Here is a 144,179-nt window from a genome sequence, read left to right on the forward strand (position 1 = left end):
ATATATAGCTTTTAATTCTTTTTTTCTTTATTGTCATCCTTTAGGTTTTCATTGACCCTGTTTTTTCCCAATGTCAGCTTGGCTAATCTATGGAAAGTGCCATAGTTTAGGTGGGGGAGGGGTGGACAGGCACTGTGGCCTTCTGTGAGGCCACCAGCAAGAATACAACTCAGGGAACATTCGGGATACTGTCAAACTGAGGGTGTTGAAGGCAGTGGAGCAACTGAGCCTTCCCATCTGCCTCTTTCCTCCTCTCTGCTCCTTCTGTCACAGTTTGTAGGTTCACAGCTTGGGGTTTGTGTTCATCTGGGAGCTCACAGTTCTGAAAAACCATTGCTTTCTAGGACCTGCATGGAAAATTTGCCACAGAGAGCTCTTGGTCCTGAAGAGGTTACGGCAAGAGGGGAGAGAAAAGAGAAGGTAGCTTCTTCTGAGTAGTGGCTTCTCCTCTGAGGGAAGAAAGTGTTGCTAGGACAACTCAGTTAGCTCCAGCTTAAAGGGGGCTGATGACCCTGAGGAGGAGCTGAGCCATTCAGCCTGAGCTGTCCTACACCCAGATCTCTGTGGGGTCAACTGGTCAGCTGGGCATCAGGCTAGGAGGGATCTAGTCTCTACATTATGTGAGGTTTTCTAAACTGATTTCAGACTAGAATCAGAAGGCTCTGAGCCAGTGGGGAAGGAAGCAGAGGGAGTCAGAAAGAAGACAGTGTTGGTGGATGATGAATCAGTTTGGACATTGCCACTGATTAGCTGTGTGGTGTTGGCAACTTATTTAACTTTCCTCAGTTTACTCATCTGGAAAATACAAGGCAGTCTCTAGAAACAGACCAGTTTAAAGTTTTATCACCTTTCAGCAATCTGACCCAGAAAAACTACTTTCTTTTTCTTTTTTTTTTTTTTTAAGATTTTGTTTATTTATTCAAACAACAGAGATCACAAGTAGGCAGAGAGGCAGGCAGAGAGAGAGGGGGAAGGCTCCCTGCTGACCAGAGAGCCCAATGCGGGGCTCGATCCCAGGACCCTGAGATCATGACCTGGGCTGAAGGCAGAGGCTTAACCCACTGAGCCACCCAGGTGCCCCAGAGAAACTACTTTCAACCTCCATGAGCCTCAGCCTTCCTCTTGTGTCCAATGAGGGAGAATAATTATTATCTACATTAAAAGGGTTATAAGAATTAAATATGATGCATGTTAAATATTTAGGCCAGTGGCTAGTACATGATATCCAATAAACATTAACCCTGTAGGATACTAACATAGGATGGATCTAAGGATCCAAGAAACACACACGAAGAACCTAACATATTACCTGACATGTAGTCAATGCCCAAAAAACATTAGGTATCACGTGACTTTGAGCAACCAATAAATATTTGTTGGAGAAATACCCCAAGGAGGAACGTGCCTGTTCATCTTTGAGTCTCTACCACCTAAGCAGTGGTACATAGTAGGTGTATTAGTTTCCTATTGCTGTCCTGACAAACTGTCACATATCTAGAGACTTAAAACAATACGAAGTAATTGCCATATAGTTCTGGAGGCCGGAAGTCTAAAACAGCTTTCCCTAGGCTAAAATCAAAGCCCTGGCAGGGTTGTGTTCCTTTCAGAGGATCCAGGGAAAAACCCATCTCCTTGCTTTCTCACTTTCTAGAGACCTCCTGCATTTCTTGGCTCTTGCCCTCTTTCTTCACATTCAGAGCCAGAAATGGAGCACCTCCTGGCTCTCTGATTCTGACCCCCTACTTCTGTCATTGTGTCTTCTCCTCTCTTACAAGGACTGTTGTGATATCATGGGGCCCACTGAGACAATCCAGGATCATCTCCCCATCTCAAGATCCTTAATTTAATCAATCCCTGAAGTTCCTTTTGCCATGCATGGCAACATATTCACATGCTCTGGAGATCAGGGCACAAGTACCTTTGTGGGGGGGCGATCATTATTCTGTTGACTTCAGTAGGAATGAATGAACAGTGTGATGCATATTAGTAATTTCTTCTAGAGCCTCTGCTCACCATGTAAACTTGCTCAACTTGTTTTATATTGAAACAACTCTGGCCTGGAATTTTTATCAATTCAAGGACATTTGACTTCACAGTAAGACTTTCCAAATGCTAGAACGTGAGCTGCCTTGCCTCAGAGAAGGGCAGTTCGTGATGAAGGCAAGCATCTCAGCCTGTCTCTTTTCCCCAAATTAATCATAAGTGTCATACTGTTTGCTATTGTTGATAAGTTTACTTTTCTTTTATTAACTCATTATTCCTCATAGCTCATTGGTCTCACCTGGGTGTGTAGCTCAGTAATGCAAGGCCTAGAGAGGACCCCAGTGGGGCCCAGAATGATAGCTCAATGTTGTAAAAGTCAGAGTTACTTGGATTCTGAGTTTTGGCTTTAAGATTTCACTTCTCTGCCTTTAACTGGGAGAGTAGAACCTGTTTGGTCTTAACTGCTAAAGTTAACTGAGAGTTATGGTGAGATCAAAATTCTCTTTGTTTTGCGCTCTGTTGGCACTCTTCCTGTTTTAGGTGCCTGATTTGAATGTTGCTATAAAGACTGTTTATGAACTTATGGCACTAAACTAGCAGGGACCCAGTACCTCGCCGGTGCACGACCCAATCATTCTGGCATCCCGATTAAAAGTTAGAACTTCCTGGTCGCCTGGGTGACTCAAGTCTGTTAAGCAACTGACTTCAGCTCAGATCGCGATCCCTGGGTCCTGGGATTGAGCCCCGCATCAAGCTCTCTGCTCAGTGGCGAGTTTGCTTCTCCCTCTGCCTCTCCCTGTGCTTGTGCGCTCTCAAATAAATAAATAAATAAATAAAATCTTTAAAAAAAATTAGAACTTTCTTAAAAAGTTTTTTTAACTAAGTTCAAAGATGGTCACCAAAATAATTTGTACTTAAAAAAAAAAAGCCATCTGTTCAAATTAAAACAGCACCACAATTATTTTAACCATAGTTCTGTTAGGATAACTTCAAAAACCAAGATTTTTGTACCTTTGTAACAAAGTCAAGGTTCAGGCAAACACTACTTGACCGTGGAAATAGTAATTATTTAAAATACATTAATGAAGCTGAAGGGTAAGCTCAGAGGTGAACAATAAGAAAAATATCAATATTAGGTATTTACATAAGACCATATATTTGTATGTTGTGTATAGTTGGGTTAATACAAAGTACTTGGAATTTTAAATATATTATCCTATTTAATTCTCACGACAACTCGAGGGGGTACGTATTGTCTCCGTTTAACTGTATCTCAGAAAAGTTAAGGCATTTGTCCATGGCTTGCAGTTTGTAAAGGGGAAATCTGGACTCAAACACAGGCCTGTCTCCAATGCCTGGGACTTTACCCTCATATTCTAGTATTACACCCAGAGATGGAGGACAGGGCTCGTTCAGCTCCGCATTTTAAGCATATGTTCTAGAAAAGTAAAATGTCGTGTTGCTAACAGAGAGGGTAAGAGTCAGGTCAAACTGTGAAGTGATTTCTAGTAAATTTTTGCTACCATTTGTTTCTAAGGATTAGGAAGGAAATTTATTTCTCTTTAGCTTTTTCACCTTAGGGAGCAAATGCACAATCTAGTGTAGCTTTGAGGTTGCTGAGGCTGGGAAGAGAATGCCTTTGAGTAAAACCAGCTCAGATGAGGTAGATGGGGTGTCCTCTTGGAGCTGAAAGGATGACCTGCCCCCTATTAGTCACAACTGACAAGCTTTGGGCTTCAGCCGTGGTGGATAACGCAGGCAGGGCACGGAGCCAGGAGCAGGCTGGGAATGCCAAGAAGTGGTGGGGTCTGTGGCCGTGGGCTGAGCGCAGGGCCAGAAGTCATGGGAGAAGACTGGGTCTCTGCAGGCCAAGCAATGGTGGACAGAATCAGCCGAACACTCAGGTTCCGCGTTAGCTCCGGAGGCCCCAGCACCCCGCAGGCTCGGTCTGGGGGCCTGTGCATAGCTCCTGTCTCAGAGCGCGTGCGTGGATGGGGGGCCCTGGACTAGAGCTGGGTCACGGTTGTCCGTGTTCAAGGCCAGTATAGATGCTTGTGAGCAAGACTGTGACGCCCTCCGTATGCATTTCAGAAAATATATATTTTTAAGATTTTATTTATTTATTTGATAGAGAAAGATCACAAGTAGGCAGAGAGGCAGGCAGAGAGAGAGGGGAAAGCAGGCTCCCTGCTGAGCAGAGAGCCCAATGTGGCGCTCAATCCCAGGACCCTGAGATTCTGACCTGAGCCGAAGGCAGAGGCTTTAATCCACTGAGCCACCCAGGTGCCCAAAATATATTTGTTTTATATTGAAACATAACTGGTTTGTTTATTTCTGGAAATGAAGCAAGAGTATGTGTAATATTTTTATTTTTTTCCCAGTTTCTTTTTTTCTTTTTTTTTTTTTTAAGATTTTATTTATTTATTTGACACACACACACACAGATCACAAGTAGGCAGAGTGACAGGCAGAAGGAGTTTCCCTGCTGAGCAGGGAGACCATCAGAGAGGGGTTCCATTCCAGGACCCTGGGATCCTGACCTGAGCCAAAGGCAGGCACTTAACAAACTGAGCCACCCACACACCCCTCTGTGTAATGTTGTTAAGCATGCCTCATAGATATCTAGCATTGTGTTGGTGGTCAAGATCATTGTTTAAACATAGAGAGTCATTCTCAAGCTACTCCACTGATTTTTTTTTTTCCCCACTGATTTTTAAAGGGCCCAAATCTAGGATATGAAAAGGCCATATTAAATAGACGGTAAATATTAGAATATTAAATAAATAATCATTAAATTAATTAGTTAAATTAAAAACATTTAATTAATTAAAATATTAAATAAATAAAAATATTAAATTAAATGGTAAAGAACCAATGCCTACTATATATTAAATGATGAATATTTGTCACATGAATGAAAGAGTCTGCAAGGACAACAAAAAGAAGGCCACTCTCTTTCGGAATGCTAGTGGGGGGTCTTCATAAAGCCAGAGAAAACCAGGGAACTAATGCCCAGGGGAAATACTTAGTGTGTTTGGAAAGTGGAGAAACCATCCTCCTCCCCACAAGAGTGAAGCTTAGACTTAGGAAAGAGATCTTGGACCAGGGTGGATAATGGAGTGACAGCAGAGAATCTTCCATGAAGGTCATGTTCATCCTTCCCCAGACTGCAGGGCAGAAAGGACTTTTATTCAGCTGCCTGGAGCCTGTGTGCACCCACAGCCGCTCAGGCAATGATCTGAAGGCTGCGTTATTACATACTGCACGTGGGAACATCTGAAACGGAGATTTGAGTTCCTTGGACGCGGCCTTGCACGCCCACACAACAGAAAGGGACCACAGTGTCTTGGCTGAGCACAAGAGGGAAGCAGACAGACCAGCAGAGACTCTGGTATTTGTACTACATGCCCCTTCCCCGCGTTCCGGGTCCTGTTCTCCTTATCGAAAAACCAATCTCCTGTGCTATTTGACGTGAAGGAAGACTTCTCAGGGAAGGGAAGGTACGAACTGATTGCAAGCTTCAAGGCCTCTTAAAATGACACAGTTGCTTTTGAATTTCAGTTCTAGCAATCCTCCTGCCTGAAATCTGGGAACTTCTTAAGCCCCATCAGATTTTGTCGGGATGAATTACTTAACACCTTTGGAGCGAGGAAAGAAGAAACATGTGCATCTGCTGAGATAACAGCAGGTTTCCTTTCTTCTCTCCTGGCAATGGGCAATTTTAAAGCGAGATAAACTTTGGGAATTAAAAAACCTTTTTGAAGGAAGAGTAATTCCATATTCATTCACTCATTCACTCATTCATCACCTCCCAACTCCCAAACATTTTTCATGTTTGAAAACTGAAACTCTACACCCATTGAATAATGAATGACTCCCTACCACCCACTCTCCCCAGCCGCTGGTTTGACTACTGTAGGTAACTCCTATAAATGGAATCACACAGTACAGTTAACCCTTGAACAACACAGAGAGTAAGAGGCACCTACTCCCCACACAGTCAAAACTCTGCATCTAACCTTGGGCTCCCCCAAAACGTCACTACTACCAGCCTACCGTCAACCGGAAGACTTAAAGATTACGTAAACTATGAATTAACACACGTTGTGTATGTTGTACGTATTCTATTCTGTATACTTACAATAAAGGAAGCGAGAGAAAAGAAAGCGTTACTGAGAAAATCATAAGGAAGAGACCATGCATTTGTAGTTTTGTCTTGTTTTATAGAGAAATGTCTGCATCTAAATGTATGGGCAGGGGTCAATCCCGTGCTGTTCAAGGGTCGACTGTATTTCTCTTATTGTGATTGGTTTATTTTACTTATCACAATAACCTCAAGATTCATCTATATAGCATGTGATGGGGTTTCCTACCTTTTGAAAGCTAAACAATATTCCACATTTTTATCCACTCATCCACCAGTGGACAAAGTGGGCTCCTTCTACCCCTGGGTTATTGTAAACAGTGCTGCCAGGAACATGAATGCACAAGGAAATAGTAATTTCTTCACCTGCCTACTCTGGTATGTTGTTCACAGAAGAATGAGTGGATTTAAAATCTCATTAAGGGTGGAGACAGGGCAGGGACATGCTGACGACCTTTTGAAACATCAGCCACACTTGAAACTATGCCAAGACCTCAAAGAATTCTGCTGTAAGTATATTTAATGTGTGTATTAATTTCTCTTCCAAACACTTTATTTAAAACCAAGTTGTTTTCTCCTTGGGCTTGATGACACAATTTAGTCCCTAATGAAAATAAGAACACAGCTTAAAAAAGAAATGAGAAATATCACATTTATTAAAGCCATCCAAACTACCAAATATTCAAGATACCAAATATCAAGTGGATCTAATTATTAGGAAGCTAGAAGAGTTCCATGCAAAGATAAGCATAAAATAGCTTTTGTTGATTAATAGCTTATCTATAATCAATATTCACACCAATATTGGGTGTCAACCAATATAGGTTAATTTCTTCCTAAAATTCATTTTGATATCCTTAAGTATCTGGAGTCAATAATTACCTCTTTGCTCAATTTGATTACCATTTATTTTTTTAACTCCTGGGGCATTTTTCCCCTGGTAAAAATGGAAATGCAAACAGATGGAGAATAAGTGGCTTGAGCTAACATTTTTCTTTTCCTGAAGAAACAGTAGTAGAAAATTGTATAAGGATCTTATTCAGGTGAATATAATTCCTGTTGTAGACAATAAGCCTAGTTCTGCTCTCCCATTTCAAAGATTAATAAACAGACTAGACCAACACAGGAACATTAAAAAATCCAGGGATATGTTTCAAGATCACTGAGTAGCATGAATATCACACATAGTTTATCTCTATCTCAAGCACTGTGAGTCAAAAAGGATGTTAAAAACATCTGGGTAGAAAAAAATACTGTCTAGCTAGGGATACATTTTGCAATTTCTGATCCTTATCTTCTCTTTCAGTGGTTATCAAAGAGGCTAAAAGGATTTCTTAATATAAAATCCCAGAAAAGAAATGCTGTTCGGCTTGGGAAGCGTCTAAGACTGATATTTTTGTTTTCTTCTAATTCGTTCACTATTATTCCTAGTTTTCTTTTTTCAGGGTTGGACCAACTCAGAACAAATGAACAGAAGGGATTTAGGAACCGATCATTACAAGAATTTATTGTGCAATATTAGATCAAACTCCTGCATCCTTTTTTTTTTCCTTCAAAATTTTATTTATTTCTTTGAGAGAAAGAGAGAGAGTAAGCATTGGAGCTGGGGGGAGGGGCAGAGGAAGAGGGACAAGCAGACTCCCTGCTGAGCAGGGAGCCTGAGGGGAAGGGCACTGCGTGGCTTGATCCCAGAACCCCGAGATCACGACTTGAGCCGAAGGCAGACACTTATCTGACTGAGCCACCCAGGCGCCCCAAACCCCTGCATGTTTTAATCTTTAGAAAAAAAATTAAGATGCCAGTGTTAGACTACATGGAGAGAGCAACTCAGAGAAAAATGGAAGTCTGCCAATTGCAGAAACACATTGTCCAGAAAAATCACTGATTGTAAAGAACATCCTCTCTCCTTATATAAGCTACCAGATGTTGTTGAATTGAATTTTAAAAAGAGAAAAGGAAAAAGCTGATGAGTCATAGGGTGCAACCACAGCTAAGCAAAGTTTAGCAGCTCTTTTAATGAAAGCATGTTGCGGTATGTGTAATGAACAATGGTACAAAATGAGAAAATGTAGGTTCTGTACTGAAAGGAGATTTAAATTTAAATACCTTTTACACTTGCCCATTTAGAAAGTCTTAATAGCGTCACCTAGTTGCAAGGACTTGGAGAGATCCTAGCTACGGCTTCCATGACCTTTCACTTCTCCCTCTACACCCCCAAAAGCACATTTCAGAGAAATTTTTTTTTTAAAGATTTTATTTATTTATTTGACAGAGAGAGGCATCCTGAACTTTTTTTTTTTTTAATGTCAAAGGTATTACAGTGTCTGCTAGAGAGAAAATTGAGAAAAATACCTTTGTTATGTCAGAATTCATTCAGGTGTCACATTGGGCTGTGTCTCTGTCATTTATTTATTTATTTCACAAGTAGATGGAGAGGCAGGCAGAGAGAGAGAGAGGGAAGCAGGCTCCCTGCTGAGCAGAGAGCCCGATGCGGGACTCGATCCCAGGACCCTGAGATCATGACCTGAGCCGAAGGCAGCGGCTTAACCCACTGAGCCACCCAGGCGCCCCAGAGAAATTTTTAAAATTTTTTAATTTTAATTTTAATTTTTTAAAAAGATTATTTATTTATTTATTTATCAGAGAGAGCGAGCACAGGCAGACAGAATGGCAGGCAGAGGCAGAGGCAGAGGGAGAAGCAGGCTCCTTGCTGAGCAAGGAGCCTGATGTGGGACTTGATCCCAGGATGCTCGGATCATGACCTGAGCCACCTAGGCGTCCTGAACTTTTTTTTTTTTTTAATGTCAAAGGTATTACAGTGTCTGCTAGAGAGAAAATTGAGAAAAATACCTTCGTTATATCAGAATTCATTCAGGTGTCACATTGGGCTGTGTCTTTTCTTTGATCCCAGTGGAGCTGGGAATCCCTTGCCTTTGATTTTCACAAGTGGGTGTTAGCCCTTCACCTCCACAACATCTGAATTAAACCCTAACAGCTCCAAACCTCCACCCTTACCCAGAGATTTTTCTCTAAGCTTCTTTATTCTGTCATTAGAAACCTAATCTCCCTTTCTTCTTTGCAATTTTTGGCTTTCTCTTTATCACCTTTATTCCCAGAACTGGTGCTAGAACTCCAGAAAAAGTCAGATTAGTTCTACAGTCAACAGGACAGCCCCACTTCATGCAATCAACATATACTTATCAACTGCCTATTGTGCCCCAGTTATGTTGGCACTGGTGACAAAGGTGAGGCAGTCACTCAGTTCCTGCTCTTCCCATCATTTTTGTAGATGTCCGCGGACTTTCATATTCATAGCTACAGATGGACACACATGATTCATTAGGTGGGCAGGAAATACTAAAACTTCTATTTGTTTCTTATTTTAAATCTAAAAACAAGAAGCTAAACGCTGCTGGCATTTACCATATAGATTGTCATGGGAGCCCTCACATGGCCCGTGTGTCCAATGTCACATTGCACGTAAATTGTTGCAAATGGCCCAAGCCTATAATCTCAAAGGGTTGGCCACACAGTGTGCGTGTCACCCATAGTGTATTTCTGATTGGATTAATTTGAGGGATTATATTACCTGTATTATTTTCTCTATCAGCTTTATGAAGTTTAATTGATAGGCAATAAATTGCCTATATTTAAAGTATACGATTTGTTCATTGTTAACATGTGTATATATGTGTGAAATCATTACTGCAATCAAGGTAATTCAACACTGATTCAAGTTTCCTGCTCTACCTTCTGTCATCTTCTCCTCTCACATCCCCTGGCAGCTACTAATCTACTCTCTGTCATAATACATTGCTTGGCATTTCCTAGAATTTGATGTAAAAGAATCACACAGCATTTTCTTTTCTTTCTTTTTTCGGGGAGCCGGGTCTGTCATTTTTCACTTGGCATAAGGTATTTTGAGATTCATCCATGCTTTAGTGTCTATCAATAGTTCATCCGCTTTTGTTGTTGAGTTTCATCCTAAATGTATGGCTAGACCACAATTCTTTTATTCACATACTGTTGGATATTTGAAATATTTCCAGTCTGGGCTATTATGAATAAAGCTGCTATCAATATTCATGTGCCTTTTTCTAGATATACACTTCCATTTGTCTTGGGAAATACCTAGGAGTGAAATAGATGGATCTTATGGCAAGCATATATTTAGCTTCTTAAGAAACAACGGAGCTGGTTTCCAAAGTAGTTTATCATTGGAAATTCCCCCATGCAGTGTATGAGGACAATTCTCCAAATGCATGATAATACTCGGTATGGTCAGTCTTTTTAATTTTAGCTGTACTGATAGATCTGTAGTATTGTCTCATTGTGGCTTTAATCTGCATTTCCCTAATGACTAATGATGTTGCTATCTTTTCGTGTGCTTATTTGCCATGTGTATATCTTCTTTGGTGCAGTAATTATTCAAATGATTGGCCCATTTTAAAAATTGGTTTTTTGTTTTCCCATTATTGAGTTTTGAGAGTTTTTATGTATTTTATTTTATTTTATTTTAATATTTTATTTATTTACTTATTTGACAGAGAGATCACAAGTAGGCAGAGAGGCAGACACAGAGAGAGAGGAAGAAGTAGGCTCCCTGCTGAGCAGAGAGCCAGATGCGGGGCTCAATCCCAGGACCCTGAGATCATGACCCAAGCCAAAGGCAGAGGCTTTAACCCACTGAGCCACCCAGGCGCCCGGAGAGTTTTTATGTATTTTAGATACAAGTCTTTATCTGATAAGTGATTTTAAAATATTTGCTGCCTGTTTGTGACCCGTCTTTTCATTCCCCTAACACTTTCAAAGATCAGAAATTCCTAATTTTGATAAAGTGCAACTTATTAATTTGTTCTTTTGTATATCCTACTTTTGGTGTTTTATCAAATATGTCTCTGCCTAAACCAAGGTCACAAAGGTTTTATCTAGATTCTGTGGTTTTGGGTTTTATATATGGGTCCATAATCAATTTTGAGTTGATTATTTATATAGTGTGCAGTACAGATCAAAGTTCATATTTTTTTGCATATGCAATATCCAATTATTTTAGTACCAAATGCTATACTTTCCCTGAACTGCCTTGGCATCTCTGCTGAAACTTGGTTGTCCATGTAGAAGTAGGTTTATTTCTAAACTCTTTACTGTGTTCTACCGATCTATTTGTCTGTATTTATACCAATACTATACTATTTTAATTATTGTACATTTATAGTAACTTGATTTTAGATAGTATTAATCTACATTATTCTTTCTCAAAGTTGTTTTGGCTATTCTAGGTCCTTGAATTTCATATGAATTTTAGATTCAGTTTTTTAAATTATTGCCAAAAAAAAAGTCTTGCTGGGATTTCATTTGGAACCGTTAGCAATATTATATCTTCTGAGCCTAGAACACAATAAATATTTTTCTCCATTAATTTAGAACTTCTTAAATTTCTCTCAGCACTTTTTGTAGTTTTAGCATATGAGCCTTTCATATCTTTTTTTCAGATTTATCATTAAGTATTTCATATTTACTGATACAGTAAAGGATATATTTTAAATTTCAATTTCTGATTGCTGTCACTAGTATTTACATTTGATTTTGTATATTGATCTTATAACCTACAACTTTATTAAACTTACTAGTTCTACTAGTTTATTTTATTTCTGGGCATAAGAAGTTTTTAATACTTTCTTATTATCTTTTGGATACCTGTGGAATCTGTAGTAATATCAGCTCCCTCATTCCTGATATTGGTGATTTGTGTTTTCTTTTTTTCTGGTCAGTGTAGCTAGAGTTTATCAATTTTATTAATCTTCTGAAACAACCATTTATTAATCCATTGATCTCTTTCTATTGTTTTTCAATTTTCTGTTATAGATTTCTACTTTGACATTTATAATTTCCTTCCTTTTATATACTTTGTAATTAATTTGATCCTCCTTTTCTAGTTCCTAACAGTGAAAGATGGAATTATTGACTTAAAACTGTTCTCCATTTTTAATATGTGTTTAGTGCTCTAAGATTTCCTTAAATATTGCGCTAGCTGTATCCCACAAACTTTGATATATTGTGCTTTCATGTTCATTCTGTTCAAAATACTTTATTATTTTTTTTTTTTGGCCTCTTATTTGACCCAGAGTTTATTTAAACCTCTGTTAGTTTCTAAATATTTTGGGATTTTCAAGAGATAGGTCATTTTGTTATTAAAGATTTCTACTTTTATTCCCTTGTAGTCAGAGAACACATTTTATATAACTTGAATCCTTTACAAATTTTTGTGACTTATTTTATCTAATAGAATATGGTATATTTTGGTAAATGTTCTACCTGCCCTGTGTATATTCTGTGTTGGACATTGTGTTCTACAAATATCAATCAGGTCAAGTTGATCAACAGTGCTGTTCAACTTTACTATATCCTTCTTACTGATTTTAGTTCTACTTGTTCTATCAGTTGCTTAAAAAGGGGTGTTGAAACCATTGTTTATAATTGTGGATTTGTCTATTTTCCCTCACACTTTTCAGTTTTTTATTTATGTATTTTGAAGTTCTGTTGTTATGTGCATAAACATTTAGGTTTGTCATGGCCACATGATAAATTGCTTTATTATCATAAAATGTATTTCTTTATCTCTGATAATATTCTTTGTTCTAAAGTTTACTTTGTTTGATATTGATATAGACATTCCAGCTTTCTTTTGATTAGTATCAGAGTGTTATGTCTTTGTTCATACTTTTACCTTGAACCTATCTGTGTCTTTATCTTTAAAGTTTGTTTCTGATAGATAGTTAGGCCTTGGATTTTTATCCAGTTTGGCAATCTATTCCTTTTAATTGGGGTGTTTAGGCCAAGGGATGGTGAACTACAGATCCTGGACTAAAGGCTATTTTTGCAAATGAAGTTTTTTTGGGAACAGAGCCACAGTCATTCATTTACATGTTGTTTATGGTTGCTTTAGCATTCAAAGGCAGAGATGACTCATTACTACCAAGTCCATATAGCCAGCGAGAATAAAATATTTACTATCTGGCCCTTGACAGAAAAAAACTTTATCTACCCTTCCTTTAGGCTCTTTCCATTTAATGTAATTATTGTTGTGGTTAGGTTTAAGGTTATCATGCTGTTGCTGTTCTTTAATCTCACTTTTGCCATGGGTGTTTCTGTGATCAGACTCCTACCCAGCCCCAATCCTGGGCTTGCTCTCCTGTTCCTTACACCTCACAAGGCAATAAAAATGAAATCTCAGGTGCAGCAAGTTTGGTAAATACTCTTGTGTTGGCGTGGGTCCTCAGAGAAGCAGATGCCATGATGAGATTAAATGTATAAGAAATTTACAATGAAACATTCCTATGAGAGAAAGTGGGGAGGGATCTGGAAAAAGAGAATAGAAGCACCTTAGACTGTTGTACAGGTCTAAGGTAATTTCAGCAAAACCCTCATGGAGTCTTGGAGACAAAGATGCCCAACAAAGGACCCCCAAGTTCTCTATGTACAGAACTGGCTTAGGTCTGTCTCACTGTGCCCAGTCACTGACCAGGAGCAGCATGTGGGAAGAGTGACTTCAGGGCAAATGTGGTGAGGGTTTCAAAGTAGAGCTGACGCCCCCACCCTCTTCTCTGAAGCCCACTCTCCCTGCTGCTGGAGGTCTAAGGCTCATTCTCATGGCCTTCACAGACTTAAGATGAAAACTGGCTTTAGCAAACTTACTTGTTTGGGTTTCTGCTTTTACTCATGTTTCAACCTTTGAGCAATTTGTTTTTTTGTTTGTTTGTTTGGTAACAGTTCATGAGTGCATTTAAAATGACTTAAAAAATATATTTCAGGAGCACCTGGGTGGCTCAGTGGGTTAAAGCCTCTGCCTTCAGCTCAGGTCATGATCCCAGGGTCTTGGGATCGAGTCCTGCATTATGCTCTCTGCTCAGCAGGGAGCCTGCTTCCTCCTCTTTCTGCTTGCCTCTCTGCCTACTTGTGATCTGTCTGTCAAATAAATAAATAAAATCTTTAAAAAAAAATTTCATCCAGCAATTTTTTTTATCATTTCCTTCAAGGAGGTCAGTCAGGATATCTAAATTTTCACAAGGCTAGACACTGAATTTATCTCATTCATTACTTCATAATGTCTATTTTTGTATATATTTTATAATGAACATAATGTAATTGTAAATTTGTAAGCAAAGTCTCGTTAAGGGGATAAAAGCTGATAAACATAAACAAGCATGGACTACTGGATCCCTCCCCTCGCATAAGCCCTAGAGAAACTATTGAAGTGAGAAGGGGAATACAGGTTAGGTTTCAACCAATTAACAACAGCCCTCAACTGGGGGAACAGGAGGCTGCTTTCCACTGAGGTATAGGGCAGTGGGTAACTGAAGCCTAGAGTTGGAGTGGGGGCTGGGGAGTGGCTGGAGGCAGCAAAGTGAGTGTGGTTGGAAGATGGTTTTGTTTTTGCCTCCTTCCCTCCACCCCATTGTCCTGAGCCTTCACCACAGAACAATACCAGTAGCCAATTCCTTGGCCAGGAGGGTAAAATGCAGGAGCACAGAGAGCCTTAGTGTTGGGGAATTGATGAAAACAAGTACAGGTTGAGCTGCCAGCCTTGTGCATTCACTCTGGGAAGTGAGGGGAAACTTTCTCTGTAAACCCCTAGGACTGGTGGGTTGTAACCAAAGAAGCTTGCTTTCTCCCAATGCTGCCTCTAAGAGTTTAAAGGGAAAACTCCTGTGAAACCAAGGGCATGGCTGCCGGAATGGCGGTGAATAGATCAACAACAGTTTTGTGGTTTCTGGGATAATCTTTTCCCCTTACCTTCAGCACGCGTGGTTGAGCACAGACTAGGGTTTGACCTTCTGCACTACACTTTTCCTCCAAAGCAGCTGATCCCTCCAGGAAGATGTGAAGTCGCAAGTCAAAATAACTAGATACACAAAGAATACAATGATCGTACAGGAAAACCTATGCTGAGCATAATCTGAAGGAGAACTACTGAGCTAAACACACCTGAATTTTAAAATAAACATGAAAAATTTACTCTAGGAGGTGGGGGAAGATAATGGGTGACTCGTATCAATAAGAAAAAGCCATTAGTAGAGACCAAGTAAAAATATGAGAAAGGAAAAATATAATAGTCACACTAAAGAACACCATAAATGAGAAGGACAGCCAGAGGGTTATGAATGACATATGCATTAGTGAGTTGCAAGACCCTATTGAGCAACTTCCCCAGAATGCAGCAGGAAAGAATGGAGTTAAGATAGACAAGCCAAGGAGTGGCTAAGATTGAGGTGAAAGTGCTTAGGTCAGAATCATAAAACCTCCAAGAGAGAGGAAAAAAAAAAGGAGGAAATAGTGGAAGAAATAAAGACCAGGAATTTCTCAAAACTAAAAGAAGAGATGGAAGTCTTCAGATTATAATGTTCAGTGCCTAACAGGAGAGAAAGCAACACATTTCTTAGAGTGCTCAGAGGCCAAAAGCAGATTCTCTTCAAAGAAACAATGATCAGAGGGACATCCTGCTCCCAAGAGCAGTATAGGATATAAGAAGATCAACAAATAATGTAAATTAGTCTTGAAATAATTTGAAACCTAGAATTTTATATCCAGCCAATTTTTCATGCAAAATGAGAACACAATAAAAAAGTATTCACACACATATGAAAGCTTAGAAGGTTTATCATAAACACACACATACAATGAGAAGTTGCTTTAAGGTAGTATTTAAATAAGAAGAGAGACAAGGCCAGGGTGCATAGGAGACAGAGCCAATAAAGGTAGTCAAATGCCTTGGCAAAATTTATGTTGTCTTAAGAAGATAAGATGGCTGGGGGCACCTGGTTGACTCAGTCCATTAAACATCTGCCTTTGGCTCAGGTGCTGATCCCAGGGTCCTGGGATCAAGCCCAGTGTCAGGCTCCCTGCTCAGTGGGGAGCCTGCTTCTCCCTCTCCCTCTACCCCTGCTCCTGCTCTCTTTCTCTCTCTCACTCTGTCTCAAGTATATAAATAAAATCCTTAAAAAAAAAAACAAACAGAGAAGAAGATGAAATAGCTGGAACTAAAGAATAAAAGAAAGGACACACACAGTACCTTAGAACTTAACTTCCAGACAAGTGATAGCACTTATATTGGGGGAGAATAGATACTAACATTTTAAAAATCATGAACATGAGAGTGGGTCTTGGTAACCCAAAGCCAATGACCATGACAACAAAAATTGATGATGTAACTTTCAAACCAGCATAAGAAATAAATCTTCTTGAAAAATCAAGAAATCTGAGAAAAAGAGAAAAAGAGACAAAAAATACTATAAATGAGAAATATGATCTAAAACGGCAGAAATGAAGTCTTAATACACCAGTATTTACAACAAATCTAAGAAAATGAGAAATCTAACTCTAAAGATCTTTATCAGAAAACAAAAAGTTAAAAACCCAAAAAACTAATAATTTAGCTCAAGTAGTTTTTTTTTTTTTTTTTAACAATAGAGTCATTTAAGACCAGAAATAAATGAAGTAGAACACAAAAGAATAGAGAAATATCTTAAGCCAGATTTCCTAGAACAGAGGTCTGTCAACTTTTCTGTGAAAGGTTAGCTAGTAAATATTTTTGGTTTGGCAGGTCACATAGGATGTTTATTGATATATTTGTTTTTCTTTTTCTTTCTTCCCTTCCCTTCCCTTCCCTTCATTTCTCTTTCCTCCTTCCCTCCCTTTCCTCTTCTCTCTCTCTCTTTTTTAACAATCCCATACAAATGAAAAAGCACTGTTAGCTTGCAGACCATGTCAAAACAGGCTGCGGGCTGAATTTGACCTGTGGGTTGCACTTTGCCCTCCCAGAAGCAGAGCTGGAAAAAACTGTTCAGGCACACTCATTCTTTGGTGTTGTCTTGAGGGAGCGCTCTGAGGAGGAACAGAGTGAAGAAAGCAAGAAAGCAGGCCAGGACAGAGAAGCAAAGCAAGGATGTGCAGAACTTCAGCCTGGTCCCCGAGGGAGTTCAGAGCATGAATCGTACCAGAGAGTCCCACTTGGGATTTCGTGGTGCTCACATGTCTGCAAGTCACTGGCTGTGATTACCTTGGGGAGGGTGTAGAACTCCAGGAAGCAGGGAAGGGGCGATGGGGGACTGTGGCAGCCAATACTCAAGGGAATCTAGAAGATGGGTACACCAGTCTGGAAAAGAAAATCCACTAGAAGAACATGAACAAAGTTAAACTGGTTTCTTTGGTTGGGGCGGGGGAAGGAGAAAAGTATTAGAAGCAAGTAAAATATGGAATAAAAAGAAGAAATGTCTATATACACATTGAGAATTTTAAGTCCTAACAATTTCAATACACAGAGAACCCCTATCTTATGCAAGTTGTTTGAGAAAAACAGAAGAAACGTAAAAGCTGATGTCACTTTTTAAAGCTAAAATAATCCAGATTCCAAAACCATGTAAAAATAATAGAAAAAAATTATTGGATTCTTTCATATTTGAATGTAGATTCATAAAAATAGTAGCGTATGAGATCCAGTTGCATAATTACACAGAGGTCAGTGTGCGGGGCTCCAAGTTCCAACCCCCCAGTCACTGGTCTTTCTGGTGACCAGCCCCAAGCTGAGGCTCTCTAGAGAGGTCCCACTCTAAGTCATCTCTTTAGCATAAACTCAGGTAGATAAAGGGGGCTTGTTAAGAGTAACAAATAAACCCATCCCCACTTTGGAAATTCCAAGGATTTTAGGAGCTCTGCGTCAGGAACCAGGGACAAAGACCAAGCACATTTCTTATTATTCCATACCATTCTTTCTTCTCCTCGTCTGATTATCACCTGTGAATCTATGGACATACTTCCATTCATGGTCCATGAACTTAGTGCCGTGTACTGAGTACTGACCCAGCAGTCTAATAACACTGTTTCCACATCTTGTTTTGAACACAGCTCTGTGACCCTGGGTAAGTGATTTAATCTCTTTGGTGCTCATTTCCTTATCTCTAAAATGGAGGTGCCGGTTCCTACCTGGGGGTTTCATGCTAGATACAAAATTGAATTATTGTCAAGACTGCGTATAGTGCATGACCCACAGTAGTTGCGGCCAGATCATTGCAAAATGTCAACACACTCAATGTCTGGGTTCCAGTCTTTCACAATCTTTTGTTATGCTCATGATAGATCTCTACTAAATACGACCATAAAGATTCACGCAGTCACCCAGCAGTTACGTATGTAGTGTACATAGTGCAGCATAAATCATTTTCCCAGGCTATTGATGAATACTCTTCATGCGGCACAACCAAAGGCGTTGTTCAAATAAAGATAAGACAAATTACAGCACTTCCTTTTTCCAGTCCACCAGCTCCGTCATTCAATATTAGGAGATTAGATAAATTGGACACAGCAGTTTTTATCGGAAGCCCTGTTGGTTAGTACTCAGTGATTTGTTGTTTTAAAAATGTTTTTTAATTGATTTGGTGAGTACTATTTCTAGCATGATGTTATATAAATATATATAGGGAGTCCCATTCTGGATTAGGTTCTTGGCCAAATTATATGGCAATTCCCTCCTATAAAAGCGGAACTACTTCTAAAGTTTCCACTTGAATTTACATTTACAGAATACTTGGCAAGCAAAAATTATTTTACTATAGTTTTTATTTTTCAAATTTAAGCACCTTAATAATAAGAGAAATAAAACTGCTCTTTCAAAGTCTTCTTAATCTGGTCCAGACACTATCAGTGGGAAAACATGTATTTCTTTATAATCAAGGTGGGCTATTTCACTGTTCTTTTTATCATTTCCTCTTTCCCCAGGTGGCTAAGTAGTAGTCGTCTTTTTTTCTTTTCTTTTCTTTTTTTTTTTTTTTTGAGGGGGAGGACAGTGGAGGAGGAAGAGAGAATCTTAAGCAGGCTCTATGCCCAGTATGGACCCGGATGTAGGGCTCCACGCTGAGCTCCATCTCAAGACCCTGAGATCATGACCTGAGCCAAAATCAAGAGTCAGATGCTTAACTGACTGCACCACCCAGGTGCCCCAGTATTCTGTCATTCTTAAAAATCTAGGCAAACAAGCATGCATTATGACCACTGCATAATCACCTTCTTCTCTAATCTCATGAGTGGAAAATGGGCAAGGGAATAACCTATCTATGGTAGATTTCTTCTTCAGCTTTCTGACAATGGCCAGAGCCATATACATCCTACCCCACTGGATGATGGTCTTATAATGTTCTTCCATCAAGTAATAGCAGTCTACGTTCCCTCCCCTTAAACTCAGACAAGTCTTTGTAACTGCTTTGACTAACAGAATTTGGTGGAGAGCCTATCATTTAAGAGACAGTATGGCTTACACCGGTTCTGTCTCTGTCTGTCTGCACTTGCCTTTGGAACCCAGCTGCCATGTTGTGAGGAAGTTCAAACCACACGGAGACATCACACAGAAGAATTGACTGACCACAGCCTCAGCTTAGGTTCCTGCCAGCAGCCAGTATCAACCATCAGGCAAACCTTTAGATCAGAGCTACCCACAGAACTTTCTGGGATGGTGGAAATTTTCTATGTGCTAATACGGTAACTTACTCCCTTATGAGGCTATGGAGCAGTGGTAATGTAGCTAGTGCGAATGAAGAAGTGGATTTTAAATTTTACTTCATTTAAATTTATTCATTTATTATTTTTTATTATTATTTTTAAAGACTTTATTTATTTATTTGACAGACAGAGATCACAAGTAGGCAGAGAGACAGGCAGAGAGAGAGAGAGGGGGAAGCAGGCAGAGCAGAGAGCCTGATGTGGAGCTCGATCCCAGGACCCTGAGATCATGACCTGAGCCAAAGGCAGAAGCTTTAACCCACTGAGCCACGCAGGCACCCCTCATTTTAGTTCATTTAAATTTAAACACGTACATGTGGCTAATGGCTGCCATGTTGGACCATTTACCGTCACTTGGTTGTAGCCCTCAGCCTTTGAATCTTCCAGCTGAAGCAAAAGACTTCACGAAACAGAAGCAAACCATCCCCACAGTGCCTGCTCCAACTTCCTAATTCTCATAAGCCTTGAGAAATAATAATTGCTCATTTAAACTACTCAGTTTGGGGAGTGATTTGTTACAGAGCCATTGATAATGATACACTGTTTCTACTGTTCACTTGTTTTTAGTTTTCCACAGTAAATAAAAACGTAGGAGCCTTTCCCATCTTTTAAAAGCCCTCTAGCTGTGGTTATGTGTCTCCGGTCTTCATAGCCAGGTTTCTTGAAAGAGTCGTCTACACTCACTACCCTATTTGCAGCTTATTTACTAGCCAATACCTATTAGCTCTGGATAAACACAAAGTCACAGTAACATTAGTTAAGGCTTATTTCTACCCCTTAGAAAATGCAGGACTTTAGTATCCCACTCTGTCTTCATGGCCTCTCCTACTAATCTCTGAGCAAAGCCCACCCTGGCAGAAAAAGTCAGAAAAGGGGGTCCTTTGGGCCAAGAAATGGCAAAAACATTTTTTCCCCCTTTGGGAATGGACTATGCATGGCCCTCGATGAAATGCCAATGGCCTGTCCCAGTGTGTGGCCCAAAAGCTACGGTGAAAGCGGCTCTTTCTCTCCACGGGGTTCAGAACCAAACATGGTGGATGGCTGGGCCAAGAAACAAAGCAGTCTTCTCCGTCCCTCTACGTGCATCCCAACATCAACGCACAAACCTCCTTTCCACCCCTTGGCTCCCCTTCTGAAACTAGCCTGCCCACCAGCCCTCAAGTGTCATCTGGTGATCCCAAAGGAACTTTATGATGGCACAGTAACAACAAGGCCCAAATGTTATTTTTGCCCAAATTAACCAGACATCTGGGTGGGGAGTGTGATTTAGGGTTTCGATTTCCAAGAACATACTACCTCTATTACACAAGTGAGGAAATATTTCCGTGACACCAGTTCTCTAGAAGTGGGATGGGCCACCTTCTCTCTCCATTGGGGAAACCCAAGTTCATCCCATGGGAGGCTGAAAAAATGCTCAGAAGGCCTGGAACATGGTAAACCATTTTATACCCAAAGACATCCAAAGGTTAAACAAGGTGCATCAAGATTCAACTATTTGCAGTTCACTCTGGAAGTGCATGGTTCAATATTGGATACATTCCAACCCAGTAAGAAAGAACCAATTTATAATGAAGCATTCTAATTTGTATGGAATATCCCAAAGTATTACTTATTAGGTAACTGTATTACTGTAGCAAAAGTATTACTAATTTCTGTAACTGAATCCAAATAAAACATCACACACTTGTCTGTCCCTGCCCCACCCCCACCAATCAATCAGCTTTGGAACACCAAATTAATAAATGCATTGGTTGCTAAGCAGGTTATGAATTTTCACATTTTTGGTCTGGATTGAAAAAACCCTGAGGTATTAAACCGATTAGAGTTTTGCAAGAGAAAAGGAAATACTATTTTTCCCAAGATGATATTCTTGGATATCACTGTCAAAATATTGTGTGATAGGAAAAAAATTGTAGGAATGATTAAATTTCTTGTGTGTTTAATGGATTTTTCTTTTTCAGCATTAACTAGCATAAGTCCTTCTCAAGATTTTGTGAAGCAGATCAATTTCCTTCCTAATTCAAATAAACATACAGTCCTCAGAAATTATACTGACATTTGCTAAAACTCAACATTCTATAGAAAATACTTTTGTAAAGATTATGGATACTTTTATATTTATAATCAAAGGTATCTGGGTTTTTCTAGGTCTTCTGATATAAAGGTGGCGTAGTGGAAACTGTTTTTAGAACACAAATTTGATAATTTAAGAAACTGTCCAATTAGCATTTTCAATCTCTAACTTGGTAACTGATTCTTCTACGGAACAAAGCTAAAAGGAATTCCCTTTGCTGGTTCCTCACTTGAGATATCTGGGTGTGGTTTATTTTCTTCTCTGACTGGAACAAAGATATTCAGGAAAATCTTTTACAACTAAAATTCTTTGTCTTACAAACAAGCTTAAGGAGAAAAAAAAAAGCAGTAGATCAAGTCTGGCTTAATCGTTTGCTTATACTAGTGCACATACTGGATTTTTTCCAGGTTAACAAAAATAAAGCCCCAGGAAAGATATATGCAGTAGTATATTTAAGCTACTGGCTCACACATTTTAATGGCTGAAAGTATATAAAAAATACAAAGGCGGAAGAAAAACAGTAAGCAGTTATGAAATGTAACAAGGTTTTTTATTCTTTATTAGTTTAAAGGAAGCTAGAACCTGATAACAATATGCCACATATGGTTCAGAACCAAACAAAGGCCGCTTAGTTATTTATTTTGCATTTTCTCCTTTTAGGAAGTGAGAAAAAAAAAAACAACAGTTCTATTGGCACTCAAGTGTACTTTCAATTAAAATTCCCATAAATTAGAAAACATCTCATTAAACAGTGGAAATGGAAAAAAATGTTATTCAGAAAAAAAACTTTCTTAAGTGTGCTGGTTTTCTGTAATGCCTTGGGCTGTCGGATAAGCCTTCTAAGATCACTCAAAAAAATTATTCAACCTCTGTGTTCATGTTGATGATAATATATAATAGTGTCTTGTCCTTTGATGTAAATAAGAGGAAAAACCTCAGACTTGCTTCGATTTGAATTGAACCCCCCGCCCTGCGAATTCTGCCATTTGCTCATGTCCCACACAAATAAAGAGACACAGCTTAGAAACGAGGGCCTTGCTGCCATTGTATTTTTTCTAATTAAAATTCAGAGTATTAAACACAGTTGAGTACATCCATGCAGGCATGACACACCGTTATCACATACCGGAAGCCAGTATCAACAGCACTGAGCAAAGGCTCATCTCATAACATCATTAAGATTCATTATATGCTACAGTTCAAAAAGGCTTTGTCAAAGCAAATAGTTATGGCCTGCCAGAAATGCACAAATAGAAATTTATATGAAATTGTTCTTTCTCTCCTTTTTTCGTATGGGACTCTAGTTGCAGTCCCAGGATTTGGGTTCAGAGCTTAACTGGAAAGCCTTCCAGTTTCTTCAGATTGCAAAATGTCACCAAAACGGAATATTAAAAAAAAAAAAAAAGTTAAGTGAAAAATATTTGAGTAACTAGGTGGGGGGATGGTGATCAAGCTTAAAGGCTGTGTTGGAATCAAGAAAGGTGAAGTTTCAGAGAGTGTGAAGGTAGATAGAACTCATGAGTCACAAGGCGGAGTATTTAATTTGGAACAAGTCAAATAAAGCATTGCTTTCTTTTCCTTAACAACCTTTGGTACTCTTTATGTTATAACCTCAGAAAAGAAAGCTCTCTCATTAAAACATTTTTTTTTCTTCTTTTATATCCTGCTGAGTGAAGATGCCTGCGGAGACAAACTCTACATGCTGGCTTTCCAACTGTGGCCGTAAGTTACGATGTTATCTGGAGAGTCGATGGTGAGAATTGACTCCTCTAGACCCGGTACTTTTCTTTGCCATGCTCATTGATCACGCATATGTGCTGAAACAATAGATGATTTAAATGACTTAGTTTCTCAACAAAATAGGAGGTGCAGAGAATGTAATGCAGTGATAACAGAATGTCATCTTAAAACTGGTTATTGTTCATTCAAATTACGTGTGCGCATTTATGTGTGTGCACATATAGAAAATCTAAAGAGACCCAATCGAATGCTTGAAAAAGTTTCATCATTGTTCTGGTTTTGAGCTCTATTATGAATCTGGCTCCCTGGGTCACAAAGTGCACACAATTGGTCCACTTTAGGTAGGATGTTTACCTCTAGATCATTCAACAATTGTCAAGGTCACACAGCTGAGGGGTCTACACTAGAGGTCCATGTGTTTATGTTGACACTATTTCTCCAAATGGGGAATAGGAACTGCATGCAACCGTAATTGGAATTATGAATGAAAAGTGCCCAGAATAGTCCCGACACAGAAGATACTCAGTATGTGGCAGCCATCATGACTACTATTTTAATAATTTGTTAAGTTCGTATAACTGTTAAGTTCTTGTGAAAAGGAGGTTAGAGATTTGCATGCATGACTTACATTCAGATCTCTGAAGTATTCATTGTAATCTAAGGCATAACCCACCACAAATAAGTTTGGAATCTCAAATCCAACATCTGAGGAGAGAGAGAGAGAACAAAAAAAAAAAAAAAAAGGAATCAAATGAGTAGAAAGTCACCATATGCTAATGTTGGCACTTAAACTGGAGGATCTTTCATTTAAGCAGAAGCAAGTGTGAGAGAAATGATAAGCAAAGCATAGGATGAGCCCAACGGGTCTTGGACCAGAGTGACTAGGCAGGTAGTCAGGTAGACAGGTAGACAAGCAAACATACGAGGAAGGATGGCTGTACTCCTACCACACAGAGCTGAGAAAGGGCTCAGCCAGCTCAGGGGAGATCATGAAGTTTGTGTGAGTTAGTCATGGAGCCCCCTGGTTCCAAAGCGAGCAGTATCCAATGATATAATGCCAAAGGAAATACTTGGAAGCATAAAGTGCAGTTCACACAGCAGTATTCCAATCCTGTACTACTTGACTAGGTACACAGGCTGTTGCCACTGGAAGCCATTCTCCCACTGTGCTCAGTGCCCTCAGCTGGACAAAGGCCTGGGAAGCCAAACCTGGGACACCAGATGACAGGAAGTGGGATTGTTCAGTTTGAGGAACAGAACACTAAGGGTTATTCTAACACTAGTCTTTGAATCCAGGAGACAGATGATATGAATTAGCTCTCTATCTCTATTGTGGGAAGAATGGGAGTAAATGAATTTAAGTGCAGTATGAGGTACTTAGGTTAAACAAAGGAAAAATGTCTTGAAAGGAAGGTGATTTTTGTGGAAAAGGATCTTTAAGGAACAGGCAGTAGTGGTCCTTCTTCACAGGTCTTGGAACAGAATAAATGTGCCTATCATCCAATGGTTTTTTAAACTCTTTTCAGTTTTTTTGAATCTGTTTGTTTATTACAGCATTGCAGATGAGAGAGGAGCTCAGTTTTATGAAACTGGACTTCGGTATAGCCAATGGACTTAGAGCATGGAGAAAGTTGTTCCTCTGGTGACATCACAACCACTGTGATTCCTATCACCAAAGATGTTTCACATGGAGTAGGTAACTAGCTCCTGCTTGTAGAAAGTGCCAGAAGAGAGGGGCTTACTTTCTAAAGGATTGCATTATATGTCACTGATAGAAACCCCCTTTGGTCCCTCCACCCTGTACACTGCCTTAAGAAAAATAATCAAAGAGGAGAAGCTAGAGCAGAAGAAAAGATGTCAGAGCATATAGAAGATGTTATTGAGCATACGGGAAAGAGTCAGTTACGAGAAAGGAATCAAAAGTGTCAAGCCTGAGAAATCCAGGGAGAAGAAACAGAGATTCTGAACCAGCTAAAACGGTATTAGTAAATCCCAGAGCACCCGGGCTGTCACCATAGTAACGACATCACAGGGACCAGAACAATGCCTACAGGAGGCATGGCACCTGGGATTGGCTAAAGCCAGTTCCGAAGGTCAAACCTCCAGAGCTTTCCGGGAGGGAAAGAAGGACACTGGATCAGTAGATGAGGAGGATGGTTAGGAATCAGGGTGACCTACGTCCAGCTGGAAAATGGGTGCATTTCCTACACTTCTATTTGCACTTGGCAGATGTTACTTATAGACGTAGTGCAAGAGCAAGACAGTGATCAGAACCAGACTGACTCCCGTCAATACTGACTCTCCACTTACGGCAATGTGACCTTCCCAAACCATTCAACCTTGCTGTGTTCAATTTCCTCAGCTGTAAAATGGGCATCACAAGAGCAACTACTTTGGACGAATGTTGTGAGGAGGAAATGTGTTGATCTCTGTGTTGCCCTTAGAAGAGTGGAGGGCCATGGTGACCTCTTACTGGTGTTATCAGCCATTATTTTATTCATGTTGTTGCTGTCAGTGATGCAAATAATCTGTAATTAGTTGGCTAGGTCTGAGGCGAATATTTCAACTTCAGTTAAATTTTCTCTGTGAGATCTTCCATGATTTCCTTCGAAGATTTCTGTTTACTAACTTTGCCTAACCTTACTGCAACCAGAGTATATTCTCCAGGCCAGGACCTGGACGGGGACATGCTGTTGGTTCTATCTGCCCAGCACGGATGAAACTCGTTTTTAGAATAGAGTCACTTGTGAAATGTCATTACCCGTTCATAGCATGCGTCTCTTGCTCTGATGTTTTTTCAGCTTGCTGATGAGAACCACAGCCAAATGATCCCAGAGGCTTTAGAGCAAATGTAAGTTATAAAAATCAAGCTGAAGTCTGCCTATGTGAGTGAAAAAAAAGTCACCTCTAGTGTTAGAATAATAAATAATCAGGCTGCTTGTTTATTCTTCCTGGCATTGGAACTATTCGTATTATGGGAAGGAGAGTAGCCAAGTGCCCTCTATGAGCCAAATCCTCCAGGACATATGAAGTCAAGTACGAAGATGATATATGGAGATACTTCCTCGGCCAATTCTCTGTGTTACTGAACTTTCCTTTGAGGGTGACGAGAGAGGTGTCTTGAATTTCCCCCTTTTGCATGCTAAAATTCAGGCTTGCTGAAGGTTGGCATTGAGCGTTGTCTGCTGACAGTTCCTGGAGATGGTAAGAGGATCCCTCTACCTTCCCGGTCTGACTGACAGGGCCAGTGGCCAAGGCAGGGATCCTGCATGTCAGCCAGTCGGGTGGGGTCAAGTCTCCCTCTACCCCCCTGAAGCCCATTAGCTGAGTTCTTTGGCTTTAAGGTGCTATAGAAAACCTAAACACGAAACTATCCATTGCACACAACAGAGTTTCTGTGAAAAACGTGAACTGGGAGATTAAAAACTCTCATTGTAAAGGGTTCTGTCCTGTTGTAAAGGTTCTATTGGCAAGGCTGGGGAGACCTCGGGAGATCTGTGGGACTATCAAACCTTTCCAGCTTCTGCATCACACGGAATGCTGGCAAATAGGAAACCAGACATTCTTCAACACGAAACGACACCAGCCAACCAAGTAAGCAACCAATAGAAGCAAACCAAGCAAACCCACTTACAGTCGGGTCTAAAGCCGTCACTTCTAGGTGTTCTCTTCACCAACAAACTAGCATTAAAAAAAAAAAAAAAAAAAAAAGGCTTTTAGTGATCCAGATAAAACTTCTGGGAATTGCAAATAGAACCGAACATCATTAAAATAGGTATCCCTCCTCCCCCACCTCCCGGAGCACATGGGGCACCATCCCAGCCCCCTAATTCATGCTCTTGCTACCGGGGCACCACATCAGTGATTCTAGATAAAAGGAAGGGAAAGGGGCGCTGGCATCAGGCTCCGCCAGCTGCTCCCGGAAGCCGCTAATGGAGGCGCAGTAACGAGAGGCTCAGACACCCAGCAAAGCATGTCCTCTTCCCCTTCCTCTGTCTCCGGCTGGCACTCAAATGGGCTATTTGTTCAATGTGGTCGAGCCATAACACCCCAGGGCAAAGGGTCACTGGTTTGGAAAAGACTGCTCTCTTTGGGGACAACCTCCTGTGTTAGCACCCCTCTCGGGCTTCTTTGGACACACAGAAGCATCAATGATGTGAGTGTCCTACTCACCTGGCGACCTTCACCATGTTGGGCTTGTACTTCTCTATGCTACTGAGCAGCGCCCTCATGGTCTTCCCAGTTCCAACGACATCCTTTGCAAAGAAGACAGACACGTTCAGCTGGGCGCATTTGGACGGCATAACAGATTTTGCATGAAGACAGATGACTGTATGCCTTATTAATAATGCATCCTAATTAGAATTGCCATCAGATGGAGTCAAAGTAGGAAGCGGGGTTGGTTCCATTTTTTAGACAGGTGCCTCTCTTGGAAGCTTGGCTTAGGGGAGTATATCGGTGAATATTTCCTCTTGGAATCCTTGAGCCGTGTTGAAATCTAAGTTTGGCCTTTGGAGAGCCTGTGGGGCTGCTCGCTGAGCACACTGGGACTCGTGCACCCGCATGCAAGGACCAAATTTGGCCCCGAGGTCATGCGACACAATACAGAACGCATGAATTTTCATGGACGTGGGATGTACATCTGAATACACTGAATGGATAAACACCTCCCCCTTGCCCTCCCCACTCAATAGGGCATTCTGTGGCCGGGAAGTGAGATGTGTCTGGACGGCAGCTGGTGACAGCCTGTGAATTCTGAGGGTACGAGGCTGCAGTGAGCCTCGGCTCATCTCTGCTGATGAGCTGCTGCACAATTAGAGGAGAATGGGCAGCAGAAATGTATTGTCCTTGGGACAGAAATCAGCTGTCGGGAGCTGATTATCAAAACAACAGGTCTGAATTTAGCCAGGGTTGGGCAATTCGCTTGGCTAGAGGGTTTACTTCCTGGCTTAGGTCTGAGCCGAGAGGACTGCAGATACAAACGGAGCACACAGGCAATTGTGTAACAAAAGCTTGAAAACAGCTCTCTTGAATTCCTGCCAGTTGATAAGACAGGCGTGCTCTTGAAGGAAAAGTGGCCATGTGCTGTATTAAGTCCGCTGCTTCCGAAGGACCCGTTCTCTCCCATTTTTCTTTTTTAGCAGAAAACGAAATTAAATTATAGCTTTCTCTTGGATTGCCATTTGAAAATTGACTGTATTTATGACTTGGTTGCTGAAGGTAGAATTGTTTGAAGTCCTTAGGGGTCATTAGCAAGAACACTGACTCAAGGGTGAAAAGAGTTCAAACCTTGGTTTTGCTATTCCATACATTTGGTTCTGTTGGGCTAGTTTCCTCTTCTGTAAAAATGCCTGATTCGCACATTGGTAGAAGAACCAATGTAGACGGGTGTGAAATTAGACATAAAAATGGATAAAGTACCACAAAACTATTATTCCAAAGCTTTTATTCTAAACTGTTTCAGGCCACTGATTCTAGTTAGCTCTTAGGAAATCTGGAGAGCCATGTGCACAGTGGAAATTCAATAAATCCTTGACCAATTGGATAATAAGTTCTATATTTCAAAACTCACCATTAGATTCTTTCAACTTCCCCGTATGGATAAAGAAAAGTCAGCTTACCTCAACAATGAGGACGTTCTGAAATTAAACGAACAAATAAACAAACAAAAACCAACGCAACAGTTATTAAGAATACGATGCAAATCTGGCTCACAAGACAGACCCACATTTTTGCTTACAGTTAGAAATTTCACAATTTGTTTAGCTGGTCCTCCCCTACCCATCTAACTCAAATGCTCGGTGGTCATGTAGGTATCTCAGGTTCATGTTAACAGTCTCTCTACAAATATTTGGTGCTACCATATTGGTATCTATATTGAGGTTAGCAGGGTCATGTCAGATCCTAGACCTGTCTGAAGACCTATCTACAAGGTCACCCCATGTCCCTAATTCCGGCAAGCACCCCATCCAAGCATTCCTTGGCACACAAAGTTTATAAGAGGGACACAAAGTTTATCAGGAAAATAAGCCACATAAACTATGTTGTTAATGGAGACAGCGCTCTGCGGAAGGATCATATATTCAGCTCTGACAGTCCTGTATTCCTGCATAGCTACCGGTCATTGGGGATTCTGTGTTTACTCTTGGATTTTCAACTCCGAGGAAGGGTTGGGCTAGGGAGAGCTCTATGAATCGCCTGGTTGATATAAGAAGCATGGTTGGGTTCCTTGTTATGTGCTCTCAAGGTCTACCTCTCCTTCTCCCCTAAAAACGCTGACTATGTTTCATTTCAATTCCTGTTTGATACCTGTCTTCCCACTAGAATATAAGCTCCACAAGGATGGGGATCATGTCTGTCTTGCTTACTATTCTCAGTCCCTAGGGTATATAGAGCTGCATATAGATGCTTAGCAATTATTTACTGAATGGAGGATTAATAACTGATGACACTGATTAATGAGTTAAAACCAACCAATTAAATAGATTAGTAGTTATATGTCAGTACTGTCGCCCGAATTAAAACACGACTGTGTTAATATGACATTGCAATGAACTGAAGGGTGTGGATATGATGTAAAGTTGTTTTCCTTTGGATGACTCTTATTTCTCCCTGTGATTCATATGATACTTTAAAAATTCTATCAAGCCTTACACCTTAGGAAGCTCATTTACGTCTAGTGCAAAAGAGATTTAAGTAATGAAAGTGTTAGTCAATCAACCAAAACCATATTTACTTTACATACCATGTGCTTCTTACAAGGAAATATCTTTCTGGAACTGTTTTCCTCTTAGGTATAATCATTAAATAGTCATTTAGTCATTAAATACATTTTTTAAAATTTTATCTGTTTTTTGAGAGAGAGTGTGTGTAAGGTAGGGGATGGGTATAGGGAGAGAGCCAAGCAGACTCCCTGCTGAGCACAGAACCCAATGTGGGGCTTGATCCCAGGACCCTGACATCATGACCTGAGCAGAAGTCAGATGCTTAACCGATGGAGCAATCCAACTCCGCCCCCCCAAATTAAATACATTTAAAAAATCCTAGTTTTATCATTGAAATGTAAGCTTATCTCATCCACTTTTAAAGTAGGTCATGACCACAGTATCCTCTACCCTAAAAGTCCCAGAGACAGAGGAGTCCCCTTGGTATTCTGAACACATTTGCTATGTTCTTAACCATTATCCCACGACAGTTAGTTAGGATGTGCATTTTTAGTCTGATTGAGGCTTACCAACCATGCCTGTTAACCAACCCAAATACTTGGAGAATACTTGGTTAATTTAATTCCCTAGCTCATAATCTTTTTTTCTTTTTTTGTTTCAATCTTGTAATGAAAAACTCTTTAAAACTCTGTTAGTCTGCCTTCTTGCCTAATTAGATAAAGTGCACAGAACATAATTAAATTTGTTGTTTAAAAGCTTGGAACCTTGCAAAGCAGGAGTCATCTTTGAATGAATTAGCTTTAACTGTAAGATATAGTGGTGACTGGGAAGTGGGACTTGAATGTGTACTAATCCAGAAATACGTGATCAAAATTACTTAAACATATTTTAAAATCAAGGAATGCATATACAGATTCAAAATCAAATAGGAAAGTCTAAAGATTTTCTAAATGTTGCTGTATCTAACTGTAAAGTATTTAAAAATGCTTATATACTTTATATTAAAGTTATCTATAGGCATTCTATATTATGCATAGCCAAAATATTATCACACCTAACAGAAATGACAAGAATCCTTTTATTTTCTGTTTTTCATTTTTTCTAGTTTTATCGAGGCATAATTGACATACACATAAACTTCTACACCATATAAGTTTAAGGTGTACAGCATAATGGTTTGGTTTATGTATATTATAAAATGATTACCTCAAGAAATTTAGTTAGCACCCATCATCTCACATAGATACAGTAAGAGAAGAAAGCAAAAAAAGAAAATTTTTTCCTTATAATGAGAACTCTTAGGATTTACTCTCTTAACAGTCTTTGTATATAACATACAACAGTGTTAGCTATAGTCATTGTATTGCACATTTCATCCCTAATACTTATTTATCTTATAACTGAAAGTTGGAACTTTCTGGTCACCTTCCTCTGATTTCCCTACCCCCAACCCCACCCTCTGCCTCAGGTAACCATAAATCTGATCTCTTTTTCTGTGAGTCCAGTTTTTGTGTTGTTTTGTTTTATTTTAGATTCCACCTGCAAATAAGATCACACGGTATTTGTCTTTCTCTATCTGACTTACTTCACTTAATATAATGCTCTCAGGGTCCATCCATGTTCTCACAAATGGCAGGATTTCCCAGTTTCTTATGGTTGAATAATATTCCATCGTGTGTGTGTGTGTGTATCACAACTTCTTTATATGGCAATAATTTCTTAATATCATATATAAAGCTTAGGACATATTTAGATTGCCCTAGTTGTCTTTAAAATGGCCTTTGTAGCAGGTCTGGGTAATTAAAGCCCATGTATTGGGTCTTTAATTCTCTTTTAATTTAAAAGTCTCCTTTACTTACTACTATTTCCCAATTTAATAATTTTAGACATTATCTACTTACTATATTATATAAGGATAAGAATTTTGTTGTTTTACACTATCTCACTTCTTTTTCCACCCCCCGGGGTAGATACTTTGTTATGACTGTATCTTCTTGTACTGCTCATGTTTTTTCCCACTACAGACTCAAGTAGTATACTATAATTACGTTCCCTTTTAGTTTGTTTCTTTCCTTGGAATTCCTAATTGTTTTCCCTGTCATCATCCATTGTCTTAGACTGCAACAACCCTCCTTTTCTTTATTTTTCTCTTTCTCTCTTTCTTTCTTTCTTGGAAGGATTGTTATGAAAAAAATTAGTTAATTATGGTTTAAATATATTTCTCAAACGATTTTGGAGGATTAAAGAGGTTAAGTGGGTTGATAAAATCTGTAACAACATAAAGAACTTTCTGAGTTGGGTATAGTATTTAAAAAGTAAAATTATTGGGGCACCTGGGTGGCTCAGTGGGTTGGGCCTCTGCCTTTGGCTCAGATCATGGTCTCAGGGTCCTGGGATCAAGCCCTGCATCAGGCTCTCTGCTTGGCAGGGAGCCTGCTTCCCCTCTCTCTCTGTCTGCCCCTCTGCTTACTTGTGATTGCTCTCTCAAATAAATAAATAAAATCTAAAAAAAAAAAAGTAAAATTATTCAGTGGGTTCATAAATGATGGTCAAGGGAATACTGATATAAAAAAACCCATCTGCTACTGAAAGGGGGTTATGAGAAATCTAGAATTCTTCAGTGAGTTAAATAGAGTAGTCAATACAGATATTTCTTTTCCTTTACAGAACATCACACTATTTTCAAATTCTTTCCTAAGTAATACATGGGTTTATTGTCCAGATTGTTAGAAACCTACCTGTTGTATGAAAAGTTCACTTCCCAAAAAAGCAATACCTTTAGTACCTTTGGAAATTGCCATACAGAACAAATAACTCAAGAGTACAGAGAAAGTGACTGCCCCAACTTTGGAAACATTTTCACTACCGTCTAAGAGTACTATTCTCTTTACATTTTAACATAACAGAATTAGCTCCACAAAGGGACAAGGACAAATTCATCTTTATACGATCAGCATATAACATGGAGACCGGTGGAAACGATCTTCTGTTTCCATTTCCACAGAAATGCCTGTGGAACAAGGCCTTCCCTCCATTATTTTTCCTTAACGATGTACAATTCCCCCTTAACTGAGCTATAATTAATGTCTACTGCTTTTAATTTTGCACCAAGAAATCTTCGAAAATCCCCCCTCTCTCTCTCTTTTTTTTTTTTTTTTTTTTTGGAGTGGGCACCCTTAGCAATTTTTTCAGGACAAGCTGTGCCTCTTAAATGCTTCCAATCTGATAACTCCCATCACTGAATCTGAGATGTCTGCCAGTTACTGTCTTAGTCATCTCATCACACCTAGCTCATTTCCTCCTGGAAAGTAAGTAAAATTTGCAACCTGGGAGGGCCACAGGCAAAAATTCTATGGGGGTCTCTCGAGTGTGTCCTTTCGTTGCTATGGTGCAATTCCGATGGAAGCTAATCACCTCAAGTTTCCTGAAGAAAAAGAAAGGAAAGAAGAAAAAGAAGAAAAGAAAGAAGGAAGGAGTTATACAAATCTAAGTGATTTTCTTAAATAGGTTATTCCCACTTTCAGTCTTTTAAGATACAGAGTGATTAGCACACCACAGGCTAATGGCAGCGACAGTTTTGCAGCTATGGTCACGCCCAGCAGAGGGATGGCAGTAATGCTGATGGGCTCATTGTGGGTGCGGAGCATGGGTAGGAGTGTGAATATGAACCCTACGGAGAAAGGAATGCAGTGCAGCATTTCACTTTATGTGATAATTCACAAAATTGCCAGAATCATCAGTCGGTGGGCATTTCCATTATTGTTCTCAGCCTAGTCAGATGCAATAAAAAGGAATGATTTAAATAGTTAAGGCAGCCAAGGAGGAAATTTGGCAGGTTCTGACGCTTCATTCTGGCATTCGATTAGAAACTTATTTGGTGGAGGAAGGTGGCACGTATCCTGAAATCTTGCATCTAACCTGCACATCTGTGTTTTCCTGTTGCCAGATTTGGGTCTGCCTCCATGCGTTTGGTTTTATTCCACCCCTTTCAAAGATTTCCCTTGAACATGAATAAAATCTTCTTGCTTTAATGGATACACACATTTTATGAAGTGCCAGGATTAAATCAACTCTGAAAAAAAATCACCCAGAGAGCACGTTGTGCAGACAGCTTGAACACACCGAGGAAAATGCTTTTAAACACTGTGAGCCGACGAGGCCATTTAACTTAATCATTGAGGGTTCCCTTTATTCAATAGCCATGACCTATTTAGAACCATGACTCAGCCAGCTTCCCTTATGGGTTTCCTTTTCTGTGCTTTAAAAAAGAAAAAAAGAAAGAAAGAAAAAAAGAAAGAAAGAAAGAAAGAAGGAAAGAAAGAGAGAAAAAAGAAGGAAAGAAAAGTAAAAAGAGGAGCCAAGAAAGAGAGAAGTCCGTGGGGGTTGTAGTCTCTTTTCTGAATATTTTAATCCACACATCTTTAGAAAATTTAAGAAGTTATGGAGTACAGTTATGGGGCTTATAATGTATGGATAATTATATAGGTAAGCTATGTCCCCATGGTTTTAAAAGTTCTTTTATAAACAAATTTGATTTAAAAAAAATCTTTCCAGGGTTCCTGGGTGACTCAGTTGGTTGAGCATCCGACTCCTGATTTCAGCTCAGGCCATGCATGATCTCAGGGTTGTGAGATCGAGCCCTGCATCGGGATCCACGCTCAGCCAGGAGTCTGCTTGAGTTTCTCTCCCTTTGCCTCTTCCCTCTGTCCCTCACCCCACTCACACACTCTGTCTCAAATAAAGAAGTCTTTAAAAAAAAAAAATCTTTTCTAACTCTCCCTCTTTCATTTTGTCATTTAGCTCTGCTACTGCTCCTTTGGAAAGCACTGTGCCTTCTCCAAGGCCCCTACTTAGCTCCTGTGGGTCTAGTGCCCGTGTGTGCCCTGTCCATGGGGCCTCCTGACTGGTTTCTCTGCCTGGAGTCTCTCTCCCTCCCTCAGTTACTCTACCTTCCTATTAAGTTCACTTTCCCAAAACACAGCTTCTTTTTTTTTTTTTTTTTAAGATTTTATGTATTTATTTGACAGAGAGAAATCACAAGTAGATGGAGAGGTAGGCAGAGAGAGAGAGAGGGAAGCAGGCTCCCTGCTGAGCAGAGAGCCCGATGCGGGACTCAATCCCAGGACCCTGAGATTATGACCCGAGCAGAAGGCAGCGGCTTAACCCACTGAGCCACCCAGGCGCCCCCAAAACACAGCTTCTTGATGTCATTTCTCCTCAAAAACGTTTGCGACTCCTCTTTGCTTTTCTGAGCGAGTTAAATGCTTTATTGAGACATTTAATCTATTCTACAAACCAAACCCAATTTACATTCTCAGTGTTTTAAAGCATTGTTTCTCTATTTTGAGCTGATTTCCTTGGGTCACGTTGGTCTGCTCTTGTCCTCTGGCTCTCTCATTTCCCTCCTTTGTCCCTCATTGCATGATTCTCTTCCTCCCTTTTCTCAAGCGTTTTCTCTCCCTTTCCCCCAGGCTTTCTGGTCCCAAGCAAAACCACTTCCACTTGTGAAGACAGTCACAGTCCCAAGGAATCATTCCTTCTCTGGATTTCTTTAAGGGCAAGGAAAGAATGTCGTGTGGGAAGAGTCTTGAAGTTCTTCTCGGGGTGCCGAACGTTAAAAAAAAATGTACAAGTTGATGGCAGTGTAATAAGATAATGATAAATGCAGCTTCAGTGTAAATGTATTGATTGAGAAATTGTGTAATCACTTTGTAAGGGAGAAGTTGGATGATGGCCTCCAACAACCCTTCCATCCCACGCAGCTGTTTACTACGGTTCGACTTCCCTCTACAACCACTGAAGAAAGTACCCACCTGTTGTTGGGCACCTTTTCAAGTTTGTTTTTCTCCCACCATGCTGGTGTACATTCTGCATGATGGAAAGATTCTGGAAGGCCTCTGAAACATTTTTTTCAAGTTCTCTCAAGTCTTAATGCATAGCCTCTCTCTGAAAGGCTGAAGGAAGGGGTGAACAGATAAGGCCATATGAATGCCTTCATCTACTTAAGGGAAAAGAAATTCCGAACGTTAAGTGACACTGTTTTCACTCGTTCATCTTCAGGTGTGCAGCATTCGCCAACCCAGTCCCCAGGTTGAATCTCTTAGGACGCTAAAGCCCTTCTGCTTCTCCAAGACAACGCGCTCTCATTTGACTCATTTCTCATTCGGCTTAAACCCAACTTGCTGGCTGATGTGTCCTTTGGTCTGGCTAATTGGACTTTTTTTTTTTTTTTTTAAATTTTATTTAGATAGAGAGTAGGCAGAGAGGCAGGCAGAGGGAGAGGGAGAAGCAGGCTCTCCACTGAGCAGGGAGCCCAATGTGGGGCTTGATCCCAGGATCACAACCCGAGCCGAAGGCAGCCACTTAACTAAGTCACCCAGGTGCCCTGCTAGATGGACTTCTATTTACTGTTCCCTCCGAACATGACCTCCCTTTCCCATACTTCATTGAAAACATCTTTCTGGTTTCTTTCTAAGAGAAAGAGGAGCCTGTCCTCACTCAGCCACCAAATATTTATTCCAACCCGTCAGCTAGGCACCCTGCACGATGCAGGACATAGGATGGCGAATAATATAGTCAGGGTCCCTGCCCACCTTACACAGACTGGTGGGGAAAACAGACATAAAAAAAATTAGCCTCAAAGTAAACACTGCAAACTGTGAAAAGCGCTTGACTTGAAAGAGGGTACTGATACAGGGATGAATGGGGATGGTGGGGAGTGTGCAAGGGAAAGACAGTTTGCTCATTTTAGACAGAGAGACAGGGAGGGCCTCCCTTCCACAGGGGGCTGAGACCTGACGGATAGGAGGAAAATGGATTCCAAGTTGGAGGCCAAGCTTATCTGAGGTCTTGGCTGGAAGGAGCTTAACCAGTGTGGTGACAGCACGATGAGGAGGGGCGAGCGGCATGCGGTGATGGTGATGGTGGGAGGGAAGCAGGGCCAGATCACATAGGTCTTACAGGCTGTGAGAAGGATGTTGGATTATAATCTCAGAACACTGGGAGTGGGGTTCCCAGATAAAATACAGAACACCCGGTTACATCTGAATTTCAGATGAACAATAAATGACTTTTGAGCTTAAGTATGTTCCAATTACTGCATGTGACATGCTTATACTAAAAATGTACTCATTGTTTATTTGAAATTCAAATTCAGCTTGTTGGCATCCTGTTCTCTGTTTTGTGTGCGTGTCTGGTGTTTTTTTTTTTTTTTTCTTTTTTTTGCTAAGTCTGACAACTCTAATTGAGAGGCCGCTGAAAAGTTTTCAGTAGGCAAGTGAGGGGATCCCATGTATATTTTAAGAAGATCTCTTTGGCTGTTGTGTTTTGGAGAATGGTTTGGAGTGTAGCAAGAGTTAAATGAAGGCCGAAGTTCGAGGAGACTAGTTAGGCTACCATAGCATCCCGGAGAAGAGATAGTAGTGGTCTGGCCCTAGACCAGTGCTTCCCCAAATTGCATGTGCCTAGGAACCATCTAGACCTCTTGTTAAAAGGAAGACTTAATTCAGAAGATCTGTGGTGGGATCTGAGATACTGCATTTCTAATTAGTTTGTAGGTGGTACTGACCTTGCTGGTTCCTAGACCAAAGATCATCAAACTATGGCCCATCTGGCCTGCTGTCCATTTTTATAAATAAAGTTTTATTGAAGCACAGCCATGTCCATTTGTTTCCATTTTATCTATGGCTGTTTGCTGGTTTCATGCTGTGATAGAATAAGTAGTTGCAACAAAGACCATACAGCCCTCAAACTCTTAAGACATTTACTGCCTGGCTCTTCCCTAAAAAAGCTCACAAAGCCCTGCCGTAGACCACATTTTGCTACTGCAAAAGTCTAGATTCGGGTGATTACCATGAAGATGGAGAGAAGTGGGCAGATTTAAAACACATTTGAGAACACCGAGCGTGGTCTACACCAGTTCACCAAGTACTCCTCTCTGATGTGAGTCCAGGTTCACGGAAATGCATAATGCATAATGATGCATGATCTTTAAACCTAAGCCGTTGTGAACGTTGAGAACCTGGCTGACCAATGTTGATTCATCTCAGATATATTTACTCCATGCATTGTAAGCTCAAGGGGTTCGACTCAGCACATATTTAAGCATATATAGAAATCCATCCATGCACACACATACAGGTGAATGTAAAGATACCACGGAGTAGCACCTGGTAACCTGGAAGAATCATTTCTCTTGGGAACAGAACACTGAAGCTGACTCCTGCTTATACTTCCTGCTGGCTGATTTTCTCCCTCTCCTACCTGAACTTCCATGATCTCTATTTTCTCATGGCAGGAAGGTATCTTTGTAGTAATTCTGGGAGGGATACTGAGGCTTAGTACTATCACCCCTCCTATCACTCTGTGCTTTGTAGAAAACTACCCTTTACCCACCCTACTCTCTGTCTCTTAAGGGAAGGGAATATCCAATACTTATGTAAGAGGGAGAGCACTTTAAAATGAAATAGAAGATGATGTTAAAAAAGTAGGAAAGAAAACCCAATTTTATATGCATCTTTTTTCTTGGCCTTCCTTTAGAATTCTTAGAATTGACACTTTGACAAACTCTCCTGGTAATAGCCATGGTGACTGTGTAATACTGCACCGGGTACGGTATTTCTCTTGTGTCATACACCTGTAAGGCAATGTCTTCCAGCAAAGTCCCAAAGTGACTTATTTAAAGGCCACTTCACGGTTGTGAAAAGTTAATTTCTGGGTATTGAGTATTTTAATTTTCTAGCATGTCATTTTTATTTTTATTATATGTTTTAAGGAGGCTCCATGCCCAGCGTGGTGCCCAACGTGGGGCTCAAACTCACAACCACGAGATTAAGACCTGAGTGGAGATCCAAAGTCGGACATTTAATGGACTGAGCCACCCAGGTGCCTCAAGGATGTTATTTCATGCACTGACGTAGTAATATCACATGGTGGCCTCGTGATGCATTAATATCAGCCAGTTAATTTCAATTTCTGTAGAATATAATTTATGTCTAGACAGGAATGCCCCACTTGGATGGCTATGAGGCTTTCTAAAGAGTAGAGGGAAAGAAGCTGGTTTGTATAGGTAGAGCCCTTGGGGCTCTGTCGTGTTCCTAATGTTATTATACATGTTTCTGTTAAATGTCTGCTATTCCTTTACCCCATCCAGATGTTGCATCACAATAACAACCACAAATATGAGAGATTAAACTTGTGCTAGAGACTGATTCCTGTCACTTGGAAAGCTAAAGTTGTCCAAGGATAATGAGTACTAGAGATGTCAAAAGAGTTGTTGCTTGGATTCGCAGCAGAACTTGAATCTCGGGGCCCATTTCCACAAAGGCCAGGCACTTTAGGAAACAACGCTTCCTTCCATGGATGTACTTATGTCAGAATCCAAACAGATTTTCACTTAATTATTAAGCATTGGAAGGTCTGGAACGCCAAGTTGAAAGTGGAGGTGTTTGCCCCATGATTTAATGGCTTGCATTTTTTGCATGGGAGTGGAAAAGGCCTAAGGTTGGAACATATGCTCTCCAGAAGTCCTTTTTAATCCCCTCCTTAAATATTAGATATTTCAACAAACCTGTTTAAATGCCTTAGTGCAAGGCCTAGGTGCTGAGGCATAGATGAGAGACACAAAAGCATAGAAATAAAGGTTTCTTTTCTGGAGGAACAGCAAGAGGAAAAAAGGAAGAAAGCAGGAGCGCCAAGGGATTTTGTAATACGGGGTTGTCTGAAGTGAGATTGGAAGGAAGGTTGGAGACCAAAGATCTGGTCGGCCTCGGGTCCTGGAAGCCTTATAAAAAGAGTGTTTTAGAAGGAAGAAATCATTAAAAGGATTCACACATCCATTTGCATGAATTAGCCAACCCCGGAGAGTGTCTGAAATGCATTGCGAGAGCTGACCTGAAACGAAGGTCACTGATTTCCCCATGACCTCAGTGCAGCCCCAGCAGAGTCACATTCACAAACCTTTCCAGCCAGTGTTGAAAGATCCTCGCCTCCAATTATCTGCATCTCGCCCACGGACTGGTCGTTCTAAAAAAAGTGAAGATAATATTTCACTGTGCGAGAAAACCTTTGCGGCACATTTTCCCTGTCTGCCCAGCTCGCGGCTAGATTGTGCCTGACAAATCCCGCACAAATAGCTGGTACAGATTCCTGGTTGCCCCTGGTTACCGAGAGCCACCCGCCTGCCTCGGTGCTGGAGACAAAGCATTGGGATGGCTCCCAGAGGGGGGAGACTGTGGAGAGGGGCTGATAAAAGGAGTGGAGAGAAAACCAACAGACCTAATTTGGGAACACAGAAATGATGGAAGATGCCTGAGTCTACCCTGAGGCAGATGGAATTGGGGAAAGCTGTCAAGTTCCGGGACCTCTATGGGTGGAGGGGGCTACTGTTTGTGGGGGGTGGAGGGTGGGGGGTGTATGTGGGGGTGGGCAGAAATGGGCCACGCATTTGTCTGCTGGGCCACCAAGCCCCATCCTCTGCCCCAGGGGGTAGCAATCAGGTAGTGGTTCCCAAAGAAATTAGGGGCCTTCTCTTTCCTCCTACCAATACAGGTCCAGCCCCCCATCTGAGGTCCAGGGCAATTAAAAAAAATTAATTTATTTAACAGAGACAGTGCAATAGAGCACAAGCAGGGGGAGGGGCAGATGGAGAAGGAGAAGCAGGCTCCCCACTGAGCAGGGAGCTCCACAAGGGGCTCGATCCTAGGGCTTTGGGATCGTGACCTGAGCCGAAGACAGACACTTAACCGACTGAGCCACCCTGTCAAGGGCAATTCTAACAGTTCACACAGAGCAAGAACTATTGCACTCAGACCTTCAGGCATGAATGAAGAAGCCTCAGGAACGTTGTGCAGGCCCAGGAATATGTTTAAGAGATTTTCACGCCAGTTCTGTTAGAGGTCCATGAGTATCCCTTTCATGATGATTATATATCGTATATCATCCTCTTCTAATTAAACCACACACACACACACACACACACACACATACACACACACACACACGCACACACACACACGCACACAAAACCAAATACGGATTGTTACCTAGTTCCTATCACAACAAAATAACATGGAGGCAGAACAGGAAACAGAGACAGGCAACTTGTTTTCTGGCCTCACTGGGGAGACACAGCAGAAGGGCTGACGCAGACACCCTACAGACCGTGGATTCACAACCAAGCCAGACCTTCCAGCAATAACCTACGGGAGAAGGTCACAGTGCTGCCCTTCGTGCAGGACTCGATGAGCCAGGAAACATCTCAGGTCACTGCTATGGCTTTTGGAGCTCTGGGCTCTCCTCTTTTATTCTGGCAAAAAGGCTCTGCCTCTTTCCTGGTGGTGGGATGGGGAGCAGGTATGTTCATTTCCTAAGGATCAGGTGGGGCCAGGCCTTACCTGGGTAGGTAAACCAGCTACGCCCAAAGCTACAACAGGTCTTGGACTTTGCAGCGACTGAAGCAGATTTGTCCCCTTAGGAAAGTCCTTGGGTTAGTTTGAATTGGATTCTGTCACTTGCAATTGAGTCTCTAGGTATAGAGCTACTTTGTCGTAGAATGGGTTATCTGGAAAGATGAAAAGCAGCCAAATAACCCACAGAACAGTTTCATCAATGAAGCAGCCTTTATCTTTTTACCTTACTGCTCCAGAGCTGGGGGCGAAAAACGACCTTAAATTGTTTTCACTTCCCTTGGTAAAGCATTCATTCTTTAGGGCAGTGGAGTGGACAGGATGCCCACCAAGTAGGTGAGACCAAAAATTTTCTTCTTATGGGAACTGATCTCAAAAGGAGAAAGTCAAAGAACACCCAGAATTCACAGATCTCTTGCTGTTCCTGAACAGGCATTCATAACCGTACATTCACAACCAGTCATGCAGTAGGTTAGGGACTTGTCCAAAACGTCAAAGGAGAGATTTTCTTATCACTTGTGGAGGTGCAGAGACATAGGAGTTAACATAGGGGGAATGTCTGCATATTAGACTCAAATGTGTTGCTCATAGCAGCAGGAAAAATGAAATTTCAATACCTCCAGAGGAGGGAGGTATACAGAATTGGATGCAACTATTAAACCACAAAGTTTGACGTAACAAACGAGATTTACCCACTACCAATCAGCGTAAACTTCATAATAATTCTATTACCATCTTCATTCTACTGATTAAAAACAAAAAGCACAATATATCAGAAAGCTAAATAATGTGCTTGCTCTAAGTGTCGCCTTCCGCATGTTGCCAAGCAAGTCTTAGTTCAGAAGACCTTCCTTAGAGCCCAAGTTTATTACATGTTTTTATTATTACATTTGTCCTTAACTCATCTGGAGCTTGTATCTTCCAAATGTCTATAAAGTCAATTGTCCCAATACCACTTACTGAATTGTTTGTTTGTTTGTTTTCCCCTACTGATGGGAAACATCATTTTTATCCTTATCTTTCATTCTCCTATGTGAGGGTCAGTTTCTATATTCTTCTGTTTCCTTACCTAAATGTCCATTTTAGCATCCAAACCATACTGTTCCATTATTACAGCTTTCTAGTATGTTTTAGTATCTGGTAGTCTAAGTCCCGTTTTTGTGTTCTTTTTTTAAAAATTGTCTCGGCTATCTTTGCACAATTATTGGCCTATTTGCTGAGCTGTTATGAAGCTCAAACAAATTAATATATACTGATCATTTAGAACAGAGCCTGGCACGTGGTCAGTACTCAGGAAATGCTGGATATAATTAATTTCCCTCCCCTCTTGCTCCCTCTCTCTCTTCCCTGGTTCCGTCTTTCCTTTCTTCTTCCCTTCCTCCCTGCCTTCTTCCCTGCTTGCTTCCTTCTTTCCCACCTTCTTAGGAACTGGTCACTCCTCAGGCCTCTTTGGTACACTGAGGTCTGAGGTCTGGAGCCCCCTGGTTTAATGACTCCAGCAAAGGAGGCTTTCGTGTCTTGCTGGGTTGGAGAAGGGAACTCAAAGGACCCCCTTCTCCATTCATATGTTCCCCAACCCCTTGCTCCTTTATCCCCTTCCCCCATCACTTCATCTTCTAAGAACCTAGTGACTCACTTGTGAGCCTTCAGAAGTTCTGTGGCACAAATCCTATAATTCTCATCGACAATTCCCTCCATAGGCATTTAGATTTTCACTTTCTCTATTACGTTGCGTCAGTGCCCTTCCTTAATCACTTTTGCCTCCAAAAACCATTGACATCTCCCCCTCCTCTTTGTCCTTGCACATACAGACTTCCATTTCTTTCTCTACTGGCATTTCGGTGGGGTTTCAGGAGGGAATAGAGCTAATTGTATGCAGTCAATCCACTGTGTTTAACCATGGTATTTTCCTAATGGCTCAAAAGTATCCTTACAGTCCTAGGATTGATGTGTTTTTTGAAACATGCTTGGTTTTTCCTTGATAATATTTTATTTGGGATTTTTCGTCTTATCTTCGTAAGTCAGATGGGTTTATAGTTTTAAAGCAAAGTTATACTAGCCCTATACAATGCATTGAGTGGTTACTTATCTTTTTTTCCTATGCTCTAGAAGAGTTTGTCTCAGAATGGATTGATTGGTTTTGCTAAGGTTCAGTAAAGCCCAGTATAGGTCTTATTTAACTCCCAGCTTATAAACCAGAAACCTGAGCAATGAGCATTTACATAGCTTGCCCAAAGAGGAGTTGCTAATAGGTGAAGGGGTCTAGTTCAATCCTAAAATGGCTGGCTCCTTGTTATTCTGGTGTAACCTACCCCTGCCCCTTGGCACCCAGTACTCCTAAAAGAGAAAAGCGCATAGTATGTCTTTGAGTGGAACCTAGAGAAGGAGTGAGTCCTGCTCACACAATGAAGGGAAATACACGAGTTCAGGAGAACACGAGTTCTCTCCGTGGCCAGGAGAAGCCAACATCTTGTAGAAATGGTGGAGTGGTTATTTAGATTTAAAGAGCCAAGAAAGGGGCACCTGGGTGGCTCAGTGGGTTAAAGCCTCTGCCTTCAGCTCGGGTCGTGGTCCCAGAGTCCTGGGATGGAGCCCCAAATTGGGCTCTCTGCTCAGCATGGAGCCTGCTTCCTCCTCTCTCTGCCTACTCTCAAATAAATAAATAAAATCTTTAAAAAAACCAAAAAAACAAATAAACAAGGAAATCTCTGGTATTTAGCCCTGGTTCCTTGGAAGAAATATTTTGGAAACTACTAATTTAGGTGACCTGATCTCCAGGTACCAAAGGGGGCACGCCCAAGCAGCCCCACAGATGTGACAATTCCTCCTATGGAGAATTTAGACTGCTTAGATCATGTTTAGAAAAAAACAGCACTGAGCAAGAATAAATATCCTGAGTTCCTGTCCTTTTGGGGAACAGGAAGGGGAAAAGTAAGGAAAATAAATAAACAAAGGAACCACTCTCTAAACCATTCGTTTTCAAAGACAGAGACACTTGCTTCAAAATCTGTACACACAAAAGTTTTCTCAATATTCTCAGCCACCACAGATTCCTTAACTTTGCTTTTCCTCCCTAATTATCTTTCCTCTTCACTATTCTGTGCTTAGTAAGGTCACTGATTCTATATTAAGTGGACAGCGATGCAAAACAAAACCCAGAAAGTCTTCATTATAAGGAGGTTTAATGAACAACCTGGAGAGTTTCTGATTAAAATGGTGCAAACCACTAATTATTATTATTTTTAACTCTAACATCTGATGCCAAGTCAGAGAACAAGGACAGGTGAATGGGTTCCAGTATCCCCAGTTGTTTCTTCAACCAGTGGTTGATTTAGGACAGGACTCTTAACAGGATCCCTTAGTCCTTCATGCTGCCTGAAGCCAGAGCAGAGGGCACAGTGTGGTCAGAGCCTGCATGGCTTCTGAACCCATTGCTTCAAGCAGAACAATGCCTCTTGTCTCTCTTACATCGATTGGGTTCACAGTGAGGTGGTGCAGGCAAAAAAAGGTTTAAAAAACCATTGTTTTTGTGTTTTCTCCTTTGGAATTGACTGACTTTTTGGTTTCCTGTTCATTTAATTACCCATCTGCTTCTGAGAGTGTTTGTTTAGGAACTCCTTCTTACGACCTATGCAGAGTAGTGGGGGGCAAAGGGTATGCTGTGGAAAGAAGAATGTGGAGATTAAGCGACCAGGTGGCTGGGCTCCCCGGGTCCCCTCAAGGACCAGACTGCCTGGCTTCCACTCACAACCCCACCTTTCATGAGTTGTATGACTTTGAGGAAGTTACTTACCGTCTCGGGGCCTCAGTTTCCCTATTTATAAAAAGGACATATTAATCATTCCTACCTCTTAAGATTATTGGAGGACTAAAGGAATTCATGTACATTAAGCACTTAGAAAAGTGCCTGGCATGTAACAGTTAGCAGTACATAAAGCAGGCCCCATATTCTCCTAAGAAACTTGCAAATCTACCTGGTGTCCTAACATTTGACTTTGTGATGTATTCTTCGTTCAGTTCACTCGGTGTCTTACTACTCTGCGGGTGCGCTCCGTGGTTAGGGTTTACCAAGGCTAACTGCTACCCATGAGGCTTTTGGGTAAGGAGGACTCATGTCATTGCACTGACACTTTGTATCCCAGCTGGAGCTTTGGTTAAAAATGACCTCTTACGTGTTTTCTTTTTGGGTTTCTCAATGACCTCCCAGCTTCCACACTGTGCTGTCTGATGCTTTCCAGCAGATTGTTTGGTGGGCATAATTCTTGTCATTCCACTTTGCTGTTTTCATCCTTTTCCTCAACAGGCAGAAGCCACTTGGAGATGGTGCTCTGGCCCACTTTTATACTTAACTTCTTTAGAGCCTTGTGAGAACCATTTACAGTTAGTAGAGCAAGGAGTTAACCTTGAAACTGCCTTGCAAGATGGCGGCAGAAGGTCTGTGGTAGAACATGAGAATGGAAGACTGGGTTTCTCATCTCTTTCCAGGCCCAGCTACACTTTTACCTTGGGGATCATGAGCTGCCCTAATTCCTTTCTATGAATCCACCATTTTAGCTTAAAATAATCTAAAATTGATTTAGGTACTACTTGTAAACAAAAGAACCTCAACTAAGATACCATGCTAACTTATAGGACAAGTCGGTATTTGCAAATTTTGATAAATATTACTAGTGACAAATTACTTGAGACACATCTCATCACTATTGATGTCCTACACTGTCCTGCACTGAGACCCCAGGAGTTCCCGGCACAGAACCTACTGCATTACCCTCCATGTCTTAACTCATGGTTGTTCACATTACATGTCTCCATCTTTCTTCACATGGGTGATTCATGTTCTTTCATCAAGACTCAGTTCAGGCATCATCTCTTCTGGGAAGCTTTCCTAGAGTCCCCTGGACTTTATATGTGTCACAATAACACTCTATACAGATCTGCATGTTGATAGACCATATCCAACTGGAGTTTATTTTTATGAATGTAGCAGTTGCCAATAGAATGGAAACTCCTTCAGCACAACAGCCTTACTGTCATCCTAATTGTTCCCTCTGTTGCTGGCACATGGTGGCATCCAGTGTTTATGGAATCATACTAAAGTATCCGAGCACATGCGTTAGCTTTATTTTTAGTACTTTTTCTCCTGCCCACTTAGACAACAAGTGTTCTTGGACAGCACTTGTTTTCTATTCCTTTAAGTTCTTCTCCAGCTGTCCAGAAGCCTGAAGGACCTTATTCCTCAATGGGACTCAGAGAAAAATGACAACTATAAACAAACACATGAGAAAATATCTGTAAAGCTCAACTGAGAAGGACTTAAATAAAGCTGACTTGAGTAACTTGAAAGATGGGATGACTGAAATAATGTAGACCTTCCCCTGTTACGTCTGATTTCCATCCAAATGATATTTCTTTATTCTCACATTCTTATTGTCTCAGTTCCTTGTCTCCTCAATATTTTTAAAAACCTACATGCCCATATCCATGTGAATTCTGAACACAAGAAATATGAAAAGATGATTTATTAAGATATCTTAATAACAGGAATTTCATGATTAGTAAAAGATACATTTTAAAGCCAAACTAGTGTTTTAGCCAGGAAAAAAAACCATACAGGTTAGCATGTAAAGTTTCACTCATTTGAAAGTACAAGTGTACTTTGCATCTCTTGAATTTGGTGTGCCTAATTTTGCAAACATGATGTGACTTTACTCGAAGACAAAATGGCTTTCTGCTTAATGACAATGATTTATTACTCCATTGTGATTGGTATTCTACTCCACCCGGTCTCCAAGAGGGGTATGGGTTAGCTAAGAGGAATCTCCACCCAACAGAGAAAGGTTATTTTCTGTATAAGAAATAAAGGGGAGCTGGGTTAGAAGGGGCCACAATGATCTGAAGAATCTATAGGCTGAAGAAAATGAAGAAGAAGAAAAAGAAAGAGTGAGAGAGTGAAAGAAAAGAAAAGAAAAAGAGAACAGGAAGAAGAAAATAGACCTTTATTTTAATATAGTTATAGAGGACCCCAGGAAGGAGGAAACACAGTTTGAAAACAGATCCAGTGACTTCTCTTTACATGAACTCTGAAAACTTGGAAGCAGGATATCCTTCTGTTTTGAATCTTGGTATGGGCTGTTGTTTTGGTTGAAGTTGTGTTTTTAAATTATGGATCAGAAGGACAAACAAGTGGAGCCTCTGGAAACATCTGAGTGACCCCAAAAGACTTCAGTAAAATCTTTGTTTTAAAATGTGGATGGCCATATCCCAATGGTTGACTCTTTCTTGGAAGACCATTTTCTCCATACAATTTTTCCCTCCTAAATACCCAGGGAAGATTTATAATTATAACTTGAAAAACAACAACAAGAACAACTGAAAATAGTTGTTCAACAGTAATGAAATCTTAAACCAGCTCTCATGAACTGGTTTTAGGATTACCAGGGGAAGGGGTGGTGAACAGGGAGGACCAAGGGAGAGAATTGGCAACAGATAGCATACCAGAGAAACCTCTAGAACCCACACCACTTTTTAGTATTAAACTTGGATCTATCTTCTTTCCCACCCAGTTGTACTCTGGGTCCAAAAACTTCTGCTATCTTGTATCATTTCTCAGCTCAGAACATTTCTGAAGATGCCCATGCTTGCAAAATAGCATCTGATTTCCAACCCCCCCACCCCCGCCTCAGAGCCAGGCAAGAGTCCCCTGCATATCACAAACACCAAAACACAAAGACATTTGCTTTTTTTTCTTTTTGGTCTTATAAGGGAGTTTCTGGAAAGTTCTGTAACTGTTAAACTAATAAGAACTATGCAACAGGGACATGTGTGCTGAACTGGGCTTGCCCTCAACCCCCTTATAGGGTCAAGTTTGTGGAGGGTGGGGAGAGGATGGTGGTGGAGAAAAGCACAGCCTTATCTCGGGAAACCAGAAAAAGAGGGCTGACATGTTTACAGGTTGGTGACTCTAAACCACCCAAATCAGGTGTCTCCCCAGATAACCATGTTCCCTCCTGCCTCTCTACTCAGAAGGTACCATCTTGGAGGCACCAGAATCAGGAAAAAGAGGCACAAGGGAGAAAAGCATAGCCTCCCCAAGTCCCTGAAGAGCTTAAGTGGGTCAGTCTCATGCCGGTTTTAGGCAGGCTCAGTCACCACCCAGAAGCTGGTCCTGGGCCCAGCTTATGCCCTGCCCTGCCCAGCAGACACACTACTCTGCTCAGGCTTGCAGGCTGCAGGGATGAGTACAGCACCTTTAGTCTCCAGCTCAGGGGATCTGAGTAGATACATGAGCCTGGCCATGGACAAAGCTATAAAGCTTCAAAACCTTAAACATTTAGAAATAATGGTATGTGCCTCTGCATTCATATTAGAGGCAAGGCTGACTTTGAGAACCATTTACCGAACATTTACTAAGTGCCAGGCACGACGCAAAACACATCACGAACATGAATCCAAGCAAAATCCCATGAGGTATCATCCAGAAGCCATTCTCCTTGGTATTTACCCAAGGAGTTGAATATTTATGTCCACACAAAAGCTTGCACTTGAATGTTTATAGCAGTTTTATTCATAATTCCCAAGACTTGGAAGCAGCAGAGATGTCCTTCAGTACGTTGACAGGATAAATAAACTGTGGTACACCCAGACAATGGAATATAATTCCGTACTAAAAAGAAATGAGCCATCAAGCCACAAAAAGACATGGAAGATGGTTAAATGCATCTGGCTAAGTGAAAATGCCAATCTGATAGGGGTATATACTCTAGGATTCCAACCATAAGACATTCTGGGAAAGGCAAAACTATGGAGATAGTAAAAGAGGCTGGTAAGGGTGGGGGGAATGAGTAGGTGGACCACAGGTGATTTTTAGAATAGTATAAATACTCTAGGATACCATAATGATAGATGCATGTCATTACACATTTGTCCAAACACAGAGTTATGGCGTGTCATTGTAGGTTCATCAGTTGTAACCTATGTAACTATCTGGTGTAGGATGTTGATGGTGGGAGGCTGTAGGTGTGTGGGGCCTGGGAGTGCATGGGAATGCTCTGTACTTTCCCCTCAACCTTGATGTGAACGAAAGCTGCTCTTAAAAATAAAATATATTTACTATGGTGAGTGCTGTGAAGTGTATAAATCTGGCGATGCACAGACCTGTACCCCTGGGGCTAATAATACATTATATGTTTATAAAAAAATAAAAAATAAAAAAAAATTAAGTCCATTTAAAAAAAATACTATAGGGTAACAGGCACTATTATCATCCCAATGCAAGTAACTTTGCTAAGTTACAGTGCCCAAGTCCACACAGCTGGAAAGTGAGGGGCTGAAAACAGGATAACCCTCTGTCTTGCTCCCAAACCTCCACCTAACCAATATGTTCTACAGCTTTTCTCTTGGGTCTGATCAGAATCTACCTTTCTGTCTGACTCTGCACTAGACTTCCTCTCCCTGCCAAGGTGCTTGTAAAGTGCACAGGAATCCCCTGCACAGACTGTGATCCTGCCTGGGGTGGGACCCGAGAGTCTGCCTTTCTCGTGAGCTCCCAGGTGACAGAGAGGGGGCAGGTCCGCAGGCCATGCTCTGAGTGGTTGGGGGTCTATGTTCCATCTGCTGGCTAACTCCAGCACACACCCTCATTTTATCACCGTGTGTCTTATGGATGCGCCCTCCACCCAGAAGGTCTTCCTGCCACATCCCTGCTTGTCAAAATCATAACTTCCCTAGATGTACAAGTTAAAAATCGACTATCACTGTAAGTCATCACCTGATCCTCATCCCACCACCACCATCAGCCAGAATTGATTTCTCCTGCCAAGGTGTTTCCTTTGCATTAAGCATGTATTCTTACCACACTTGTTACATTATTCCTCTTCACTCATTTTTTATGCATCTGTTCATATCTGCTCTTCTAAAAGCAACTTGAAGATAGAGACTTTAGATCTTTCATCTTTGTAGGTTCCTTAGCCCTGAGCAGGTGTCATGCATGCAGAAAGGAACCATGATGTGTTCCCCTTTTCTATAAAGTGGGGACAATAATACTTACTTGTTTGGATTGTTGTGAGCTTTAAGTTCAATGTCATATGTAGAGTGCTTTGCTCAGAGTAGGCCCCTGATAAATATTTATTGAATTGGATTTTCCTTTTCTGTTACCCATAAAAGAGAAAGGGGAGAGTGTGGGAGTGAATTAATGACAAAGCCAGGGTTACCCCCAAGGTATCTTAACATTTATTTATGTGGTTTTTCCACTCTATCAAGCTCTACTTCACTTTTTTTTGCTTATGTAACCCCCAGTCACTCATGTAACTAAAATTTATCAATATTTACAGAAGAAACCTGGAGTAGTATTTCCTGGTTCACACTTTCTGTGCAAATCATTGACTCATGTTCAGTTAGGGCTTACCAGATGAAAGGAATACATGTCCTTACATTGTGGTAAAGTATAAGTTAATGTACATAATATATTTAATGTGCATGTGATGTACATATGTAACAGTTACATAGACATACCTGTATGTCTATGTAATTCAAGATAAGCAAATTTAAAATTAGGTAATGGTTTCCAAGTAACATGACTGTACAAGAAGAAATGATTATGACCAGACAATGATTTGCCTTAAGCAATTACTCGCTGGGATACCTTGGCAAACTCACTCGATTTCTCATTAACTTCATCTGAAAAATGGGGATAACACTGCCTGCCTTACATGTCGAGAGCAAGCAGATTGCCTATACATGCAAATGTTACGAAAAAATGGAGCAAACTTTTTTACATGCAAAATTGCATTAACAATATCCTCAGCCATAATACAAAGCTAGAGGGAAAAGGCAATTTATATGGAATACAAAGAAATTAGAACACCAAATGTCAAGCATTTCATCTACTATGACTACATTTTAGGTTTACAGTTTTGCTCCAACTTCTCCAGGTATCTGATGAGACACAAGTATCACATGAGAAGGTCTGAGAGCAGAATGCTTCTAGAGCCACCTTTTATTTTTCAGAACAAGAGAAGATGGTTTATGTGATGTAGGCATGTTGATTGGCAGTGCAGGCTTGCAAATTCCTTCAGTATTAAGTCATGTCTTCAAAACTGGGTGGGGCGCTGAGTTATTAAATTTTTTCTTTGCCTCTGGAGGCCAGGCTTGGAAGTGGCTGGAGACTACATGTGAACTGAGCTGGGTGGTCTCAGGAAAATTCTGTGTAAACAGCGTTGCTCATCTAAAAGTAGCACAATACACTGCACATCTGTCTGTCCATGTTATACAAACAGAATCTGGACTCCATTAATGTGCCTGAGGAATAAATTATTCTCTAATAAATGTTTTTATAATCACAGTGGAAAGGAAGGTCCAAGACAGCAAAGGAAATGAGACTCCAGTACCAATTTGTTGGCGGAAGCCTGGGAGGGGAGTGGGAGAAGGAAGTAGACCACAGCTGTGTCTGACTTAGAGCGGGTGTGTCTTCTTTAACATGGGAAAGGTGGGGTTCCATACAGACTAAGGTATGGGAGAGTACCTTATTCTGTACTTGCCAATGAGGACTGCCAGATCGCCTAGGGAAGGTGGATTTGCTCTCAGTTCCTGCTGGATGATCAAAGAATAACTTCTTAATGACGCATCCAGCTAAGGATGTAGACCCAACAACCTCAGTGCCCCAAAAGTCAGAATGTCTATATGAGGTGGCCTGACAGGGCCAGCAGCTATAGAACGGGGCACGTGGGCTGTCTGACTGTTCACACATGAATAGCTACTCTTCTCTCTTTTCCCCCATCGAGTATTTGTTGTCATTGGCTGATGACACGAGGGCCTTTGTTTTGTAAGGGGGCAGGAGAACTTGTATGAGTCAGAGGGGACAGGGAAGAGAGAAGAGAAGGCTGGAGGCTGATATGATGACCACTGTTCTCCATCTGGTTCCTTTGACTGCATTTGAGCCCTGATATTGGAGGATTGAACTGCTTTCATTAGAGACGAAGATTCTGGAAGGGGTCAAGGGTCCATAGTGGAGCCCATTCACAACCGTTTGGGAGCCCTGCTTCTGTGGGAAACCTGGCCCTGTCCTGGTGCCCTCAAGGCTGGCAGTTTGCAGGGCTCCCCTAGCATGGACACAGGCACTCACAATAGGCATGGTTAGCCGTGGCCTCGATAATGATTCCAGAAAGCACTTCTTGGGCAGAAATACCAAATGCAGGAACTAGAGCTGGGACTGGCTGAGGAGGTAGCAGATGCTGTGGAGTAAGTGCAGCTGAGGGACTGACTCAGACACACATGGGAGGACCCCCTTGGGAAGTCTCAGGAATAACCGAAGAGTAAATTCTTGATCGGGCCAATGGGAAAAGTATAACCCCAATGCAGTGTACTTTGGCATGCTCCCACCTGGATCTACTTTTGTAGTTACCAACGGGTAATGCCAAAGATGAAAGCTGCATAGGAAACGACATTTGGGTTGCAGAAATGTCGAATATTTATTTGGTGTTTATATAACCTTCCTCTGATTACATCAAATTCATTTGCTGTGAAGTTCACGACGTCCTTAACATCGTGGAGTTCATGACACTATTCCTGTTGTAGCACCTCGGTTTTTAATTTAAAAATTTTAAGGGGATGGTTTTTACTGTTGTTGTAGTTTTAAAATTTCATTATATTTTGATAAGTCCCCGTGACTTCTGCTTCTTGCCAAGATGGAGTAACAAAGACCAGATTTAAAAAAAAAAAAAAGCAAAATGTAGGCAACAACAGTTTCAAGATACTGGATGTCAGGCAACAAAGAAGAGCAATCCCCAAGATGGGAACCAACAAAAGGGACCCTATGACTGACTGGCTGACTGTCCTGGGAGAGTTTTCAGACCACAGCATAGGGAAGGAGAATCCTGGGAGGTGGAGTGTAGGAGATGGAGAGGAGTGACCCAGGAGAACCTGACAGTGGTTCTCAGGATACCATATTGGAGAGAAGGGCTGCAGAAGGAAAAGCAGCAGAGCATGCAGCAGATCTGCAGACACAGACGAAGAAACTGCTTGTGTCAAAGAAAGAACCATCTAAACGGATTCGAGGGAGCAGTGCCCAACATAAGCAGAGCCAAGAATAGTGCCTGTCCCTACCAGAAGGTGAAATCCCACCATTGATGGGGAGTTGCGTAGAGTACTTTGGAGGGTCTTGCCTCCGTGGTGAAGACTCTCTAGCCCTAGCATGTGGTTTGTTCTGGACCCATCTAACAAATCATAAAAGCAGGATCTGAAAGGATCTAACTGCTTCCAAGTCACAACTGCATCTCAAAACAAGGCTCGAGAATATATAAGGGAATAAAAAAAAGTACCCATCCACAAGCAAACGAAAAGTTGCTCCCCATCACTAATCGTCAGAGAAATGCAAATTCGAACTATAATGAGCTATCTCCTCACACCCATTAGGATGGCTATTATCAAAAAGCCAGAAAACAACAAGCGTTGATGAGGACGTAGAGGAATTGGAACACTTGTACGCCATTAGTGCAAATGTAAAATGGTGCACCCTCCTTAGAAAACAGTGTGGTGGTTCCTCAAAAAGTAAAAAATAGAATTATCATGTGATCCAGCAATTATACTTCTGGGTAGATATATCCACAGGAACTAAAAGCAGCATGTTGAAGAGGTATATGCACATCAAGGTTCACATCAGCATTATTCACAACAGCCAAGACATAAAAGTAATGCAAAAGTTCAATAGGTGGAGAGATTAACAGAATGTGGTATATGCATATGATGAAAAACTATTCAGCCTTAAAAAGAAGGAAACTTTGTCACGTGCTACCACATGGATGAACCTCGAGGACATTATGCTAAGTGAAATACAGTAGTCACAAGAAGACAAATACTGGTATGCTTCCACTCATTTGAGGTGTCGAAATTAGTTCCAGTCATAGAAATAGGAAGGAAGTAGAATGACAGTTGCCAAGGGACTGGGGAGAGGGGGAAATGGAGGAATTGTTCAGTTTCATAGAGTTTCAGTTCTGCAGAATAAAAAGTTCTAGAGGGGACACCTGGGTGGCTCAGTTGTTTAAGCGACTGCCTTTGGCTTAGGTCATGACCCTGAAATCCTGGGACCATGTCCTGCATTGGGCTCCCAGCTCCGTGGGGAGTCTGTTTCTCCCTCTGACCTTCACCCCTCTCATGTCGTCTCTCACTCTCTCTCAAATAAATATCTCTTGCACAACAATGTGGAATACTGAACCACACAGTTAAAAATTATTAAGATGGCAAATCTCTTGCATTTTTATTTATTTAAATAATTTTATTTATGTAAAAAGTCCATCACATAGTAAGGCACAATTCACAATGTTTGACATCTAAGTAAAGATTCTCAGGCACAGAAAGAGGCAGAAAATTGAAGAAAATAAAAATCAGTAGAAACTGATCAAGAACTGACACGTGTTAGATGTTAGATGTTAGAAGATGAGGACATTAGAACAGTTCTTACAGTTGTATTGTATAGGCTCATTGGTTAAGTAGACTGGGAAGATATACAATTTTTAAAAGACATAAATGGAGCTTCCAAGGATGAAACATAAAATGTATGAGATGAAAAATGCATGGGTGTGGTGCACAGAACTCTAAGATGGTCCCAAGACTGTCCTTTGGCATATACATCCTTGAGTGTGAAAGGGACCGCAAATATGATAGAATATAACTCCAACACTTATGTTACCATTTATGGCAAAAGGAATTTTTCAGGTATAATCAAAATCCCAAATCAGCTCACTCTAGCTAACCAAAAGGGAGATGATGCAGGTAGGCCTGAGAACTCAGAGGAGTCTGTCAAAGAAACAGGAAGCCTGCTGGCTTTGGGAAGCAGACACACGTGTTGTGAACTGCTATGCTATGGAGAGAGCTAAGTGGCAGGGAATGGGGGGCAGCCTCCAGGAGGTGAGAACTGCCCACAGCTGTCAACCAAAAAGAAAATGAGGACCTTTGCTCACAACCTGGAGGATATGAATTCTGCCAACAACTTGGTGGAGGTTGCAAGGGTATATTTCCTGAGCTGGCTTTATAAGGATGCTTCCAGTTGACAACCTTGGGAGACCCTGAGCAGAGGACCCAGCATCCTGGCACGAGACTCCTGACCCATGACGATGTGAGATCACAAATGTATGCTGTTTTAATTTTTTAAGATTGTGGTGATTTTTCATGCAGCAGTACAGAAGTCATATAAGTGACAAAGCCAAATGGCAGATGAGATACAGCAGGAGAAATGGTTAGTGAGCTTGATGACAGCAATAGAGAGTGCCCTAAATGGAACACAGAGACAAAAAACAATTTTTAAAAGGTAAAAAGATCATTAGTGAGCTCTGGAGCAACTTTAAAATATGGCCTAATTGACATGTCAGCAGAGTTCCTGAAAATGGGAAGCAGGGACGAGAATTATTTGAAGAAATAATGTCTGAAAATTTCCAGGTTTGATGAAACATATACATCCACAAATCCAAGAAGCTTAATGAAAGCCATGTACAAGTAACATGAAGAAAACGACACTAAAGCATGAAAATAATAATGACAAAGTAGCTCTGGTTAGAAAAAATTCCAGTGAGAAAATAATGGTGCGACACATTTAAGTACTAAAAAATGACTGCCAACCTAGACTTCTGTACCCAGCAAAATTATCATTGGAAAATCGGGTGAGAGGTGCCTGGGTGGCTCAGTCAGTTAAGTGTCTGACTCTTGATTTCAGCTCAGATCATGACCTCCGGGTCATGACATTGAGCTCCACAAAGGGCTCGGTGCTGGGTGTGGAGCCTGCTTAGGATTTTCTCTCTCCCTTTCCTTCTTCCCCTCCCCTCCATGTGTCCTCTCTCCCTCTCTCCAAAAAAGGGGATGAATAAGACAGTGTCAGACACACAGAAGCTGAAATAATTCATCATCAGCAGAAGTACACTACAAAAAAAATTAGAAGAAAAACTGCAGGCAGGAGAAAGATGATCTGAAAAGGAAATAGGGATTCGCACAAAGGAATGAATGTGACTAGATACGGTAACTACACAAATAAATAGAAAAGATTTTTTACATTTGGTATCAAAATCTTTTTAAAAAGTAAACTATCAATTTTGGAATAACTGCAGATTTACAGAAAAGTTACAAAATTAGTAGAAAGATTCCCTGCATACCCTCTACCGAGTCTCTTCTATTGTTAACATATTAGATAGCTGTTGTCAATCTGTTATAACTAAGGAACCAGTATTACTACATTACATTAACTAAACGCTGAAGTTTATTTGGCTATTAGTTATGTCCTTTATCTATCTCAGGATCTCATCCAGGATACTGCATTGTACATAGTCATCATGTCTCTTGACTACTCTGGTCTGAAACTATTTCTCAGACTTTCCTTTCTTAATGATCTTGACAGTTTTGAGGAGTGTAGTTGGGTGTTTTGCAAAATGTTCCCCAACTGAAGTTTGTGTGATATTTTTCTCTTAGTTAAATTGGGCTACGGGTTCTTGACAAGATGATCATGGAGGTAAAGTGCTATTTTCATTACATCACACCAAGGGTACACGCTATCAACATGACTTAACACTCTTGATATTAACCTTGGCCACCTGGTCAGGATAGAGTTTGCCAGGCTTCTCCACTGTACAGTGACTTGCTTTTCCTCTGCTTTCCATACTCTCCTAAGTCACAAAGCCCAGACTACCCTTGAGGGTTGGGGAATTAATCTCTTTCTCCTTGGGAAATAAGTATCTACATAAATTACTTAGAATCCTTGGAACCCATCTTATTTGTTCAAATATACTCATGCATAGGAATGAACTACATCAGAAAAGGTAACTCTAACTACATGAGTGTACATAGAGACATAGTTTCTTCATATTTACATCCCTTAAAAGATAATTACCTTTAAAAAAATAACAAAAAGTAGTAATAATATATTGTGGCATTTATACCATATGTATTAGTAAAATGCATGGCAATAGTATAAAGTCTAGAAGGGTAAAAATGGAAAGGTACTATTATAAGCTTCTTATACTATAGGTGAAATGGTATAATACAACTTCAAGGTAGACTGTGGTAAGTTAAAAATGTTTCTATAAATGCTGGAACAATCACTAAAAAAACCCAGAATTTTGGTTAATTAGCAAACAGAGGAGATATAATGGAATCACACACACACACACACAAAAGCAGAAAATAGGGGCACCTGGGCGGCACAGTGGGTTAAGTCCTCTGCTTTCAGTTTGGGTCATGATCCCAGGGTCCTGGGATTGAGCCCTACATTGGGCTCTCTGCTCAGCGGAGAGCCTGCCTCCCCACCCCACCCCACCCCCGCCTGCCTCTCTGCCTACTTGTGATCTCTGTCTGTCAAATAAATAAATAAAATCTTAAAAAAAAAAAAGGAAAGCAGAAAATAGGAAATGATGGGAGAGAACAAATGGACAAATAGAAAACAAATCACAAGATGATAGAATTGAACCATACTGATAATCCCATTAAATATATATGGTCTCCACGTCACAGGTAAAATGCAAAAATATCACATTGGCTATATGCTGCCTTCAAGACACCAGCTCTGCATATTAAGAAACAAATAGGTTAAAAGTAAAAAAAAAAAGAAAAAAAGAAAAAAAAAGTAGAGAAACCCAAAACATCAGTATTCATTAAGGAAATACAAATTAAAACACCGTGAGATACCTCAATTCCTTTGAACGGCAAAAATTAAAACCACACCAAGTGTTGGTGAGGATGTAGGGGAACTGAAACTATCTTGCTTTCCTGGTTGGGTTGGGGGGCGGGGAGTTTAAAATGGTAAAGCCACTTTAGAAAACAGTTGAGTAGTTTTTTTTAGAAAATTAAGCATGTGCCTGGTGTTCTGATTAAATCCTCTTCTCTTCCTATTTATCTGCTGCTGGAGCCAATTAGTGATGGAGCCTTGGTTCTGTGCTCATATGCCTTCCAAGCACACCTAATTCAACAATCAAAATTGAATGACAAATTGTGGGTACTATAAATATACCAGTCCACAAGTGGAAAGGGACTGGGGTATTTCAGGAGGCAATGGCATTGAAAGCAGATTCTTCACGAGAACACTGACGTTTCAGGTTTTATTAAAGTGTTAGTTATTTCTGGAGCACTAAAGACCTAAAGCAAGTTTTGCTACCACTGGAAGACATGGCTACATTTTAAGCATGCATTAGTGATTCCCAAACCTGCCACACAGAAGTTTGATTTCTATAACTCCAGTTTTCATTTGGCTGAGAGGAATAGGAAAAGGAGTTTCCAAATTCTCTTTAAACCTTGGGGTTTACGGGCACCTGGGTGGCTCAGTCGGTTAAGCCTCTGCCTTTGGCTCAGGTTATGATCCCTGGGTTCTGGGATAGAGCTCTCTGCGCAGCAGAGTCTGCTTCTCCTTCTCTCACTCTCTCTCAAATAAATAAATAAAATCTTTAAAATATCCCTTGGGTTTAGCTATTAATAGATAATAAAATTCACCTAAATTCTGATCATTATAAGATCTGTCTTTGTAATGGCACAACTGACTCCCAGGAACATGGAATTATGTCACACCCCATATGACATAATATTACATATCTGAGAAAGAGACCTCATGTAAAATTCAACCACAACTTACAAATATAAAATATAGTATTATTATTAACCATGGTCACCATGTTGTACATTGCATCATGTTAAGAGAGTAGATCCTGGGACGCCTGGGTGGCTCAGTGGGTTAAAGCCTCTGCCTTCAGCTCAGGTCATGATCTCAGGGTCCTGGGATCGAGTCCCACATCGGGCTCTCTGCTCAGCAGGGAGCCTGCTTCTCCTTCTCTCTCTGCCTGCCTCTCTACTTGTGATCTCTCTATCAAATAAATAATAAAAGCTTAAAAAAAGTAAAATTCCTTCTACTATTAAAAAAAAAGGATTGTAGATCTTAAAAGTTCTTATCATAAGGAAAAAAGTTGTAACCATGTGTGCTGATGATGTTAACTAGACTTATTGCAGCAGTCATAAAAACAAAAAATTTAGATGCAATTCAGGGGAGTATCCAAACCAAAAAAAAAAAAGTTTTTAAAGATTTATTTATTTATTTGAGGAAGGGGAGGGGCAGAGGGAGAGAATCTTCGAGCACACTCCCCACTGAATGCGGGCTCCATTATCTAACGACCCGTTAGATCAGACCAAAGCCAAAACCAAGAGTCAGATGCTTAAGTGACTGAGTCATCAGGAGCCCCTAAGAGAATAGTTTTTAAAGAGAGGAGTCCATCTTTGAATAATTAGATTACCAGATATATTAATAAACTTTTTGGAAATACTGATTCTTCTCATTTTCTTATAACTAGAAAAATATGTTTCAGTAACTTACAATATTAATAGCTAACCTTTATTGTGATAGATACTGTGCTGGGTTTTCCTTACTTTATCTCCTTTTCGAGATGAGAAAATGGGTTCTTAATTAGATAGCTGGTCCAAACCCACTCAGCAGTTGGTGGGGTCAGAATGGAAAACTAGGCTTGTTCATAGCAAAGTCCTCACACTTGACCATTCTGTTAAACTTCAGGAAAATGATACACTAATCAACTTGGCAATGCTAATGGCAGTGGTGCTCCAGGAACAAGGGCCCAAAGGTTCCTACTTATTATGTTTTTTAAAAATGTGATGGAGTCAAGACAAAGGAAATGCAGAAACTGCTTGCTTCCTGATAACATTATCGTGGCCCCCAAAGGAAATATTAAAATAGGGCTGCTCTACTGGCTCTTTGGCTGTTGGAATTGCTACTTACACTGTGAGTCATGCTCTTGGACCTCTGCCTCTGTGGACACTGATTGCTTGAGCTTCACCCCAAAACTCTGGAAAGGAGACAAGGTGCATGTTGCCCTATCATAACCGTGTGTAGTCATGGGAGTATCGTGTTTCTTAGCCATGTCATGCAGTTCAGAGTTCTGTGAAAGCACAGTGAGGCCAACCTAGGCTTGTATATGAGGCAAAGGGGCCCATACTCACATTCCCACTCTATTTAACCCAAAGCCGCTCTACTTTTGAGGTTTTATGGAAGATACCACTTAAAACATTTCAGTGCTGAAAACACATTTGAAAATCACAGGCCTACTGGGAGATCGACACGGCATGGTGGTAAAGATCATGGCTTTGGAGCTTGACAGTGTGGGTTCAAGTCCAGGTTCTACCATTCCTGGACTGGGTGCTCACAGAGCAACTTAATCCACCCTTCTGAACCTCAGATACATGCTGGCTCAGAACAGGCATCAGGAAATGGTAGTTGTTAACACTACCATCTGGTCCCATTAGAGGGTGATGAGCTAGAGGGGAATTGGGTTAAACTCCAGAAAGAGAAGGGGAAGTGCCTAGAGCTTTAGAAAAGAGGAACTTGGGACCTGGCTCCCCAGACATGTCTGCCTGTGTTATAACTTCTAATTGTAAAACTGAATACCACTATAGAGAATACTAGATCCCTTTCCTGTTATAAATGTGAAAACTGAGATCCAGGGAAGCTGTGACTTGTACCAAGGTTAAATTTAAAAACCTATAGCCTATAAGCCATTCTGTTTCCAGCTCCAGATAGGTTTTTTTTGTTTGTTTGTTTGTTTTTTTGTTTTTTGTTTTTTTTTTTTTGCTTTCTTCCGGAAATCTCTAAATTTTCTTATTCAAATAAAGTAGTTTTCTATACATGGGGGATGGTGGTACTGATGTGAGTTTAGGGTAAAGGTATAGCAGTGGACAAAAACGGAGAGAAGAAACCTTAAAACTTAGGAGGGATAGAGTTGGGGCTACACACCTACCATATATGTATTTAAATATCAGTATTATTGATGTAATAGGTTAAAATAAGATTGCATCAAGGCATATGGATTTTCACTTTTGAATCAGTCTGTGCTTTTCATATGTATGTATAAAAATATATACATACGGGGTGCCTGGGTGGCTCAGTGGGTTAAAGCCTCTGCCTTCGCCTCAGGTCGTGATTCCAGGGTCCTGGGATCAAGCCCCACATCACGCTCTTTGCTCAGCAGGGAGCCTGCTTCCTCCTCTCTCTCTGCCTGCCTCTCTGCCTACTTATGCTCTCTATCTGTCAAATAAATAAATTTTAAAAATCTTTAAAAAAAATATATATACATACATACATATATTTTTTCATATATACAAAAAGATAGACTAATTAAAAATGCAAACCAATATGCCTTAATTAAATCTCTTGATATATTAGGACAGACCTAACTATATTAAAAATCTTTTTCACGTGATAATTCTCCCAACCACTGAAAGCTAGGTCAACACACACTTAATCAAAAAATAAAATGAAAATAGTTCCCTCCTTTCTTTCTTATACTGCACAGACACGGTGAGAATCTTAAGCCTCAGCTAACTCTTTGGCCACATCACATTCACGCCACATAGGCACAAAAGGGGCTTTTGGTTTTGGACAACAACAGCACAGAAGTCAACAGTGGTTACTCTAAAGGACACTTCCCCAAGTTTTTAATTGTGAAACATGGCCTGTCTTCACTTGGAGACTCTTCTCGAGAATCCCAGAGTTCACCAAGTTCAATTTCTGACAATGTCATGCTAGTTTTAGCCTGCTGCTAATGGAAGGGAGTGCAAATGCACCCTATTTGGAATCACTGCAAAGGAAAGAGAAAGTGTGTCATTCAGTCCGTTGTGGGAGCACTGGGCGGTCAAACATTGCAAATGCTTTGGAAAAGGATGACGTGGAAGAGTCCTGAAAAGTGCCTCTATGAAATCCAAGGTCATCCCAGCTCCATAGCAAAAGAACAAACTATTGTGAGAGCATTAAAAAAAAAAAAATTGAGAGCAATATGAGTCAAAAGAAAGTCTCCTCCTTAGGAAGAGAAACTTGGGGTCAGTTTCTATGCCAGTAAAAGAGTTTGCCCATCCCCCTCAATCACTAAGTGTAAATGGAACAAAACCCAACAAAATAAAGCAAAGGTGCTCCTGCTACCTGCTATCATCTCTTAGGATGTTTACTCGATGACTTCTCTTCTTCTGCTCTCAGCATGAAAAGGGTTGGTATTTTGGATTAAAATTAAGCAACGTGATATTTTGACAAAACCCTCCGATGTCAGGAAACTCTGTTAGCATTTTGATAGGGTGAGTCAGGCAGCAACGAGGCTCAATGCAGCGATAAGAGCGCCACTAGCGTGGGGTTCTAAAACGTGATGGAAACCCAGGCCTTCTTTAGAAGAATGACCTGCTTTCCCCAAGAAGTGCCAAGTGAAAAAACAATGAGTTAGCACTTTTTGCTTAGAAAATTGAGAAACATATTACAGAAACAGAACGATCATATCCCGAGGTGGTGACAGCGTGAAAAAAACCAGACAGTTGCATAGACTGCTGTTGGGAAGGCACATTAAATACAAATGTTTGTCAGGGAAATCTGGTGCTAATGTATCAAAGGCTTTCAGAGAAATGTATAGAGAACAGACTGGTGGTTGCCAGAGGGGAGGTGGCTAGGGGATGGGCGAGATAGATGAAGGAGATTAAGAGTACATTTATGGTGATGAGCACCGAGTAATGTATAGAATTGTTGAATCATTACATTGTACACCTGAAATATAATACTGTATATAATACTGGATGCTAACTAGACTTAAATTTAAAAAATAAAAAAAAGCTTTCAGGAAGATCTGGTGACAACATATCAAAAGCTTTCAAAGTACACCTTGTTTTAGGAGAAAGCCTAATGAAACAGTCAGAGATGTGTACAATATTTTATGAATAAGGAGGTTTATCACAGCATTGTTTATGAAGCAGGAAGACTTTAAGTTATCTAAATGTCCAATAATAGAGGATTACTTGAAAAATCTGTAAATATATGCAAATGGTGGGATGCTTCCCTACCATGAAAAGTGATTGTAAAGTCCTCTTTTCGAAATGTGACTTACTGAAGATACGTCTTACTCAAGTGCTAGTGATGAGTAATTTAAACAGAAAGGTGACTAAGTTCAGGAAGGTAGGGCACAGGGCAGTTTGAGGAACGGTGAGACTCTAGAACTGGCAACTCAGATGGCTTCAGGACCCTCCCTTTCTCTTGTCTGCTTCTGATCCATTTCTAGCCTCACATCCTAACAACCTCATCACCCAAGAGAAAAGGATTTTTCTTAAACTTGGATGTGAAAAATTCCATAGAAGAATGAACTCAGATCACATGTCTTCCCCTTGGACCAATCATTATGGCCAAGTATACCTGAGCTGCGGTGATTAGCCTGCTTTGTATCAGATATCTACCCTTACTTAGGTCAATAGCTGTGACCAAGGGGGCAATGTGGACCCTCCATGAGAGTAGCAGAGTGGATGAAATAGCACAGTCTGGGCCATTGGGGAAATTGGTGGAAGCGGGGCACCCACTCGAATTTGTCAGTGCTAAATAGGATTTATCAGTGCTTTCCACAGTAGTTGGTCCTAGTTGTAGTGTTAAACAGTAACTTTGTCTTACTTTATTTTAAGAACTAAGGGATTCCTTTGCGACTGTGTGATTGGGAAGTGCTCTGGGATAAAGGGCATTGGGTAGGGGTTGTCCTATTGGAGCTGTGCAGAACTATCCCCAGCCATACTGTCTGAGGGATTGGACAGAAGAGCTGCCATCACTGACAAAATAATTCATATCCTCCACCAAACTTAGCAGGTAAGAAATGGTCATGGGAAACGGCCATTTCTTACATAGGAATCCAGTAGAGCATTCCTAAAACATACTGATTTCTAACTAACCAGAAATGAACTCTATCATGCTATCATAGAGATGCCTTATTTGAACCATATACTTGAGAGAGAGAGAGAGAGAAAGAAATACACATGAGCCTTTAAAAACTAATATCTCAAGACAATAGAGACAGATGATTCTGACACATGGCACTTATTTTAAACATGTTCCCACAGCAATGAAATTCTCTAATTCTGTTTGAGAATAGCCAACAATGTTGTGGGAAGTATTCTAAATTAAATAGTAACGCTGCTTTTACAGATTTTCTTTATTATACAGACATAGATGTCTGTGGACTCTTGTCTATCGGACTGGGGGACTTTGGAAGGGAGCAAAAGATGGATTGGAAATGAACTCCCAGATTTGTTGTTGTTTTTTAAATGGAGAGAGTAGTAAATGTATAGCGACTCCTAGCTGGTGAAGGTTTGAAAATTAATCGAAAGAAATTTAGTTGTTGCTTATTGTCCATCACTAGGCAGAATTCCACAGTGCACTTAATTGACCGACGACAGCCTAGTTCTCCCTTAAGAAAACCACACTATTTACTTTCTGTCGTTTCTCATTTTGTTAAACTGAGAGACCTTCAGTATTGGCCTCTACAGAGTTTCTTTCTAAATATAAATTCCTGTGAACACCTAAGCCAGTATTGAGGAGAAATGAGAAACAACACGGCAGGGGTATTGGTCCAAAGACCCTTCAAACGCTGATAGTTCACACACACCAATGCTTAAAGAGGGGCAGACAGCAAAAAGCCAGAAACTTTAAGGCCTTGTTTTTGTAGCTGACTTTTTATATAACCTTCTGTAATTTGGTATTTTTGCAACGTAATTTTTCCCATTGACTTCTGCGGCTCTAGAAAAGTTCCCTTGTTATTCTGGCCAATTAACAGAAAGGCAATACCTTAGACTCTTCAAGAATCTTGCATGGAGTTAGAGAGGAATGTGCTAACCAATTTGTGAAAGAGAAATTGGGTGAAAAAAACATGCTCTTTGGGATGCACAACTCATTAGTCTTTTAAATATTCTCATCAAGTTCATTCATTGGGTTAAAAAAAAAATCAACCGTTTCTCCCACAAACACAATCAACATATCTAGATAATATTACTTGCAAACCCAGTGAGTCTGGATTCTAGTTGCAAAGTTTTGTGCATTTTATTTCCAGAATTAAAAAACAAATAACTTGGGTAAATACTGTTTATAAAAACTCCGGATAAACATTTTATATAAATAAAATCTATGCATAAAGACTGTATTTGAAACACAAAAACCCTGCTTCCTGTGTCTGGCCTTCAGGAAGGAGATTATTTCACAGTCACCAGCCACTGATTTGGTGTTTGAAGTTAGAATTTGAAATCTTTGGTCTTGAAGTCAAACCTCAGCCTGGAAATCATACTTTAGCATCAGACATGTGTCTAGGCTTGGAACCTACTTCAGAATCATATGCCTCAGAACCCAGAACATAACTTAATAGACCACTGTATCTCGATTCCTTTATTTATGTGTAGTTGATCACAAGGCAACAATTAAAACCCCTCAGTTGTCAAGCTCTCCTTTCTTGAATGGCCTAGCAGGGTAACGTCAGTCCAGTAAGGAAAAGGGAACCTGCGACTGTGTGAGAAACTGAGGGCTTCTTTACTAGCATCGCGTCAGCAGTTAGAAGGTAAGGGAAACTGGCAGGGCTGCGCGCATGCGCACGCTATAATCATCCACCCAAAACAGAAGCCATAGACAGAAATTCGCTTTTATTTATTTATTTATTTATTTATTTATTTATTTATTTGAGAGAGAGAGAGAAAGCACTAGCAGGGGTAGAGGCAGAAGGGGAAGCAGGCGCCCCACCAGAGCAGGGAGCACCACGCGGGGCTGGATCCCACGACCCTGGATTCATGACCTGAGCCAAAAGCAGAGGCTCAACTGACTGAGCCACTCAGATGCCCCAAAATTTGCTTTTAAAGAGAACTGACTACCATGGCCTAATCTCACGAATACATGCTAAAATGTGTTTTTAAAAGGCTGAAACAGGGATGCCTGGGTGGCTCAGTGGGTTAAAGCCTCTGCCTTCGACACAATTCGTGATCCCAGAGTCCTGAGATGGAGCCCCCGCATTGAGATCTCTGCTCCGCGGCAAGCCTGCTTCCTCCTCTCTCTCTCTGTCTCTGCCTGTCTCTCTGCCTACTTGTGATCTCTGTCAGTCAAATAAATAAATAAAATCTTAAAAAAAATAAATAAAAGGCTGAAACAGAACATTTCCAATTTCCCCATGTTGATGTCTTACCGTTGTCCTGAATCACTCTGTAGCTACAGTCAATTTCTCTTCCTGGACATCTAGGAATAACACCCACCGCAGCTGAGATGGTATAAAGGTGTGGTGACTTGTCACAGTATCCGTCCACAGGGTCAAAGCCCCGGGGTCTTCCCAATGACTGTCTCTGCACTCCTTGCCCTATCTATCCACAGAGGAGTGTTAGGTAGGTGATATCTGCACAGAAACCTGCATCAGCAAAGTGGGCAAAAGAACAAAGCTGGAGGCTTGGAGCAGTGGAGGGATTGCTCATCAAAGCTGCCTGTTTAGCTGGATGGCAGAGGAATGGTCTGCCGGGAATTTTTTTCTTCCTAATCTTTAAATTGCTCTTATGCAAGGCAACAATTCACATTTGAGTGAAGCATTCATCTCTGCCCTGGTTGGTTGGATCAGCAAGCTCATAGAGGTGTGGCCCTATGTCAATGGCTCACTACCGTGGGGTTCCAGTTCATTTGCATCTGCTCTGTGGGCAACAGCCAGTCATTGCAAAGAAGTGGGTGTCCTTGGACTCTTAGAGCAGGAATGAATTTTAACACTTGTCCAGATGAGACCTGGTCCACTTCTGTCCAAGACCTTGTGATTCAGAAGGTTGCATCAGAACCGGGACTAGACTCTCGTCTCCATAAATTCTGATCCAGTGCAAACTGCCTTTCTTAGGAAAGGAGACTCTTCTAGAAGCCCCACAGGAAACTGATGTTCACATTTCCCTTCATACTTTGGACCAAGGAGAGTGACAGTGGAGCTTAAGGGCCTTTCTGCTCTTACCACACAGTGACACGGTGACAGGAAACAGGAAAGCAAACGCGATGTAGTCTAACAAGATTACAGTTAGATTTCTTCCTTCTTTGTTGTCTAAGTGCTTTGCCATAATTGTTTGCTTCAATACTCATTCATTTATTCTTTCAACAAATATCTGCTATTCTCCTAAGACTCTAAAAGACTGGGTGGATTATTCAGCACAAAATTAACACTATGAATAGAGTAACCAGGTACAGAGACTGTTGTGAGAAAATGATGAGAAGATGATTGGGTCATCTCCATTGACTAACTTGTTATTTGCTGAGCATTCCCTATGAGCAGAAAACTAATATAGCAAACAGTCGGTCATGTTCTATTTGTTGTTAGCTGGTAATGATTACATGAGTGCATTCATATTCATTTGATGAAAAATTCATTAAGCTGACCTCTTATGATTTGAACACTTTTCAGTATGTAGTTATATTTCAACTGAACATTTTTTTTGTAAAATTTACTTATTTAGTTTAGAGAGAGACAGAGAGAGCACAAGTGGGAGAGGCAGAGGGAGAGGAAGAGAGAATCTCAAGCAGACTCTGTGCTGAGCGCAGAGCCTGATGCAGAGATAAATACTGCAACACTAAGAATAGGACCTGAGCCAAAACCAAGAGTCCAGTACTCAACTGACTGTACCACTCAGGCACCCCACAATAAAACATTGTTAAAAGATGCATACCTCAGGAAGCAATTAATAGACAGAATCCCAATTCTCAAGGAGCTCATATTTTAATACAGTCACCCTATGATACAGTAGTCCCCCCCAAATCCATAGTTTTGTTTTCAGCAGTTCCAATTATCCACAGTCAACCATAGTCTGGAAGCAGATGATCCCACGTCTGATCCGCCCGAAGCCTAGTGTTAGGCTACGTCACCCTATGTCACTCACCTCACCTCATCTCCTAATGCAGGCATTTTATCATCTCATATCATCACAAGAAGAAGGGTGAATATAGCACAATGAGATTTTTTGAACGAGACCACTTTCTCATAAATTTCATTACCACATATAATTCTTTTATTTTGTTACTGTTGTTAGTCTCTTACTGTGCCAAATTTATATTAGACTTTATCACAAGTATATCCATATAGTCAAAAATAGGGTATATATAGGGTTCGGTACTCTCTGTGGTTTTAGACATCCACAGGGAGCTTGGAATGTAATCCCCCATGGTAACTGGGGACTCTGTTTTTATAGAAAAAAAAATAAGTCATCCTCTTTCATTTTACAAAGAAAAAGCCTAGAAAATCTAGGAAATAAAAGTAAAGGGTAGAAAGGTCACATGGCTGGTTTTGGTAGAGCCAGGGATAGGACCTGGTTTTCCTGGTTGATACTCTCTCTCATTCTCTCCTCAACAGTCTGGCCTTCTGTTTTAAAGGCCATCTCTGAAGAGGGTCACTCAGAAAAATGTACCGTTTCACTTTTTCTTGGCCTTGTTCAGCCTTTCTAAACCATAAGCTAGAAGTTTTCATCTCTGTTCTGATACACTATACTGTGAATGCCTGAAATTTGATAGAGTTTCCTCCTTTCAATGAAGTTCATTTGATAGAAACAAAGGGGGTTGCCTCTGTAACCCAGTAGGCTGCACAGTTAAACCACTCAGATTCTCTTTCATCTGAAAGGTTTAATTTTTTTTCCATTTGCAAGTCTGTGATTCTCCTTATCATTTCTGAAGTTGATAAAAACGAGTATGTGACAATTCTCCACTTTTGTGGAACCGGAGACACTATTCTATATCTTCGTTGAGATATCTCTTCCCAGAATGTTTGCACAACCAACTGTTCCTCCATATGAAGAGTGAGTGGTTCGGAAGGGCTCCTGCAAGGCTGTGAGGTAGGTATGTCAGTGATTGTGAGAGTGTGTCAGGGGGCAGGCCAGTCAGCTGTACGGAGGGCTTGGAACATGTCGGCACATGGCGCTGGTCATCTACAATGCCATCTCTTATATCCTGTCTCCCTGACTTAACATTCCAGAGCCATGTCTTCTGGAAACCCTAATACATCAGGCCCTCTAAGGACCTCTAATTATCCCAGAAGTAGCCACAGAAGACTAAGCAATGGTTTACAGAGCCCACTCTTACTTGGTCCTTTCCCTACACTACTGACACTTCCTAGTGTGGGCTCCTTTTCCTCACTTGACCAAAGTCTTATCCCCCACTTTCAATCCCTGTTCACATGCTGTAGGCAATCTCTTCCATAGTCTCCACTTCCCCCATATACTAAGGACTCCCTGTTTTATTTTTGCCTCTTGCTAAGGTATCTTCAAAGTACCAAATTTCATATTCCTAACATTCTACTGGAAACCTCCACAGGGGTGTTCCATGGGCCCTTCAAAGTCAGTCTGTACGATAGTGCCTATTATCTTTCCGCTGAATGGTTTCTTCCTCCTGTGTCTCTGTGAGGATATATTATTCATCAGAGCCATAGAATTATTTTCTCTTCCTTTTATCAACCATATTCAATGTTACCTATTAATTTAATCACCTAGAAGAATTGATCACTATTGATTACCCATTTCATTTGTTTCATTTTGCTTTTGTTGGGGGTGGGAGGAACAAGAGGAGAGGGAGAAACATGATCCCAAGTGAGGCTTGATCTCATGACCCTGAGATCATGACCTGAGCCAAAACCAAAAGTCTGATGCCTGAATGAGCCATTCAGGGGCCCCTCATTTATTTTTTTTAGAATTAAATGAGAAAGTCCATGTAGATCACTTACATAGTGTTTGAGCAGTAAATATGCAATGAGTTATGATTATTAGTCCTAGTAGTATCATCACCCCTACTATAGTTGGTTTGATCAGAGAGATGGGTGGGTGGATGGATAGAAAGATAGATGGATAGATACAAAAAGTGACAGAATTCAGGTGTCTGACACTTTACATTCATTGTTCTTTCATTCAAAATATATGTAGTACGCTGACACCAGTCCCAAGGTGTGGGTGGTCTCCCCACACCAAGCAATTCTCTGATACCTGCAATTCATCTTAATTCTGATGCTGTCTACCTGGACATCCACCAGATTCCACAGGTTGAGGGCTCAGTCCTACAAGACTGCCGTCTATTTCATATACCAGTTGCAAGTTCAGGTTGTTTCTAGTGCTCTAACCATCTGTTTATAGATCAGAGAGGCTCCTACAACCCCCACCTTGGGTTCAATTTTCCAGAATGGCTTATAGAACTAAGAAAACCAGTTTACTCACTTGATTACTGGTTTATTACAAAGGATATGAATCAACAGCCAGATGAAGAGATACATAGGGCGAGTCCCTGAACACAGGAACTTATGTCCCTGTGGAGTCTAGGGCTTAGCACGGCAACACAGGGATGCGTTCTGGTTCACCAACTTGGAAGTTCTCAGAAACCTAGCCTTTTGGATGTTTTGGGAGGCTTCATTACACAGGCATGATTGATTAAACCATTGGCCATTGGTGATTGAACTCAATCTCTTGTCCCTCTCTCCTTGCAGAAAGTCAGGTATGGTGGTTAGAGGTTGGGGGGTACTGAAATATCCAACCCTTTCATCAAAAGGTGGGCTCCACTGGCAACCAACCCTTATGCTTAAGGACTTTCCAAAAGTCACTCATTAACAATAAAAGATACCTTTATCACTCTCATCACAGGAAATTCCAAGGGTTTTAGGAGCTCTGTGCCAGGAAGTGGATGAAAACCAAATATGTATTTCTTATTACAAATTACAATATCCCAACCACTATTATGCTAGAAACTCTTGTAGGTTCTGGGGACACTAGTGAACAAACAAGTATCTACTCTTATGGGCTTTAGATTTTAGTGAACAAAGACAGGGATTATGTACATACATAAATAAGATATCTGCATTGATAAATTCCATCAAAAAATAAAGCAGGATCAGGGGGTGAAGGGTGTGGAGGACACTACTTTAGACAGGGCAGTCAGAATAATATCTCTGATGAGGAGACATTTAAGAAGCATCGTAGCAGGGAAAGCCATGGGTGGGGTGGTTCTGCGTGTGAGTATACAGGGTTATTTCAGGAAACCAGGAGGCCAGTATGACTGGCATGGGAAGTAGAAAGAGGAAGGGCTCATTGGTGGTGGGGTGGTGATCTCATCTTACCTGATAAAATTTTTCAAATTAAGTGTTATTATATTAACCCCACAGATTAGAAACGGAGACTCAAAAAGATTCAGTTATTTGCCCAACTGCCTTCAAAATACTTCCACGAAGCCTCAGACTAAGCCTGTTCTTCCTGCCACTTCCCTTCTGTCTTTGCCCTGGTTCAGAGCCTCTTCCTGTCTTGACTGGACTATGGCAATAGACTCCTAACTAGCTTCCCTGTTCCTAGTCTCTTCCACCTCTGATGTTCCACATCATCCTCAGAATGACCCTCTATGTCGCAGCTGAGTGTATTACTTACCTGTTTAAAATCCTCTTATAGTTTCCCAACCCCCAGACCAGAGGGTTAGGGTCAAGTCCAGAGGTAGACCAGGCTCATGGCCCATGCATGTGGCCCTTCATCCATGCTGGCTCGGGCTTCCCCCAATCCCTGTGCAGCTGTGGATGCTGCTTTCTCAGCTTCCAACTCCTCCTCTCCTGTTGTCTGTAAGGAGAGTCCCAGTCCACATGATGCTCCAGCTGAGGGAGCCTCCCCTCCCCCACCTCTGCTCCCATGCTTTGTATAGACACCTCATTACAGCTCTAATTACACTGTGACTGCCCGGTCCTCTCTGAAGTGAAGCAAGGCCCGGACCAACCATCTCATGAGATCTAAAGATACTGAATATGAAGATTAAGAATTACAAAAATGTGCAAATTTGAATACTTCCATAACACACACACACACACCCCCATTGCTAGATGAAGATGGGCTACACTGACACTTGGAACAAATGACTCGTATGAATGAACGAATGAATGTGTCTCCCCATGTGGAATGAAAACAATAATATCTTCCTTGGTAAACGGTCAGGATACAGACCACACAGAAGGCACACAAAAGTCTGTCTTTAATTTTTTTTTTTTTTTTAATAATATCCTTGGCATTTCTGCTAAGAGGCCAGTGAACTGGAACATTTTTATTTATCAGGGAAATAAAAGGGTTGCTACAAGACCTCATTTCATGAGAGCAACTGTGGCCACAAGGCTCACACGGAAGATGTTCTCCTCAGCTGCTCTTAAAGCTGGATTGAGGGCTGCTAGCTGCCTGCTCCCATTTGAGCACCACAGGCTCTGGTTTTGAAAGGCCTGGGGTCAGAGGGATGGGAAAACGGACATGTCAGAAGATCTTGGTACTCTTCCAGGTTTTGCTGCTGGTTTGTCTTTCCTTAAAGGGAATTCTATGGAATATAGGCATACGGATAGGCTATAATTATATCCATTAAGGATATAAAGCAGCTATGTCTTACTTTCCTAAATATAAAAGTCACATGAAAACACTTCATAAAAATGGGATAGTGTAGGATGTCTGGGGGGCTCAGTCAGTTAGGCGTCTGACTCTTGATTTTGGCTCAGGTCTTGATCTCAGGGCCCTGAAATGGAGCCCCAAGTCGGGCTCTGCGCTGGGTGTGGAACCTGCTTACGATTCTCGTTCTTTCTCCCTCTGCCCATCCCCCACTCCAAAAAGGAGAAAAAGAAAGAAAGAAAGAAAGGAAGGAAGAAAGAAAGAAAGAAAGAAAGAAAAATGGGATAGTGTAGATAAGTATAAAAATGGAAAATTACCCAGGAAATGGAGACTGATACAGAGTTGTATAAATTAGAATTTCCACAAGATAAAAGTTATCTGACTTCAATCACTTCCAGGCAAATTCTTTGGGGGGAAAATGTCTTTGAAAATAGCAACATAATCATTTTTGGAGTTATCTCACTTCGCTTAGGTTCTGAACATCCCGTGAAGTTCCACCAATGCCACAGAATTATATTTTTTTCAAATATAATGGCTAACAATCAAAAAAATATTTGGAGCAATTGTCTTCTTTCTTTTTCTCGCCAACCTCTTTCATTTTAAAACTACATGCAAATGCATTTCAAAGTGAAGTATTCTAACCCAGTATAAATAGGCAACAGGGAATAAAAGCCTATTTCATTCTGGAGTCAGGCAACAAAATGTCATAACCTTTGCCCTAAGAGTTTGATTTTCAGTAAAATTTCTTTACAGAGTTTTCTAGCAACCAAGTGTTTTGAACGTTAAATGTGGGAAAATTTTACTTGAGGGCAGCACTGCTTTCTAGGATTTGGTCCAAGATCTTTAAAGGGAACGTTGAATAGGGCCTTTTAGAATAGTTTCACTGACTGCTGCTTGATCTGCTGCAAAGGCCCCCGAGGTCCAGGCCTACATCACATGCTTCGATCACCACCACTGAGGTACAGAAGACCCTCAGTACATTTTTGTTGAATTGCATTTAATTGAATGTGCCTTCTAGCTTTCATCAAATAAAGAACTAGAAGACCACCCCATTGCATTTCAAGGCAGTGTTTCTAAAGCCCGAACAATGTTTCTTTACACATTTTTGATGTTTTTTCACAATCTGAGGCAGTATGAAATATAGTACCAAGTGACAAAGTGTCCCCTTTCCCCCCTAGAGCACTGCTGACTAGCCAGGGTTTGAAGGGGCTGGAAAGGGCTTGAATGCTGGAACTTTCCATGTGCTATTGGGCACCTCCCTGGATCTAGACCTAGTTCCACTCTGGCCTTCGTACCTACGTGGGGTGCGGAGGCTGGGGATGGACATTTCGAGTTAACCCCTCTTCTGGAGTCCAGATCCTTCGAGAAACCCAGAACATCTCTGGCTGGGATGGTTATGCAGGAAAAGGAGCAGGCATTTTAAACATAAACTCCCCTCCTGGGATGATCAGCCTTAAGCAGGGCATCTAACCTCCCCCATACGTTAAGATCTATGGCAAAGATTGGAGGAAGAGATTGTCAGACTTCCAGTAAGTAGCTAGGGTGCAAGTTCCCTTTGTATTATATAAAAGTATCCATTACCCATTATATCACTGTTCAGAACTCATTTGTGGGAACATCTGTTTCCCTTACTAAGCTATGGGTCTGTTTAAGGACAGGGATTGTGTACAATTGTGTAATGTTTTCCCAAATTTGCAGGATCTAGCAGAATCATTGATGCACCGGCTTTCAGCAAATCACTTAAGTGGATGAATTTAAAAACATGGCATGTATGTCTTTATAATTTTTCAGCTTTGTATAGGGGGAAAAGTGTCCCCTTCTTCTAATTGTGGAAGGCTAAAATGCTGCACCTGGCATTAATTTTAGATTTCAAAATGTTCTCACTCCATATTTCACCCTCTATATTGAAAAAGACTACTTTGTTTCATCTCGCCTCCTAGTGAAAGTCTATGAAGCCATTAGCACCGCAATGAAATTAGGGAAAGGGCTAAATTAGCAGCACGGGGCTCTTTCTCAGTGCCCATGGCCAGACCTTACTGACATGGCTGGCTTCCTAGGCAGATATATTCTAATAATATATGCTTAATAATGGTGGAGGCTGGGGATTCCATAAGTTAAGGCCAATTATTATCCTGACAATTTCATGTATTTGAAAGGCTAGAGCAAGAAGGCAGCTTTGGTTGAGGGAAAGCATAAAACCAGAAAACCTTAGATTTAATTCTCGTTTGACCAGTTACAAGCTGGGTGACCGCGAGCATGTCATCTAAACAGCTCATAGATTTTTATCTCATTGTAAGCATATTGGGGATAATAGCACCTATTTCAAGGGGCTGTGGGAGATGAGATAGTGTGTCTGAAGGCACAGTGTATGATCGCAGTGAATACAGTAATCCAATGTTACTTGAGTGCAAACAACCTAAGAACCTAGAATTTCTGCTTGTGCATATGACAGCAAGCATCCCTCCCCTACCTGCCCCGCCTCAGGATTATATAATTATAGATCCAACCACCTCTACTAAAATCTAGTTTTCAAAAACACCAGTCCACAAAATAATTCTCTCTCACTTACTTTACCCCAAAAGGATACCTTACAAAATGAATCACCACGGGCTTCCAATGAATAAAAACTGAACTTGATGCAATGAAAATTCAACACAATTTACAGAAACAGTTCTTATACTTGACTTTTCAGATTTAAAAAGTCACTACATCAGGAACTATGGTCTCCAGTTTGCATCTGAGGAGACAGATGGCTAGAGAGGGAAGTCGATTTTTCAAGAGTGCTTATGCTGTGTACACCTGGGCATTCATCTCTCGAGTCCCAAGCAATTAATATGTGCTAACCTCAAAAATAAAAGCAGTGATATTTAGTGTTACTTTAAAAAAAAAAAAAGAGCTCTTCTGAGGTTTAATTTACATATACCAATTTTGAGCATATAATTCAATGAGTTTTGCAAATGTCTAGAGTCAAGTCTCCGTCACTATGATCATGATAGAGAATATGTCTGTCAGCCCAAAAACCTCCCTTGTGGGCCTTTGAGTTGTTTCCCTCGTCTCTGTCCGCAGGCTCTGGCAAACATTGTTCTGCTTTGTGTTCTGATAGTTTGGGTTTTTTTTCTAAAATTTCACTTACATGGAATCATACAGTATGTAGCTTTTTGAGTCTGGATCTTTTACTTAGACTAATGCCTTGGAAAGGTGCCCATGTTGTTGTGTGTATGGTTCTTTGCTTGGTTTCTACCCTTTGCATTGCTGGACCCCAGTGTGATGATTCCTTCTCTCGCTCCAAAGTTTTTGACTTCGAGGGAGGTCAGTGTCCCTAACCCCTGCGTTGTTCAACCATCAACCATATTTAAGTTTATGAGAAACTGCTAAAGGGTTTATCAAAGAGGTGATACAACTTTACCTTCTCCCCAGCCATGGAAGAGGGTTGCAATTCTCAACAACTTCTCTAACACTCGTTACTGTCTGGCTTTTGATGATAGGCATCCTAGTGGGTGTGAAATAGGAACTCATTGAGGTTTTGATTTGCATTTCCCTGATGGCCCATGATGCTAGTAATCTTCCTATATTCTCATTTGCCATTCAATTTATCTCTTTGGTGCACTGCCTACTGAAATCTTTTGCCTACTTGTGGGAAAAAAAAAAAAAAAGAGTTATGTGTCCACTTACTATAATGAGTTAGAAGAATTCTTTATATGGCTAGATATAAGACCTTTCTCAGATATGTTTTGCAAGCATTTTCTTCTAATTGGTGCCCAAGTCCCACATCTTAGAATCAGTCTTGATATGCCTCATTCCCATTTACTTCACAATCCAGTCCTTCTGGGTCTATGTGGAAATGTCTCCAGAATCTGCCCCTTCTCGTCACCTCCACTGCTACCACATGGCTCTGTCACCTCTCAGCCTGGGATACCGTGGTGGCCTCTTAACAGGTCTCTCTTGCCCCTTCATTATATTCTAAAGAGCATCCTGAGTGACCCTTTTAAACCATACATCACAACATGTCACCTTTCCATTCAAAACCTCCCTTTTGACCAAGTAAAAAGCTACAGGTGGTTATTCACAAAGAGAAAATGCCACCACTTTCACTTTTTGGAATCAGCTACGGCCATACAGTATAACACAATCTTTTCAGTAAATCAAATATAAAGAATTTCAAGTACAGCATCTAGAAGTCCTAATACCATTTGCCATTGAAATTTCAGCCACTTTAGGGGAGAAAACACCAACTTTTCTAGGGCTGCCTGGTTTCCAAGGCAGAGTCATCTAGTAGAGTAAATTTACATTGAGAGATAACCTTGTAATTGACTTCTCCTGTTGGTTCAAAATTAGGTTAGCTAAGAGAGGGGTGGGTGTAATGGTCTCAAGGAATGTCAAGCAATCTTACTGATCCTTTTACTTGACACTTTAAGTAACTTCATGTGTATATGTTAGGTTTATGAGATGATTAATTATGTATTAGTTATTATAGTTAAGTTCTCTGTTGGATGTTATCATTCACATGCCTGTTCTGCGACTCCAAATATCTTAACCTATGGCAGGCCCAAACTTTGACAATTCCTTATGCCCAGAAACTTCTTAAGTAAAATTCTACTGTGATCTCCACAAAAGAGAGAGAGGTCAGAATCTAATTAAGCTTACTGTACCTGATCTGGGTATTGAGGAATTGGCATTTCTGACAGAAATGTCCCTTTCAAGTTAGCCTACATGGTTTTCAATGCCCCTGTTAGAATGTATTTTCATTCGTTTATAGTCAGAGGTTAAGAAGGGTAAGGACAACTCAGGCAATGGTTCTAAGTCAATTTGTAGAATCAATTTACCTCTAATATAGGGACTAGAACTCATATAAGGGAAAGTCACGAAATACACAAAGCCGCTGTGCATTCAAGACGCATAAACAAATCTTTCTTTGAGTCACATGTGAAGAAATAGGATTTCCGCAGTTATTTTTAAATAGGGTTAGGATTTTTTAATTTGGGAACTAATGCAATTTTCTTTTCCCTCTCGGGAAATTGTCTTTTCCCTCTCGGGAGGGAGTTAGTCCCTCATGCGCAGATGAACCCATGGAAAAATTGAAAATATTGGTAGGTCAAAAATGCATTGAATACACCTATTCTACTGAACACCATAACTTAGCCTGGCCTACCTTAAATGAACTCAGATCAATTACATTAGCCGACTGTTGGGCAAAATTTTCTAACACAGAAACTATTTAATAAGAAAGTATTGAACATCCCATGTAATTTACGGGATACTGTATTGAAACTGAACAGCAGAGTGGTTGTATGCGAGCAAGATGGTTACAAATGTATTGGTTGTTTACCCTCATGATGGAGGACCTGACCATGGGCTGTGTCTCGGTCACACCCAGCATCACGAGAGAGATTCTGACTGTATGTCACTAGCCCTGGGAAAAGATCCAAATTTAAAGTTCAAAGTATAGCTTCTACTGAATACATATTGCCTTCACATCATCTGTAAAGTCAAAAAGTCCTAAGCTGGGCATTCTCTGTCCTTGACTTCTGGAATGTCCATTTTGTTTGATTTTTTTTTTTTTTTAAATGTTGAATGCCCATGAACTGTAATGCAAAACCTAAATCCAAAACTAACACTGCCCTGTGAATCTCTTGGCTACAGTGCTTCCATGCCATAAAGTTTCATAGTCAAGTCAGCTAGAAAAAATAAATCATAGGACCAGGACTCAAAATTACATATTTAAGTAAGAAAATGAAGTTAATAATAGCTGCAAGTAAACATTGTTTTAGGACATAGAACCCATTTGCTAAATTTCCAAATATTTTATTCAAGTGTGAGGAATGTGACTATTTCTACTAGAAATATTCCAGTTTGGTTTGGATTACTGCAAAAATAAAATGGAAGTCATCGTGTACTTTCACAAAATTATTTCTTAGGTATTTGCTATCTGCTTTCTATTTTGTGAACCAGTGAGAATAAAACCAACACCCATGTGTACATAGTGTTCTGAAGTAAAAATACATGCGTGAGAAGAAAAACAAAGGATGAAGGTGAGTTTAGGGCCGCTTAGAGCCTCACAAAGATGTACTTCTTGGCCTGGCAACATTCTTAGACAGCAAGGTGTTCTCTTTTCTGCCCTCAACATCCCAGAGGTGTGGTATTATCTTAACCTTACACATGCTATGATCTAGTATAAAGAGTAGAGCTTAAGAGAAGTCAGTGAAATTTATTTTGGAATACATCAAGAAAATATGGCCTTGAGCCCTGTTCTGCTTTTTACAAGGTCTAGGTCATAATAAATGCCTTTCAAAGAATTTTGTTAAAACTGCAGGCACAGCCAACCCCTTTTCCAACTAGGTTCATATCAACAAATGCTTCATCTTTTCCACATCAAAGCAGATGGCCTCTTGTCTCAGGCCTAACTAGAATGTAATACAAATCAGCATTACCATAGTTGTTACTTATTAATTATCTATTTGCATGACTCTATGCTGAGTCATCCATATGTTATCTGATTCGGTGCTCGTAAAATCTTCTCGTGAGGTAGGCATGACTAGCTTTAATTTAGAGATGAGAAAGATTCAGAAAGGTTCAGTAACTTGGTTTCAAAAATTAGTCTATGTCGGGCACCTGGGTGGCTCAGTGGATTAAGCCTCTGCCTCCGGCTCAGGTCATGATCTCAGGGTTCTGGGATCAAGTCCCGCATCGGGCTCTCTGCTCAGCAGGGCGCCTGCTTCCTCCTCTCTCTCTGCCTGCCTCTCTGCCTGCTTGTGATCTCTCTCTGTCAAATAAATAAATAAAATCTTTAAAAAAATTTAGTCTATGATACTGGAATTTGTGCCAGATACATCTTTATTTGGAAGTTGATGCTTATAACTTCCATATTCCTTTTTATTATGGCTGCCTTTTCAAAGACCTCTGACATTTAGACAGGGAAATGGGTCAACTAGCTTCCTTTACAATGATTCCAAATAAATAAGAGTAGCAAAGAGCATAACTTAGATGGTAAAATCAGAGCCTCTTTTTTTCCTTTTAAATATATTTTCCCTCATTTGGCTACCACATCCTTACAAGCAATGTTGGAATGCCACACACCTCCTAGACAAGGAGCCATTTTCAGTGTCCCCCCACACTTCCTATTGTGTGTCTAGATTAGCTACTATTGTGACAGATCATGGCTTGCCAAACCTATCCCTCTCTCTCTGTTCCTAAGGACACCTGGTCAAGCCACTAATGAGCACCATTTTGCTAAATTTGGTGGTCGGTTTTCAGTCTTCTTCTTATGTGATCTATCAACTGCCTTTAATGATTGATCAGCTTCCCCTTCACTTGGATTCCAGGAGAAATTGATTCCCTGGCGGCTCTTCCTCAGACTCCTTTTCTAGTTTCTTCTTGTCCTCCTCATTTCTAAATATTGGGTGTGTCCCAAGGTTCAGTCCTTGGATCTCTTCCCCATCTATTCTGACTCCCTGGGTGACCTCATCCTTTATAACAGCTTTAAATCTCTTCTACACATTGACTACTGTCAAATTCATCTCTTTATCCTCAGCCTCTTCCCTAAACTCCAGATTGGTATATCCCTTGGCGTGCTCCTCTTGGGTGTTCAAGGGGAAAAATGTTCAAAACCAAAGTCCTTGTTTTGCCTTCCAAATCTCCTCTCTTCACACTCTTCCTGATTTTAGTAAATGGCAACACAGTTCATACTGCGGCTCAAACCTTGAAGGTCTTCTTGAAAAGCAACGTCAAATCCATCAGCAAATCCAGTTGACAGTTTTGGCTTACCTCTAGAACATGTATAGGATCTAGATCCCCGCCACCTCCTTTGTAACCATTCTGGATCAAGCTATTATTACTTCTCACTCTGATTACTGCAGAGGTCTTCCAGACATCTCTCTGCCTGAACCTTCACCTCCTTCATTCTGTTCTCAACACAACAGACTTCCTTAAAACGTAAGGAAGATCATGTCATCTACTCAAAACCCAACAAAGTCTTCTCATTTATGAAGAGCCAAAGAAGTCCCTACAACAGCCTGCCAGATTTTATGTGATTTTACCTCTCATTACTTCTGAATTCATCTCTTATTAATCTCCCTCTACTGATCTTCTTCATATTCTCCTTTGTTTTTCTTCAAATGAGCCAAAAAAAAAAAAAAAAAAACCACCATAATTTCACCTAAGAGTTGTTTCACTTGCTGTTTCCGCTACTGGAATTTACTTCCCCTGCCCACACGATTTACTCCCTTGTTTCCTCCAAGTCTCTGCTTCAAATTACCTCCTTGTTACAGACCACCTTCTCCGACCACTCTTCCCACAACCCCTTTCGACCTACTCTGTCTCTCCCACCCAGCTTTATTTTTCTCTGTAGTATTTTTCACTATCTGACACATATCATATTTTTTCTCATTTTTTAAATTTCCTGCCTGTTTTACCTAGAATGTTAGCTCCAGAATGGCAAGGAATTTGTTTTGTTAACTCCTGGGTCCCTAGCATGCAGAACAGGGTCTGACCCATAGCATAATTATTTATCGAATGACCACACTATGGCAATTTTGTGCTCATAGTACCCCCAGTAACATCATCTTCTATTTCCTGACAAGACTGTTTCTCCCACCTAAATTTAGAGACTTTCCCTTATGGCTCAGTTGCTATATATTCATGTCTTCTTATTGCCATATAGCTCAGAGTTAGGTCCTGGTCTCCACAGGGCCATTGTAGACCCATGCACTAGCTCTCCTTCCTCTCTGCCATCCTTGGTAATTAGCTGAGTCCTCACATTTGTTTTCTGGTGGCCCCAAGAAGACTGCCACAATCTTTACGACAAAATAAATCTTACTTTAAAAACAGAGGGATTTCCTCATTAGGGAAACAAATCATTCCCTCTGGGAAGACTTGCAGTAGGCTTCCCTTTACTGTGTCAATGCCCATCTCTTAAGTGAAAGAGAGGCTGAGAGAGTGAGTTGGCAGGAGCAGCTTTTGTCACGGAAAACAGAAGAGTTGCGGTAGAGAGGAAGGATATCTTTTGGATAAGCAAGCAGGAGTGTCTGGTGCCCTGCAAATATTTTTAACTTCTAAGAAATTTTTCTTCTCTCTTCTTCATCTTCTCTTATTCTGTTACAGGGTCTTGTTCATGCTTTAGAGATACCAAACCTTATTTTGTCTCCAAGGGAATGCTAAACATAACATTTTGAAGTTTTCTTCTGTTCCCTGCTTTATCTCCATTTCTTGACGGTCCCCTTTATCTTGTTGTATTTTTGTGTGGTCTTTCTCATCCAAGTTAGAGGCAGCTCCTCCTGCTTGTCTTTTCCTATTTAAAAGAGTGACACCAAACAAACGGATTGGAAAGAGTTATGTGTCCATCAAGGGGCAGAGAGTATGACAGATGAATTGACTAGAGGATTCCTTACAGGAGAGATGTCCTTTTCTGTGGGAGACTCCCAAATGTAATATGTGGAAGTCTTTTCTTCAGGGCCACTCAATTTCTTCAAAGAAGAGCGTTTACTTTCAAACCTCAGTGCCTCACTGGTGGGGTGTGGAGTGGTAATGTGTCTGGCTGCTAAGGAACTGGGCTGATATTCCCAGAATCTCGTATAGAAATCTTAGCTTAATCCCCCCAGGCCTCTGTTTTCCTTGGTGTCCACAATTTTGGGACCTCTTTGGTTCATTTTTTTTTTTCTCGCAAAATTAAACTTTACTTTCCTGCAACAGGGGAAAAGGGAAATAAGAGTGGGGTGGGAGGGGAGGAGAGTAGTCACCTGACTTCAAACAAGGAAGGTGAGGTCAGAGGACCAGGAAGTGCAAATGGTCTGCGCAGATATCAGCTCACTAACTGCTGTACAGGACTCAGTCCCTCAAGGCCCCACTTGACTTGCTCTTTGCTTTTTGGTGTCCTCCTGCAGGAACTTGGGTCCCATGCACCTCCATGACATTATGTGCATTATCTCTGACGCTGTGAAATGTCTCTCCTGTTCAATTTGTCAACTGAGATTTCATATACATACATACATGCATGTATATATATTATACGTATATAATCACTATCACATATAATTAATATATTAATGTCACTTTAGTGGAAAATGCAGATCAAATGTATGTGGTCAATCTGTCATTTTCATACAGATATTCAAAGATTGAAAAGATGACAGCAAATCAAATATGCCGGCACCCTACCGATCTTGAAAGATGACCTTGTCATTTCACAAAAAAGAAAGGAAAGCCCTGAGAAATAAGTTCTTGGCCAAAGTGAACTGCAGTCATGAGATTCTTCTGGAAAGCAGCATGAAGACGTTGTCAGGCCTTAGGCTACTGAGTCAGGCTGCCTGGTTTTGTGATTTGGCCCCATCTTCAACCAGCTCTGGGACCTTGAGACAGTTTCTCAAACTCTCTGTCACTCACTTTCCTTATATGTAAAATGGGGATAATATCAGTTACCTAACTCATCAGGTCATGGTTGGCATTAATGCATTAATATTTGTGAAGCACTTAAAATGGCACTTCCACATAGCAGTCATAGCTCTCCATTAATCAACATTACTATTATTAGTTTGAATAAATCTAACTCAACTTTTAAAAAAACCACACAGTACTATTATAGTAGAAAGAGAGCTTAATCTAAGAATTCGTACCAATATTAGGGATAATTTATACTAGTATATGTGTTCTATATGTAGACATAACCCTAAAAAGGCTACTGACAGAAAAACCATCCTTGGAAAAGTCTGCATGAACCCATCCATTTGAAATATGCTTAAAATTTATCCAGTAAAAGAAATGAGCTAGATTACATGATGGCTTTTCAAGTAAAAATATACTCATTAATCATCTAAAATTACCAACAATTCTAATTCTTACAAAAACACTACCTGGGTGCCTGGGTGGCTCAGGGGGTAAAGCCTCTGCCTTTGGCTCAGGTCATGATCTTAGCGTCTTAGGATCGAGTCCCGCATCGGGATCTCTGCTCTGCAGGGAGCCTGCTTCCCCACCCCCTGCCCTCTCTCTGCCTGTCTCTCTGTCTACTAGTGATCTCTGTCTGTCAAATAAATAAATAAAATCTTTAAAAAAGAATAAAAAGGAACTCTACCTGAAAAGATGGAAAGTTACCCTTTTTTTTGCTGGTCCCCACTCACCTGCATTAAAAAGGAGTGGATTTTCTTTAAATAATGAAATAAAACCAGGATATGTTTCTTTCATAGTTAAGTATTTCCCTGCCTATAACCCAACAACAGTGAAAAGTGATTTAAAGAATTGAGTATGGGCATAATTAATCTCTTCCTGTGGCCTGGGCTCAGAAATCAGTGGAATAAGGGAAAACCCTATTTTCATCTTCAGACATTTTCTTAACAGGCAAAGGAAGGATAACACTGTACATTTTCCCTTCTTAGATCTCTTAAACACGGGTCAAGAGGAACTTCAAAAGTGTATCAGAATTACTAGAATTACTAGAATTCTAATTGGGGCAGCTTCTGAGTATCCTTTCCATCTGCCTTTGCTGATTAGAAGAGCCTCTACAACAAAACAGACAAGAGGTTACTAGGGCACCAAAGCCCCTGGCAGTACTTCAGCCAAGAGCTCATGAGAGAGGAAGGAGTAATTCCGGGATTTGACGGGTCACATGACCACCAATGCTTCCCGCTACTGTATTCGATTAGCATTCTTCCTAAAGGCGGTGCTGACTCATCACCGACTACTGGTCTACCATGAGTGCTGAGTCCCTTCCTGAGGCATTTCTGCCTAGTCATTTCTATCCCTGGCATGAGCTTCAGGGTCCTTGACGTATTGTTGTGCCCTTTTACTCACTGAGGGTCATCCTGTTTTTCGTGTTATTCCCTAATTTGTCAATGTCTGTTTGAATTCCATTTCTGTTCTCGAGGAGAAAAAAAAATGTTAGCCACACCACAAAAAATATTTTCACAACTATCCTCCAAATGAATGCCAAATTAATTTTTTTAAAGTTAAATGATTTCTGTCCTTGAAAGCTGCAAATTTCAAACATTTCAGGTATGTTGAAATTACCTAAATTGTTAACAGTAATATTGCATTTAGTAAGGGCAAACTCATGCCATGAAGTAATCTATACTATAATCCAAAATGAGAATAAAAACATTAAATTTGAACTGTATTACAGCACAATGACCATCATAAAAGATATTTAAAGAGATTATTTTATCATAACTATTTCCCCAGTTCATTTTTTACATTTTTTTCCCCCTCCAAATCCAAATTATTTCTTGGTGTCTTACCTAGCATATAAACTCCATGTGTTTTATGAGATACACATGGCATATGTGAGTTCATAAACACTTTTATGGCCTTGATGTTAGGTTTTATATTCTATGTCAGTTATAAAACATTGATAAAAGCAGTCCAACTTAATAAAATCAGGGCAAGGATTTTTGCTGCCTGTGATTATTTTCTTGTGCTGAAAATTAGACATTCCCTGGACATCGTGTTTTTTTAAAGATTTTATTTATTTGTCAGAGAGAGACAGAGAACAAGCAGGGGGAGGGGCAGGCAGCAGGAGAAGCAGGCTCCCCATTGAGCAGGGAGCCCGATGCAGGATTCCATCCCAGGACCCAGCTTCATGACCTGGGCTGAAGGCAGATGCCTAACCAACGGAGCCACACAGGTGTCCCTCTCTGGACATACTTAATAAAATACCACATTGCCACTTTTTTGGAAAAGGTCAGATACAAATAAATCAAAATGATTAGCAGCATGCTTTTATAGCATGCTTAAGTTCTGTGGGTCTAGAATGTATGGGAAATGAGGCGAAAGCTGGGGCATATGATACAATGGGAATCCTGAGGCATCTGATGCAGTCAGGACTCCCAGATCACACACCTGCCGGGCCAGGCCTTGCCTAGTTCCCAGGTAATGCGGCCTTCACGCTTAAGAGCTAAGTCACGTGACCACCACGCCCACTTCACCTATTGACTCAACCTCAGTGAATCTCTAGGAACAAACCCAACCTTAGATGGGATCGGAACTCTGGAACTGCTGGGCCGGCAACCGAGGCTAATTGCCTCATGATTCAGTCCTCTCCTGCTGGCTTTGGCTTTCTGCCTTGTTCTCAAGATCCAGTACCCAATGTGTGTTCTGGATTTATGCCTTGTCCTGTTTGCTGTGCCCAAGCCCCTTCCTGGGACCTCATGCAGCACTCCTAAAGAACTAGGAAGCTCCCTTCTGCCCACCTGTTTCCTAGGCACTAGGGTTCTTTTCCTCACCCACAACTCCAAGAGCAGCCATGGTGTTGTGGTTAATAGTCCTAATTTAGGAGCTGGACAGACCTTGGGGGTCCAACTAACCTCTCTGGCCTCCATGTCCTAACCTGTGCAAAGGGAATATTAGTACAGCCATTTAAATAGGAATGCAAAGGGAATATTAGTACAGCATTTAATAGTTAATACATATACAGAACTTGGAACAATGGTTGATCATAGTATATAAGGGCTCTTTGAATACTAGGTTTCATTAATTGTAGAAGCAATAATAGAATACAATCCAGCTGACACTACCAGCTTAGTGTGCAAAGCTCTAAAGGCTGTGGTGCTTACATCCCATTTTTCAACTATCTGTTACACTTGCTGCACTTGACTTTAACTCACACGGGTTGCAGAGACCATTCCTCAGTGCACCCCACGGTGCGCTGGGTCTTGTTTCTCATCCTGAATTCAACCCCAGCCTGTGGCAGTGACCAACTTAAGCACAGCTCTATCCCAGAGTCACCTGATAACTTGGTTGCCTCTATAATTTAGTAATTACTTCTGCATTATCCTTTTGTTTGCCCTCTCAGTATTTGCTTTTCATAAGGAAAGACAAATCGTAATAAGCATCTCTACCAAATATGAAATGTGAACACCAAGCATGTGTACCAATAAAATGTGGAGTTATTTACAAAATAAAGACCATAAGGAATGACAACTAAAAATATCACTGGAAACTACCATTAACCTTATTACACAGTGGGCTTTGGTTTCTATCTTTCTTTTTCTTTCTTTTTTTTTTTTTTTAATATCTTTTACTTGATAGAATTGGAAATCTCAAAGTAAACATGCCCAGAGCAAGGCTCAACTATGTCTCTTAAGGTCAGACTAGATATTTGCTTCATGCTGAGTTTCTTCATCCATGCATGTTGAAAGCCAGTAGTAAATAAATCTTAAGAACCAAAGGTCAAAGACAAAACAGGTAATGTCAACACTCTATTTCAGTAAACGTATGAACATGACAGATGTTCCAGCGTCTCTATCCAGAGGTCACATAGAAATTATACTCCAGTTTTCTTAAATGCTTTGGATTAATTTTAAGGATTTCAGTGGATGGATTCAAACCACCCAGGCCTCTTCCTGGTTTATTCTTTCATAAATAAATCACCCTTTGAAGTCTGCAAAAACGATCTGAGGATATTAAAAATACTTCAGATACTAGGTGGAAAAAATCTGCAGTTTCAGAGAAGTATCTCGTCATTTGCAAAACGGTATTGGAATAATATCACAGGACCCAAGATACAAGAATAACCAAAGGGTAAAGACAATGTTTTCTGCGACATTTCAGCTTTTCAAACATTTGCAAATGGTATTGCAAACAAAGGGAGGACCACCAATTCATCCATTCCAAGTGGTACGTTTTTTTCACATTTTAATATATCCCAGATCAGGATGCTACATACAATCCATGTCATGTCATGGCTTAATTTATAGCATTTTTCCTTTCTTAAGTCGTACATGAACTAGTGGTGTACTTTACGGTCTATGATGTCTTAGGTTTAATGAAATATGGTAAATAATGGAATTTCTTCTGTCTCTCACCTCTCTTTATTTCTTTCTTTTCTTTGACTTCCCTATTCCTTTAGTTTTCCTCCTTTCCTTGCTGAAAAGATATATAGATATACATATATGCAAATTATGTACAATTTGTACATATACAGCTTGTATATATACAAGCTTGTATATATACAAATAATGTATATTCATATACGCTCTACACACACATATACACAGGCTTGGACCCATCCAGCACCCTCAGAGAACTAGGGACCTGTCTTCTCCACTTGTTCCTTACCAAAGAGTTGAACTGGAATCCTCTTCCTCAACCTGAACCCAAGATGGGACTCTGCTAAAGGTAGAGTCCCTCTTTCAACTCAAAGCCTCCTTACGATATATGCAAAGTTCGTATGGAAAGTTTGGTGAAAAGCCGACTGTAGGGAAAAGTGAGAACTTCTCATTAGCACTAAGGATGCATCCTTATTCCTCATTCCTCACCAGCACGGCTAATGAAGGACTGACCTGAACCCTGGGAATGAAAGAGAAGAGCCGTATTTTAGTTTTTCTCTTCTTTCATGGGAATAGGTTTGTGGCCAAACCTTAGCTTTAACGAGCCTCTTTAATAAAGATGCCAGCTTCCCCAGGGGCCCACATTTCCCTGCATGGAGAATCTCGGGACTGTATTTTATCTCCAAAAAGCTTTCGGTTGGGGCTGCCAACACACAGGAATTATTAATTAATACAGAGCAGTGTGCATTGAAACAGCATGGGGCAAGGATCTTGGGAAACTCCAGACTACCCAATATAAAGTCCTTGTCAGTTTTTAAACCTCAAAGTCTGTTGAAGACTTTGCTCACAGGTTAGCTATTCAAATAATGGAAAACAAAGAAGTCAAGAGTATTACAGTTTAGCCTCTGGTGGGGTTGTATGTAAATTAACAGGCCTTTAAATAAGGGCAACATTTTGGAGGCAATGAAGAAAAACTGCTTGGCAAATAGTACATCCACACACAAAAAAGCTGGCTGAAAAGTCATTTGTTGGCACCCACCAGCTCTCCCCTTCAACTTCCCTTAGGTCTTCCAATGTTTCTCTACTTCTAAGTCCCTTCGAACAGACATTCCAAAAGTTCTCCCACTCCAACCCCGACAGAGTTTTCCCCACACACTAAATTGGGTGGCTCAAGGGCAGCTAAAGTATGCCTGTTTCTCCTTGATTCTAGTCTTTACGCTCTCAGGAGTTGGTAGGGAGCTTGGTGCTCGAGGCTCTTTTGCCATTCTGCTGGATTTGGCTTCCCAAGAGCATCAGCTTTTAGGGAATCCAGACAGCAAGCGGTATAGTGAATGTTCAAATCTTTTGGAAAGTCTCCATGGAGTAAAGGGGAAAGATGAAGAGAAAAGCATAGTTTCCCATAATTTACAGGAAAACCAAGAGTTAACATTTATTATTCATTTTCCTGGAGGGCACTCCTTCATACTTTATTAATATCAGGTATAAAACGTGTCAAAAACTATGCCGTTAATTGTCTATTTATAGACATTGCCATTTTTTTCCAGCAATTACAGGAGCTGGCTTGACCTAGTCAGGTAGGTATTAAAATAAACCTCAGAAAAAAATATAGTTGATCCCTTTATCCCTTTTTTTAAAAAATATTTTATTTATTTATTTTAGAGAGAGAGGGAGAGAGCACGAGCTAGGGAGGTGTGGAGGGAGAGGGATAAATGGACTCCACATTGAGCACAGAGCCCGACACGGGGCTCTATCCCAGGACCCTGAGATCATGACCTGAGCTGAAATCAAGAGTTGGATGCTTAACGGACTGAGCCACCTAGGTGCCCCTAAAGTTGATTGATTCCTTTTGGTGAAATTCTTAACCTACTCCCTTTCAACACATCAACACATGGTCACAATCGTGCACTTTGGAGTTAAACTTGATTGCAAGCTGTTTGACCTTGGACATGTTAATTAACATTTCAGGTCTCAGTTTCCTCATCTGAGAAATGGGTATAATGTTACCTAGTTGTTTCTCATTTTCTCTCTGCTATCGCATCAGTCAAGTTTTGAGTTTTCTTTATCCCTTCTTATGCTCTCCACTTCCTGGGAAGTTATCCATGATCTACATAATATTCCTAATCTTTCAATGGTTCTCCCTAAATTTTAAATAGGCATAGCTAATTTAAAGTTTGCAAGTCATAGACATCTCTAGGCTTCCCGTAAATGATGCACAAAATTAGAATGCTTTCCGTCTGGTCATTTACAAGTGCATGTGGACTGGCATTTTTAGTTCCATCCTGTTTGTTTTACCACCAAGAGATGTCATCTTCAGTATTTTTATTTTGTCAAATATTATGTTAACCAATCAAAATCTTCTTTTTAGAACCAATGTTCTTTCTTTTTTTTTAGATTATTATTTTAGAGAGAGGGCACATGAGAGAGAGAAAGAGAGAGGACTATCACGGGCAAGGGAGAAGCAGACTCCCTCTAGGGCAGGAAGCCAGATGCAGGACTCAATCCTAAGACCTTGGGATCATGACCTGAGCCTAAGGCAGGCACTTAACCGACTGAGCAACCCAGGCATCCCAATCAAAACTCTTTTGATTTACCTACATTCCTATCAGTTTTTTCACATCACATTTATTCATTTGGGTTCAATTTCCTTCTTATTAAGATACATGCTTAAAGAAGTGCTTTCAGTCAGGGTTTGTTACCAGGAAACTTTCAGCATGTGATTGCTCACGTCTCCAGCTGGCGCTGATACTTGAGTTAAAGATTAACAGGGAATGAAAATCATGGTGGACAATTATCATTTCTCAGAGTGTTGATGATAGTACTCCATGTCTTCTGATTTTTGTTGTGGCTTTGAGAAGTGTGTTCATCCTGTAGTGGTGATTCCTTTAGAGACAGTTTCTCTTTGTTCCTCAGCTGCTTTCACAATCTATTCTTTGACTCTGGTGTTTTGTTTTTCAGTTTCATGATGACGTGCTAGGTGTGGTCTCACTGTGCTTCCTACGTCTGAATAGTCATGTCCCTTCCCCAGCTCTAGAATATGATTAGGCACTCGCTTATCAAAAATTTCCTCTACGTGGGGCACCTGGGTTGCTCAGTCGGTTACGAGTCTTCTTTCAGTTCAGGTCATGATCCCAGGGTCCTGGGATCAAGCCCCACATCGGTCTCCCTGCTCAGCAGGGAGTCTGCTTCTCCCTCTGCCCCTCCCATTCTCTCTCTCTCTCTCTCTCTCTCTGTCAAATTAAAAAAAAAAAATCTAAAGGAATTCCCTCTACTCAATTCTCTCTAAGGAAGAGTCTTTCCTTCTGGAATTCCTAGGTGACATGTTTTGGGCCTGTTCATTCACTCTTTGATGTCCCCTAACTTCTCCCTCCTAGATTTCGTCTCTATCCGAGCTGCCTTCTGGCAACTGTTTTCAGCTCCATCCTCCAGTCCAGAATTCCCATCCATATCGACATTATCCTATCATCCGACTTACCGTCTTATCCATCCAGTTACGTTATTTTTCGCTGCTGGATGTTCTGTTCCTTCACTTCTAAAAGTTTTCATTTATTTTTTTTCTTCTCGTGCTGTCTCCCTTTTTCTTTAAATCCTTTCATTTATGTCTTTAGTCATACTAAGTATAATTATATTCTGTTTCAGATGGTTCGTGTCCCTCTTTCTATTTATTTTTGCAGCTGATCTCGTCCGTGGTGGATCGTTTCCCTGTATCCTTTGCACTTTGGGTCTGCGCCCTCAGCTAAAGTACGGCTTATCTGAAAGAATCCGGCCTATGCGCAAGGACTCCCTCCAGAGCGTTTTCAGTGGCCTTCTACCAGGCACCTTGGGGATATTGTGGTCTGAGCCCAATTTTAATACGAAACTCTCAGGTTGGACTTTCCCAGACGATGGAGGTGAATTAAAACCTTTAACTCACACGTGGTACAGACTTGAATTAAGAAATTCCCACAGGATATTTTCCTTTCCCTTTTTAACCCAGGCCAAGAGACAAGCTAGTTCCTTAGGGTCTCCCATTATTAAGGGTGGATTTTTTTTACCAAGGGCATGCATCTTTGAGGGCACTGGCTTTGCTGCAGGGTCTCATCCAACTTCCCGTCTTAAATTGATCCAAGGCTTTATTCTCTGTCTCTGCACGGGTGTGAAAATCCAGTGCTGAGCCAACAACTCCTCCTCTTCCACAAGCCCAGCCCCCCAGTTCATCTCTGGTCTAATTCTCAGGCTTTTCATTTCAGAAGGTACCGTGTACCTTCTTGTGAGCTCCAGGAAGCATTGAAAAGGTTTTTAAGCATTTACTATTATGTTCGCTGAGCAGTTTTAGGTGTTGGTAGCAAGAGGATTTTCAAGCTGTCTGTTCCATTAAACTTCCACAGCCAAACTCTCTGTTTGGTCTGTTAACCTACTTGAATGTATTACTTTTTGAAAAAGAAAAGGTTTTTAAAATGTGTCACATACTGGTATAATACAAAGAGATGAGATGTAGTGTTTCCTTGGATTAGATCTGCTGAAAAATTAGGCCTCTCAGGTGAATAAATTCTTATGAGAAATAATTGATAATTTGATTCTTTTATTAAACTGAATATTTCCACAAATTTTGTTGATCTTATAAGAAAAGCTACAAACTATAGCCACTCGTGTGCATATGGGATGTCATACACATAATAAATTCTCTTTCTGAGGCAACTTCCAGATATTCTCAAGTAAAGCCACCATTTCTTTCTCTTTTTCTTTTTCTTTTTTCTTTTTTAGAGAGACAGATGTGGGAGCAGTGGAATGGAGGGACAGAGAGAGAGGGAGAGAGAGAATCTTAAGCAGGTTCCGTGCTCAGCGCTGAGCCCAACGTGACCTAAAATCATGACCTGAGCTGAAATCAAGAGTTGGACACATAGCTGACTGAAACACCCAGGCATCCAGGCACTCAAGACCACAATTTCTTTTTTTTTTTTTTTTTAAGATTTTTATTTATTTATTTGACAGACAGAGATCACAAGTAGGTAGAGAGGCAGGCAGAGAGAGAGGAGGAAGCAGGCTCCCTGCTGAGCAGAGAGCCCGATGCGGGCCTTGATCCCAGGACCCTGAGATCATGACCTGAGCTGAAGGCAGAGGCTTTAACCCACTGAGCCACCCAGGCGCCCCAAGACCACAATTTCTTAAAGGCACATTATTACATTATGATAATAATTGTATAGATGTACTTAGTATGTATCTAACATATATTTTAGCAGGAAAATATAATTAACTCCTTCATAAATGTTGGCAAACAAATTCATAGCTCATGAAACAAAGTTTTGTGGAAAACCTTAGAAGAATTTGTGGGAAATGTGGGTATGTTGCAAAGAGCACAGACTTGAGAGACAGATGGGCCTGGGCTCTGATGCCATCTCTTCTATTTATTGGCTGTGTGACATTAGGTGAGTTAATGAAGCTCTTTGAGCCTCCTTTTCTTCATCATTAAAAGAAGAGATGAGAGCTACCTGGCAGGGTTGTAGTCAGAATTAAATGAGACAATGAATTCATATAGCAAGTACTGAATGAACATTGATGGAAAGACAAGGAAGGTCAGAAGGAAAAAAAAGGAGGGAGGAAAGGAGGAAAACTTGAACTGCTAGAGAATTAAGGTTACCAGTGTTCCTCTTCTCATTAAAGAACAGGAGTATATTGGCCCTGCTTTCCAAGGAATTAGTCTAAGGCTAATTTCTAAATAATCTTTGGCTAGATTGCTATTGTTCATGCAAATTCATTCCAGGTTTTATGGGAGGTTTCATACAACAGCAAAGACAAGTCAAACTGCCTGGAATCTGGGATATTTGGCGCCATTCACCCCTCGGGAAGGTCCCTTAGTAAAGAGTGGAGGGCATCCAGCAATGAGAGCCCTCCTGGGAAAAGAACCCCTCAAGTGACGTATGAACGCAGATGGCTGTCACAGGAAGAAACATGGTGTCTGAGCTAACTGGACTTTCAACTTTTCTGTCCCAAATAAGAAATCTGAAAAGAATCACAGAGCAAGAAGCTAGGAGGAATTAAAACTACACAACGCTTTTGATCAGCACCCAGAACGGTAGAGTCCTGCTTTCCTTCCAGAAATTTCTAAAGGAATAAAAAGAACACTTTCCTGGTCACTGTTCCTGCCGAGATGTTTTCGAGATGTCTGCTCTCTGTGAACAGGTTTAGAGGTATGTGGGAACACCAAACACCACAGAGGAAAATGAGCTGGTCCTGTTCCCCTTATTTGGTGGTGTTTATTAGTTTTTTGGTTTTGAAAAAATACATCTCTGCCCTCAGGAATGTTGAAAGAACCCAAGTATGTAAAGGGATGGTCAGCTCAGGCCTAACCTGACACAGCAATTAATTCACCTCTGGATGAAGACCGCTTTTACGCCCCCAGCAGAAACCTGTTCACATCACACCTCAGTCTATGAATACGGTTTTCCCATTCATTTCTGAGGATATTTAGTTAGGGGAAAAGCTTGTTCTGACTAAGCAGGTAGGCTTTTACATTGTATGTGAGGTAGTTTCTCAGGAGATGATCTGTGCCACCTTGTTGACAGACATTGGGAAGAACAGTTAGTAAGAAAAGAAGGCACATGGCAGTTGTCCTCAGGTCCTCCAGGACTTTCTCTAGGACCTTTCCAGGCAGGAAAGCAAACATGCGCAGTGTGTGAGAATGGATGAAGGTGGTGAAGATGTAAAGTCTACCACCGTCTTCCTTCTTCACCGGAACACTGGTCAGGAACCACCCCATCCTTATCCTCAGGAAAAATATGTTGTTTTGAAAATAACTGTCTAGAGACAGCAGTCATGCCCACAATGCTATTGCAGTTTTAGAAATGCAAATGTTCGCTTTGAATTAGTATTACCTAAATATAAGTTAGCATAATATGAGTGTTAGAATGTGTGCCTCTAGGTTAAAACATTGATCAAATAAACAGAAGTTGTCCAGAGAAATGGACAAGAGATAGACAGCAGTATTGCTAAATCTGACTTGGATTACAATGTTGTTAGTTTCAGCAAGATTGCCCATATTCCGCAACATAAAATAAACCTCAACAAATGTAAAAAAATTGAAATCATACAAAGTATAGTTACTGCAAAAGAATTAAACTGGAAATCCTAAAGAACTATCTCTGGAAAATCCCCAAATATTTGGAAATTAAACAAGAAATAATTCATGAGTGAAAGAGGAAGTCACAAAGGAAATTAGAAAATAGTTTGAATTGAACGAAAATGAAAACAAAGTACCAAAAATTGGGGGATGCAATAGTCAATATCATACCCATTGAGGACAAAGCAAGGATGTTTTCCGGCACCACTCCTATTCAGAATTGTACAGGTAGTCCTAACCAGTGCATTAAGGCAATAAAAAGAAATAAAAAGTCTACAAATTAGAAAAGAAGAAGTAAAATCATTTCTGTTCACAGAAGAAATTACAAGAAATCTTACAAGAAAGTTGTTGGAACACTCAGAGAGTTTTGTTAAGTCCTAATATTCAATAAGCAAAATCAGTAATATTTCTATATATGGCAGTAAACAAATGGAAATTGAATTTCAAAGAAAAACTTACCAAAAACAATATGACCAAAAACATTTTAAATATTTAGGTGTAAATCTAACCAAAGATGTCTTAGATCTGACTCTTGAAAATTAGACAAACACAGATATTAAATAAAATCTAGAGAAATTGAGAACTATATCTTGTTTATGGATTGGAAGAATAAAAAGTGTTAAGATGTTAATTCTCTCCATATGGTTCTATAGATTCAAAACAATCCCAATAAAATTTCTAATAGGTTGGTTTTTGTTGTTTTGTTTTTTAAAGATTTTATTTATTCATTTGAGAGAAATACAGAAACAAAGCATAAGCAGGGGGAGGAGAGGCAGAGGGAGAAGGAGAAGCAGGCTCCCCACTGAGCTGGGAGCCAGACAGAAGGCTTGATCCCAGGACTTGTAGATCATGGCCTAAGCCAAAGGCAGGCGCTTAACCAACTGAGCTACTCAGGCACCCCTTTCCATGTAGACTTTAAAATCATATTGTTGATTTGTACAAAACAACCTGTTAGGGGCACCTGGGTGGCTCAGATGGTTAAGCGTCTGCCTTTGGCTCAGGTCATGATCTCCAGGTCCTGGGATCAAGCCTCTCCTTAGTGGGCAGCCTGCTTCCTCTCCCTCTGACCCTCTTCTCTGCTTGGGCTTTCTCTCTCTATCTCAAATAAATAAATAAAATCTTAGAACAAAGTTAGAAGACATATGCTACCTGATTTCCAGACTGATTATAGAGCCACAGTAATCAGAACAGTGTGGTATTGACAAAAAGATAAGCATATAGATGGACTGAACTAGACAGAGTGTCCAGAAATGGACCCATAAACTACAGTCAAATGATTTTCAGTGAAATAGCAAAGACAATACAATGGGAAAGGACAGTTTTTTCATCAGATGATCCTGGAACAAACAGACATTAACTACATTAAAAAAAAAAAAAAAAAAGAAAGAAAAAAGTACCATATTAACAAATTACCATGACATAGATCATATACCTAGATTTAAATTAAAACTGTCCTGCATCAGCCTCCCTTCTCCCTCTCTTACCCCTACCTTGTGCTCTTTTTCTCTCTTCAAATAAATAAATAAAATCTTTAAAAAATAAATCAAAACTATGAAACTTATTTTTTTAAGATTTTTTTCTATTATTTATTCATGTGAGAGAGAGAGAGAGAAAGTGAGAGCACAAGCAGGGGAAGAGGCAGAGGGAGAGGAAGAAGCAGACTCCCTGCAGAGCTGGGAACCTGACATGGGGCTCAGTCCCAGGACCTGGAGATCATGACCTGAGCCAAAGACAGACACTTAACCTCCTGAGCCACGCATGCACCCAAAACTATGAACTTCTTAAAGAAAACAGAAAAGAAAATCCTTGTGACCTTGGATGAGGCAAAGATTACTTAGATACACAAAAAGCATGATCCATAAAAGAAAAAATTGATAAGTTGAGAATTCATAAAAAATGTTTCAATTATACACTTTGAAAAAAAAACAGAATACTATCATGAAAATGAAAGAACAACCCACTAGCTTAAAAATATATACAAAATCATATCTAATAAAGGATTTGTGGCTAAAATATATAAAGAACTCTCAAAACTCAATAATAAGAAAACATGACCCAAATTATTGAAATAAGCAAGACACTGAACAAACACTTCAACAAAGAACCTGTATGAATAGCAAATAAGCAAATGAAAGTGTGCTTGATATCATTATTCCTTAGGGAAATGCAAATTAAAACCATAATGAGCCATTATCACCTATTCAAATGGGTAAAATATAGGAAAAAAGGCGGGGAAGGAAACTAGCAATACCAAATGCTGTGGAAAATATGGAGGAACTGGAACTCTCATCTCTACTGCTAGTGGGGATGCAAATTTATTCAATCCCTCTAAAAAACAGTTTGGTAATTTCTTACATATACTCAGAATATGACTAAGCAATCTCAAGAGAAACTAACTCAAGTCGAATGCAAATATAAGTACACACAAAAATTTGCATGTGAATACTTATAATAGCTTTGTTCATAATCCTCTCCATCTTCAGCTGATAAATTATTTTAAATTATTTTTTAAAAAATTTAAAGATTTAGTTATTTACTTTAGAGAGAGAGAGAGTGCACAGGGGGAGGGAGAGAGGGAGAGAGGGGGAGAGAGAAAGAATCACAAGCAGACTCCATGCTGAGCGTGGAGTCCGTCACAGGGCTCCATCTCACAACCCTGAGATCACTACCTGAGCCAAAACCAAGAGCTGGACACTTAAGTGACTGCTCCACCCAAGTGCCTCTGATAAATGATTTTAAAACTGTGATATATCCATATAATGAAATTGTATTTGACAATCAGAAGAAATAAACTTCTGGTATACATAACAACATGGATGAATATCAAATGATTATGCTAAGATTTACAGATGTACTAAGGCTATGTGGTATGTGATTACATTATATGACATTCTGGAAAGAGCAAACTCTAGGGACAGAAAACGTATCAGTGGTTTCCAGGAGCTGAGGAAAGAGTTGACTGCAAAGTACAAAGGGACACAAGGCCATTTTTTATGGACAGGAATGTTCTGTATCTTGATTGTGGTGACTTCCATGACTGTATGCAATTGTCAAAACTTATAAAACTGTAAACTAAAACAGGTAATTTCTCCTGCACATAAATTATACTTCAACACATTTGACTTTAATTTTTAAAGGCTGTTTTCTGGGGGAAAAATCCAGTAAGACTCAGAGCCAAGTAAGTGAGGAAAAAAATCTTACACGGAAGCACGGCAACTTAATCTGGGATGAAAGGAACCTAAAGAACAGGTTTCCAGAAGAAGATGAAACCAACAGTTGGAGGTAAAGTTGTCTATAAAAAACAGCTTAGAAGTCATCGGGAGAATACAGAGTGTCCCAAGAACTGGTAGTAATCCACCAGCTGCTCAAGAGCTGAAGAACTGAATCACCGAGAGCAAGAGCGGAAGGCAGAACCCTAAGGCACACGCCCATCTGTTCCCTGGCGTACACACCCGGTTTAATCTCCTCCACGTGAGTGTGGGTGGAACTAGTAAACTAAGGGAAGCAGACACTGTGCTGAGTGTGGAGCCCATCTCGGGGCTGGATCTCATGACCCGGAGATCATGCCCTGAGCCGAAATCAAGATTCAACCAACTGAGTCACCCATGCGCCCCAGGTCAGCGCTAGCCCTCAGTAAATGGAAAGGTTCTGCTGTGCTGGGAACTGCCCAGTGTTGGGTGAGGAGGGCATGGAGCAAAGACCCCAAAGGCAGCCTGTAGGAGCTGAAAGTGTCTCCAGCAGGGAAGCAGAGACGGAATTCTGTCAACAACCAGTGATCTTTTGCCAATGAAGGATCTTGTAAAGGTCAATCATCTGCAAACCCCAGGTGAGATCTGAGATCCCACCCCGGCTAATGTCTTGATTTCAGCCTGGGAAGACTCTTGAGCAGAGAACATGTGTGTGGATGGCTGACCTAGAGAAACTGAGATGATAAATGTGTGTTGGCCTAAACCACTAAGTTTGGGGTGATTCTGCCACCGAGCAATAGAAAACTTGTTCGAAGAGTGAATTAAAATGTGTCAAGCTAGTTTAATCAGAAAATGCTTTTGTGATTTTGACTCCAACAGTTCCTCACCGAGTAGTGGGCTAGTTTTAATGATACATTGAACCCAAAAGCATCACAGAAGGTCATATCATAGAAGAGGGAAGACCAAGGGGATGACATTTTTGAAGGATACTCTCCCATGGTTCTGTCCAGTGTGGGCCAAGAAAGCCCCAGTACAGACTGGTGGAGGGGCCTTCTGTTGGAGGCTCTTTGATTTGGGCTCATTGCACTTGGTAACTCATTGTCCCACAGACTTCCCTTGTCCATTTCCAGGCTGTGACTGCAGCCACCCCAGCACTAATACTGTCCTCTCTGGACCGGACACTCTCCCACAGGTCTCTAGGGCAAACGATGACATCCAGACCGGAAACATGTCAGCACTCACTGGACTTTCTTAACAGTCATTGTTAACACACTCATCTGTGAGGCTAGTCATCAGGAAATAACCACTCAGCTTTATAACCATAGAAGAAAGCATGAATCATTCCTGAAGCCTCTTTCCGTATATGTGATAACAGAAAGAGGTTTTTTTTTCTCCGCTCAAACAATATTATTTTAATTTTAGCTTGCAGTATCTTGCAATTTTAAAAAATGACATTCTTTGTTTTTACCAGATTATCAATTCTTTAATTCTAGAAAATTCTTTATTCTAAACATTATAAAATGAAAACGGAATTAAGAACTTACCCTGTAACTTTTTAGTCTGATGAAATCAACCTTCATAGAGACAAATCTGTCTGAATTTCGACTGATGTTCTTAAGGTGTTCTACAAGATCGGCACAGAACTTGTAACCTCCTTTAAGCACACACAGAATCATAATGTCACAGTATCCTATGTCTTTCATAATATCCTTAGCCAGCCGTTCAGTTCTGCAAGAGGGATTAAAAGATATATTAAGGCATAAATACTTCTGAGTATTTTTTTTCCCCTTTCAAAAAAAAGGCATGATGCATTACCCGTATTAGATTACCCAGGGGATCGTGGAGGAGAGCTTGGGCGACAGAAGCCTACAGATAAAGAAGCTTTGTTAAAACTGGACAAAGAGAGAGTGTTCAAAACATTATTTCTGATAACCATATCATCCCTCGTATATTTTTGCTCCTCAGTGTGACAAACACGGGTAAGGTGTAAAATATGTGTCAAAGATCACGAAAGCTATTATTTTATCACTGCAGAGCCTGGTTGTTAACAATGCTATGAAAGTACCTGGTGATGTTATGCCCACGTCATAGCAAAGAGGGAGGACATGGAGAATGACTCACCTTACAGCGTTGGAAGAGACTGGACGAAAAGCCAAGCCCACAGAAACTATCAAAAGAATCACCTCTGTCTTCTATTGGACAAAGATAGCACATTACCTCTGTGAGAGGAGCTCCGGGTACAATTCCGGGGGGCACCGTTTCCAGGGCGCACCTTGCGAATGATGACTTCCTGGAGCTAGACAACACTGCAGCCTCGGGCTGGCTCCCAAAGCCTGATTTGTATTTTTTCTGTCACTGTATTTTTTCTAATTGTTTCATGTCCAGAAGTCCATTGCCCATGCATCCATACAACATTAAAACCTTGAATGGAGGCAGGAGCTAAGGTGCATATTTAAAAAAATTCCTACTGGCACTTCAGATAGAATTAGATTTAAAATGTGATAAATGAATGATCTGAATATATATATATATATATATATATATACACACACACATATATATATATACACACACATATATGTATATACACACACACATACACACACACACATATATATACACACACATATGTATATGTATCTACATCTGTATCTATAAAGCATTATATTACATATGTTCCACATATCTCATATATTGCCTAATATATTTTATATATAAGTTATATATGTGTGTATACGCATACATATGTATAAACTTATACATATTAAATGGCAACCATGGTTTCAGACAATGTTTCTCAAAACATGCTCATTGAGAAAAGGGACATCAGCCTGCCAGATAGATAGTCTGCAAAAAGGGACATTTGTTTTCAGCATAACAGAGTGAGACAGTCAACACATTTCGCTCCACAAAAAAGTAACTATAAAGCTAGATAAAACTGTCGAAAACAACCATTTCAGCACTCTGGAAGTTAACCAGAGACATATAACAAACTGAGAATCATTTATTCCTGAAAATACTGAACTATGGGTAGAAACAGGACAAGTCTGTGGCATCCTTGCCAGAGAGTGTTTCTGTCTCCCTGCACCCCACATCAGCTCCGTTGTTCAACCAGGTAGTTCAACCAGGGCAGGGCACTGCCAGAAGGCGCTCCCCTCATAGGGAGCATTGCCAGTTAGCATAGCCAGTGAACAGGGATTGCCAATGGCCCTATTATTGTGAAGTTGCAGTCCTGTCTGAGCAACTAGCGGGCTAGTCTAGTTGGAGATTTGATAGGGAGTTCTGGGAGGTTAGCGTCAGGGGAGAGGGACAGACAATACACTCTTCATATATCCCAAGTTGACCAGAAGCTATGCATACGCTCATCAGAGACCAGCACGAGACCAGCTACCTATACATTCCTGAATGATGGAGCCTGTAAGCTTTCCGGGACGCAAGGAAGCACAAGAAACAATAGAAGAAACAATAAAAGTCAGGAAAGACTTGGAAAGGCTGGGTTTTGGAAGTGCTTGTCAGCCCCCACACATATTTGTCAGCAGAAAGTGGAAGCTTAGTGGGTTTGAGGTGCTTGAGCACAATCTCTAACCAATCTTAGACTGAAGACTAAACTATTCAGACACAGGGGTGAGTCCTAGTAAGTGAGGCTTACAAGTAAAAACAAGAAAAATAAACTGCATATTATCGGAGGTCACATACCATTGTGGGGGGGGCAGATTCCACAGAGTGAAAGACAAAAAAAAAAAACCCACACCCCAACAACCCAAAAACCAAAAAACAAAACCAAGGAACAAGGGCAATGAACAGAAAATAATTACAAATATGGTAGATATTAAGCAAACTACATCAATAATCACTTTAATTGTGAATGATCTAAATATACCAATCAAAAGACAGAGACTATCCGAGTGGATTTTCCAAAAAAGACCCTAACATATGTTGTCTATAAATATAAAGATACTGATAGATTGAAAGTAAAAGAATGGAGAAGGACATACCATATCAACACTAATCCAAAGAAAGCAGGGTAGCTTATTGCTTTTAGACAAAGCAGATTTCAGAGCAAGGAAATTATCAGGAATAAAGAGGGCATTATATACTAATAAAGAGGTCAATTTGCCAAGAAGACCTAGCAATCCTTAATCTGCGTGCACCTAACAACAGAGTGTCAAAAACCTGACAAAACTACAAGAAATAAATCAATCCATTACTGCAGTTGGAGATCTCAATACCCCTCTCTCAGTCATTGACAGGTCCCGCAGTCAGAAAACCACTAAGGATATAGTTGAACCACACAGTACCATCACTCAACTGGACCTAATTAGCATTTATAGAATACTTCATCTAACATTCTTCTTGAAAGATACAGATAAGAAAATAAAAAGACAAGCCACAGATGGGGGGTGGTGTATTCAAAAATCATATCTCTGGTAAAGGACTTATATCCAGAATATATAAAGAACCTTTACAACTCAGTAGGAAGACAAATAACCCACTCAGTGTAAAAATGGCAGAAGACATCAATGGTCATCTCTTCAAAGAAAACATAAATAACTAACAAGCACACTAAACAATAGGAAAACACAAATTAAAACCACAATGAGATACTTTCATACATCCATGAGCATGGCTATAGTAAAAGAGACAGACGATACTAAATGTTGGTAACCACGTGGAGAAACTGGAATCCTCATCCTTGCTGGAGAAATGTAAAATGGTACAGCCACTCTGGAAACAATTGGCAGCTTCTTAAACTTAACCACGAAACCCAGAATACCACTCCAAGGAAACCACCCAAGAGAAACGAACAGGTATATCCACACAAAGACTTATATCCGAATGTTTATAGATGCATTGTTCATAGTAGCCCCAAATTCGACATCCAAATAACCACTGATTGGTAAATCAGTATCTAGATATGGTATGATGTAATTTATATGGAATGTTCAGAAAAGACAAATTTATAGAGAAATGAATCAGACTAGTGACTGCCTGATGCTGGAAGTAGGAATAGGGACTGACAGCAAACAAACTTTTGGGGATGATAGAAATACTGTAAAATGATGATTGTGCTTGCCCAACCATAAACATTTACTAGACATCATTAGATCATTGACTTACAGTGGGTGAATTTTATAGTATGTAAATTATGCTTAATAAATTCATTCCTGGGCCCCACCCCAGACCACTGAATCAGAATTTCCAGACATAAAAAGCATGAGAATACACATTTTATGGGGTGCCTGGGTGTGTGTGTCTCAATGGATTGTGCATCTGACTCTTGGTTTTGACTCAGGTCATGATCTTGGGGTCATGGGATCGAGCTCCACGCGGGGCTCCGCACTCAGCACAGAATCGCTGTCCCTCTCCCTTTGCTTCTCCTCTCTCTCCCTCTCGTGAATAAATAAAAGCTTAAAAAAAAATACACATTTTAACAAGTTCACTGGTTAAGTCTCCTATACTGGGAACTGGCTTCGTGTAGTTCTTAGCAGGGCCCAATCATGTACTAGATCAGGACGCAATTAACTAAAGTCATAAAATGCAGGTGAGAAAAGCAGGAATTTTTTTAAACCAGGGGGTTCCCAAACTGGTGTTAAGGGGGAAATGCCTCTGAGTTATTAAGAGGTACGCCGAAGGCAAGGACTCTACTGCACAAGAAAGGTTGGCTTAATTGTTAAAGTCAAGCCGGTTTCTTCTTCTTCTTCTTCTTTTTTTTTTTTTTTTTTGCAGGAATTTCTGTATCTTCAATATAAATTGCTAACAGGGGGATCTGGCCATCTGAGAGGTGCAAAATTTCCCAAGTTTCTTTGATCACAGAACATTTTGTTCCCTCTGAGGATTGCAACTTGTATTCCACGGAAAGCCATCTTGGGCCATGAGAAACTCCGAACTAGACCTTATTTTAATAATATACTATAGTTTGAGAGGACGTGCAATATCCCAGTCTTATCCAATGGAAAAATCTTGGAGTGAAAGAACATTTCCTTTTGCTATGGACAGGAATTGATGGAAAGATAATATCCTGGGAATAGTGACTATCTAGTGTTTTCTAAACTTTACTTTGGCTAAGGACTTGTTTCATAAAGTTAAATATTAACTCAGAAGGATATAATAGATTTTCAAAAAAATAGGGGCAGAAATACTGTGGTTTAAGAACAAAAGGTAGCGTGGAGTTTCCAAAGTTTCGATCTACTCCTACTCCCCAGTGCCTCTCCTGCCCCCATTTCTGGGTGTCTAAAGAGTCTCTGTGTTCCTAGGAGTGCACTGTGAGGCTTGCTTTCCATGTAAATGTGAAGGCTTAAGTATTTGATCTTTGTACAAGAAAACAGAGAAGTACATGGAATGATTATAGTCTGGGCATTAGGCAGTTTTGTGAAAGGGGTATGACCTTTAAATCCTGATGCTTAGGGTGGGCTCAAGTGAAGGATGCTCTCTGAAAACCAAGAAACAAATGGTGACTTAACGGCTTACAACAGGCGAGAAAATGTTGGCTTATAGAAAGCCAGTTGGCTAAGAAGAGCTAAAGCATCTCTATATAGACGGGTCAGAGAGAACTAGAAATAGTGTTCTAGAAATAGTTCTGTGCAGATATTTTTAAGTTGAAAATAGGCCTATTCCCAAAACATTACCATTGCTTAGAAACCATAATCGGGCACAGACTGGCCGAACTGTGATACACTGCTTGATCCGAGATATGTGCCAAGTGGCAGGAAAATCCAGGGCCGTAGGGGTGTGTCCCATGAAGGCAAAGTTCACCTGTTAATTATCCCTGGTTAACTCAAGCGTCTGTGAAAAATGCAAGACAAAGGTCCTCAAGTAAACAGCAATGCTTTCCAAACCCTATTTTTATCAGTTTGTGCAGAACATTGTTATTTTGAGGATGTTATGTATAATAACATATATATATATATGTATATATATATATATGTTATTACATGTGTGTGTGTGTGTGTGTGTGTGTATGCACAGAACTTAAAAATATCGGCACAAGGGGCGGCTGGATGGCTCAGTTGGTTAAGCAACTGCCTTCAGCTCAGGTCATGACTCAGGATTCCCGGGATCAAGTCCCACATTGGGCTCCCAGCTCCATGGGGAGTCTGCTTCTCTCTCTGACCTTCTCCCCCCTTATGCTCTCTCTCACTCTCTCTCTCAAATAAATAAATAAAAATCTTAAAAAAAAAAAAAAAGAGAATTCCAATATATTCTTAAAAAAATATTGAGGCACCTGGGTGGCTCAGTGGGTTAAAACCTCTGCCTTCATCTCAGGTCATGATCCCAGGGTCCTGGGATTGAGCCACATCGGGCTCTCTGCTCAGTGGGGAGCCTGCTTCCTCCTCTCTCTCTGCCTGCCTCTCTGCCTACTTGTGATCTCTGTCTGACAAAAAAAAAAAAAATATATATATATATATATATACACACACACACACACACACACACATATATATATCGGCACAGAACTATTTCTAGAAAGACTCAAGAATAGAATTGTAAAGTGTATTATATGATTCGCACAAAAGGGGGCCAGCCAGGGCAGGACCAAAACTGACACAAGAAATAAACACTCACCTGTCCACAATGATGCCGTGAGGTATGAGGACATATTCCAAATCCCCATAATAGTGCTGTGGGTATGTGAATAAATTCAAGTCATATCCTGGCCAATCGTCCATAATCTGTAAGTCAAATTACCTTGGTTACAATATTTTCCTTGTAAGACATAAATAAGTAAAAATGGGTATCATTTGGGAAAAAAAAAAAAAAGGATGATATTAAAAACAGAGATGAGATCTGATGATCAGTATGACATTAGATTACATTCTGTCAACCTGTGAAAAGCCCAGTGGGGGAAAGTAATTTGTTTCAGGAAACCTGATAAAGGATCTAGGAATGAAAGGAACAGAGAATTCCACTCCTACCTTTTGGCATTGTACAAAGAAATATCCACTTGATGTCTTACAGCTAGTCTGATAGTATTGTTTGTAATGGTTATTATATCTAAATTATATAACATTGTGAATATAAGTAACACTATGTTCATAAGCATATTGGACTTATAAATATGGACAGTCTGATGATACATTATTATAAATGTTATTACATATGCTATTAAATTTCTATGCATTGTAAATGCCTCACCCGCCTGGGAAAGATTACCTATTGAAGTACATGTATCCTGGGATTAGTGTGAAGACACAAACCTCTGGGTGGTCTAGTCATTACAGTAAACATTTCAGAATGATATACTATGGTGGGAACTTCTATCAGTCCTATCGGGAAAAATTGTCCCCCCAAATTGGCCTATTCATCTAGGGAATAGAGTACTACCCAGTCTTCCCCTTGCTTAGCACTGGATGTGAAAGTTTTATGGTTAGAACAGCAAAGATGTGGGAGAGAAAATGAAAGTGAAGAGTGAGTGAGTTTTACTTTCAGATCACTGAGAAAGGATACACCAGGAACGTGTTAGCACTCAGTTCATTCCATGGCCGTCTTGGGGGTTCCTGTTCTTTGATGGCTCCTGCACACTTCCCTCAGACTCCTCTGTTCAACCTGAAGCTTTCATCATGAAGAACTAGCCTAATTTTGCAGCCCAGTTCCCTACACCATCACCTTCCCATCCTCAGATGGGTCTTCAGTCCAGTCATGACCTTTCCCAGCTCTGTGTTCTGTTCATTTGTCTTTCTTGCACCTATATCCTCTCCTTCTCTCTCTCTCTCTCTCTCTCTCTCTCTCTCTCCCTCTCTCTCTCTCTCTCTTCCACGTTCAATCCTCTCCTGCAGAAGCTCAGGTCAGGCCTCACTTATTTCTGGAGGTCTTGCTAGCTGCTCCTACCCTCTGATCTTCTCTCCCAAACTCCTCATAGACAGGACCGTCGTAGCTCTCTGTCTTTCCAAAGACTCCCATTCAGGCTCCTTGAGAAGACTCCTGCCTCCTCCAGCCTCTGGCTCACTCGGTCTTATCTGTAAAAGAACCCATTTGCCCTTCATTTAATTCTGGCATGTCCCCCAGCTCTCTGCCCTTTTCCTCACCCAGGACTCAAAACCTTAGCTCAGGTTTCGGAAGGGCAACTTATGGTCCAGCCCCTACCCAGACCCACCCCAGTTCTGGGTTCTGGGATGCCAGCCAAACCAAACCTAAGGGCATTTTCTTCCAAATGTATTCCTTCCCTAGCTCAGCAAAGGACAACATATTTTTCTACTCGCTCAGATCAACATGTTGGAGTTGTTGTCGACTTTTTCCTTTCATTCCCTCATGTAATGCATTGGCAAATCCTATCATCAATTCCTTCAAAATTTAACCAGGGCCACCTGTCAGCATCCTAACTGCTACCTCCCTGTCTGCACCACCATCATTTCCTCAGGGACCACTGCCTTCCACCCTGGCACCGCCACCCCATTCCAACATGGCTGCCATCTTCTACTCGTCTTCTTTCAGGGGCTTCCCACTTCTCTCCGAGAACTACCCAGAGTCCTCACCATGGCCCACGGGGCCACCTCTCTGACTCATCTACAAGCATTCTCTTCCTCCTTTGCCATGCATCAGCCACATTTTTCTTGCTGACCCTTGAACGTGCTAGGCATGCTCCTATCTCAACAGCTTTGCACCTGCTCTCTTGCCTGTGATACTCTTCCCCCAGATTTCTACATGGCTTACACTTCACTTCCTTCAAGCCCCGACTTCAATGTCACCTCCACGGAGAGGACTTAGCTGATCCCCTAGAGAAAATAGCACTCCCTTTCTTTCCTACTCATCTCTATATCCCTCTTCCCCAGCTTGACTTTCCTTTCCAGCATGTGTTCCCACCGGATGTGACATATGTATGTCTCTCTGTGTGCTCTTATCTTGTCTCCTCCCACTAGAATGTCAGGGCCTTCTGACAGGGACCATGTCTGAGTCACTGTTGAAACCCCGGCACTCAGATTTGGAATACAGTAAGTGCGCAAAGTGATCTGGAGCTCAAAGTGCTCAAAGTGATCTGGAATACAGTAAGTGCTCAAAAATGCTCAGTGGGTTAATGACTGACACATTCTCCATCCGCAGACTACCCAATACTACCTGAGCTCCAACCCAAACTGATTTGTCTCGATTTGCCTCCTTATATCAAGAGCACCGTGGCTCAAGGCTCTAGAAATCTACCAGGGGCAGACTGTTGGCCAAATGGTGTGTGCCATCTGCATATTTGAAAAGTATCACATAAGCTCTGCCTCTATCTGCAAATTGGCTCGATGCAACTATTGAATTTGCACAGAGCAACTCTCTTCCGGCCCTGAGACCTCCCTGTGCCTGCTGTAACCATTGACACCACCGTCCCCTGTCAGAGCCTGAACGCCAGCTGGACATGAGGAGCCTGCTGAAGATCCCCCGGCAAGCCCTGGTAGAGGCCAGACAAGAACCCCAACCAGCATGAGGCCCCCGGGAGATCATTCAAGTACACGGCATTTTCTGGCTCCCCTTCCAGACCACACACACACACACTCCCCACTCCACTTCCTGGAGCCCTTCCAGGTGGTGGCACCATTAACTAGTGGTCTTCTGAGCCCATTCTTCCCACTGTGCAAATCCTTTACAGCCCTGCCCCCAAGCCCCCCCACACACACACCAACCGCCCGCCCCCACGGCTCTGGCTACATCTCAGAGCCTACATTCCTCTCTGTGTTCTAGAGCTTAGCGCTGACCCTTACCAGTTGTGATGTTAGGGAAAGTACTGACCCTGCCGGATACTCAGTTTCCCCCTCCTTTAAATAAGACACAATAAAACCTATGGTCAGGCTTGGTGTGAGGATTCAGAGAGAACAGCGAGTCTCCAAAGCAGGCAGGAATAACCCCATTTTGAGGAGCTGCTGCAAGGAAGCTGCATCTACAGTGGGTCCCCCCCCCCTCAATTCAGGTATTGACGCCCTAACCCCCATGGTGATGACATGAGGGGGTGGGCCCTCTGGGAAATAATTAAGTCATGAGAGCAGAGCCCTCCTGATGGAATTAGTACTCTTCTAAGAAAAAAACCAGGGAGTTCTCCAGCACAGACGCGCACTCGCTCGCTCTCTTTTTTCTCTCTCTCCCCTGTCCCTCTCCCCTCTTCCCCCACCATGTGAGGACACAATGGGAAGAACAAGGCAGTTATCTACAAGCCAGCAAGAGAGTCCTAACCACGAATGAAATCAACCAGCACATTGATCTTGGACTTGCAAGTTCCCGAACTATCAGAAATACATGTCTATTGTTTAAAAACAAACAAAACGAAAGAGAGAGAGAGAGAGATAATTTACTTAGAGCTCCTAGGACACTTCCTGATGTATAATAAGTGCCTAGTAACTGATGTCAAAAAGAAGAAAAAAAATGATAAGCAAATGGCAAAATCAACCTATTGATAAGAGCCATCATGGTAACGTGTCGTCAGAGATGGCCTGGCGCAGTGGTCAAGCACCCAGACTTAGAAATCCAGTGCATGTTGGGAGGAAGGCTTCACTTGGGGCTTTAACTCTCTGTGCCTCAGTGTGTTCATCTATAAAATGGAGTCACTGCCAGTCATTCACAGCTATTGTGAGGATTCAGTGAGATATATCATGGAAATAAAACTCTCACATCGTCCTCTAGTCTACAGGATTAACCATCTAGGTGTGCTGAAACATCACGAGTTAACCTGCAAATTAAAGGTCTTAATTAATTTACAGAACAGAATTAATTTACAGAATCAATTAATACAGAATTAATTTACAAATAGGCCTCCAACCTATTGGCCAACGTCGTTACCCTAGTTAAAGTTACACATTTAAAACTAGAAGAAATACATTTCTCTAAAACTATTCTGTAATCCAAACTTGCCTTTTCCAATGAGTCTGATATAGTGAGTTTTCCTTGTTGAGATAAAAAGACAATTAGAGATTAAATACTGGTTTTTAAACAGCAAGTGTTAGCAGGAAAAAGGAACCCTCGTGCACTGCTGGTGGGAATGCAAACTGGGGCAGCCACTGTGCAAAGCAGGATGGAGGTTCTGCAAAATATTAAAAATAGAACCACCCTACGATCCAGAAATCACACTACAGGGTACTTATGCCCCAAAATACAAAAACACTAATTCAAAGGAATACAGACATCCCAATATTTATTGCAGTATTATCTACAAAAGCCAAATTAGGGGGGCAGCCCAAGTATCTATCGACAGATGAACATATAAAGATGTGGTGTATATATAGAGAGGAATATTACTCGGTCATAAAAAAGAGTGAAATCTCGCCATTTGCAACAACACGGATGGAACTAGAGAGTATTATGTTAGGTGAAGTAAGTCAGAGGAAGACAGATACCATATGATCTCACTCATATGTGGAATTTAAGAAATAAGTCAAAGATGCAAAGGAAAAATAAAGACAGAGAGAGACAAATCAAGACACAGACTTTAATCCTGGAGAACAAATGCTGGTTACCAGGCAGGAAGTAGGTGGGGGGGGGGGGATGGGTAAAACAGGCGATGGGGATTAAAGAGTACACTTATCATGGAGTAAAAGTAATGAAGAAAAAGTAATATGTTTTTTTTTAAAGGGGAAGCTACTGATTTACTCCTTGTAATTCTTAATGGTGCATGCAAATTGCATTGCAAATAAGTCCTAAAGCTAAAGGAACAGAGGCTGCTATGAACTGGAGATAATTATGTTATTCATCTGCTTTTTAAAAAATCAAAACAAGAAATCTTTAAATAGTTTCAGTATCACAGATAATATGCTCTAAGTTTAGTCAGAACAATGCTTTCTCTGTCCAAAGACACAAAGCATGGCTAGGCTGGGGAAGTGACAAACACATTAACTGAGCCATTTTATACAAAATTCAAACCCCAGAACTCATTCGGCATCTCTTTTTTTCCCATTTGAAGGTGTATCGAAAACCTGCCTTCTAAGCCATTAAAAATAATATTTTTGCTTAGTATATTTCTTGCACCATTTTTCAGGTCCCCCAACCCCCCTCAGAGAAAAGTAGTTTGGAAACACAAACAAAAAGCAAATCCCTGCTCCTCTCTGCCTCTGAGCCCCACAGGCTGGGCCCTACTCTCTCCTTCAGGCAGTGACCATGGGTGCTGCCAATTTAGATGTAAAAACATCTACCCCTCGACCACCAGGGAGGAAAATAGTCTCCTCCCTCAGCTCCGCTTCCAGGAATCCCTACACTGGAACATCAAATCCCTACACTGGAACATCAAACATCGACTGGCCCAGGCAAAGAGGCATGCTGTGATGGGCACCTCAAACCACACGCTGAGACCATGTGTAGAAGCGGATCCCTAAAAGAGGGGCTCCAGATTCTGCTCCCAGAGGAATAAAGACCTATAAAGACCAAATGACACCTTGTTATCACACAAGCCTTCCTCTTCTGTGGCATCCAACCTGGTAAAGTTGGGTTTTAAAAGGATTATCTGATTACTTATCTCCAATACTGCCCCAATACTTTGGTCGGGGGAGACCCATAAGAGAAACAACAATTATCTTAATTTTTTTTTCTTCTTCTTCTTCCTTCCAAACTCACTACGTAGGTATTAACTATGGTTCTCTTGACAGTGCTTTGGCAGAAACAAAACATATCTAAGAACCTGGTCCCAAAAGGCCAGGTGAGTAGAGATCTTTATCTCTCCTTAAATGGGAACAAAGATGTGCTAATCACGGGATGGTGATTTCACTCCCTCCAGATCAAGGGACCACTCAATCCTGAGCAAAGTTTCTGAACTCAGGGTCTACAACTCTTTTTTGGCAATGAGCATTTCCTACCGCGTAGTATTAAGAATCTACTAATGTCTTACCTCCCCGATTCAACAGAGAGCCATTTGTAGGCAACAGCCATCTTAAATCTCTTAATAGTCCCTTCTTTTGCACCAACCATACTTCTTGTTTTATGCTTATGTCCTCTGGCTCTATGCAAACCGCCCCCCCCCCCAATCTTCTTCACAAAGTTCCTACCAGCTTGGAATTTTCTTCTGCACCTCATTCCTGGACAGCCCCGAACCTGCCTCCATCATCCTACTAGACACTATATTCAGTGGCTCCTTCACCTGCCTTAACCCAAACTACTTCATCGTCATGCCACACCCCATCTTCTAGAGCAGTCCCACCTTCGAAGGACTTCCTGCAATTACAGCTTTCTACGTGGCACCGTAAGTAAAACCTGACTTCAATTCTGCTTCTTTCATTTGCTAGTTATGTGACCTTGGGGATTTTCTTAATGTCTCAGGGCCTCCGTTTCCCCCTCTGTAAAGCAGAGATCATTATAGTCCTCCCTCACGGATTTGCAAGGAGGTAATGAATAATACAGGGAAACCACATAGTAAGTGCTCAGTAAACGCTCGCTATCATTACCTGCTCCCTTTCTCCACTAGTACTACACATACCCTTTGGTTTTTTTGCAACCATCCTTGAGGGCTCTCTATTTTCCCTGTATAGGTATCTTCTTAAGCTTTGCCTTTCATTTCTACCCTGGAAGCCACGTTCTGGGAAGCTTCCCCAGAACGCTGAACTCGTTCTGAATTTGCCTTCCCTACCTGTATCCAGCTTGAGTTCATCTGACGATGCCAAGCTCTACTGGAGAAAATAGCATAAATGCAGGGGTCATCCCCATGACACATTGTTTCCAACCTCTCATGAGGTCCTCTCACTGCCTCAAACCGTCTTTCTCACAAAATTACCTTGCTTCTCAGAGAGCTTCTTTTGATACTAATAGATTGAGCTATTTATACTCTTCTATAATTCGCTTTTTAGATTTTAACAATCCGCCCATCTTATTAGTCATATCAATTTACCTAATTCCTTTCTAAAGCATATATTATTAAAGAGTAGTGCTATACTGTAGCCATTCTACTGATGGGATGGTTGTTTAAATGATTCTCAAGGCTAATGGCTTTGCAATTGTTAAATACAATGCCTCTTTTCCATCTTTGTCCTATTTGCTCTTCCTGGAGCATCTGACGCTCTTAAGGGGCCCTGTCGCCCCTCCACAAAACTCCCTTCCCTATACACCTACTACCCTGTCTGTCCTCTTGGGCTTTGCTATTCATTCTCGGTCTCTTTATCGGACTTCTGCTGGGCACTCTTCCATATGGGGATTTCCAAGTTTCTACCCATAACAGCAGTTTATAATTTTTTTGCCCCATTTTCCCGGTGCCTTCCTATCCAAGCCAAGCATCAGATATTTTTCTATTTTCTGAAGACTTCCACGTCTATCCAGTCACTCTCCTCAATTGCAAATATGAATTTGCACCCGCAGTGCATCTTGACCTGGAGGCCTTACAGACTCAAGAACTGAACTTATTTCCCTTGTTATATTTTCATTTGTCCCCATCCCCCACCCCTAGGTCTGACTATTCTCTCCATAAAAGCATAAATTGGGTGTGAGGATTTCTTCTCAAGATACAATGATTTCTTTGCAATCAGTGTGCCCTGTACCTCTCCTTCCAAGTGTTCACATGGCTACTGCCTCAGGTCATGGTTCAAATATCACTGCCAAGAGGGCTTCCTGACCACTTGAGCAAAAACAGCATGGCTCTGTGCCACGGCTCTGTGCCACGGCTCTCCTCCAATCACTCTATATCTCATTGCTCTCTTTTCTTTTCACTGCACACATCCCTATGCAAAATTATCTTCTTTATTTGCTTGTCTGTGTCCCTTCTCTAGAATGGAAGCCCAGTGAAGGCAGAGCTTTGTCTGGTTCCCTGCTCTATCTGCAGAGCCTAGAACACCACCCGGAAACTCTGCAGGACAGTCAACAGATGTGGAATGAATAAATAAATGAATTCCTCATTCTTGAAGACAGAAATGGTCTGCTGATTAAGTTGAGAACTGAGCGACACATTTCAACCTGATGAGTTCTGCTGAGTGTGTGGTGTTTCCTTCCTGAAATCCCATGCAATCCATGCATAATCACAGGTTCTCTGCAAATACCACAGGTCTCTGAAGAACGAAGTGTTAATGCCGCAAGTCAGCCCCACTCTCCACCCTCACCCCAGCTCATACACCTGACACAGTAATAACCACCGCCTTCTGTAGAAACCATTCATAGACAGGAGCCCAGAGCAGACGCCAGTGGCCACAGGGCAAGAACGGATTTGATTCCAGGACACTGACAGATAGGTACTCTCTGATTGACTCTTTGAGGGATTCCCAGGAATAAAGAGGCTCTGGTCTGGGAACCCATCATCCTACATCTTCCCATCCAGACATACTACTAGATAGATATTTTAAAATCTTTCCAGTTCGCTCAAAGGGTCAAGGCCGCAGCCTCTCCCTTTTGCTCACAAGGAGACTTGACTCCCCAGAGGCTCTAGCCTGTGTCGATCTGCAAAGACCCCAGGGTCCCAGCCCACGTTTCAAAGCTCAAACTCCGTCCATTTGAGCAACTTTAATTCCTAGTTGCCCTCGAGAAGCTTCAGGATCCTTCTGGAAAACAAAACTGGAAGCCTGCGCTGGAGGGGTGAGAGGAAGCACAAAGGGAGGGAGGCCCCCACGAGTAGGGCGCGAGGGTCTTCACGGACCCGCCGCGCTCCTAAAGGCGACCCGTCCTCGCTAGCCGGAGTGGGGACCCGGCCCCACACAGGCTCAGCGCCGGAGTGTCCGACTCCTGGCCCGGGAGGGTAGGGAGGGGCGCGGAGTGGGGCGTGGAGGGGGGGACACTGAGAACACGGGGTGAAGGGCTGTTGAGTGTCTGGTCAGGTCGCGCGCGGGGAGGGGGGCGGCTGGGAAGGGAGGGAGCAGGGAGGCCATCCGCCCCGGGACGGGAGAACAAAGCAGGGGCCCGCCCGCATTTCACGCGAATGCATTTCAGGCATTTAATCGAAAAGGAGGGTGCCAAGGAGGGAGGGGAGGGGAGAGAGCGGGGAGCGCACGACTCGGCCCAGAAATCGGCAGTTTGCATTTACCACGACGCCTCGCCCGTAGTCTGGCGCCTCCTCGCTGCTCCCGGCCATGTTTCTCCCGGGCAAAGCGGGAAGGAAAGGAGGGCGCGGGAAGGAGCTGGGAGGGCGCAGGGCTGGGAGGGGGATGGGGCTGCGGGGGGACGGGGCTGGGGACGGGGACGGGGACGGGGCCGCCCCGCCCCGGGCCAGCCGTTGGGGAAGGACCGCGCGCCGCGGACCCCGAGCCTGGCGCGGCTCCAGCGGCTCGGCCGCGGCGTCCCCCCGGCCGGCCCTCCCCTCCCCTCCCCTCCCCTCCCCGGCGGGTCCCGGGGCGCGGGCGGCCATGCGGGCCCGGAGCGCAGGGCGGGCGGCGCGGGACGCAGCTGCCTAGGCGCGCGCGCTCCACCTGAGCGCAGGCCCGGGGCGCGTCCCTCGCGGCCGCCGCCCGCCCGTCTGCGAGCCCCAGAGCCCCGGAGCCCCGGAGCCCCGCCGCCTGGCTGCTCCCCGCTGGGACTCGGGACGACGAGGCTGCCCCGCGGCTGGAATTTTACAGCAACAGAAAGTGTTCCCAAGGCCCCCGCCTCCCTAAGGCTGTGTGGTCCGCGGCTTTCAGGCGAACAATGTCTTTGAATTCTTCCTGCTAATTTTTATGCGCTCTTTATCCCGACTAAAATCCGTGGAAGAGTCTGCGATGTGGGATGTTCTCGAAGTACGGCTGTGGACGAAACTCTCCTGAGTGTGTGTGTGTGTGTGTGTGTGTGTGTGTGTGTTTAAACCGTCGAAACGCCCATCCCGGGGTGGGAAAGAGCCCCGTGATGGCTTTTCCCAGCCTAAGCCCGTAGTTTAGGATCCGGAATCTGAAATAGGGCCTTTCGTTACCCCTATTCGGGGGGCGGGAGGAGGGGGGCGGCGAGCGAGGGGAGAGAAATCTTTACAAATTATCTACTTTACCACTTTTTTGAGACCCTACGGCCAGACTTTAATGGCTTCGGGTTGCAGTTTAAGCGATCGCTCTCAGACTCGAAAGCCTCTTTTATGAAGCTTTTGTTCCTGGAACCCCTGGTCCCAGGCTTCTCCCCACCGAGTGTGCGGGTTCTTTGTCCGTTCCTCTAGGGCCCCGCTTTCCTGGCTTCTGTCCTCCTTCTGCTTGCTGCTGTCCCGTCTTTGCAGCCCGGTTCTGGGCTTGAAGCCCCAGAGCTGAACACAGTTCTCGGGCTCAGGCCTCTCTCTCCAAAAGGCTATTTTGTTCACGTCTGGATTCTGGCGCACGGCAGGGAGAGGAATGCAGATCTTGCTCGGCTTAAGGGGAAAATAGTCATCGAGCGGTTAATGTCGCTCTAGGTTGGAAAATTATTCGTCGTTCGGACGCCACGTCCTGCGCCCTGCGCTCAGCACTGATGTGACGCCCCCAGATGCCAGCGCAATAGGAGGAGGACCGCTCCGTGGCTCGCAGACACGAGGCACCGCGCTGGACACTGGGCGATACTGTTTCCTGGCGTGTAGGTAAACATTTCGCTCCTCCTTGTCAGAGGTCCTTGTTCAGGGCCATTTTTATCTCTGCCTCTCACCTCTTTTCCCAAAGGTGAGAAAGTCCGTCCTGCGCTGACAGTTATCAAAGACCAAGCCCAGGAAGTATGTTCACAACCACCGTCCCTACAACTTCCAGGAACTGAGAAGTACTCTCCCTGTGCTGCGATCAGACTGTAGAGTTCCCAACACTCGCTGGGGAGCTGCTTTAACCCTACCCGCAGGTTATGGGGAGAAGTCTTGGGGTGGGACGTGGAAATCCGTGCTACCAAGACACAAAGATGAGCCAAAGACAGGTGGTTCTCGAAGCCCTCTGTAAAGTATCCCACTTTATCTCTTATTGCTGCAAAATCAAACTTACCCCTAGGAGGCTCACTGTAGGTCCCAGGTCAGTCAGATCAGGGGCAAGGGGCCTCAAATTAAATGAGAGGTGTAGCTTTTAAACAGAAATCAAAAAGGGCCCAGCTCAGACACTGGAAGATGAAAGAGAAACTCTGGGTGAATCTTTCCTTAAAAAGGCCATTAATTTAAATGCAGAACTAAATGGGGTCACAATGAAAAAATATAACTTGCTTGGATGGCAACAGGAATCTTATGAATGTATGCTCAAGAACATTCTGTATAGACCTGTATAGGACATCCTAAGAAGACCACACAATGAGGAACAATTTTTAAAAATTTTAATAATTCATTTTGTTTAAACCAATATGGGAAAAATATCACTGCAACATTTATCGAGATGTCTATTCATTTTTTCATAATAGATCTTTCAGATCTAGTGTGTTTTAGGCTTACAGCACATCTCAGTTTAAAGTAGCCACATTTAAAGGTTTTCAGTGGCCACCTGTGGTTAGTTAGTGGTTCCCATACTTGGGTGTTGCAAATCTAGAGTTCTCTAGAATTGACTGCATTGACTTAAAGACCTGGGGAGTGAAAGGAACTAAAGACGAAAAGGATGAGATTTCAAATATAATTGATCAATGAATTCTCCAAGAACTTGGTAGAAATTATACTAGCAATATAAAAGCTGACACCAACTATTTGGAGTTTTGTTCAATTTTTTTTTTAAGATTTTATTTATTTATTTGACAGACAGAGATCACAAGTAGACAGGGGGGGGGGCGGGGAGGGGAAGGGGAGAAGCAGGCTCCCTGCTGAGCAGAGAGCCCGCTTCGGGGCTCTATCCCAGGATCCCCAGCTCATGACCTGAGCTGAAGGCAGAGGCTTTAACCCACTGAGCCACCCAGGTACCCCGTTCTAGTTTTTTAATATACCTGTTTTTTTTTTTAACAAATCATTTTTAAAAGTGAATTTATTATCTTATCATATTTGGATAATGTTTTATGTGATCTAATTATACTTCAGTACTTTGGGCAGCATTAAGGTAACACAATGTAATACTTGATATCACGAATAGTAATTGCAAGGACAAATATCGAAGAATAACAACTCATCTGGCCAGCCTTAATTCTTAATCTTGAATTATGAGAATCTAGGGGCAAAACTTCTTTTAAAATCTCAACTTTCTGTTGCGTGTCTAGTGGGATAGCTTTGCATTAGAATTCTGATTTTTTTTTCTTTTTAGTGATAATTCTTATCATCTTAGCCAATGAGGCTAAGCCAAATACCCCAATCTAATATGCCACAATTTCCTCATCTATAAAAAGGGACAATACCTTGCTGCTCTGTTGCATATAATGATGAGAATAACATAAGAGGCAAGAGAATCCTTAGAAAAATCCCATGAAACTGTAAGGTGCTATTAATCTGAGATACCGTGAAAATGTATGAGCAAATGCTTGTGAAGTTAGTTTATCAGAAAATGACAGGGTAGTTGCCTTTTTAAAATGGGTGTGGGGCGCCTGGGTGGCTCAGTGAGTTAAAGCGTCTGTCTTCGGCTCAGGTCATGATCCCAGGGTCCCGGGATCCAGCACCGCATGGGCTCTCTGCTCAGCAGGGAGCCTGCTTCCTCCTCTCTCTGCCTGCCTGTCTGCCTACTTGTGATCTCTGTCTGTCAGATAAATAAATAAATAAATCTTTAAAAGTAAAATAAAATAAAATGGGTGTGATGGACCAATCAGGAGCAGTTACAGTCTAGAGACAAGTTGGGGCTGGTATGAGAATTGATAAGGAAAATGAGAAAATTAGTAAAATAATGGAATTTTCCACATAAAAAAGGGATATTTTAGCTCAGACTGTCCATTTTCTGATATTACTTTGAAGGAGCTGTAAGAATAAAAATGTACCTCTTTGCTAAGTTAATGACCAATAAATACACTTGAGTTTTTCAGTCATTCTCCATATCACATTTTAGTTGTAGATTCCCTGCATTTTATTTCATTTTGGGGGGGTGGTATTTATTTTAGAGAGAGACAGGGAGCATGTACAAAAGTGGGAGGGGCAGAAAGAGAGGAGAATCCTCGAGCTGACTCGCCTCTGAGCGAAGACTCCAATGCAAGGCTCAGTCCTAGGACCCCAAGATCTTGACCTGAGCAGAAACCAAGAGTCAACCCCTTAACTGACCGCTCGAGCCACCCAGGAGCCCCAAGATTCCCTGCATCTTAAATTCCGAGATTATCATGTGTCACTACCATGGTGTAATCACAAATATTTATACTTACCTGAATTCTCCACCTCACCCAAACACTTTTGTCCTAAAAATGCGTACTGATTTTTTTGACACTCCGGTAGCTTTTAAACTTTTGACCGTACTAATCTGTTACTGAAGGAGCATTTCAATCTGTGTGTTGAGTTGCTTGGAGTCTGTTACTCAGTAACACTGGATTCAAAAATAACAGAAAGGCATTTATTTTTTTCTAAGCCCTGAAACATGAAAAAAAAAAAAAAAACTCTCAGCCTGGGAATTGTGTTGAAATACATAAACATATGAAACTTAGTGACTCAGATTGTTAGTCACAGAGTCACTGGTTAGAGTCTGGATGAAATCCACTGTGGACAAAGGCCAGTAATAATGATGATGATATTTTGCTTTTCCTTAGTGCTGAACAAAACCCTTTACAAATGTTACAAGTATAGAAGAAAAAGTGGCAAGATACTTTCTTCCAAATATTCAGGCTAAGTGAGCATCTTGCTACCTTTGAGGTAGTTTGGCCCCTGCTGGTACATATGTTCAGAAGAAATATAGTTGCAAATAATTGTAACACAAAACAACTTACACCAAAGCCTCATTAGTATTCGATTAGCATAGTAAGCCCTCTTTCACCGCCTCTTGTTCGAAGCAGGATCCAATGGGTAGTCTTAGAATAAAGGAAATAATGGCTCCATAGTCGTTCTTACAAATAAAGCCAGGAGCTACATTCAGAATTATGTTTTGTATTATTACACTTTCATTAGTAATTAACCTTCCACTGAAGAACACACGATGGATCTACGTCAGCCTGCTTTTTCTGCAACAATGTCAGGCCTGAGTAATATCACCAACGCTAAGTGCTGGGCTGTTTCAGAGATATCCTCCCACTATCTCCCCATCTGACCGGAACAGGAATTGGATAGCTTCAGAGTAAAAGAATAATGCGTCCATGTGTTCCTGCAGATCTCAGAGTCCTGGCAGCCGACCTCAACTCTCTTGGCCACCATAAAGCAGTCATTGAAAGGACACAGCTGCAGGAACTAGAGGCGAAGCACTAAATAAATCCACAGGGCTGGAGGCACAAGTCATGTACATGACCCTAACACAATACCTTGTGGTTATGAATGAACAGATTAGCATCTAATGCTGCTGTGGCAGCTTATGCAAAATTAATTGGCTGTCTCAGCCAGTGCTGAGTTTCTAATGGAAAGATGTCCTGTTCAAAAAACAAAAACAAAAACAAAACCCAAGGAGATCTCCTTCAACTTTGGCTGGGGTGGGGAAAGGGAAGACCAACGTGAGTGGGAATTGAGCCGCTTAATCTCTTAACTGTACATAGGTTCTGTTCAGATCAGCATAGGCGTACGGTCCTCACTGGCAGCGTCCCAGGAACCCGTCAGTATCGCCAGTATGGGTTGTATTCTAGATAGGAAGTAGTGGGAGCCTGGGAAAGAGGTTGGGGAGAGGTGGCTTGAGGTCTGGAATTATCTCCCACGAGGGAAGAGGCTAAGACAGAAAAAGAGAGGGGACTTAGAGCAACATTTTCTAAGGTGTGTTTTGTGTCGCTTTTCTTTATATTTGAAAAAGATGAGGCTGTGATTCATTAGGTTGGACAAACAATGAGATAAGCAAAGTTAAACACACCTCCATCTTCTGGGACTTCTAGGAGCTTGCAACATGCAAACGTACATTGTCAATATTCAAGGAGACTGTAGCAAAATGCCATGTTTCCCTAACTTTGTTGACCGTGGATACCTTTTCCAGGGTGGGTGTTTTATAAAAGTTTTTTAAATTACACTATCATGAAATATTTTAATTTATACTTTTAATATTCTCTCCCAGTAAGAGTTTTATGTGGTCTTAAAAATACACTGAAAGAACTAAACCTTTAAATAGAACATTATTTTCATACTAAGTATTGTTGTGTTTTTCTTTTTTAAAATATGCACTAATGGAACAGCTGGGTGGCTCAGTTGGTTGGGGTGTGCCTTTGGCTCAAGTCATTATCTCACCGTCCTGGGATTGAGCCCTCCACCTGACTCTGCTCAGTACGAGTCTACTTTTCCCTCTCACTCTGCCCCTCCTCCTGCTCATGATCTCTCTCTCTCTCTCTCTCTCTCTCTAGTAAGTAAAATGTTTAAAAAATATATGACTAAGAACTTAATTGGACATGACTGAGATCTTTTTCCATCTCCGTATAGTCCTTCAAGCTGACATGAAACTTTGCATGTCCTAGAAGACAAGGAATTTATTCCTACCCCCATTCATTCTTTCTCCTTCCCCCTAGCTTGTGAACAAGAACAGCCTTCTGAGTAGCAAGAGAGAGGAAAGCCATCTCATTGCTTCCATTCCCCTTGGTCTCTCTCGATGATAGTATGGTGGCTTTCAAAGACAATGGTTTGTAGACATTGCCAGCATAGAGAATATCCAGGTGAACCAGTAAACATACTGGGTGTGGGCATGCTGGGCTCCTGGAATTTCCAAGGAGGTCTCTATAATATCCAGGACAAAGGACATCTATTGTAGCTCCCACATTAATAGTTCTGTGGTTTGTACTTGAAAGAACTGAGTTCTTTGTCTTTTCCAACTAAGAATCTCTTTACTATAGTCACCACCTCAGCTGTACCTGTAGGACTCTTGGCAAGTCCAACCTGATTTCCCAGAGGATGGGTGTGGCTCCTCGCATAGGACCAACACCAAATGGGGTTGTAGCAAGTCAACAGGTGCACAAGGCTGCTTCTGGGTCTGGAGTCTACCACATGGGGACCGGGGCTTGCTTTCTCCAAAGGGCCCTCCAGATGGGCTCCACCAGAGTTTCACAACCTCCAACCTCGATCCAGAGCTTCCAGAGAGGCCTTTTTATCCCAGAATATCTGCCATATTATTGTTGCTGTGGGGCGATAGGAGCAAGGAACTTCTAGTCTGCCATCTTGCTGACCTATGACTTTTTGAAAAAGAAAATTCAAATGTATTTTTCCATTTTAAATGTAGTATGCACCAATAATTTTAAATCAGAACACTTGGACAAATAGAAGTAAAATAGAAAGGCATTTTAAACATGTTTTTGGGGTCTTCCACTTTTGTGACTCTGGAAAGTATCTTACACAGTTGTGACTAAATACTTGCTCTGTACTGCTGTACTTCTCTGTCTCACACTCTAAGCAAAATAAACATCACACAAGTCTTTTTCCATGCTCTAATAAACTCTGTACAAATGTCACTTGAAATGGCAATACCATCATTTATTTAGCCATTCCCCAAGTATTTTTATTACTTCCAAATTTTGATTTCATAACTACATGTAAATAAATATGTTTTTAATAAAATGTTTATATGCATTTTAACCATTTCTGGAGGATAAATTCTTCAGAAATGGAGTTTCTAAATTAGGGGGTATAAATATTTTAAGGTTCTTGACATATAGTGCTAAATTTAGCTTACAATATTAATATCTCTCTTCAATGGAAAGTTATAGTAAATTTTATATAATTTTTAACTGAAATTGAATAAAATTTTACAGCAAAAACACTTTGAGGTTTGAGGAAAAGGGTATTAGTTAACATATGCTAAAAGCTTAGTAATTAGAACTAAAAGAAAAGTCAGTTTGAATTTGTGATTAATTCTTAACTAAAGATTACTTTAAAACAATGTGCTTTTATTGTAGTAGTCCATAAAGTAATATCTAGACTAATGAAAAGTTTATGGTGCTCTGTTTCAGGGTTTTGGCTCTATGTCAGACAAACTCAGTTTATTTATTTATTTATTTATTTATTTTTTAGACTTTATTTCTGCAAAGCCAATCAACAAGTGTTGGAGGGAAAAAGTGTAAAAGTTATTCTTGCATATTTGGGAACAGCAAGCACTTAGTTTGAGAAAACAAGGACTTAAAATAGTTGAATCAAAGGCAGTACCCTGCTACTTGTATTTAAAACAACAGTGATGTTCTTTCTTAAACAACATTCCTTTCTTCCCTAAAAGCTACAATATGATACAGTACGCAATAGCTCACTTGAAAGTGCTAGAATCAGAAGGTAAAGAACGCCATATGCCAACCCACTTACATTTCCTACTATACAATGCCTTTTCGGCGCTTGATAAACCAAGCATTCATGTAGCATTACATTCAACAGAAACATTTCTTGTACTTTGGGTTTTAAGATCCTTGCCCCTCCAGTTCCGATGTTGTGACATCTGACTCTTCATCATTGTAAATATTTTCAGCCATTTGCCATATCTGCATGATGTTATCCTCAGACACCGAGCAGATGACCCAAGGCTCATTGGGGTTCCAACTAAAATCTGATATCTTGGCGGTGTGTCCTCCATGAATAAACAGGAGTTCTGGAGGCCCATCTTCGGCGTCTTCTGCTGATTGTTCTTCTCCAATTTTGCTTAAATCCCACACGTTCAGGCGGCGATCAGTACCACTTGAAACCAGAATAGTTTCGTTATGTGGAGACCAGTGGACCTGGAAAATTTCATCTTTATGAGATTCAAAGGTATGGAGTTTTAACTTTAAATTACGCAGATCCCATAAAGCTACAGTCTTATCTGCAGAGCCAGTTGCAAGAATGAACTCGCTATAGGGGTTGAACGACAGGCAGTTGACCTCGGCAGTGTGCACGTCCATCAGGTGGCTTGGCTTGGAGGTGGTATTGGACCTGGTGTCCCATATCATAAGTTTCTGATCATCAGCAACCGATCCAAATAAGGACTCGTGGAGCAGATGCCAGGCCACATCCTCTACAACAGCCGAGTGGCCAGTGAAGATGGCTTTAGCATGCACGATCTTGCCTTCCTTTGGTCCTGCGTTTATATCCCACAGACAGACAGTATGATCGTCTGATGCACTTAGGAGATGTCCACTCAAGTTCGAATTCCAGGAAAGACCATAGCCTTCCTTTTGGTGGCCTCTTAACCTAAGATCAGGATTACATTCTCCACTTGGGTCTGTTTTAGCAGGGTGCTTCGTATAGTCAAAAACCAGCACATCAGAAGATGGAGTTTTGGTAGCAATGATGTGAGGATTCTGCGGCATGTAACGAGCACGGTTTACTTCTCCTTCATGGTTAATTTTAATTTCACATTCAATTTTTCCTGTTATAGAACCAAAGCCACCAAATTCACCCTTCTCACTGTCCCAGTGGGAAGCATCAAACTGTGCATCATCGTTCGGAATATGGACTCAAGCAACCACGAGATGATTCTGCTCATCAGATGTGTGAGTCCCCAGCACTAGCCAATGAAGGGCATAATCCTTTCCTTCTGGTTTAGTCACTTCAGGAAGCCACTGAACGGTAAGACTCGGCCACTGAAGAGCATGGGTCATAACCAGGTCATACAGAAACGGTGTATTCTTCTTCCAGATTTTATATTCTTCATTGATGACACGCTCCTCCACAGTATCTTCAAACACTGTTCTAAGATGACGACCCGTATGTACAGGGGCTCCACGACCCACGCAGGGAGACGAATCCACATGTAGCAGAAACCCCTCGGCCCGCTCCCTCCATCCCCCACCAGGAGCGGCCTCCGCTCCCACGAAGCCAGCGTCAGCAGCCATAGGCCGGCGTGTTCCAGAATCCCCCGGACAAGGGCCGCGACCCCGAAGCGATCGACGCGCGCGCGTGGAAGGAGCAGCCGTGTCCGCTTTCCGGTGGCGGAGGCCGCCTCCGCCCGAGAGCCAAGGGCGCAGAAGGGAGCGCCGCCGCTGGAGTGGGGGGAGGGAGGGGGAGGGCAGGGGGGAGGGAGGGGGAGGGCAGGGGGGAGGGAGGGGGAGGGCAGGGGGGAGGGAGGGGGAGGGCAGGGGGGAGGGGGGCCCAACCCACGGCCCCGCGGCCCGCGCCGGGCTCCGGAAGTGCTCGGAGCCCTCCGCGCCTTGGTCCCGTCCCGAGTAGGCCCCTCGAGGCGCGCCCAAACTCAGTTTTTAAAATCAGACTTTACCACCTACTGCCTGAACTTGGGTAAGTTTCTAACTTCTTTTTACCTTCATTTCTACATCTGTTCAAGGAAAATAATTTTAGTTCCTACTTCTTAAGGTTGTTGTGAGATTTAAGTAAAGTAATGTACTCAGGGGACTGAGTAGCTCAGGAGTTCCCAGCACATTGCCTCTTTTATCAAAATAGAACAATTTTATCTTTTATAAAATATTTTGTTTATTTATTTTAGAGAGAGAGAGAGAACCTGCACATAGGGCAGGGGAGTGGAAGGGAGAGGGGCAGAGCAGACTTGGACATGGGGCTCGATCTCACGACACTGAGAGTATGACCTGCACAGAAATCAAGGGTCAGATGCCCAACTGACTGAGCCACCAAGGCACCCCTAAAATAGAATAATTTTAGATGGAATTTCTGGTCAGTTGGAATTTCTGTGTGAATAAATAGATCTGTTGAAGAGTTTTGAATTAGTAAACCTACAATCTATAAAAGTTTCTTGGAGCACCTGGGTGGCTCACTGGGTTAAGCCTCTACCTTTGGCTCAGGTCACCGTCTCAGGGTCCTGGGATCGAGCCCCACACTGGGATCTCTGCTCGGCGGGGAGCCAGCTTCCCCCTCTCCTTCTGCCTGCCTCTCTGCTTACTTGTGATTTCTTTCTCACTCTCAAAAAAAATTAAAAAAAAAGTCTTATTAAAAGTTTCTTCATGTAAGTGAACTAACAATTTCCTTGAAATTATACTGTGCTACCAACTTGTTTTATGTATATATATATATAATAAATATAAATACATATATAAATAATATGTGTGAGTATATATATAGTGTGTGTGTACGTGTGTGTAAAGCAAAAATAACCTACAGGAAAAGAATCTGATCAGTACAAATAATGATGGATTCTGAATTAAGAAGTCTATATTTTTTATATTTCTAAATTTTACATTAGAAAGAAAAAAAAGTAACTTGATTTCATGCTTTTAATGTTTGGAATATGAAGGATAACAATAAAAGTTAACTTCCAGAAGTCTTAACATACTTCAGATAAGCTTATATCAATCATAAATGCACCAGTCATCTAGTATGTATGGTTTACATGTAAATAATAAGTGTAAATGGACCAAACTTAAAAATCATGTAGGGACACCTGGCTGGCTCAGTCAGTAGAGCATGGCACTCTTGATCTCAGGGTCATGAGTTTAATTATGCCCCATGTTGGGTGTGGCATCTACGTAATTAAGGAAAATAATAATTTAACATTTTTCTCAGTGTCTCTGTAAGGAGTGACCTGGAAAATCCTATGGCAAAGAGCTGTACCTTGAATCAGAAATGGTGCTTTGGTACAGCAGGCCATTTTAGATGCTAATTGGTTACAGCAGTCAGTGGCTTTCCTGCTGAGGTGAAGCGCTCACTTTACCTCAAATTCTCCACTATTTCTCCACTCTAAATTCTCCACTTTTTCAGCAAAATGATCACGAACCTCTTGAACTCAAAGCTCAGGCCAACATTGACGTTATCTGACTTTGTTCTTGGCTTGAGAAATAACCTTCAGATTCTCTTTGGTTCATACCAGACGCACAAATGACAACCTGAAAAGTCACAACAGTGAAAATTTTTAACGCATCTTTAAATTAAAGCCATTCGGAGCAATTGGAGACAGGAAAAATCTAGTTTTTATAGTAAAGGCCAAATGCTTACCTGAGAAATAATTTCTTTCTCTTCCTGCGATTGACGTCAGTGGCCTTTTACACTCAGTTTTCTCAGCGCATTCATTCAGCCACAGAACATACACCTGGGTCACCTTTTACAGAGAATAAAGGCATGAGAGATGAGTGACTCAGACTTCTCTGTGGGTCTGGGGATTTTGCCAAAGCTTAGGTGATACAGACAGTCTTCAAACTTATGAACGTCATACCTGGACTTTATACTCCTTACTTTTTTACCTTGATAGTGAAGTCATATTACCTTTTATGTGATGACTTTTTTGTTACCTGGTACCTTTTGCCTTCTTTCTCAACATGTTTTCTAGGTCTTAAAACTACTTTGTGTTTCTAAGTTCTTGCTTTAGGTGCATTTCCTGGGTTCTGTTGTCTAATCAACTACTTTTTTTTTTTTTTTTTTTTTTTTAAGTAGCAGACTTTTAAAAATGCTAAATATTGAGAAGGTTACTGAGATTGTCACTTGGGTGGTTAATCGGAAACCTCTTTGTGTTGGAAAAGTTTTTCTGAATCTTCTTCCACATTTTCTACTCCTTATTACAAAAAAAGGGAGGAAACTCTGGCTTGAAGATCAAGCTATGAAAAGTGATGTCCAACAGACTAGCAACAATTCTCAAAAGCCAGTTTACTTTTGTGTAATGAGAAACACAGAGAAAGGAGATGGTGGAAATAATTACCTAAGCTCATCCGATGAACTTTGAAAATTACTAGAGAATGTGGAAGAGATGTTCCCTCTCCCCCTGTCAGAACACCCCAGGCAACTCCACTGTGCTATTTTCTTTAGGTCTGAAAGCCTAAAAGGTAGTGCCCAGGTGGGTAAGCGCAGTGCATTTCATCTGCTCTTAGACTTGAGGTTCTCACCATGAGCAATATTGACATCTGGGACTGAATCAGTCTTTGCTGTGGGGGCTGTTTTGTGCACGCCAGGATGTTTAGCAGCATCCCTTTTACCCACTAGAAGCCAGTAGCTTCCAGTTGTGGAAGTTATCCCCAGGGGATCTGGGTGGTTCAGTTGGTTAAGCATCTGACTCATGATTTCAGCTCAGGTCATGATGTTGGGGTCGTGAGATGGAGGAGCCCTGAGTGGGGCTTCATTCCGGTGTGGCTGCTTAGTATTCTCTCTCTCTCTCTCCCTCTGCCTTCCTCCCCTACCTCCATGTCTCCGGGCATGCATGCACCCTCTCTCTATTTCTCTCTCTCTCTCTCTCAAAAAACAAAAACAACAACAACAAAAAAACACTTCAGAAAGTAACAAGCATCCCTCCCAGGGTGTGGGGGGAGCATTGTTCCCAGTTAAGAATCACTGTCTTGGGGTGCCTGGGTGGCTCAGTGGGTTAAGCGTCTACCTTTGGCTCAGGTCATGGTTCCGGGGTCCTGAGATGGAGCCCCACATCGGGCTCTCTGCTCAGCAGGGAGCATGCTTCCCTTCCTCTCTCTCTGCCTGCCTCTCTGCCTCCTTTCGAGCTCTCTCTGTCAAATAAATAAATAAAATCTTAAAAAAAAAAAAATCACTGTCTTAGAGTGACAACTCTTACAACGGCCTTACCTGTTTCCTACTCTATTTCAAGGAGGTAAAGGAAACTGTGTAGCCCATAGCCAATAGACCCATAAACAGTAATAGCCCTTTTGGCTATGGAATAATGCTAGAAGAGTTTGAGGGAGGGTTTTCTTTCTTAGATGCTTCCTGGAATAGAGAAACATAACCCAAACATAAAGAAAACATTGACTATGTTTCAAACATTGAGGAAGAAATCAACGTTCAGGTCGGAAAGCAAAACCCAAACTTGGTTTCTACACTTTTTCTTAATGACTCAATCATTTTTCATTTTCTCCTAGTCCTTCTAAATAGGGTTTGAGTTTACAAATAGGGAGTTGAGTTTAAGAGACCTCCAAAGTTCATTAATATTCTTTCCATTTAATATAAAGAAAGGTGAGTCTCGGGGGAGGACATAAGACTGCCCAAATGGTATTTTAAATTCCTGAGGCTTACCGTGGAAGTTGGAAGTGACCTTCCCTTCTTAGACCTGTCTTTCATAGAGAGTTGTGCATGCTGGGCTGCTCAAGCCACTGCCTGGGTGAGTACCTGGTCGCACAGGCAAATCCTGAATCATCGGAAGTCTGTGTCATGCCTCTGCCAATTAATGCGACCTTGGGACTTACCAGCCTGAGGTCCAGCTCCTCGCCAGCAAAATGAGAATTTCCATGATGACCTGATGTGATTGCTGTGGCTCACATTAGCATCATGATCTTTGTCACTCATGGTATTCTAATTTTCCTCCCTCCCTTACTTTTCCCTCTACCATGTCTGTTCCTTGCGCATGCCCAGGCCTCAGGAGCCACAGAGCCCTCGAGTACGTGCTCAGCCCTAATTCTGAGTCCCAGCATTACAGAAAGCTCACCACCACCTCTCTGGTTTTTAGAAAACCGAGTTCACGTGCTTCAAAGAAATTGAACAGAGCTGTCTATCCATTTCTTACTCTTTGGAATGGTTTCATCCCATGTTCTAATGTTTAGATGTCCATGCATGTAAAAAATTAAGTTCTCTTTGAAATGAACCAGCGAAGTCTTCGAGCTGGGGCAGAAGGACTATTGGAAGTCATCTAGTTCAGCAAGGGCTCCTTGTATAGTACACCCACTGTGTGGTCAGGTTACTTTCACTGAGGGATACTCAGACCCTTCTCAGTAAGTTCTAATTCTTGCCACCGCCCTACCTTGTACGTTTTGTCTTTTCTTTTGGAACAATACGGGTTACATTTCCTTTCTCATTCCCTAATGAGCTACATGACCATCAGGAAGTCTGGGGCTCTAATTTTGCTGCCTTTAACGGCTTTCTATGTGAATCCATCAAACACAAAATAACGAAACTTAATTCTGAAGCCACACAACCACCTGAAACCTAGTCTCATTTTTTGCATTTAGTGGGATTATGTAACTTGGAAGATGACTGATCTCCCAGTGATCTGAACAAAGTACATTCAGACTCACAGTCTTCCTCCGGAAGAACAAGTTTCAAACACACTCCAACGGGAGTATGAATTAAAATCTCCAGATATGTCTAGAAAATAGAAAAAGAAACTTGAACGTGACTTTTTTTTTTAAGATTTTATTTATTTATTTGGCAGAGATCACAAGTAGGCGGAGAGGTTGACAGAGAGAGAGGGAGAGGCAGGCTCCCCGCTGAGCAGAGAGCCCGATGCGGGGCTCGATCCCAGGACCCTGAGATCATGACCTGAGTCAAAGGCAGAGGATTTAACCCACTGAGCCACCCAAGCACTCCTTGAATGTGACTTTTATGCCATTTCTATATTGGCATTTATGTCAGCCTTGTAATTGGAGGAAAAAAATGAAGTATGGGGCGCTTGCGTGACTCAGTCAGTAAAAGCCTCTGCCTTCGGCTCAGGTCATGATCTGAGGGTCCTGGTATCAAACCCCTACCTCGGGCTCTTTGGTCAGAGGAATGTCTGCTTGTCCCTCTCCCTCTGCCTGCAGCTCCCCCTGCTTGTGCTCTCTCTCTGTCTCTCTCAAAGAAATAATAAAAAGCTTTAATAAAAAAAAGAAAAATGAAGTATGTACAAACCCTGGGAATATGGTCAGTGATGCTGTGATAGTCTTTTATGGTGACAGACGGTCGCCACACGCTTGTGGGACATCATGCATAGAGTTGCTGAATCACTATGTCCTACACCTGAAACTAACGTAACATTGTTTGCCAACTGTATTCCAATGTAAAAAAAAAAATGAAATGAAGTATACGAAAAGGACTTAATACTAACATGGCTAATAAGGGGAAGACCCCATTACGTGTGGTATGTGCAATTTTCTCACTAAGTTTGAAAGCAGTGCCGTCACTCTCTGGGACCGTAACACCCACCGGTTTCCTTTCATCCTTCCTGCCAGTGCCGTAGGGCTTTCTCTGGACACCAGAAACACCTTCCTCTGAGTCACTTTCCAGCGTCAGCTGAGCAGCCTGTGCTGCCAGCCGGGTTCCCGGACACCTTTTCCATTGTGCAATCTCCCTCTGTTAGAACGCACCATTCCATCTACGTAAGCAATGAAGTGACTGGAATATGGTACACGAAGGATGCTAGAGATGAAATGAAATCTTTGTAAGACGTACTCCAGATCCCCGAATGTATACCTTTATTTATGGACATCCGCATTCTCCTATCAGCACTTCCAGTACTGACCTTTAATGGTGGAGTCTTGAACAATTATCCATCCTATCTGTGCCTTAGTTTCCCTATTGGTAAAAGAAGATAGTAATCACGTTTACATCATAAGGTTATTATGAGGACTAGGTGAGTTTATTTAATAAGCACGGAGAACACTACAGACCCTATAACTGCTGTATATGTTTGATGTTCTTACTGTTAATGGGGAATAAAATGCGGCCATGTCTCTGTTTCTCATTTTATTGGCTATGCATGCCTCTGGAAAGCCATATAACAATTGGGTTATTTTTTTACTTAATTTAATGAGCATATTTTGTCTCCACTATGAGCAAGACCCACGGCTTTGCTCATCCTAACACACTAGAAGATTCTGGATTCCATAGGTACCAGGTTCAGTTTCTGCTGCCACACATTCAGAGCTTCCGAAGTCATCTTTTTCTGGAGTATGTCTATGTGTGAGCATGTGTGTATAGCCACACACACCGAGAAACTGGAAGAGACGTATCCAGCTGGTCTGGACTAACCCATTCTTCTGTCATTACTCTTCATAATGACACCGTGTGATTTCTTTCAGCAAGTGCAGCTGGCACCACCTGGCCTGCCTTTGATGGATGCCATGCCCAGAAATGATGAAAGGCTTTGGCTCTTACAAATGACAATACCCCTCAAATGAGCTGAATGCTCGCCGTGGAGGTAGGGCAGGAAAAAATCACGAATTGTGTTGTTTTTTTTTTCTCCTTGTCCAGCAAAGCCCTAGCATTTCTCACTGCATTACTCTTGGCTTAATTCCATATTTAGATCCTTGAATAAAAATTCTACAAGATGGGGCACTTGGGTGGCTCAGTTGGTTAAGTAACTGCCTTCGGCTCAGGTCATGATCCTGGAGTCCTGGGATCGAGCCCCGCATCAGACTCCCTGCTTGGCAGAGAGTCTGCTTCTCCCTCTGACCCTCCCCCTCTCATGCTCTCTCTCTCATTCTCTCTGTTTCAAATACATAAATAAAATCTTAAAAAAAAAAAAATTCTACAGGAGACTTACCAGCAGTCTTACTGTGATCCTGACTGTTCTTTGTGCCCTTAAGTGGGTAGTAGTGACACTTGTATGTACATAGGTATGTGAAAAATTTGGATATTTAATATGTTTATACTTATATATGATTAAATACACATGCATATATTTGTGTGTGTGTATATTATAATTTTGACCAAATAATTTTGGCTCAGCACCCTCAAAACTGCAAGATACTAGTCATCCTAAAGATAAAAGAAGTAGTAAAGCAATACATTATTTTTTAAAAAATATTTTAACAGATTTCCATAGACAAGGCTTCTGGTATTTCTGGTTATCAGCAAAATCATCACTGGGACACAAAAAGAATGGAAAATATTGGTGGAACTGACATCACCTGGTAGATTTTTTTTTTTTTTTAAGGCATGTCGGCAGGTGAGATCTTGTACTAGACCATTCCTTCTTCCTTCTGATCCCTATTTTGGGAGTGGGGTTTTCCCAGGCCCAGCAGGAAGAATTCTGTTTCCTTTCTCTCTGACAACAACCTCTTCCAAGGCTGACGAACAAGGCAAGCCAAGTGTAAGCCTAGCCTTGTTGAGGAGTGTGAGACTACACAAATGTGGTGCCCCACCAGGCCAGCTTAGCAAGCAGGAAAGCCTTCTAGGTCTTTCAGCAATCTCCTCATAGAGATGCTGCCACTCCCTCACTCATCAAGCAGCTAATGTCCTTCACGATATCTTTTGTTGTCTAAGCTCCTCCCACAGTCCTGCCCCCTAGACCTGCCTTGAACGGTACAACTCCATGCCCATGGCTTCTTTTCAGCCCCCCGTGATGCCCCTACTCCCTTACGTGCCTTCCGACAACTTCGGTTGAGGCCCTTCTACCCATGCAGGTAATCTGACTTTAGAGGACCCGATGAGACCTGATGGTGGCATTTCAGACACTGCAGCATGTTGATGAGGGCAGACAGAACATTTGGAATCCCATAGTATCACCTAGGAACCCTGTATCTTACTCCAGGTTGACCACCACACAGGGACTCCTCCATTTGGAGGCCCTAAAGTTGAATCATGTATAATCGCTCACTCTCTATTCTCCCAACCCTTGTATTTGGCTTCTTCTGTTTCTTTCTCTCTTTTTTTTTTTTTAAAGATTTTATTTATGTGACACAAAGAGAGAGAGTGAGTACAAACAGGGGAGAGGCAGGCAGAAGAAGAAGGAGAAGCAGAGTCCCCGAGGATCAGAGAGCCGGATGTGGGGTTCCATCCCCTGGGATCATGACCTGAGCTGAAGGCAGACACGTAACCGACTGAGCCACCCAGTTGTCCCTATTTGGGCTTCTTTATAAGTAGCAAGATGGATGCTGCCAGTCCTAAAGTTAGCCGTGCTGCCCCTTCAGTTATGAAGACTCACCGTTTTAGAGTCTATTATGGGTGATGTAGGCTGAGGATGGAAGTTCTGTGCTCACGATCCTATGAGCATGTTTCATAATGCCTCTTCTAAAAGCCTATCACAGAACTGTAGAATCCGTAGATCTCTTTTTCTGGGAGTGAGCTCTGAAGAAAAATTCACACACATACACATAAAAGAAAGATAAAAAGGAAACCATGGGGGCGCCTGGGTGGCTCAGTGGGTTAAGCTGCTGCCTTTGGCTCAGGTCATGATCTCAGGGTCCTGAGATCGAGTCCCGCATCGGGCTCTCTGCTCAGCGGGGAGCCTGCTTCCTCCTCTCTCTCTGCCTACCTCTCTGCCTACTTGTGATCTCTCTCTGTCAAATAAATAAATAAAATCTTAAAAAAAAAAAAAAACCGTGATGCAAATTTTTTTTAACAAATGCTAAAATTTGTTTAAACAAACAAATTTTTTGGTGTTTTCTTTCTTTCTTTCTCCCTCCCTCCTCTTTCCTCTCCTTTCCTTTCCTTCTTTCTTTCTTTTCTTCCTTCCTTCCTTCCTTTCTCTCTTTCTTTCCTAGAATAAGATTGTAGTATATCATTTTTATATGGAAAAATTCATAGAGCCCAATGAATTGTAAGAAAAAGATCAAGAGGGCCTTTTGTTTGCAAAATACAAAGAAAAACACTTTTCACTTTTCAAAACTGTGGCTTCGGTGATGTCCATAGTTGCAGAGTCCCTGGAACTGATGAATTTTGTCCTGTGGAATGACATTTCAGGCCATTATGGACATGTATCCTTTCTTATCATGAGCATTCTTAGATGATACCCCAAGGAGTTCTAAAATTTTTCTAAGGAACTCTGCAACATTCTAGAGTAGCATTTGCTAAACTTAAGTGCCGTAGGGAAAAAAAAAAAACACAACAACACTCTTTTATATCGTTTTGCATAGCAACATCCCAAACACAGCAAATGTGATGATGCATGGAAAATAGAAAGAGTCTGGGAGAAATACAGCTACGGAGGGACTGGTCATGTGTTCCCAGAAATCACTTGAGGACTGTGCTTCTGCTTTCTCATGGCAGCTGCCAGGGGCCAGGCTTATCCATGGTTTATTTCCTGAAACTCTGCCTTAGCAATTCTTACAAACAAAGCTTTATTTTATTCAGAAATCAGGTGAAAAGGAAAAAAAAAGAGATCAATGCTTATTGAAGGAGTAAAAACATCTCTCATAATGATGTGTACTCCCATAAGCATGTGCTGCATACTTTAGAAGTATAGTAAGTATGCACTGGTCTGAAAACAGTTACCATGGGAACAAAACTTTTTCCCCATTAGATGGAAGGGTAGTGACTGTAGTAAATTTCCACCCAAATATCTAAGCTACACCAATTGAGCATCAGTTGGGAATCAAATCCAACAGACTGTGGATTTAATAGGCTGATGTTAGAGGGAGACGATAAAGACTCTAATATAAGGAAATTTTTTGCACATCCAGTGATCAAACTAAGTTTGCTAAACAAGCCATCAAAATAGGCACTTTGGTGCCCACTGCTTTTTTAAAATTCTGCTGTAATATCCCAGAAGGGCATCACCCCATCTTTCAGCTGAAAGCTGTGCCAGGCAATTTCAAAGAGGAGTCTTACAGCATGGTCCATAAGAATTTATTCTGGAAAAGAGAGAAAACGTGAGAGAGCATGCACAAGCAGATACATAGGGTTCTGGGAACACTCGGAAGTGTCGAGTGAGGTTAGAGTCAGGGATGCTTCTACGAGAGTTGGATTTGAGTCCAGCTCTAAACGTAAAGATGTTTTAGGATTACCTTAACCTTAATTTCTTTATTTCACATAAGAGTACATGAAAAAAATCTACATCAGAAGTTGAAAAGGGCTCTTTTCCTATCAAATAAAAATTATAAGTGATAAGAAGGCACTATGACAGTTTGTTAAGATTTTTTTTTCTTTTTTCTTCTTTTTTTTTAAGATTTTATTTATTTATTTGACAGAGATCACAAATAAGCAGAGAGGCAGGCACAGAGAGGGGGGAGCAGGCTCCCTGCTGAGCAGAGAGCTTGATGCGGGGCTTGATCCCAGGACCCTGGGATCATGACCTGAGCCGAAGGCAGAGGCTTTAACCCACTGAGCCACCCACGCGCCCCCCAGATTTTTTTTTTCTTAACAGTACCGAAAATGATAGATCTATGACAACATTTTAGAGTTAAGGAGATATGGGCATAGAAGAAGGATGAATAAGGAAAATATGATCTTGAGGACACGCAAGAGAAAAGCAGAAATTTGATACGTGAAGTGGGGGAGGGGCGAAAGAGTATAAGACCCCCAGAAAAATATTGGTTAGCAAATATAGTAATGGTAGATTCATTTTCTCTTAAACATTTGAATAAAATAGTACACATGAATTCTGATATGACTTTTAAAAGTAATTAACAATTTAAAATAGTTTTAAAATTGAAAAGGATTCTAATAACGAAATATCACCCTAGGGGTGCCTGGGTGACTCGATCGGTTGAGGGTCCAACTCTTAATTTCCGCTCAGGTCATGATCTCAGAATCGTGAGATGGAGCTTCACATCAGGCTCAGGGCTCTGCTTTCAGTGGGGGGGTCTACCTGAGATTCTCCCTCTCCCTCTGCCCCCCCCCTCCACTGCTGACACGCTTTCTCGCTCTCTCATTCAAATAAATAAATAAATCTTTAAAAACATGTATCAATTTAAGCACTCATTGTAACTGAATTGAATTTACATGAAAAATACCCCAGTCTAAAAAAATCTAAAAATCTAAAAATTCAGATGCTGAATCAATGCCAGGTCATCACATAAAATTCTGAAAGAATACTAGAAACCTTAGATGAAATGATGATAGAATACGGCATCTTTTACAAAGACCATATTCTACTGAAGTCTCTTGGCTGACAGTTTTACTTTTTTAGAATTCTCTGTTTCATTTAATTTTTAAAAGGATAAGGGTCAATTGTCATCAATGTCTTGGCTCACACTGAAGTAACTGGAAATTCTGAACACTTAGAATCTTAGCATGTTCTTTATTTCACTTTTTATGTTATAAAATATACTTAGAAGTCTTCTTACCAGAGTCTTTTAGGCTTTTCTACTACTGTATTTTAATTCTCCAAAGGGTGTGTCAAAGAGATTTTTTAGGGGAAAACAAGAAAAAAAGCTTTGGGTGCATTACAAAAGAACGCCAGCAGTTTAATGCTATAGTAAGATGGTGACCTAAAATCTAAGATCTTGTTATAATTTCAGGCTGAACTCACCAGTTTCACTTGTTCTTACCACCCATACCCTATGAGGTCCTCAGCTTAGTGCTAGACATCATCTGACTACAGGAGAGGCAGCTGCCTGTCATCTCAGCAATTCTAAAGGAAAGCCAGGGAATTTGTTTGAAAGTGTTTGTCCAGATGAAACCACATGTGGCCTCCAGGGTGCTCTGGGCCTGAAGCCGAAGCCTGCTGGCGTTGGGAGAGCTGCGGAGCTCATCCAGAAGAAAATCTGATGTCTCCTCAAAGCCAGGAAAGATAAAAGAAACCTGCATTGGTCCAAAACAGCACAGTTCATGTGTGGGAATTGCACAAGATTGGGGTTTGTCCTCTTTGTTGGCCTCAGAAAGGCCAGGGGATGGAAAGGAAAGTAGACAGCTGCTGAGTCCCTCTGTTTTGTTATTCTCTTTGCTTATGAGAAACTGGACTGTTTTGCCTTGATTAACCCTCTTAGTGGATAGGGGGCCTTGAGCATATAATATATTGTGTCCACGTAGGTGATAAAGCCACACTGGGACCCAGTCCTATGAAAGGTAAGACTTGATGGGCTTTCTGTGCCTTACAAAACTCTGATTCTTCTTAATAGTGATTGAATTGCATGACCTATTGTAGATGATAGGCAAGATTCTCGGGCAGGCTGGAAAACTGTTGACTCTTGTTATCCCGTGCCAAAATATTTGGTAAAGTCGTCACTTGAACTGTCATAGAGGAGAAACCACTCACTTATCTATCCCCTCGAGGGGAACTGTTTGGAAGAACTCAGACTGTTGTGGTAGGTTGACGGCTCCTTGTTGCTTTTTTTTTTTTTTTTTTTAATTAACAAATATAATTTATTCTCATGTATCTAATAAGATTTGATATGTATTAAAGGTTCTTCCTTTCTTTTTTTTTTTTTATTTTTATTTCCAGCATAACAGTATTCATTATTTTTGCACCACACCCCGTGCTCCATGCAATCCGTGCCCTCTATAATACCCACCACCTGGTACCCCAACCTCCCAGCCCCCGTCCCTTCAAAACCCTCAGCTTGTTTTTCAGAGTCCATAGTCTCTCATGGTTCACCTCCCCTTCCAATTTCCCCCAACTCCCTTCTCCACTCTAAGTCCCCATGTCCTCCATGCTATTTGTTGTGCTCCACAAATAAGTGAAACCATATGATAGTTGACTCTCTCTGCTTGACTTATTTCACTCAGCATAATCTCTTCCAGTCCCGTCCATGTTGCTACAAAAGTTGGGTATTCATCCTTTCTGATGGAGGCATAATACTCTATCCCCAGGGGTACAGGTCTGTGAATCACCAGGTTTACACACTTCACAGCACTCACCAAAGCACATACCCTCCCCAATGTCCATAATCCCACCCCCTTCTCCCAAACCCCCTCCCCCCAGCAACCCTCAGTTTGTTTTGTGAGATTAAAAGTCACTTATGGTTTGTCTCCCTCCCAATCCCATCTTGTTTCATTGATTCTTCTCCTACCCACTTAAGCCCCCATGTTGCATCACCACTTCCTCATATCAGGGAGATCATATGATAGTTGTCTTTCTCTGCTTGACTTATTTCGCTAAGCATGATACGCTCTAGTTCCATCCATGTTGTCGCAAATGGCAAGATTTCATTTCTTTTGATGGCTGCATAGTATTCCATTGTGTATATATACCACATCTTCTTGATCCATTCATCTGTTGATGGACATCTAGGTTCTTTCCATAATTTGGCTATTGTGGACATTGCTGCTATAAACATTCGGGTGCATGTGCCCCTTTGGATCACTACGTTTGTATCCTTAGGGTAAATACCCAATAGTGCAATTGCTGGGTCATAGGGCAGTTCTATTTTCAACATTTTGAGGAACCTCCATGCTGTTTTCCAGAGTGGCTGCACCAGCTTGCATTCCCACCAACAGTGTAGGAGGGTTCCCCTTTCTCCGCATCCTCGCCAGCATCTGTCATTTCCTGACTTGTTGATTTTAGCCATTCTGACTGGTGTGAGGTGATATCTCATTGTGGTTTTGATTTGTATTTCCCTGATGCCGAGTGATATGGAGCACTTTTTCATGTGTCTGTTGGCCATCTGGATGTCTTCTTTGCAGAAATGTCTGTTCATGTCCTCTGCCCATTTCTTGATTGGATTATTTGTTCTTTGGGTATCGAGTTTGCTAAGTTCTTTATAGATTCTGGACACTAGTCCTTTATCTGATATGTCGTTTGCAAATATCTTCTCCCATTCTGTCAGTTGTCTTTTGATTTTGTTAACTGTTTCCTTTGCTGTGCAAAAGCTTTTGATCTTGATGAAATCCCAATAGTTCATTTTTGCCCTTGCTTCCCTTGCCTTTGGCGTTGTTCCTAGGAAGATGTTGCTGCGGTTGAGGTCAAAGAGGTTGCTGCCCGTGTTCTCCTCAAGGATTTTGATGGATTCCTTTAGCACATTGAGGTCCTTCATCCATTTTGAGTCTATTTTTGTGTGTGGTGTAAGGAAATGGTCCAATTTCATTTTTCTGCATGTGGCTGTCCAATTTTCCCAGCACCATTTATTGAAGAGGCTGTCTTTTTGCCATTGGACATTCTTTCCTGCTTTGTCGAAGATTAGTTGACCATAGTGTTGAGGGTCTATTTCTGGGCTCTCTATTCTGTTCCATTGATCTATGTGTCTGTTTTTGTGCCAGTACCATGCTGTCTTGATGACGACAGCTTTGTAATAGAGCTTGAAGTCCGGAATTGTGATGCCACCAACGTTGGCTTTCTTTTTCAATATCCCTTTGGCTATTCGAGGTCTTTTCTGGTTCCATATAAATTTTAGCATTATTTGTTCCATTTCTTTGAAAAAGATGGATGGTACTTTGATAGGAATTGCATTAAATGTGTAGATTGCTTTAGGTAGCATAGACATTTTCACAATATTTATTCTTCCAATCCAGGAGCATGGAACATTTTTCCATTTCTTTGTGTCTTCCTCAATTTCTTTCATGAGTACTTTATAGTTTTCTGAGTATAGATTCTGTGTCTCTTTGGTTAGGTTTATTCCTAGGTATCTTATGGTTTTGGGTGCAATTGTAAACGGGATTGACTCCTTAATTTCTCTTTCTTCTGTCTTGCTGTTGGTGTAGAGAAATGCAACTGATTTCTGTGCATTGATTTTATATCCTGACACTTTACTGAATTCCTGTATAAGTTCTAGCAGTTTTGGAGTGGAGTCTTTTGGGTTTTCCACATATAGTATCATATCATCTGCGAAGAGTGATAATTTGACTTCTTCTTTGCCGATTTGGATGCCTTTAATTTCCTTTTGTTGTCTGATTGCTGAGGCTAGGACCTCTAGTACTATGTTGAATAGCAGTGGTGATAATGGACATCCCTGCCGTGTTCCTGACCTTAGCGGAAAAGCTTTCAGTTTTTCTCCATTGAGAATGATATTTGCGGTGGGTTTTTCATAGATGGCTTTGATGATATTGAGGTATGTGCCCTCTATCCCTACACTTTGAAGAGTTTTGATCAGGAAGGGATGCTGTACTTTGTCAAATGCTTTTTCAGCATCTATTGAGAGTATCATATGGTTCTTGTTCTTTCTTTTATTGATGTGTTGTATCACATTGACTGATTTGCGGATGTTGAACCAACCTTGCAGCCCTGGAATAAATCCCACTTGGTCGTGGTGAATAATCTTTTTAATGTACTGTTGAATCCTATTGGCTAGTATTTTGTTGAGTATTTTCGCATCTGTGTTTGTTGCTTTTTATCAAGACATGATGAGAGAAAAGAAGTCAGGCAAGGGCCATGCAGTTTGCACGGAGAGATGGAAGTGAAGACACCTTCCAAGGAGGGGTTCTTGGAACGCAGCTTGCCATCTAACGTCCAAATGTGTAGCCCTCTGCTGTTGGAAAACACAATCAAGAAAGAGAGGAATGCAAAACAAAGAGGGCAGGAGACCCAGCACAGACTCTACCACTGGGAAGGTGAGAATAGATCTGAGATGGTTACAGCGAATCCAGATTGGAAAACTCAGCCAGTACCCATGGTCTCTATTCCATCCAGAATGTAACATAGGCATTGTGAAGGTCAGTAGAAACATTGCTTTCCTGATGAAAACCACAATGTTGTTGGTGTCTGGCTGATAAAAAAATGACAAGACAATTAAAAAATCTATTCCTTACTTGAATGCCGACATCAATCTCTGACGTCTCTCTTGGCAAGAGTCTTCTGATCCCCAATGACTGTAACAGAAGAAAACTGGATATCTGTCAGGCCAGAGAACTTCTCCTGTAGATACATACATGATTGTTTCTATATTATAGGTACACATATGCATGGAATATTCTTTGTAAACTTACACAAGAAGCCGGTCACAGTGGTTACTTGAGAGGGGGAGGCAGAGGCCATAGGAAACAGCATGAGGGAGACTTACTTTTCTCTTCTCCCATTTGGATAAATCAGTGGACCATGTATGTACATCTCCTATTCACACATGCACACTGCAAAGTAAAACAATAGTCTCTAATAAAACTTTGAGTGCATGTACCTTTTGACCTAGTTATTTCTCTCCTGGGAATGAACTCCCACAAATTGAACCAAATGTGTGAAATGGTGTATGTTTAAAGTCATTAGATTGTAGCATCGCTTTTAATAACAAATATTAAAAACAAGTGAAATCTTAACTGTCCATCAATAGGGCACTGGTGAAGTGTATACAGCCATATGATTTAATAGCACACATCCACAAGAGGAAATAAAGAACAGTATATATTGATAAAAGTGAGCTCTACAGTATTACTGAAAGGTACATAAAAGTTGGTAACATTGGCTGTCTCAGAAAAGGAGAACTTGGTAGCAGAGTTTCACTGGTGGGATAGATAACTTTTATTCCAAAAGAATTCCATATCCATATTCCGTATCAATAACAACATTTAAGTGTATACCCTTGCTTCATAGACAACTTTCATTTTTTTTTAAGATTTTATTTACTTACTTAACAGAGAGAGACACAGCGAGAGAGGGAACACAAGCAGGGGGAGTGGGAGAGGGAGAAACAGGCTTCTTGCTGAGCAGGGAGCCTGTTGCGGGGCTCGATCCCAGGACCCTGGGATCATGACCTGAGCCAAAGGCAGACACTTAATGACTGAGCTACCCAGGTGTCCCGACAACATTCATTTGAGTGACTAAGTTAAGGCATTTAAAAATTTTATATATATATATGTGTGTGTGTATATATATATATGATATTATATAAAGTAATATATAATATAATATCTTTGGTATGTATATCACCCCTCCAATCTCGTTTCCTTATATAGGCAACATCCCATAGAATAAAAAGTATTATTCTAAAGGCCATATCTGCATGTGCAATTTAAAAAATCAATATGTGCATAGATTTTTTGTATCGATCTTGTTAAACAGTATGTTCGGTTTCCAGGGATAATTAGCATCAACTTAGTCTGTTGCTAATTTCAGTTATTTCTTACCAAGGACATTATGAAGAAAAAATGCCTATGCCACCTTTGATGTCTTTCACCAATGAATCAATCAATCAATCAATCAGTTGTTTACTGGGAAGACAAGATTCCTTTTTACTTATTTACTTTTTGGCCACAGGCTAAGAGCATAGATTCTGTGACATGGTCAAAGAGAATGTTCTTTCTCCACTTCTTTCTTCTAGCACTAGTTTCCTAGAGACCATTTATTTGAGACCTAGAGACCATAAAGAACACTTTAGAGTAGCTGAAAACCTCAAATGACTATTATTAATAAAGTTTTCTTTTAAAAAGTCCTAAAAATTCGCAAGATTTTTGTTTTACTTAACATTCTAATATGTCAAATGGTAGACTGAGCTGGGGAGTGTTGGTGCAAATCATTGGCTCTGGATCTTCTAGTGCTTTTCTGTGCCCTGATGAGAATCGAGATCAAACTTATGGATAAGCTACGTTGAAAATAGTCGTATACTTTGAGAGTGACAGACCATTAGAACTGGAGGGAGGGTTGAACAAAACCGACTTCAGTTTCTTTGCTTTAAAGATGAAGAGACTAAGGTTGAGGGACACTGAGTGATTTCCCAAAGGTCACGTAACTTAACCACCAGAGCCAAATTTTTTTCATCATAGCAGGTCTCAGCCAGGAAGAAACAAACCCTCCAGAAAAATTATCTTGCTCTTTTTTCCCTTATCTATGCTTGTCTTTTACTTGGAATAACCAGTGTTTATGAACAAATCACCTTCTGTGGGTTACTAAGAACTTGGAAATGAGAGAAGTTAGATTGCCCTCTTAAGAATTAATTGTGCTTCCTGCCTTGTCAGTTTTTGCCATTCTAACTGGTGTAAGGTGGGGGGCAAATCAGAAGGGGAGATGAACCATGAGAGACTAAGGACTACAGGAAACAAAGTGAGAGTTTCAGAGGGGAAGGGGGTAATGGGTATTAAGGAGGGTTAGCCTGGTGTTGGGTATTAAGCAGGGCACGTAGTGTTGGAGCACTGGGTGTTATACGCCAACAATGAATCATGGAACACTACATCAAAAACTAATGGTGTACTGTATGGTGACTAGCATAACATAGTAATATTAAAAAAGAGTTAATTGTGCTTTTAACCAGCGTGGGCCTTCTCACCTACTGAAAAATTTTCTTGAGCTGTTGAAAAGTATCCTTGGCTTTGGTGGTCAAACTGTTAATGTGGGCTGTATTAATAGACAAGTTAAGTCACACGGTAATCTTGTGACATTGACCAATGACATTAACATATCTAGAGAGATAAGAGGATTTCAGCATAAGAGTTTGAACTGCAAATACAGAACAGAAGCAGGGGAGCCAAAGTAGGAGTTGACCTGGGTCTTCCTGCTCAGAGCCGGGGATAGGAAAGCCCAGGTGGGGTGTTGAGAATTTCATTCCCATTGTCCAACATCTCCTTTAGGAAAAGGGTCCTTCTTTTTTGAACTTCCTTGGCTTCCTTTTGAACTTCCCTCTGTTTTCTTCTGACCTCTCAGGCCACTCATTCTCTCATCTACTTGCTCCGTCCTGCTCTCCCATCTGACTTCTACTTGGTAGAGTCATTGAGACCTCATTCATTGTCTTCTCACTGGATACTTTGTCCCAAGGTGATCTCATTCATGCTGATGAATTCTCAGAATTATAGCTCTATCCCAGATCTCTTTTCTTTCTCCCTTTCTTTCTTTCTCTCTCTCTCTTTTTCTTTCTTTCTTTCTTTCTTTCTTTTCTTTCTTTCTTTTTAGAGACAGAGAAAGAGAGAGAGTAAGCTTGTGCATGGAGGGGCAAAAGGAGAGGGAGAATCCCAAGCATGCTTCATGCACAGCGCAGAGCCCAACACTGGATTGGATCTCACAACCCTGAGATCAAGAACTGACTAAAATCAAGAGTCAGACACTTAACCAACTGAGCCACCCAGGCGCCCCTCTGACTCAAATATCTGTCTATCTATCTACCTACCTACCTATCCATCCATCCATCTACCTGTGTATATCATCTATCTCTAAATAGATGTCACAGAATCGTCATAAATACATATGTAAAATTTTGTCTGTCACCATCATTTATCATCATCTACCTCCAACTAAATGTCACAAGATTGTCATAAATATAAAGGTCTACAATTACATTCTTGATCTCTTCACCTATTCTCACCCGTCTGGTCTGCCTTTAGATTTCTCCATCTCGGAAAATGGCACTTCCATTGCCTGGCTGCTAAAATCATAAATTTGGTGGTCACCCTTGAAATCTCCCTCCTCCTCCCTTTTCAGTCGATCACTGAGTTATATTTTTAATTTTTTATATATTTCTTTTTATCTATTTTTCATTTCTTTCTTTTTATATACCATGGCACTGGTATATGCCACTGTGTTCTTTACCTGGAGGACTATGATAGTCTCCTGGTCTCTCCACATTCATTCATTCTTGTACTTGCATCCATGTAGTGAGTGATCATTTAAAAATCGA

At 41.2% G+C, this 144,179-nt stretch overlaps 2 protein-coding genes across 5 annotated transcripts; both read right to left on the bottom strand.

Moving 5' to 3' along the window:
- Nucleotides 1-19,950: 19,950 nt before the first annotated feature.
- Nucleotides 19,951-114,747, bottom strand: PRTFDC1 (phosphoribosyl transferase domain containing 1). 4 transcript variants are annotated; one of them, XM_032349651.1, is made up of 9 exons: nt 114,643-114,747; nt 105,321-105,427; nt 99,302-99,485; nt 40,112-40,177; nt 29,111-29,128; nt 27,663-27,745; nt 27,124-27,170; nt 24,118-24,194; nt 22,281-23,566 (listed from the first exon to the last, which is right to left on the bottom strand). In XM_032349651.1, exons 1-9 carry the CDS (start codon nt 114,688-114,690, stop codon nt 23,519-23,521), a joined length of 678 nt encoding a protein of 225 aa, XP_032205542.1. In that variant the 5' UTR covers nt 114,691-114,747; the 3' UTR covers nt 22,281-23,518. The 4 variants fall into 4 exon arrangements, with proteins under 4 accessions (XP_032205543.1, XP_032205542.1, XP_032205544.1 ...); XM_032349652.1 differs by lacking the exons at nt 22,281-23,566; nt 24,118-24,194 and adding an exon at nt 19,951-20,139; XM_032349653.1 differs by lacking the exon at nt 40,112-40,177.
- Nucleotides 114,748-122,521: 7,774 nt separating this feature from the next.
- Nucleotides 122,522-124,367, bottom strand: LOC116594346 (histone-binding protein RBBP7-like). Its single transcript, XM_032349647.1, is given in 1 exon segment — nt 122,522-124,367. A coding segment is annotated over 1 exon segment (1,410 nt). The 5' UTR covers nt 124,299-124,367; the 3' UTR covers nt 122,522-122,888.
- Nucleotides 124,368-144,179: the final 19,812 nt, after the last annotated feature.

Source organism: Mustela erminea, chromosome 6 (genome assembly GCF_009829155.1).
Source record: "Mustela erminea isolate mMusErm1 chromosome 6, mMusErm1.Pri, whole genome shotgun sequence".
Lineage (NCBI taxonomy): Eukaryota > Metazoa > Chordata > Mammalia > Carnivora > Mustelidae > Mustela > Mustela erminea.

Bases quoted from the DNA above. Each gene is read 5' to 3' on its own strand.
- PRTFDC1 (XM_032349651.1), bottom strand. From the start codon at position 114,690: ATGGCCGGGAGCAGCGAGGAGGCGCCAGACTACGGGCGAGGCGTCGTG. The intron at 99,486-105,320 runs GTGAGTGTTTAT...TCCCTCTTGCAG, and splicing joins CACGGCATCATTGTGGACAG to AACTGAACGGCTGGCTAAGG. The intron at 24,195-27,123 runs GTAAGTGGGTTT...CTCTCTCCTCAG, and splicing joins TGACGGCTTTAGACCCGACT to ATGTTGGATTTGAGATTCCA.